Source organism: Vulpes lagopus, chromosome 11 (assembly GCF_018345385.1).
Source record: "Vulpes lagopus strain Blue_001 chromosome 11, ASM1834538v1, whole genome shotgun sequence".
Taxonomy (NCBI): Eukaryota; Metazoa; Chordata; class Mammalia; order Carnivora; family Canidae; genus Vulpes; species Vulpes lagopus.
In genome coordinates, this window is record NC_054834.1 from 101,315,747 (window position 1) to 101,437,642 (window position 121,896).

At 40.5% G+C, this 121,896-nt stretch overlaps 1 protein-coding gene across 9 annotated transcripts; it reads left to right on the top strand.

Annotated features, from left to right (window-relative positions):
• Positions 1 to 7,060: 7,060 nt before the first annotated feature.
• Positions 7,061 to 121,373, top strand: OSBPL6 (oxysterol binding protein like 6). 9 transcript variants are annotated; one of them, XM_041722010.1, is made up of 25 exons: positions 7,061 to 7,252; positions 32,497 to 32,753; positions 54,403 to 54,495; positions 61,963 to 62,085; positions 64,654 to 64,707; positions 65,910 to 66,023; positions 66,141 to 66,311; positions 69,653 to 69,785; positions 76,807 to 76,910; positions 77,686 to 77,778; positions 82,202 to 82,276; positions 87,470 to 87,635; positions 90,680 to 90,813; positions 100,931 to 101,038; positions 102,677 to 102,814; positions 109,006 to 109,093; positions 109,606 to 109,859; positions 110,611 to 110,748; positions 111,090 to 111,153; positions 112,201 to 112,279; positions 113,896 to 114,040; positions 115,692 to 115,836; positions 117,444 to 117,570; positions 119,265 to 119,387; positions 120,668 to 121,373. In XM_041722010.1, the coding sequence occupies exons 2-25, from the start codon at positions 32,652 to 32,654 to the stop codon at positions 120,774 to 120,776; spliced, it is 2,880 nt and encodes a 959-aa protein (XP_041577944.1). In that variant the 5' UTR covers positions 7,061 to 7,252; positions 32,497 to 32,651; the 3' UTR covers positions 120,777 to 121,373. The 9 variants fall into 9 exon arrangements, with proteins under 9 accessions (XP_041577944.1, XP_041577945.1, XP_041577949.1 ...); XM_041722011.1 differs by having other exon boundaries at positions 102,719 to 102,814; XM_041722015.1 differs by lacking the exon at positions 100,931 to 101,038.
• Positions 121,374 to 121,896: the final 523 nt, after the last annotated feature.

Consider the following 121,896-nt stretch of genomic DNA (forward strand, 5'->3'; position numbering starts at 1 on the left):
GCAGCACCACAGCACTTGAGCATTTCCCATGTACTGGGTCTGTTCTCAACACTTTATTTTACTTTACTTTTTTGAAGATTTTATTTATTTATTCATGAGAGACACACAGAGAGAGGCAGAGCCACAGGTAGCCGGAGAAGCAGGCTCCCTGCAGGGGAGCCTGATGCGGGACTTGATCTCAGGACCCCGGCAGATTGGGCACTTTGTAAGCAGTGAGGTGGCTCATTGATTTGTTGAGCCAAAGGCAGATGCTCAACCGCTGAGCCACCCGGGTGCCCCGTGTTCTGAACACTTCACATGCATAAGCTTGCTCAATCCTCGACCACCTCCGTGCAGGAGCTGCATTTTACACATGAGGACTCCAGGTCAGCGTCGTGGTCAACTAGTGGTTAGCCTCAGTGAGCTGATGAGAGTGAGTTAGGGTGGTTTACATCATGTTCAGATTTGAACGCAGATTGCTAAGCTTTGATGACAGTATTTCCTTACTTTCCTCCTGGTTTTATGAAGTAGATGGAGTGTCATCATCAGAATTCATAAAGGAAGCGTGCTCTGAGACTTCCATAAATCTCTAAGTTCCCTGGCTTTCTTTCACATGAACATTCTGTTAAGATTCATGCATTTCTTAATATATTCTTATTTAATGGATTAAGCTTTCCCTGAAGTTTTCTTCTCCCAATGAATGAGCATTTTGGGCATTGGTTGGAGCACTTCCTGAAATGGTTGCATGAGTCACATTTTCATATTTCCTCTTAGAATATACATTGGAGTCTCTTCGCGGTGATCTGAGATATCGGCAAACTCTATGTTCCTATTCTCATCTGCCCAAACTTCTCTTGTTTACTTACATGCATCACTTCCTTAGAACCTCTCCACTTTGTTTGCCTTTTCATCACTACTCTGCTAGTGGAAATTTTCTTTGGAGTCCATTTTTTCAGTTATTATTATTTTTTGGTCCCTTTATCAGTTATGTACATTGAGGAACAAAAAACCATGAAATCACCCCAAGTTGCCACTGTAAGCTATCTGGTAGGCACAGGCAGCAAACTATAGACCAAGGACTGAATGGGATCCACCACTTTTTTTGTAAGGGAAGTTTTATTGGAATAAAATTCATTCATTCATTTACATATTGCCTTTGGCTGCTTTCCTGCTACAACAGCAGGGTTGATTATTGCAGCTGCATGACCCACAAAACCTAAAATGCTTACTGATATGGACCTTCACCGAGAAAGTACTAACTCTTGCTCTATAGCATTTGGAAAATCAGAATATGTCCAAAGCATATTTATAGTGTTTTAAAGTTGTTTTTTGATTTAGAGAATGTATCCATTTTATTTTAGAGAGAGAGCAAGAGCAAGCAAGCGAGAGGAGGGTCAGAGGAAGGGAGAGAATCCTGAAGCAGACTCCCCGCTGAGCACAGAGCCCCATGTGGGGCTTGATCCCAGGACCCCGATATCATGACCTGAGCCAAAATCCAGAGTCAGCCACTTAACCAACTGAGCCACCCAAGCACCCCATGTATTGTTTTGGGGTTTTTAAATAAAATGTTACTCAACTGAATGATAGAACCATTGAGTGGCTTCTGTAATATTTGTCTTTCAGATATAAAACAAATTGTCAAGGGAACAATAAAATCGAAGACTCCTTTAAGTATTATATAATCGGAATTCTTCCCTGTAGAGTCAGGGATCTGAATTTTTGTCAGCATTGACAAATCTGTTAAGTCTGGAAAAAGAAATTTTCTTTGAATGCTTAATAGATGCCAGGTCCTTGATTGTGCTTGGCCTTGGGGATTCAGAAAAATAGAACACTTTTTCCACCCTCAGAAAAATAACTTATCAGTTTAAACCAAGTTAGAGATAAACAAAGAAAAAACAAAACAAAACAAAAAATCTGGAAAAAATTGGCCCAGATTGTAAAAATATAACAGATTGAGAAAATGTGCCGAGTAAATTGTTTCAGTTTATTAACATGTTGACCTTATATTACTTCATTCGTGTTTCTGAAAAAAATGGTTGTGCTTTGCTTCCCATTATTTTGCCAAGTCAAGAAATACGTGATGCCGGATAGGATCACATCCTGCTCTCTCAAATAGAAGTCCCTCACCTGTCCCTCCAGGATGCTCACTCTCCCACGTAGCCCTCGCCTCCTTCTGGGGCTGCTGCTGTCTTCTGAGGTCCTCACTTGCCTCTGGATTCTCTTGTCTCAAATTTGTTCCCCTGGATCCGCTGCATTAACGCATAATCACTTGATTCCGCTGCTCTGAACCCAACTCCTGTTCTCTCCAGCCCACCTAATGAGGTCTGGTCCTTCACTAGCATTTAAGACCTTCCACCGAAGCCTTTATGGAAGGTCTTAAATCGTTCCATACCTGCTCTCTGCCTTGCCTCCACCCAACCACCTCCTTTTTTTGTACCCTAGGCTCTGAGTACTGAAACTACAGTCTGTGCTTTCCCATCTGTTGATTTTCATATACTTTTCCTCGCTGTTTGAAAGTCTCTGCTTTTGTCCATTTCTTGCCTGAATCTGCTCATCTTTCAGATACCTCCTCATTTAAGCAATTTCCCCCAATCTACTTTCTACCTGCCTCATAAATTCTAAGCTGGAATGAATATTTTCATGCCATATTTTCATAATATGGTAACTTAAAAAGATTATTCACATACTGTATCCTGTTTTCTATGCCTAAACTCTAAATTTCTTTTTTTTTTTTTTTAAGATTTATTTAGGTAATCTCTATACCCCACGTGGGGCTTGAACTCATGACCTTGAGATCAAGAGTTGCATGTTCTTCTGACCCAGTCAGCCAGGTGCCCCAGAACTCTAAATTTCTTAAGGGATGGAGCTTCGTTTTTGTTGATTGTTACATTTCTAGATCTTTAGTGTCTGCTTTTAATGCTTGTATATGGTAACTGCACAATTGACTTCGTGTTGAGTGGATAAATCAATCAATGCTTAATGGCAGATGTGAAAAGTCTGTTATGTTATATCAGATGGTGAATTTTAACTTACTTGATATATGGTAGCACTAATGGGATTAGATACATTTCTGAGTTAAAAATCAGCTCTTCAGTTATTGACAGGAAAACCACAGTAGTTGCTGGGTAAAAGGGCCTGCAGATCGTGTTTTTCATCTTCAGGAAGTGACCCTGGAACAGCCTCTTTTCATAAACTCTGTTATGTCATAGCACTAAATCTATTCTCTAGGGATTTAGACACAGTATAAAAATCCTCAGTGTCTTTGGGATTATTCTAGGTAAGAAGAGGAAAATCAATTGCTTGTCTAAACCTTGTTTGCCAGTGGAAAAAAAATAGCAAAATCTTTCTACCAACTAAGATATTTAGTGGAGACAGTAGACAAAGTAAACAAGATAACAAGAAGAGGTCTCATGCCATAGGCTACAGTTTTATGGAAAGCAATTTAGGATGTTTAACCCTAAATAAAGACCAGTACTTCTTTGTGAAAATGATGTAGGCATCGAGTCAGCACGGTGGGCCACCTGATGTACAGAGAATGGTCAAAAGTGTCTTTTATTTTTGTTGTGAAACGGGCTTTGCTTTGTAGACTGCTAACTTTGTGTAAATACTCTCCTGGTGGTCTTTCTGTTTTTACTGTTTTAAGAATCTTTTGTTTACTATGTTACAGGATGATGGGGCTTGCTTTATCTTGTCTCCATTTTGCATTCTGTGCATTAACTTAGTAGTTACACAAGACAGCCTAGTGTTTGGTGGGATCATCATCGGAGGGGCTTGAATAACTGAGTGGATTGTGTGGGGCATGTGCTGGACAGGAACATGGTGTATAGTGGGCAAAATTCAGGCTGTGGGCCGTGGGAGGATTAGTCACACAACTTACAGGAAAAATTCTGTTGCGAAGATAATGGATCATTTGCTTCCTGAATGAGCCATTCAGAAGCAACCTTTGCCAAATCACTAAACTCCCTGATGAGATTCTACGAAGACTCCCACCCGAGTACTGATTGGTATAGGAGACTGTTTGAATCAGCCTTTCCAACCTTTGTAATTTCTAATTTATTAATTGCCTTAGGGGGAGGGTGTTGGGAGGCTTTTTAGTCTGCAGAATGTATTATTAAATGGGAACATGAGTCCTTTTGTGTATTTTGATAAAAAGCACATATAAATTTTTTAAAAGCATTAATTTTGGTCATAGTTTTAAAAAAGAAACAATCTTTTCCCTTCTCTGAGTGTATTTTTAGCAAGAGCTTTGAGAATTAATCTTCAATATGTGTTATGACAAGGAGTAATCAGACTTGAATTTTATAAGCTTGGTACCTTTGGACTTGTGCCCTGCACACAGTTTATGTAGAAGGGAAAACAACCCTGTACAGTTTCTTAATTAAATAAAGTTGTGTTGTCACTTGGTTAACTTCTTGGTTTTTGAATAAAATAACATATTAGTCACCTGCAAATTCGGAATTTGAATGTGATGATATAAATCTTTCTGTCCTAATCAAGTTTTTGAAGCTGTATTCAAATAATGATGCCTAATATTTCTGACTTCAGGAACTATCAGAGATGATTGATTATATCTGAACCACATATTGATAAAGTGCTAATATTTAATCAGTGTGGCCAGCCCGCCCCCCCCCCCCCCGAAGGTTATGGAAAGCCCTGCACTTTGTCATGGTTGCTGTCTTTTTTAAAGTTGCACAGAATGTCCATACGAACATTCTTTAGAGTCTCAAAACAAGCCAAAACCTTTATTCTGTCACATTGCATATACATTGTGTGAAATGCACACTTTTGTGCCAAAGGAACAATAATAGATTCATTTCTTTCAAAGTACATATAAATAGTAGTTCTACAAGTTTCACTTTTAACTCACACTTATTGTGTGCAGCGAGCTAAGGTCCAGTCCTTGCTTCTCAGATTAGACACAGGCTGGTAGGGGAAAGGGGAAATAGGTGTGAGCCACAGGTAAGACCAAGACTGCTGTATACCAGTAGAATTGACCAGAGTATCAGGTGCGGTAAGTTGCTTCTTTTTAGCAGAGAAGATCAGAGAAGGCATTGGGAGTTGTGGTCTTGAGCTAGATTTTGAAGGACGTAGAGGCAAAGGGAAAAGGGATGAATGAAGTGGGAAAATGGTCCTTGGGCCAAGGTCTGATTTATGTAGGTTGGCAACAAAGCGCACACATGATTTGGGAATTCCTCAGGTATGGTGAGCAAGATTCACCTGCCTTCTCCCCACCTCTGCTGCTGGACTGGAGGAAAGAGAGAGGAAAGCATGATTTTACCCCGGGGTCATCTGTTCTTTGACCTTCCCACTTCCCTTACAGGATGGTAAGAGGTTATGGAGAATAAGACTAGGGAAGAGGAATGGGTGTGGGTGAAAGAAAAGAGCCTGCAAGGTAGCACAGTGGTCTCCTCGCCATATTTTTCTTCTTTCTTTTTCTTTTTTTAGTGTTCTCTCCTTTTCCAAAGCTTGGCAGAGTCCATCATAGAAAAGAGCAAAGAAAAGTGGGCAGGGGATTTCCTGCAGCTGACCATATTCAGTCTACCTATAATGATATGGGATTAAAGAGCATGGATTGAGTAGTGTTTGCAGAAAATAAACAGGTAGCATTCTGAGCATACAACTAATCTTGATAGATCCTGACTTTAGTTCTAGGTCATCATCGCAGTCATCAATTAAATTTTTAGGACCTATAAGATGCATGGAATTGTCCTAAATAAAATTTAAGACCTATAAGATGCATAGAATTGTCTTACAACATAGATTTAAACCAAAAAAAATTTTTTTTGTAGAGGTGTAGGCAGGTTTAAAACAATCCCCCATACATGCATTTGTTTTCCCAGAAAAATGGTATTTATAGGAGCAATCACAGCATGGGATCCTGAGTAGACATCAATCTTTTGCTCTTCCATGAAGTCACTGTCTTTAAGAATATGTGTGTGTGTGCATTTGTTTTTTCCTTTTCCATAAGTCAAAAGAGAAAAACTAAAACCAAGTAAAAGAAGAGGCTTGAGAAATCACCAAACCTGGGCAGTAATTTTTAAAGCTACTTTGTGAATAAACGAACCTACCAGAGGTCAGGCTTGAAGGAAGAAAACATTTCAGGATCAGCTTCTACTTTGGAGTACTTGTCAGCTCCCTGGCTCTTTCTTCTTCTTCTTCTTCTTCTTCTTCTTCTTCTTCTTCTTCTTCTTCTTCTTCTTCTTTCTTCTTCTTTCTTCTTCTTTCTTCTTCTTTCTTCTTCTTTCTTCTTTCTTCTTCTTTCTTCTTCTTTCTTCTTCCTTCTTCCTTCTTCTTCCTTCTTCTTCCTTCTTCTTCCCTCTTCTTCCTTTCTTCTTCTTCTTTAAAATGAACATATTTTATTTCCTCAAAATATTCTTTGCTTTTGGAGAAATAATGTCAATTTGAAAACTGTGTTCTTTGATAGTATAATCAGCTCTTTCTGCTAGAGGATTGTTCTAGAAGTTTGGCAGTTGTGTTCTATATGGCAAATTACAGACTATTGATGAGTCTCTGTCAGGGCACGGTGATAGTATATTTATATGCTCATCTGGTGAAATCACTTCATACTTAGTGGTTTTAAAAATTAAGGTTTCAAGGTGCCTGGGTGGCTCAGTCGGTTAGGCCTCTGACTTGATCTTGGCCCAGGTCTCGAGCTCACAGTCATGAATTCAAGCCCTGCATCAGGCTCTGTGCTGACCGTAGAGCTTACTTAGATAAATACATACATACATACATACTGAAGTATACAGTTCATTGGAGTGTTAAACATGTTTCTGGAAAATATGCTTTGTCACCTTTTAGAAAATATTTGCCATATAAATTGAGAGTTTTCTTACTCCAGGCTCTGGATAAGATGTAAATTATGAATGTTACTGATGGCTGATGAGTTCAGTGACTACATCTTTGAGATTATGAAAGATTGAGCAAAGGAGGTAAAGATCTGAGACACCATCCCTTATGAAGTCTTTCTCCTCAAACGATAAATTGGAAGGAATTTTCTGATTGGTCATTGGCAGCCCCCTGTGAAGCTCATGAACTTTCTGTGGACTTGTGCCATATGAGTATAATCTCTCTTTTTCAGTTTTACCTCTGGCTGCAAAACAGCAAGAGAAAGAAATCAAGGAGCCACTGCTGTCATTGACCAGATCACCCCAGCATGGTCAGTAGACAGACTTGAGTCCCAGAGAAAAAGCTGCTGGCTTCTGAGGATAAACCACTTTGAACAGCTTTTACCTTAACCTCAACCTGGAAGACTTTGACTCCTGGTTCCAAGGTGAGTTAGGAGAACACAAATTTAAGATCAGCAACAGGGTTGGATTAGGCAGTGCTTAATAATTACAGCAAAAGATAAGTGAGACATTACCAAATCACAGGAAGGTGTTTCTTTATTCTTCTATGTGTATATCAGACCTTAAGAGTAATCCTGGTTATGTTTAGGCATCTTGATAAAAAGTTTTGCTGGATTTGTTTTTTTTTGTTTTTTTAAGATAGGAAGTAGAAAACCGTTCCAAAATATTTAATCTTTTTGTATCTGCAGTCTGGCATCACGTGGAAATAAGACACTGCCCTTCCCTTCTGGAGTAATAAAGCTGCAGAGATAAGTCTACAAAATGAAATTTAACTCTGCTTGCATTATATGTGTATATGCACATACATGCATGCATACACACAGTCTTTTTTACCCCAAAATTTTATTTATTTATTCATGATAGACAGAGAGAGAGAGAGAAGCAGAGACACAGGCAGAGGGAGAAGCAGGCTCCATGCAGGGAACCTGACGTGGGACTTGATCCCTGGTCTCCAGGATCATGCCCTGGGCCAAAGACGGGTGCCAAACCGCTGTGCCACCCAGGGATCCCCGATACACACAGTCTTAAAATGATTCCATTGTTTGTAATCTGTCACAGAGATTTTTTTTTCCCCAGAAGACTGAAATAATTAATATGGTATCAGCAGTGCTTCCTATGGGGGCTCCTTGTCATCTCTGATATTTACAGTTATTATTTTCAGAGCCACTTCACACATGCTAGTTGATATCTTAGGCTCAGTGACTTTGGTCTTCACAATTTGGACACATTCCTCCCTGTTACACAAAGCTTTCTACTTTCCTGAGGTCAGTGAGGCCGAGTGGGAGGGTATACCAGTTGAGTTCTTGGGGGCTCTCATAAGTTATGCATCCTCTACACAAACTCTTATTTGCCCTGGGGCGCAGGGGTGGTGGTGGTGATAACTCAGACATCTTTAATTTGGGAAACACCCCATATACTCTGATACCACTCCTCCCCCCTTTCCTTGTATGGACTGGTGCCTCTTGGTAGAGCAGAAACCAAGGCTCCATAATTTAGTGTAATCACAGTTATGCGAGAAGCTTTCTGTTTATTACTGCATTATTTAAAATTACATTTTAGAACCTACAGCGGCCTGTAGGTCAAATTTTAGACTATAATCTTCTTAAACTGTAAACATTTTCTTCTTTAAAATTGAATTAATTGCCAACATTGGACAATCGGGAAACTTCACAGAAAAATCAGATACCTGGCTTCTCTTGGAAGACTAAAAATCTGGTCTTTTAACTATTCTAAGGCCTGAAGCTTGCTAATATTTACCATTCCGTAAGTATTTAATCCAACTGGCCTTAGCAGATTTATGTTACCTGCCTGGCACCTGTAGGCTTTCGCCATCGTTGCCTGCTTGAGGTGTCAATTTCTCCTTCCTTTCATGAAATCACTTTGTGCACTTTACACATAACATGCTGTTAGTCTTTATTCTGGTTTGGCATTTTATTACTTTATATAAAATCTGTGTATTTTGAAAATGATGGTTTTCTGAGGTTAACCCCTCCCAGACCTGCCTCTGAAGAAGGAAGACTTTACCGAAATCAGACTGGTCCATTTGCCTTAGTTTGGAAATCTGATTTGCATAGTGATAAGGCTTGAATCATTTTTTCCAGACCTTGAGGTTGTCATTTCAGAGTGATTTTTTTAAAGATTTTATTTATTTATTCATGAAAGACACACAAAGAGAGAAGCAGAGACACAGGCAGAGGGAGAAGCAGGCTCCATGCAGGGAGCCCGACGCGGGACTCGATCCCAGGACTCCAGGATCATGCCCTGGGCCGAAGGCAGACGCCCAACCACTGAGCCACCCAGTGTCCCTTCAGAGTGATATTTTATGACCCCAGAGTTTCAGTGCCTGATCTTACTGGTTTTGTCCCTGGGAGGCAAAACCGATTCATTGATTTGGCTTCTTTTTTGAATGATACCCATTGGGATTAGAGTCCATTTACTAGCCCCACCCCACTCAGTCTGGACACCAGAGTGATTCAGTGAGCAAGATGTTGTGCCATCTTCCTGTGTAGAACTTTTGACATTGAGAAATCTTACCATCAGAATCAGATAGTCCTTCAAGCAGTGGGATGTAGCCAGTCACAAAGTGTGTCTTTATGCATCTTTGATCATTGTATATTGTTGGAAATGGAGCCACTTACAGAGATGTTCTTGTTAATACGATATTGAATCAAACTTTTATACAGTAATAAAGAACTTTAACCACAAAGGCATTTCAAATCCTAGGGTCCTTTTCTGTCCATATTAGCAAACCTCAAGCATTAATTATTTGATCAGAGTTTACAGATGGAGGAAACTGACTTGATCCCCAAAGAGCAGTTCTTGTCCCAATTCCTCATTTACCTTCAAATGTTACTGAACTAGATTTTTAGGCCTCAGGATTTATAATGTTGAAGCAAGCAAGAAAGAAGGCGGCTGGTTTGGATGTTTATTTTGGGTGGTTTCATATCCTGGCTGCATTACTTTGCTCTGTCTCCGGGAATTTCTTAGGCCAGCAATCCCTAGGATCTCCTGACATTTGACCACAAGCAAAGATGAACATCAGATTTAAGTTCATGGAAATAAAGTAAATGGAAATTTGTTCCCACACATATTTGCTGAGTTGTGAGTTGACTCTGAGACAGAAATTAAACTCCTCTTTAAAAAAGAAAATGTGGGCAATTAGCATCTCATTTCCTTCACGAAATGTGTTTGTGTTGTTCTTTGACACAGAAATTAGTTTGTATGCATGATACTCAGGAAAGATTTCAGAAAGCCCCTTCCTCCCTTTTTCTTGGAGTTCCTGTTATCACCTCCCCGTTCCTTTTCACTTAACTCACTTAACCAGGACTGAAAAAATGGAGTGAAGAGTGCTTAGAAGCCATTACTGATTCATAAAACAGGTTGAAAAGTCTTGAAAAAGGTAAACTCAGTAAATCAGCTAACCAGTCAGCAAATATAACATGGGTAGAGGAGAAAGTGTGTTCAACTCTTCGCTGATGTTTGCTCCCTTTTATCTGTTCTGCGGATTGTGAGACTCCTCCCTTGGGTAGTGGAAATGGAGACGGTATCCAGTGAGAATTGACCACACCGAGGTCATTTTACCTACCCTTTGCTTCCTCTCCTGGGCTTCTCCTCCTCTTCTGTATCCTGCTTGAAGGAGGCCTTTTTTGGTCCGCAGGCATCTAATTCTGAAGAGCTGAGGGGGCCTGGGGGAAGGCCGGTAGCCAGATCTTCTCTACAGGGAAGAAGAATGAGAAGACTTCAAAATTTCCTTCTCACAGTGCTCATAAGAATGGAAACAAAGGACCAGGAAAGAGTCTTGATCCAGGGATAAAGACTGTGCCTTAGACCAGTCCACCCTCTGTACGTTGTTTTTCTTGTTTCTGTATGTGAGGTTTTTTGAAAAATGATCATCCCCCCAAAAAACAAACAAAAACAAAAAACAAAAAACAAAAAAAGAAAAATTATCATCCCAAAATCTGAAAAATTTACACCAGTTTTGAAAAATAAATTGTGGGCAGCCCGGTGGCTCAGCAGTTTAGTGCCACCTTCGGCCCGGGGTAGGATCTTGGGGTCCCAGGATCCAGTCCCATGTTGGGCTCCCTGCATGGAGCCTGCTTTTCCCTCTGCCTGTGTCTCTGCCTCTCTCTCTCTCTCTCTGGGTGTGTGTATGTCTCTCATGAATAAATAAATAAAATCTTTAAAAAAAAAAAAAAGAAAAAAAGAAATTATGTGTTAAATACAATATTAACGGTATACTTTTTTTTCCCCACTTAATGACTTCTTCCTTCCCACTTTTACTGGATATGTATTCATCTGTTCCTCCCTCCTTTTATTCTGAAGTTACTGGAAGTAGATATGTATTTGGATCAACTAGTATTTGACCCTGAAATACAGTCATCCAGGAAAAGCAAAGTATGTGCTTAATACTAACCTTTTGGTAGACAATTTCAGAGTTGGTACTTTAGTTTCTTCCAAGAGTGAGCAAAGATATTTTTTTGTTTTTTTAGGGTTTCCTTTCTCCTTGAGTATCATCGTCAATTCATGGCTTTTAAAAATATTTATTATGTCTTAATTAATTACAGTGTTTTTGTTTTTGTTTTTTTCCTGGTTGCTCAAGTAATACCTTCTCTCTTCATTGGGATTCCCTTCAAGTTGGCTCCTGTGTATACATATAGAAAAGAGAGCTTATCATAAAAGAATCACAATGAATTTTCACAGACTGACCATTTTCCATATTATCAGCGACCAGATCAAGGTACAGAACATCCTGGAAGCATTCCTGTCCCATTAATTTCTTGACCCTGCTTTTCGGTACAACAGGATGACCCGAGCTCCTCTTGTGCATTTCATATCCCAGTCGAAGTTTCAGCCGTTCCAAGAAACCCTGGTTCTTTTTAATCGTTAATGGAATTTAGAAACTACAGTCTGGGTGTTAGGAGGGCTCATTCTTATGGGTTTTCACCATTTCTAGGCTTGGAAGAGCCTAGGGCAGAGTAGAAACTACATACATTTAAAAATAAAACATAGGAGTTTATACTGATTTTTTTCAAGTTAAGTTTACGGAGTTTTAATATTATTTGATTTTATATTTGTATCTCTTTTCTCTTACACTAAAATCTTGGTTCAAAATAGGATTACAAACTTACTTGCCTTGTTCTTTAAGTACATAAAACAGTTTCAGATGAATAAGCTCAGCATTACTATACTTCTTACTGTATTTTTATGCAGAAAAAAATCTAGAGTTTTATTCGTCTTTTATTATCATTATTTTTGGTCTTTCAAAACTTCTACTTGAGGTTTGAAGACGAATTTTTCCTTCGACTTCATTTTTAGTATTAATGTCACTGTGTTTCTTGCCAGTGAAATTCAGTCTACTAAATCTTTAGTTCACCAGATCATTTGAGTTATTTGTCACTCATTACATCATAAGCAGGAAATGTTCCAGGAATGACAGTGGGATTATTGTACTCTTTGGATGGTATTGATTTGTGCTACGTTGGATGTATTTATTAGTGCCAACCCTTCCTCTACAGTGCGGGGTCCCGAGATAGAAGAAAGACATTCTAAATGAGGTGTATAGCCTAAAAGCGCCCCATTTTTGTCTTCTTGTTTCTTTTTATTTGATAAATGGATATTTTATCTGTGTGTGTATTTTAGAATGCCTTCTTCCTCCCTTGGTCAAGTGACCAAGTGCTTTGATATTTGGACACATTTTGTAATATTTGACCCTGGGATAAGTGTTCATAGAGAATATGGGGATAGATAGTCTCTCCCACCTCCCTCCCTCCCATCCTTCCCTTCTGCCGAACATCTATCCTTCCTTTCCCTTTCCTACACCCAGGTAATTCCTGGACCCTGAGCTGAGCACTGAGCAAGGGAGGCAGCCTCACTCTCCGTTTTGTCTTTTAAACTTTTTGCCTCTCCCCTCAAAATGTCTTTCTCCCAAACCACCGCCATAAGGTTGGAATCCAGTATTTGAGTTCTTCCGAATATACTTTTAGCTACAGAAGAATGATTATTAATTAATACTGTACTTAGTCCAACTTTGAGGTTGCTTTAAAGTCTCTTTATCGACTTTTCACATGAGCTTGTAAACCAACGAGACACATCTACTTTGAAAAGTTTGGCTTTCAGAGAACAAGAATGTATCGGGAGTAGTGACAATTCTAAACTTTGCCCCAGTAAGAAAAGATTTCAAAGATGATGGCCTAACACACGGGCTCCCCGAAATGTCCCTCTGTACGGCTGGTGGTAGGCCTTTAAAGTTTCAAGATTTCAGAAACAATGACTATTTAAATAGATGTGTGTTTTATCCTGTATCACCCCTGCTACATCTGAAGTGTTCACTCACGTATGTAGGCTTTCGTCCATTCATCTAGTCATCCCTGTAGCAAAGTCTCTTGAGCATCTGTCTACCCAGTATGCTGCAGTCACTACTTTGGGCCTGGGGATTATAACGAGGAGAGCAGGAATCATAGCCAGTGAAGGCTCTGAGGACAGATCATAAGCCAATAAACAAATAATGTAACTATTGAGTGACAAAAGTGTGAAGGAAATAAAAAGAATATTGTGCTAGAACGTGATGGAGATTGGGCCCATTTGGAGGTGACATGAGCTGAGAACTTGAAGTTTTACTGACTGCATGTTCAGGGTTGGAGTCCTGAATTTGAAAGCATGGTGCAGTTTATTTAAACAATACCTACAAATTTGGCATGTGAATTTTATTTCCAAATGTTTTATTTTTCTCAACTGGCACTTTAAGGTTAAAATCTCTTGTTTTGTCAGCTTCTAAAAACTGGAGGAAGTCCTAGATAAAGAGTATATGGGAACTCGCGGTGGTATATTTGTAACTTATCCCAAAATAAAACATTCCAAAGAAAAAAACTGAAATAGGCTAAAATACCAAAGTTGATAGTAAATCGAGTACAGTGTTTTTTTGATTCACAAAGATGAAGTAGCCAGATTTACACAGAGAGAGACTTTGGGGGGGGAGTGGCATGTGTTGAGAATTTATTACTTAGATGCTCTGGTACTTGGCCCATTACTCATTTTTGGACTAGACCAATTTTTTCCTTTTTAAAATCTTTCATATTATCTTTTTAAAGTTCAGAAATGTGACAAACCTTACAAATAAAGTTAATTTATTTTTTTCTCTTTTCTTTTTTTAAAAGATTATTTATTTATTCATGAGCGACACAGAGAGAGAGGCAGAGACACAGGCAGAGGGAGAAGCATCCACGCAGGGAGCCCGATGTGGGACTCGATCCTGGGACCCTGGGATCATGCCCTGGACCGAAGGCAGATGCTCAGCCGCTGAGCTGAGCCACCCAGGCGTCCCAACATTTTTCCTTTTTTAAAAATAATTTATGCATTTTCTTGAAATACTCTTGTACTACCTAGGATGTTATCTTTCAGGTGAATAGTAGCAAATCTTTTTCACACCAGGCTTTTTGATAAGTGACATCCTAGATAGACATTTACTCTGATCAAAGCAATCCTCTTTACTCTTTATCTTACTAGTATTTTTCAATATGTGTATTTCTAAACATAAGTATCTTTTACATGTTAGGGGAGATAGGGAAGTCTGAAGTTGGCAAGAAGGCATTAAAATCAGAATCTCCTTTGTGAATGCTTTGCCAGCTATAGTGTGGATTAATAGAACTGCCATGGGAAGCTGTTTGAGAGTCTACAATTTTAAAAGTTCTTTGCAGTGTCTGGTCCCGGGAACGCTTCCTAATCTTCCATAATCTAGTTCAAGGATCAGCAAGTTATAGGCCCATAGGGCAAACCTGGCTTTATAAATTAAGTTTTATTGGATAGCCACGCTTATTCATGTGCATATTTTCTTTCTGTGGCTGCTTTTCCAATACGATGGCAGTGTTGGGTAGCTGCAGTGAGACTGAATAGCTCATAAAGCCTAAAATACTTTGTCTGGCCCTTTATGTGAAAAGTTCACTGACCTCTGGGTTATCTGTCCATTTCTGAATCTGGTATCCAAAAAAGTTTGCAGTCACAAGGATTAGTAGAGTCCTGTTGATTCATGATAGAACTTGTTGCTTTATTTTCTTTCTTATACATAATGGAGATACTGTGTGTGTAGTAAAAAATAGTTTTTCACTAGCTTTCTAAAGCTTTTAGTAATTTTAGTAGTGTAAAGGCCATTTATATAAATGTGAGGTGCTAGACACTTTATCACTTGAAATTCGTAATATAATTTTTTTAGTTTCTGAGGAAAATTTTTGAAATAATTTCTTTATTTTTGGGGTTTTAGATCTCTTACTTGGGAGTAACTCTGTGTCTAATACTATAGTATTATTCCCTAGTGTTACTGTTAGGTCAGTGAAGAACAAGGTCCGGTTGGCTACCCAGAGCCAGGCTCGTTGAAATAGAGTGTTGGGCCTTACTGGTTTTGACCCACTAGCATGGACAAGCTCAAGAATTCACATTTGAAACAAGTTCCCAGGTAGCATGTTGGTCCTGGGACCACCTTGCAAAACCTCTGTAGTAGACAGTTAGCATTGGCATTTCCCAGGCTTGGGATTTGGGGAAAAGTAGCTTTGTTTTTCATCTCAATTCGGTATCGAGTGACATAGTAAAACTTCCTTTGAATTCCTTAAACTTCCACTCATCCTGTGACAGGACTCACTAATGAACCAGATACCATTTTACTACTTTTTCCTGTTCTCCAGCCCCAAACTTCTGTTGCTATTGCTGCCTGTCCTCACTGCTCTTGGGTTTTTCTTTAGGAAAAGAAGTGAGGGGACACCTGGGTGGCTCAGTTCATTGAACTTCAAACTCTCAGTTTTACCTCAGGTCATGATCTCAGGGTTGTGAGATTGAGCCCCACATCTGGTTCCCTACTCAACGTGCAGTCCGCTGGAGGTTCTCTCTCCCTCTCCCTCTGCCCCTCCCCTCCTGCATTCTTCTTCTCTCTCTCTCTCAAATAAATGAATAAATAAATAAATAAATCTTTTTTAAAAGTCCCTTTACTCTTGTTTTCAGTGGAGTTTTGTGGTGAAATAGATCCTGTATTCAGTCTGCCAGCTTTACCCCAATATATGTGTGTATTTTATTTTTAAAAATTTGTTTATTTATTTTAGAGAAAGAGGGAGAGAGCCCCCTGGAGGAGGGGCAGAAAGAGAGAGAAGAGAGTGTTAAGTAGGCTCCTTGCTGAGCACAGAACTCGAGGTGGGGGTGGAGGGCTTCATCTCATGACCCTGAGATCATCACCTGAGTGGAAACCAAAAGTTGGACACCTGACTGCACCACCCAGGTGTGTGTGTGTGCGTGTGTGTGTGTGTGTGTGTGTGTGTGTGTGTGTATTTTAAAGTACTTCTTTCTTTTTTGATTCCTGTAAAATCCCATGAGGTCAGTTGGGTGCTGAAGTATCTTCCCTGCATAAAGGAAACAAAGGTCCTGAGATGCAAGATCTTGTGATCTGCTGCAAAAGGAAGGCTTAAGCTCAAGTGTTTTGACATCCATTTCTTTGTTAATTTTAACATACTATAAATTTGACACTATCTGGACCTCAAGTGTAGTTTATCAAACCATTACTATTCACTTTATATCAGTTTCAATTATTTTTGATACTAAAGTAATCCCAAGTCACTCATTTGATTATTCTCTTATAAGTGTAGGCTTATTATTTTTAATATGGATCTGCCCCAGATCCATTTATAGACATAAACTGGTATATCATTTCTACTTTGTGCATTTTTGTTAAATTATGCATTTCCCCCCAAAACACTCTTGATCCTTTGATGGCAAATTAGCAAACCTTTTTCATAGGGCTTTTTATAAAATAGTGTCATGGTTCAAATGAGCCTCAAAATTGGTACTCAAGACTTAGGGGGCCTGAACCTGCTCATGGAGGAAACTGATGCTCCATGGAGGATACCGTGTGTCCTCAGGTCTGCTTCCCACACAGTCGTTTGGCAAGGGAGGCATAATAATAACCATTTTGCACAAATTATGCATTTACTCTCAGAATTTCATGAGATAGATGTTTTTATTCCTGTTTTATAGATGAGGAAACTGAGGCACAGAGAAATTGAGGTTTCATAGCTAGGAAATAGCAGAGTTGGGATTGGTTTCAGACCTAGGAAATCCATGGGTTCTTTTGTTTTTTTGTTTTTGTTTTTGTTTTTTTAGTGTAAAAATAAGAGGAAAAAACAGCACAAGATATGTGCAGTGGAGTACTGGCAATGGTCTAAAAATCAACTCCCTAAAGAAAGGGAGGGGATGCTGATTTGCATGGCCTACATACTCTCCCCATGGCCAATTTCAGGTTCCCAAGAGGATGTCTCTGAAGGCTGGTCTGGCAAGAGATGTACCCAGTGGGCTCCTGAGCCTGTGTCAGCCAGCTCCAGCACACACTAGGTGTGTGCGAAGATTACCACACCCCAATTAAATGAGTACAGGAGGCTGAAGAGCCTGGGGCTCGGCAACAAATCCTCCGTTATTGTCAGTTGTTCCTTCTCTCCTATGGCGATGAATGAGCAATAATTGAAACCAGCACTCATCTGAGTGCCCACTGCAAACAGAAGTATGAGCCCCCTGATATGTGGGTAAAGGTCTACATAAACCTTGCTATTCTGGGGAGATGACGGCTTTTATAAGATTCTGCTAAAGCCTCCTAATCATGCAACATTTGTGATTTAGGGAGATAATGGCTAGTGAATTAGGTAGATAGCAGGTGCAGTCATTGTCTGCAGCCAGGCTAATTCATCTGTGTTTTGAAAGAATTACACTACTGCCTCTATTCCTATTCCTAATGTGTGACTGAGCACCAGGAAGAACAGAACAGATAATGCCCCAGGCCTCAAGAGTACCATTAGCAGCTCGGTGGGTCTTTTTTTAGGACAACCAGGAGGTTTTCTCTTGGGAGTGTTGAACTTTGTACAGTCTTTCTGTCTAACTGCTGAACAGATAGGGAACTCCAATCTGCAAATCATTTGGATTATTTTGGGCTCTCTTTGGGAAAATATAATAAAATCCAAGAACTGGCATGAGGGTGGTATATCAGGCAGGCTGTGAGCACAATCAGCTGTATTTAATGTATGTAATGGAGGGCTTACGTCTTAACTGAAATGATAAGCCCAGTAAACAATCTGAGTGGTTTTTGTGGCCCATGACATCAGACTGCAATGATGAAAGTGGCATAGTCCCCCCCCACCAACAAAGATTATACAGAATCAGTACAGATACAGTGCAGTGCATAGTCAAGAATATATGTATGCACAAATACAGGAGCAATGCAGATTGAAGTGGCAATTCTAATAGATTAAGAAAGATTTTATAAAAAAAAAATGAAACTCAGGCACAGAAATAGTACAAAATTAATGTCTGTATGTAATGAAAATCGTTATCGGTGACAACACAGGGACTTCTTTATTGTTGTAAAATATACATAAAATGTACCATTTGAAAAGGTTTTTTTTTAAAGATTTATTTATTCATGAGAGACACTCAGAGAGAAGCAGAGACACAGGCAGAGGGAGAAGCAGGCTCCCTGCGGGGAGCCCGATGTGGGACTCGATCTAAGGACCCTGGGATCACGACCTGAACCGAAGGCAGGTGCCCAACCATTGAGCCACCCAGGCGTCCCCATTTGAAAAAAAATTTTCTTTTTAATTTTAAAAAAATTTTTCAGAGGCATTAAATACATTCGAAGTGTTCTATAACCACCCCCACAGCTATGGTCTGGATGTTTGGGTTCCCTCAAAATTTATATGTTGAAATCCTAATTCCTCAGGTGACAGTATTAGGAAGTGGGGCTTCGGGGAAGTAATTAGGTCTTGAGGGTAGAACCCTGGTGACTGACATTAGAAGGGATTCCGGAGAGATCCCTTGCCCCGCTCTGCTATGTGAGAACGCAACAAGAAGAGGGCCATCCACGTACCAGAAGTGGTTTTTTATCAGATACTGTATCTGCTGGTGCCACGATCATGGACTTTGCAGCCTCCAGAACTATGAGAAATAGATGTTTGCTGTTTATTAGCCAGCTAGTCTATGGTATTTTGTTATAGCAGCCTGATTGGACTCAGACCACCACTTTTTTCTTTCTTTTTTTTTTTTTTTTTTAATTGAAGCGCAGTTGACACACAATTTTGCATTTGTTTCGGGTGTGTATCGTAGTGATTTGACAAACTGTTTTGCTCCACTCACCCCTGGTGTAGCCACCACCTGTCACCATTGCACCACTATTGCAGCACCATTGACTTGTTCCCTGTGCTGTGCCTTTCATCCCTGTCTTATTCACCCCATAACTAGAAGCCTGTAGCTCCCACTCCCCTTCAGCCTTTTTGCCCATCCCCCGACCCCAGACAACCACCTTCTTGAGAACTTCTTCATCTTCTGAACTGAAATTCAGTTCTTACTAAACACTAGCTCCGGAACACCTGGGTGGCTCAGTGGATGAGCGTCTGCCTTCAGCTCAGGTCATGATCCCAGGGTCCCAAGATCGAGTCCCACATGGGCTCCCCGCAGTGGGCCTGCTTCTCCCTCTACCTATGTCTCTGCCGAATGATATTCCATTGTATGAATGTACCACATTTTGTTTATTCATTCACCTGCTGATGGACACTTGAGTTGCTTCCATCTTTTGGCTATTTTGAATAATGCTGCTGCCATGAGTATGAGTATACAAATATCTGCTCAGGTCCCTGCTTTCAGTTCTTTTGGATATATACCCAGAGTTGGTATTGCTGAATCCTATTTTAATTTTATCTTTAATTTATTGAAGAACCACCCAACCATTTTCTTTTTCTTGATAAAATTTTAAATTTAATGAATTAATTATTTGACTTATTATTTATTTGAGAGAGAGTGAGTGTGAGTGAGAGAGCAGGAGCAGCAGGGGTAGTGGGAGAGGGAGAAGCAGGCTCTCCTCTGAGCAGGGAGCCCGACATGGAGCTCACCCCCAGAACCCTGGGATCATGACCTGAACTGATGGCAGACACTTCACCACCTGAACCACCCAGGGACCCCCACCGTTCCATTTTCAAATAGCAGTTATACCATTTTACAATCCCAGTAGCAATGCATCAGAGTTAAATGCAGGAACATTTTTAACCTAAGCCATTTTATCTGTTTTAGCCAACTCTTCAGCATATCTCAGCTCAGTACAGAAATGCTTATTTTGACAGGAAATTCCTCTAGAGAACAGGACATTTGCTGCTACTCAAGACACTTGGTGCCTCAGTAACAGTTTATACTCACTCAGCATGGATTAATGAGTTATTATCTAAGATCACCAAGCAGAAGCTAAATCTTTGATGTTTCCTGTTGTTGCCAAAAGGTCTGCACTCTGCTGACAATCAGTACCTATTAGCAGTCATGGGAACCATAGTTCCCAATATTGTTTTTCTTGTTAAAATATGAATTATGACATTACCAAGCTTCCTTTCAAAACAAGAGTCAGAAACCAAATGATGAATGGTTAAGTGGCTGACAAGCCTTAGAAAATTAGCACTGGTAAAATGATCAAAGTGATGGTATTAAAATGGCCTTGTCAAAAGTGTCTGTGGCACATGCTTCCATCAAAATCAGAATGAGACCTGTGATCTCATTATGTTAAATATGCTGTACAGCTTTTGTGCCCGTGGATTGTTTTTTAACCTGTACTGGTAACAATCCTTTTAGTAATATGAACTCCCGAGGAAATACTTTCTTAGCCTTTTGATAATCTGATGAAAGCTGGTGAATAATAAGATGTGTGTATACCCAACACTTGTCACATCATTCCTGGGTTTTAAAGAATGTGCTAATTAAACCCATTCATGAACCCCAGGTTAAGAAGCTCTATAAATGTGTAATTGTATACCATCAGTAATGTATCATTCTGTACAAAAAAAAAAAAACAACTAGGCTTGACATTTAGTTTATTCATTGATTTACTAGTACTTTAAGGGTAGATAGCAAGTAAGAAGTTGTTTCATGGTCTTTGAGGTCAACCAGATTTGGAAACCAAACTGAGGATCCTATTTAATATACTTCCTAAACCCTACCTTCGTCATCTGTACACTGTAACAGACGAGTTCCTGGATAAGAAATGTGACATCTGGTCTTACATTATATTACCACTACTACCACTATATTACCATATGTTACCACTATTATTATCAGTGGTAAGAGACTGATGCTTTTATTGGTATTTTTTCCCCCTGACATTATAGAGAAAGCTAGGAAGGAGGTGATGATCTCTTTTTAGGATTCTGACCTCAAAATAATATGTTTGGTGTGTTATTTTTTTACTCATTGATAATGTTTTGAAAGGCCATTTATGTTTTATTAATTATAAAATTAGCAGATGTCCAGAGAAGGATTACTCGAGAGAATAGTATGAGGGAGCTTGGTTGTTCAGATTAAGGACATATTCCTTAATCTCTTTATGATAACATTGTTTTGAAGACTCAGTTCTGAGAATAGTCCAGTGCATAATGCCCAAAACCCAATAAAACCCTAAAATAAGAGGAAAGAGGTGGGCCATATTCCTGGAATATAAATTTCATACCAATTATAAGATCGAAACTAGATTAGAAAGAATATATAATTATTAAATCTAGGGCATATGTCCCAATTAGAAAATACATCAGCTCAGTGTAAAAAAAAACAAAAACAAAACAAAAAAAAAACCAAACAAACAAAAACCAAGTCAACTCAAATTACAGTTTTCAGATAAGGTCATTGCCACATTATAATTTAACAGATTAGTGTGATACTCGAAAATGGCTGACTTCAGCTGACTTTCAGGGGAAACTTCAATATGAAAAGCTACCAATAAATAAGTAGAACCATTCAGATCATTAAAGGAAGCTTAGATTGGTTCACAAACCAATGTAACATTGGTTCTAGCTCTTTTCTTGAGAATTTGTTTAGATTTATGTATGGGGGCAGTTTATTTTGAATTGTGTACTCCTTCCTTTGCTGGTGGTGTGTGTAAAAGGGGATATGTCTTTGCCAGTAATCTAATGGCTCTCTGGGATGCTGTACTCCTATTCCGTATTATTTATAAGAGAGATCCATGCAGAGCTGGTTTCCCCTTCATAAGGCTATTAGAACCTTGTGCTGGCATTTTCTCATGCTTTTCCTAGGTTGCGAAAGGGAATGGAAATGCCTCCCTCTCTTTAATGGACCATAGGTCTTTGAGTCTGGACACAGTAACTCTCAATAGGAAAGCCTCAGGACAGGGCAGTACATCTTGCCAGAAGATCAAGGCTCTCACTGGCCTCCCCACACCCGTAACTGAGGCCCTTCACTGATCCAGCACTGGGGCAGATCCCCGCCTTTCCCTACCTCATGGTCCATGGAGGCAGGTTTTATAGAGCCTTCTCCCACCATGTTATTTTCTTTGACCTTGGACGTGCCCAAGGATCAGTTGGACAGATGAAGAGGGCTTTTCCTTTTTCTTGCCTGGTAGATTCCTCCTTGAGAATGCTTTGTCAAGTGTATACAACATACTGGTTCTAGTCATTGTAATGCCCGCAGTGCATTTGGATAGTCTGTATAAGGTAAATTTCCAGTAAATAACATATTTGTAAGCATTAAGGTTACAGAAGGTTGGGAAGAACTTGTATCAGAGTGTCTCGAAGGTCAGAATTATCAAGTTATAATCTTTAGAATTTATAATTTTCAGAACAGATTTAAAAAAAAGCCTATTAGTTTAAGTAGGTTAGTTTAAGTAGGGGAAAGAAGATACTCAGATGTAACATCTGTACTTTTGCATCAAACATAGTTTTACAGATCCAAATAACTAGAACTCTCAAGCAGTATGTGTCATTTGAGGTCTTCCTTTAGTATCAAGAAGGAATTAATCAGAATATAAGCTGATACCAAAGATTTATTTCATACAACAACCTTGAGAAAGTGTTTTCCAGGGTTAGTCCTTGCTCAGCCCAATCTCTTATACTGTCTACCTGGTGTGTACGGTGTTTTAGATTTCTCTTGCATGGATTTGTCTGGTGTCTGTATTCAGTTCAGTGTGTGTGAGAGAGACACGAGTGTGCATGTCTGCCTTCCTTTTTCCCCTTACAACCATCTTCTTTGATTCTCTACTTGAAATAGACAAAAAATAGAACATTTTAGCATGTCTTATTGCTATTTATCCATAGTTTATAAATCTTTAAAAGCAGCTTTTAAATGTTGAATTATATTCTTTACCTGAAAAGAAACAAATATTTTTCAAAATAAAAATAGCTTTATTGTGTCTGTTTCTTGAATTAATGTATACCCAGTATAAAAAAGAACAAATATTTAAAATTCGAAAAAGAGTCCTCTCAGATTTCACCTCCTAAATTGCTGATATTTGTGCTATAATTTATGTCACCAAATTTAAGGATCTTGAATTGTTTTTATCTAACCATCACTTTAGATGATGTACACACACACCCATGATTTATTGATTGATTGACTGAAGAGATTTATTTATTTATTTTAGAGAGAGAACACAGAAGGGAGGGGCAGAGGGAGAGGGAGAGAGAGTCCCAAGCAGACTCCACACTGAGTACAGAGCCCAGCAAAGGGCTCTATTCCACAACCCTAAGATCAGAACCTGAGCTGAAATCAAGAGTCTAGTGCCCAACCAGCTGTGCCAAACAGGCACCCCACATGTATTTAAGACTTTACTTGAAGAGCAATTTTAGGTTCACAGCAAAATTGAGCAGAAAGTACAGAATTTCCACATATCTCTTCCCTCCTCCCACCCCTGCCTCCTCCACTGTAAATATCCCACACCAGAGTGGTATCTTTGTTACAATCAATGATGAACCTGTTTTGACAGGTCATTATCACCCAGAGTCCATAGTTTAGGTTAGGGTTTACTCTCAGTGTTGTACATTCTGTGGTTTGGACAAATGTATGGCTTGCATCCACCATTACAGTATCATACAGAATAGTTTCACCATCCTAAAAATCCTTTGTGCTGCATCTCTTTATCCCTCCTCCAATTCCCAACTCTGGCAATCACTGATCTTTTTTCTGTCTCCATACTTTTGCCTTTTCCAAAGTGTCATATAGTTGAAATTATATAATATGGACCCTTTTCAGATTGAATGTTTTCACGTTAAAAAAAGGATAGATAGATGATAGATAGATAGATAGATAGATAGATAGATAGATAGATAGAGGGAGGTAGGTAGGTAGGTAGATTTTGGTAACCAGCTATATTAAGGAAAGTTTTCTTTTTTCCTCCCTTCTGGTTGATTTTCATTTGATTCTCATGTGCATTTCAGATGAATAATTATATTATTCATTGCTTAGCACTCTCAGAACACAGTGTTAATAAGGTAATAACCAGTATGATTATTTTGTTGCTGACATTGATGGAAATGGTACTGATGTTTCACCATTAAGCCTGATGTAGATTGACTTATGTGCCTGTGAGTATATGGTTATGTGTTTGTATGTACAGAACAGCACGTAGAAAGACATATTCCAGTATTTGTTTGGAGTTCTTAAATATTTGGGAATGGACATTAAATGGCGTACTTTTAAAATCAGGATGATTATAGAATATTTAGCCTTTGAACTCTTACCAGTTTTAGCTATTTATTATACATTGCAACAGTTATCTAATAAATTACTGTCTTCTATGCCTGGTTATATGTTTTTATGACCTCTCTGTATTTGTGATTCCTGTTTTTCTCCACATTTAGAAATGAAAGTATAAATAGGGCAGCCCCAGTGGCGCAGCGGTTTGGTGCCACCTGCAGCCCGGGGCATGATCCTGGAGACCTGGGATCGAGTCCTAAGTCGGGCTCCCTGCATGGAGCCTGCTTCTCCTTCTGCCTGTGTCCCTGCCTCTCTCTCTCTCTCTCTCTCTCTCTGTGTGTGTCTCTATGAATAAATAAATAAAATCTTTAAAAAAAAAAAAGGAAAGAAAGAAAGAAAGAAAGAAAGAAAGAAAGAAAGAAAGAAAAATGAGTTGATAAATCCAATACATTTATTTATTTGTATGGTTCTGTAGTTGGCTTTTCTAATTTCATGAATTATAAACTTAATGCACTTGTTTTTATTCTTTTGTGTTTAGTAATGGAAATGAGTAAGACCAAGAGTTTTCCTTTCCTTGTATCTTTAGCTATGTTCTGCATTTCTAAATAGTTTTGTTACCTTATTTTGTGTATGCTTTGCTTGCTGTTATCTTTAGTCTTTCACCCTTTTGTTAACCAGAGAATTCACTCCATTACTCAGAGAAAGAGAGGAGAGGGAGGAGGAGGGACAGGACTGAGTACTTTTGATTTCTGCTCCTTTCAAATATTCTACAATACCAATTTTACTTTTTTCTTCACTCTGAAGCATACTAAGAGTATATTTTCAAACTTTTTCTAGGATTAACCCCTTTGCTTCCACTTTTTCATTAATATTTAACTTCTTGAATTGATTCAGAGGATGATCTAAATTCAGCAATATCATTAGGATCTATCTTATTTTGGTTTGCTTTTTACTAATTTTGCCTGATGAAGTTTATTTTTCCAGATAAAAATATTTATTTTTATCTGTTGAAGATTTTATTTTCCAAGCTGAAGGCTTCCTTATGTTCAGGAATAGTTTTGAGTATTATTTCTTTTCTTTTTTGATTATTGTCTTTAGCATCATTCATATCTGTAGATTCAGGTTCCATTATTTGTTAACTTTTCCTGTCCTTCCATTTGCAAGATGATTTCTTCAACTTGATCTTTTTAACCTACCTATTGATTTGAATTTTTCTGCAGAATCATTTGGTGCTTCATTAATGTCATTTTAATTACTTTGAAATTATGATGTCATCATTTGTTTCCTTAATTTCTTAATTTTGCCAGCTCCCATTATATCTCAACCTGTCTTATCTCTTATTCAAAAACACTTTTTTTTTTTAATTTGTGAAAGTATGAAGCAGTGGTACTCTAAAGCTACCATCCCTTTTGCTAGGATTAACATTCCATATCAGCCCTCTAATTATCTCTCGCACATAATAATTTGCTCTCCTATTGGGGGAATAATTTTTCATCATGGTTTATACACACATACTTTTTTTTTTAGCTTTTCTCTATATGAAATCTGCTCCTTGTCAAAAGAGTATTTGTGCCAGTTATCCTTGGCTCCCTTTATGTTTACTTGAGTAGCATTTTGATCCTCTGAAAATTCACACTTGGGGGACTAAGTGATGTGGAACATAGGTCTGTCTTAGTCATGTCCTTGGTAAAGGATCTTAGGAAAGTGGAGAGTGGCCAGTCTTCATCAGTCACAGAGAACTTGTCTCTTTGTATGCTTTTTTCCTCTCTAGTTTTGTAAATGACTGCTAGGGAGGGGAGGCTGTATTTTGGGTGGGCTTTGGGATGTGTCCATGATGTTCTTTGGAAGCCAAGACTAAGGAAAGCAGGAAAAGATAAGGCAAGGCTATGTACTTGTGTGCCAGTATTGCTGTGCCTCTGTGGCCTCAGAAAGCTGTTAATCTGTGATGAGGCTTTTCCCTGTGCTTCTTGCTTCTTGCCATTCTAATCTAGAGGAAACTAGTGGAGTTTGCCAGACTTTCTTCTTATAGTGCCATTTTAAGATGGGAGTTCTATATTGGTTTCATACCTACTGGTTGGTTTGTGAGTAAAGTGATTCTTTCCATTTTATTTTATTTTATTTTATTTATTTATTTATTTATTTATTTATTTATTTATTTATTTATAAAGATTTTATTTATTTATTCATGAGAGACACACACACACACAGAGAGGCAGAGACACAGGCAGAGGGAGACGCAGGCTCCCTGCAGGGAGCCCGATGTGGGACTCTTGAGACTCAATCCCAGGACTCCAGGATAGGCCCTGGGCCGAAGACCGTGCTAAACTGCTGAGCCACCCGGGCTGCCCGATTCCTTTCCATTTTATGGCATGTTGTGGCCACTATTCCTTAGTGAAAGTACTAATGATTTTTTTAAAAGTCCTTTTAGCCTCTGCTGTTTAGTTATTTTCTGGGAAAATGTTTATAAAATCTTACGTTGCCACCTTTTTGAGAAGACATTGGCTTAACTTCATGAAAGCAGTCCTTGATTTTCTTTTTCTTTTTGTGGGTTAATGACCTTAGAAATAAAAAAATTCCCTACCCTTTTTCTTTAAGGAAAAAAAAAAAACCCACTTGAATATATAATGACATTGTAATGACTGTAATATATAATGACAATAGGCATTTATTGCTCCTGTGATGATCTTGATAGAAAACTAATTTATTCCACTCAGCCGTACAATGACATTTGCATTGGTAAGATCAGTTGATGACAGGAATGCCCTCCCTTGTGACTTGTGCCTGCAATCCTCTAATGTGGCTCCTCATCATTCTCCGTGGGTAGTCATGCAAATATTGAAAAAGACAAACTATTAAGAACCCAAACACTAACTTAAAACAATCTAATGTCAAAACTATGAAGAACTAGATCCTAATTTTATGATGGCTATCTCTCAATTTGAGGAAAATCTTGATTGAGTCAAGTCTCAATTAAAACAAACCTCAAGGACTCCTAGGTGGCTCAGCGGTTAAGCATCTGCCTTCAGCTCCGGATGTGATCCCAGAGTTTCAGGATCGAGTCTCACATCGGGCTCCCTGCATAGAGCCTGCTTCTCCCTCTACCTATGTGTCTGCCTCTCTCTATATGTCTCTAATGAATAAATAATTTTTAAAAATAATAAATAAAACAAACCTCAGCTACTGTTGCAGACAAGGACACTGAGAAAGGGCGGAAAAGTTACCTAATTCTTACAATCTATCCTCATACTTGGAGACCCTAGTTGGCCTCAACCAGAAAAAGTAGTATCATTTCCTCCCTATTGTGTTAGAGTATGAAGTGTGATTCTCTAAAACTCCAGATTAAATCACCAAGATTGGGAAAAGGACTGGGAAGAGAAAAATTTGATTTGGGGTAGTGTGGGGGAGGTCTTGTATTGCAAGGGAGACTAGAAGGATACCATTTTACTCTTCCTGTGTCACTTACAGACTGTAGGTTCCAACAAGATTTAGAGCAACTTGAAGGGAAATAGAACATTACAAGGGGAATTTTATCTTTTAAGGTCAAATGTAAAACTCAGTTAAAACCATGTTAAAATCAGCAGCACCTGGGTGACTCAGTCAGTTAAGCATCTGCCTTCAGCTCAGGTCATGATCCCAGGGTCCTGGGTATCCAGCCCCCATTGAGCTCCCTGCGCTGCGGAGAACCTGCTTCTCCCTCTCCCTGTCGCTCCCCCTGCTTGTGCACTCTCTCTCTCTCTCTCTTTCTCTGTAATAAATAAATAAAATATTTTAAAATATGTTAAAATCAGTTTTTTAAGGAAAAGGAGATTATAAAGGAAAAGCCATCAAGCATTGAAGGAAACAGAGAAGAACCATAAAATAGAAAGTGTAACATGATATGGCAGGGATAAGCCCAACTATTAGTTACAACATTAAATGGGAAGGAGAAAAATGTCACTAATGCTAGATTAAAAAAAAAAAAAAAAGCAAACCATGATCACTAGTAGATGAATATATAATACAAGATGATACAGAAAGTTTAAATGTAAAAGGATGGACAAATTTCATTAATCACTTGCAAACAGAGAGCGAATGATACCAAATAAAACAAAAAAAAAAAAGTAGTGAACAAAGAGAGTCATTTTTATGATCAAAAGCTAACAGAATGATTAGGATCTCTTCTGTGATAAATCTCATTGTTTCAAAATATATGGAATACAAGATAAATCTCTTTGTTTGAAAATATATGGAATACAACCTAAATGTCCCAGTAGAAGCACGGCTAAATGTATCATGATGTTATCTGTGTGATGGCCGTGGTGATTCAGAGCCATGATACTGAAGTTCCTTTGTTCACAAAGAAAGCTATTATCAATATATTGTTGGCTTGAGAAAGCATATTGCAGATAGAGTGAATATTCTTTTCCTACGTTGGTTAAAGTAGAATCAAATGTTAACTAGGATTATTTCTAGGTGATGAAACTAGAGTCCATTTAAATGTTTTCATCTGAGCTATTAATTTTTCCCTGTGGTGAATATAGTAGATTATTGCCCTTAAGTATTCGTTGCCTTATATTGGCTGCACTATATTTTCATGCATCATCCTCCTTAATTTGGCCATCTGACCTACTTTGGACAATAAGATGTGAGCAAAAGGGACATGTGCCACCTATAAGCAAGCACTTTAAGGACTTTCTCATGTTTTGTCATGGCTGTTTTCCCTTGTCACTTGGGAGTTGCTCTTAAAGCCTGGAGTGAAGAGGATGCAGAGTAGGGGTACAGCTGACCTGTAAAGGACATGTCAATAAACCTTTCTCGTAAGCCTTGAGATTTGGGGGTTGTGTGTTTCTATGTCACAACTTAGCCCAGCCTACATAGTCGAGTTTCAGATGTTTATCTGAACACGTGCAGTTTATGGTGCCTGTGAACAGCAGCTTCTAGAACTCTTCCCTGCCGCCTCTTGCTTTACTTAGCTCTCTGGGTCATAAATCTGAATTTTATGTCACTCAGTGTAAATGCAGATGTTATAGCACTTAAAAAACAATTGTAGTGATCCCACTGATATGAACAAGGAGGGAGACAGGAAAATTAGATGTTCAGCTCTTATATTGCTGTTATTTCCAACAACAATAATTTTTCTCATTGAGTATAGGAATTATGTTGGTGTTGACTTTAAAATCCTGGTCTTTGAAAAATAAATATATAAAACAAAATCTATGGGCTTTCCTTGGCTTTAGGATTTTATTTAGGCAATTTATGAAAATGTGCTTTGATAGAGATGAAATAATTTTTTCTAATGTCACACTAATTCTTACACTCTAGGAGTAAAGAGTAAATAGGTATAACCTACTAACAGAATTTGGAGTTACTTTTTTAATGCACGTTGAAATAGAACAGGTGGTCAAATACTTGACTGATAATCAGATTGGAATGATCTTTAAAGGTCATCTCTTTCAACTTTAGGTACTTGAAATCCTCTTTGTTAAAAAAATAAGAAATTAATAGAAATAACAATTATATCAAAAATGATTCTTGAAATGAATTGAATATTCTTAATTGCCTTTTCTTCACTCCTGGTATTATTAAAGATATTCATAATTGTCATTCAACCAAAATGTTGCCCTTTCATCATAGGTAGTTTACCCTGAAAATGTCATTTAAACTTAAAACAAAACCCAGAATTGGTGGGTGTCAGCACTGGTGTTAATGGGATAAGTGCAGTTAGGAGTTGGGTGCAGTTAAGAAAAAAAAAAAGTTCAGAAGGGGAAATGTCTCTTGATGTAGCTTGGATTGAGTTTACTTCCAAATGGATAACAGTCTAATAGTTTGGTTGTTTCAGCCTCATCCCTTTGGGGCACCTGAATGCATCACAGAACCTCCACGCTTTTAGCTCATGTGTCAGCATTTTATAAAATGTCTTGGACCAGAAAGTACTTCAAATCAAGGACTGAGCAGTGTTCTTGCTTTCTCTTTGTTGGCACCAGAGCTTGGCTTGGGAAATTTTACTCACACTTATTAGACTACTTTTATATAATAAAAGAATTAGATGATCCTCTATCAAATATTGCCTTATTACTGCCTTTTGACAATACTAAATGGATCCTGATTTCTTAGCCCATGAAGGAGCGCTGCAGCTCTTGACATCTCTATTAACCCAAAGACCAATTTTGTTTCAAGAGAAGACTTTCTAGTTTGGGGGATAAGTGGTGGTGACAAGCTGAAATCTTAAGAAAGGGATTACACAGATTTTATTCACTAAAGAGCCCAGTTTTCTTAATTTATAATAATTTGCCTTTTAATTATTGGGATTGTTCTTTTGAATATTCTCTATAGCCAGGTGATGATTAAAATCCTGATTAATACACTCAGGGTCACAAATCCATTAACATAATGTTGCAGATTTAGAAAATAGGACTATTTCTAGGCCTGTATAAAACTTACATACACTTGCGGAGTTTACATGATCTGTACATAAATCATGTGATACATTTATATTAGTACCAACCTATTAAACATTTGTCTACAGCCTAAATTTCTCTGAGCTCTGGAACTACTTTTCCAAGTGTTCATCGCCGTTTGAACGCCTCGGTTATACCTGAAACTCAGCGGGTCAATACCATACGGGACTTCCTGTCACTCCTGAATTTCCTTTGGCCAGCCCCTGCTCTGAATACCAGAAACCCAGGAAGCTTCCTCAACCCTGCCTTCTCCTCCTCCCCCCTCCCCCCCACTCCTCTGTATCCTGTTACAACTGCCAGGACTGGATGCCAAATTTCCTACCACCTCTCTAAGTCATCCTCTCTTGCTTCCTTATTGGGCCTCCCTCACCTTCTTTACTTCTCCAATCTGGTTCTCCTCACGGCTGTCAAAGTATGCTTTAAAACACACAAACGTGGTTGTACCACACTCCTTTATGGCTTCTTAGGCTTACGATAAAAAATTGAAATGGTGAACATGGCTGACAAGGCCCTGCGGGGACTTGGCGTCTGCTTTTCTCTGGCCCATCATGCAGCTCTCATCATGATTTCCAGCACTGATTCCTTGGTCGTGCCAGGCCGGACACCCAGGCACTTGGTTAACTCCTGCTCATCCTTCAGACCTCAGCTCAAACCCACTTGATCAGGATACCTCTAACCTCCAGATCCAGTGCATTCCTCTCACCATGTATCCTCCTACATCTTTATTCTTTTTTTATTTTTTATTTTATTAACTGTCTCTTCCTTTGGACTGAAGTTCAGGTCTCCCCTTTCTTTCGCCTTAAGTTCGCTTTCTGATCATGTCCAGGAGTTTTTTTCTTCCCACCTGTGCTGTGGTACTTACCTGTACTTACAGTGTTCTGTGCTTCCTTCAAGGAGTATCATTAAGATGGGGGTAGAAATCTGTCTTCTGTCTTCTTGGAAGAGGGAAACTTTGCTTTAGTGGTCAGTCTTTTGGGTCACAGATGGTTGGGTAAGCTTCTCATCTTCTACTATCATGCTTACCTTTAAAAAATAATGTTTCTAAGCAACCAGTGTTACCAATTGAACAATGCTTCCCTCAGGCACAAGTTTTTGGTCCTAGTACTTATGGCGCAAGCTTTCCTTATATGAATCCAAGTGAAAAATGAAGTGACTCTTGGCTGTAGCTAAATGAAGCGACTCCAGTTTCACAACATGCTTGTCCATCTGTAGGTTCTTGAGAGCCCATTGGTCATTGAATTGAGAATCATATGTAAGTATGCTGTGGTCTTGAGGTGCAAATAACGGTGGGTATGCGTATTCTTGATCCTTCCTAAATGCTGCATCACACAATATACAAAATGCATGAACCTTTTTGCCTTTTGTGTCTGTTTTCTGTTGGATTTAACCATCACATTCAGGACCCAACTGAACTCAACTGAAGACAGGTGTGGGCTGAGCTCTTATTTTAAGCCATTGTTCAGGGCATTTAACTTCCAGGGGAGGAAACTGATGTACTGCTTTAAAACAAAGGGAATGTGAGGGAGGAATATGACTTTAGCATATGGTTTCTTTCCATTTTCCTTGTTGACCTTTTTTTTCATATTAGCACTTTTAGCCTCCACCTTAAAATCTAGAGGAAGAAATAATATTTCCTAATGTGTCAGTGTTCTTCCTCTCCCTAACATTTTAGGTTTCTTTTTTCCCCCTAAAAGTAATTATTTTTTATTTGTATTTTAATTACATGAGGTGTTTTGTTTTTCTTCTTGTTTCACCTTTAGGTATTTTGGACACCTTCAATATTTGCCTTCTCTTTTCTGGTCAAGCCTAATTCCTGAAATGGAACTAAAGCTGAAAAATCATCTCCTTTGTCTGCAAATTTGAGACACGATTGGGATGGTCTTAAGTGCATACAACTAGACTCTTAACTGCAGCGATGAGTTCAGACGAGAAGGGCATATCCCCTGCTCATAAAACATCCACTCCAACCCATAGAAGTGCCTCTTCTTCAACATCCTCCCATAGGGAGAGTCGGCAGGTAAGAGAATAATACAGGGTGCATTTTGTTATTTTATGGAAATATGGTACCCTTACGATATGATGGGCTTGCTAATTGATTCTGAAATCTTGTTGTGAAGATTTTTATTCCACAGGAAAACTCACTGTTATCTGTAGATCTATCCCTTGATGCCACGAAGATCCCCATCTTGTTTTTCTATTTAGGATCCTGTTTCAGGGTGTAGACCACCGGAAGGGTGGGGTGGCTAGGGGAAGCCCTGCTTTCCTCTTCACTGGGCACCTGAAGGAGCGGGGAGCAGCTTCAGGAACTGGAACACTCTCCTCTCTCTATTTGTGGAGGAGAAAGGGGATATGAGCCTGCAAAAAATCTTCTTCCTACAAGTCTCTCACTGGCCTGCCCAGCACTAACTTCTCTTTGGCATTTCACAGAATCTGGTAACAGATTCAGGAATTAGGATACAAATAAAATTGTAGTATCAGGGACTTAAGGGCAGTGAGAGCTCTGATAATGCTTAGAGTCAATAGAGGAAATAAATTACTGTGTCATCCCATTGAGCCCACTCTGTCCATAATTTTTGTTTACAGGGTGACTTCATTACTACTTGAGTGGCTGTCCTACCTGCCAAGGTTGTAGGGGGGAAATTAGTCACATGAATTTTCTTCATTGTCAAAACAGGCAGTTGTTTTGTCCAGTACATGCCTCAGTATTGCTATCTGCCGTTATGACATTATCTTGTGATAGAATTTTTGTTGCGTAACTGGAAATTCACAATAAACAGGTTAAGTTAACTACTTTAGAACATTTTCCTTTTGAGGAACATTCCCTTTAGTCAGTTATTCCTGCAGTGTTTTACCTCCCTATTTTATGTGTTCAAGGTGTATGGCCTAGTTTCCGGAAGTGTGAACATCAGTTACCCTGTTCTCAACAGCATAGACTTGGGTCTTTTTTTTTTTTCTAATCTTTTTTTTTTAATGATTTTATTTATTTATTCATGAGAGACACAGAGCATGAGAGAGAGAGGCAGAGACACAGGCAGAGGGAGAAGCAGGCTCCATGCAGGGAGCCCGACGCGGGACTCGATCCTGCGTCTCCAGGATCACAACCTGGACTGAAGGTGGCGCTAAACCACTGAGCCACCGAGGCTGCCCTAGATTTGGGTCTTGAGACAGCCAGTCCAGATGTGAATTCATTCTTCTAGATGGTGGGAATGCACTGCTGGAGGTGTTTTCTTAGGGAACCCTCAGTCCGAGACCCACCCTGGACTCTCCCGTCTTCTAGCAGGAGACCCCAGGGTTATCTGTAAGAATCAGAGGATCCTTACGTGTATATCTGTCACAGATGCTAAGGCAGGTATTTCTGCTATGGGGATTTTGGACACTGGTGTCCTTTGTTGTAGAGTTCAAACCAGACGTCCACAGTCCTTTCATCAGAAGCGGTTTTGCCCTTAACTCACTCTGTGATCACACACAGTTATGTTTACTGCCTTGCGTTGATAGAGTAAAAGAAAGGAAAAGTACAGTGAACAGAATAACCGCATTTGTACGAAGTAGCAACAACTATATGCCTTGATGCTTTCTAAGTGTGCAGTTTCTGTTTCTCCTTCACCTGCCTCTCTGTCCTTTCTTGTTACGGCTTTTCCATTTTTCCTTTGCCCTGGGCGTTTCAATGGAGAGACATTTTAAGCAGCCTGGCCTTCCCAGCTGCTGACAGAAGGACGAGATTGACCCAGGTCACCCTGGAGAGTTGTGGCAAATGGAAAAGACGGATGATGGCTGTGCAAACATCTGCCGTGCGTTGTTGAGCTGCCCACTGCACCTGAGCTCCAAGGCTCCTGTGCAAAACCACAGGGAGGAACCGAGACCCTGGTCCACAGAGGGGGTCTGAAGGTAGACTGTGTGACTCCTGGCTGGCTCATGAATGAAAAGTTTTACAAGGAGAATCAAGTAGTAAGATATCTGTTACTCCTGTAAATTGAGACAATGCTCAAATGGTTGTTATTCTTTAAGGAGAGTTCACTTTAAATGCTGTGTGTGTCACTGGGTCCAGACTCTCCCAAATCCTTTTTCCTCTGGTTTGTGTCTCCTGTTTTGTGTCTGTTCATCTCTCTCAGGGGAGAGAATAAAGAACAATTAGAGTTCTGTTTTTCCCTTCCTGTCTCAGTCACTTCCTAAGTGATTTGGGGGAAATCAGAGATTGTGAGGATCCTGTGATCTAATATGATGCGGTGGTTTTCATATACACCTATTGTGGTGCGTGATTATTTTCCTAGGGAAGGGGTGTGGAGAAAGTGATAAATGAGTCTTCAATGAATGTTACCATTCTTCCGATATGACACCCATGCAAACGGAGTCCGTCCTATGTCTCATAGATGGATCATATGAATAAATGATCGGCCCGTAGCTGAGAATTCAGTGATGCCTGAATGCACAGTGTTTGCCTGTCCTTCCCAGGTTTTAGTTTTAGATCACTAATCAATCGATTGGGCATTTCTACTTAAATGTACCACGACGTCTTAAATCAATACACATAAGCCTGTTCACTCTCAGGATAATCATTCTCTCACGGACTCCAGGGTCAAAGCCATTCCTTCCTCCTTTGACTCTTCCACATTCAGTAGGTTGACAAATTTTACTGATTATTTCCCCCTTTATAATGGGACCACTTCTTTCTATTTCCACTGTCCACTCACTAGCCTAGACTCTCGTCACTTCAACATCCCGCACAGTCCTCTGGCCTCCCTGTGTCCCTGATGGCCTTGTGAGATCGAATTTCCTTAATATGGCAGATCCATTCTCACAACCTTCAAAGACTCTTCTTGTTTACCAACACAATTAAGGCCAGATTTCCTTACTTGGTATCTGATGACCTCTGTGACCTGATCCAGCCTCAGGGTCCCATGTCCCTCCCACCCTGTACAGTCTTGTCTGTGCATCATTCCTAAAACTGCCTTATCCTCGTCTCTGCCTTTGTCTTTCCTACACAGAATTCCCACCACACTTGCTTGACCTGATATCCCGCCTTTTGGGACTGGCTCATGTGACCTTTCCCTGACCACTCAACCCCATGTAGCCCTCTCCCCTTCTCTGAACTTTTACAGAACTTTTGGACAACATTTGACATTTTTATATTTATTATTTTTTTAATAAACCGATCTCCTCAACTGTTTTCTAAGCTCTTCTAAACAGGCAACACGCTCTAATTCTTCAGGGACAAGCCTTGCACCTCAAATATTTTAATATAGCCCAGAGGATTTTTTTTAAAAGCCCAGAGGATATTTTTAAAGACCTTCAATGGTGTTAGTCTTGTCTTCTTATTACAAACTTGCCATTCCAGATTTATGTGTCCTCTCTCTTCTTCCTTCCTCATATTGAGTAAAACAAAGACCATCTGCCAAGTGCATAGTAGTAATTGGCTGTCCTTCCTGTGGCAAAATTATGTAGCACAACAGGTGAGGGAGGGAGAGGAGTTAGGAAATGAAGGGATTCAGTGTCCTTTGTGATTTCACTGAGTGTTTCTTCATCAACATAAGAGGGTCAAGACTCCACTTAGGAAGGATTTAACGGGTTGGAAGACTTCAGTAATTGCTCCATTTACATTTCATTTCAGACTGATATTCAATGTTAGAACATTTAACAAAATTAACTTTGTGTGTGTGTATGTGTGTGTGAGTGTGTGCTTGTGAGAAAGAGACCCAGAAACAGAGAGAAATCAACTATGATTCATAATCTGCAAGAAATATATACTCTTAATTTTTTTAAAAGCAGAATTTCCCAATGTATGTGCCCAAGAATGCTTTCCCCTTGAGATTTTGCATGAAAAGGGACTTTTATTGTCAAGAGAAATGCTAAACACAATCTCTTTTTGCGATATACATTAATAAATTAAGGACACTGGTAAATCCTGTAGTTAGAACTTTAACTGAGCATTTATAGAATCTAGTATATTGTGGAACTTTTTTTATTCTCCTAAGATTTGGTTGTTAAATATCCAATAAATTGGAAGAGAGGAGCACGTGGGTGGCTCAGCGGTTTGACTCAGAGTGTGATCCCAGAGTTTGGGATCGAGTCCCACATCGGGCTCCCTGCAGGGAGCCTGCTTCTCCCTCTGCCTATGTCTCTGCCTCTCTCTGTGTCTGTTGTAAATAAATAAATAAAATAAAAAAAGAAAGAAAGAAAGAAAGAAAGAAAGAAAGAAAGAAAGAAAGAAAGAAATTGGAAAAGGTAGGAACAAACACTGGAGCCCAGATTCCAATGACTACACTAGACCGCGCTTAGGAGTGGCTGAGTGTCTTCCCCTTTAGATGTGGTATGTACCCTCTGATCAGCCACAGTCCCTACCTTTCTTTATCGTGCTTCAATAATTATGTTTCCTGCTTGACCCTGGAAAGCATTTGGATTGCCAGCCCTGATCCTGGATATTAAGTCCACCATAGTCATATTGAGGTGACAAAGAGTGATCTCCACTTAGATGTTAAGAAGGCATCTCAAACTTAACATGTCCAAAACTGAACTCTTCATTTCCCTCTGAAATCAACTCCTTCCCAGTCTTTGTTACCTTAGTAAGCAGCAAGTCTGTCCTTGCTTTTGGTCCAGGCAGAAACTTCACCAGGAATCATCCTTGACTCATCCTTTTTCTCACACCTGCTTCCAAACCCTCAGAGAATCCTATTAGTTCTATCTTTGGATGTACCTGGGGTCTTACCGCTGCTTACCACCTCCTCCCCCTCTACCCTGGTCTGAGCTACCATCATGTCTCACTCGGACGACGGCCATAGTCTTTTAACCTGTTTCCCTTCCTGTAAGTCCTTTGCCCAACATACACGTCATTTTCACAGAGTGGTCAGATTGATCCCTTCAAACCCTGAGTCAGAGCAAGCCACTCCTCTGTTCCAAACCTTCTAGTGGTTCCCATCTATCTCTAAGTAATACTTGAATTTCTGATTATTGTCTACAAGGTCAGTCATCATCTGGCTCTGCCCACCTCTCTGACCCCATCACCTGCCTTGTTTTCCTTCACTTAGTTCCCTCCAGCATTTTCCTCAGTTGTGCTCCCACTGCAGGGTCTTTGTGTTTTGGACTCCCTTAGCCTAACTTGCTTTTCTCCAGGCATCTCCAAGTTTGCTCATGTACTTGACTCATTCTCCAAATGCATCCTTTTTGGATCACCAGTGCCCTGCCCTGCCTACCCTCATCACTCATTGACTACCTGCATCATCTTACTTCAAAGCACTAATACACCTGATAGGTTATGACATATTCATCTGTTCACATCTATATCCCCTTCCCCTATTGCCTGTCACTGACCTGTAAGCTCCCTGGAAATAGGAATTTTATTTCATTCAAAAATGTATCCTTGGCACCTCACACAGTACTTCATGTATGATTATGGCTCAGAATATATTTTAATGAATAAATGAGTGAGAAGTTAGCACGGAGAGGAAGATTGGGAACCAGGTTCCAGAAGTCTCATTAGCAGGGAAGGAATCGTCATTGGTTGGGAGATGACAAAGTAGAAAGTATAGTGGGGAGCTCCATGTCTCTTGAGAAGGGTGGGTTTCAAGAGTGGAAGAGGGATCATCCAAGGGTGGCAGAGGGCAGCTGGGAGCACAGACCTTTTTGCTTGCTACCGACAGTGATTATGTGGTGAAATAAATGACTTGAAGCCCAAGAAGGAAATTGCATCAGACAAAAGCAAAGCATTGTTGAGATGTTAACAGATGTTAAAAATATTGGTGCGGGTGGGAGGTAACATTTTATGTTATTTTATTTGAGTATAGTCGACACACAACGTTCCATTAGTTTTAGGTGTAAACATAGTGATTCAACAACTTTGTACATGATCCCATGTTCACCACAAGAGAAGCTACCATTTGTCCCCATAATTGCTATTAAAACATCACTGACTGTATTCCCTTTACTGTGCCTTTTATTCCCTGTGACTTTATTCATTCCCTAACTGGAGATCTGTATCTCCCACTAGCTTTCACCCACTTTACCCAACCTCCCGTCCCTCTCCCCTCTAGCAACCATCAATTAGTTCTCTGTATTTATAGGTCTGATTCTGCTTTTTGTTTGTTTGATTCATTTGGGGTTTGGGTTGTTGTTTTTTTTTTTTTAAAGATCTCACTTATGAGTGAAATCGTATGGAATTTGTCTTTCTCAGTCTGATTTATTTCACTTAGCACAACACCTTCTAGGCTTATTCATGTTGTCTCAAATGGCACAGTCTCATTCTTTTATTGGCTGAGTAATATTTCATTGTGTGTGTATGTATATATGTACACATATATACATATACACACATATATATCTGTTTAGACATCGCAAATGCTTCAGTGAGTCAATCTTTTTAGTTTAATGAAGAATGAAAGAAAAAAGTATTAGCCATTCCTTATAATGATTCAAAGTTCACTGAAGCTCAAAGACCATAAAATAAAACTTTTTGGTATATATAATATATATAGACACACATACATACCACATCTTCCTTATCCATTCATCTGTCAGTGGGTGGTTGGGTTACTTCTATATCTTGGCCATTGTAGATAATTCTGCAGTAAACACCCAAGGCGCATATATCTTTTCAAATTAGTGTTTTCCATAACTTTATTTTAAGTCAGTAGTTACTATTTCCCATAGTGCTTATTTTATGGTAACATTACCTAATAGGCTAAGTTTATAACCAGCTGACTGGATTTTGTTTGTCTTCATAATTACTCTCACATTTACATATTTCAGAGAATTTTTTACAATATACAAGACCGAGACCACCTATAGAGACAGTTTCAGTAGTTCTGGGATTAGGCCCAAGGATCTGCGTGTTTAAAAGCGAAACCTCTCTTTGGAGCCACAGTTTATTTCTATTTGTATCATTATCAGGTCATTTTCAGAAAATCAGACACTATTTCTCTAAGAATTTAGGGTTTGGAATGCATAGTTACTAGATGATAGAGTCTATTATTAGTATTAGACACAATTAAAATTGTTACAGATCTTCCAGTTTAGACATCGCAAATGCTTCAATGAGTCCATCTTTTTAGTTTAATGACAAATCAAAGAAAAAGTATAAGCCATTCCTTATAATGATTCAAAGTTCGCTGAAGCTCAGAGATCATAAAATAAATAATTTTTAAGGAAAAATTATGAGTAAGTCATAAGAGGCTTGTAGTTAATCTTCTTGCCAGTTTTGATAAAATATTTATTTAGTGTCATAGTCAATCTTCCACAACAAATAGAAGATTTCGATTACATGAGTATCTAAAGATGTCTCCTGTACATTATCACCAGCAATACATTTGAAAAGCAGCCATGGCCCATTCAGTTAATGTTCATCGATGACAAGTGAAAGCAGTCTCCAGCAGTGATTATGTGGGACTCCTGGGACCATGGGCTGGTGACCTGCCTTCCGAGTTCTGGTGTCAGCAGCATCTGCTGCTTATGTGACTTTCCTTAGAAATGGAAAAGGTGCCTAAAAAAACTAGAAAGTAACAGTGGTCCTCATCAATGTCTATACTTTATGTATGGAGTTTTCATACAATATTTCTTCCTGGACGAACAGGCTGATAAAAATATCCCCCAGCATATACATGAACTGAATTGGAATACGTCTCTTCCAGTTGAACCTCTGAAGCATCTTCTTCAAATAGCTTTGTTAAATGAAATAACCAGATCACTGCTTTGAAATACAGTGTCTGTCTTCTGAATATGAAACCTGTTTCCATCTTTGAGTTGAGAAAAATAAAGTGTTATTGCAAACAAAAGCGTTCTAGCTTTTAAAGAAAAGAAAATGCAAGCATTCCTGATTTAATACCAAACCTCCGATTTAAGCTTGAGCTGCTTCTAGTTTAGCCTTTTTGGGATTCTACTCATCCCATGGAACCTAACTTTTAGGACTGAGGACCTATGTTAATGGGGAAGAAAAAATAATTACTTGCAAGAACACGCTGTGACAAGCTTCTGTGATTTAGACGCATTTTGTAAATTGGGTGTCCTGGAAAATCTAAATATTAGGCAAAATTCATGAATAAACAGCTAGGACAACACCAGCAACAGCTAATATCTCATGGGTTCTCACAGTGGAAGGTTGGAACAATCCTCGCCTCTTTCAAAGACCTAAATGATGGCATAAAGTGGAGCATCTTTCCCACAGCTAATGAGCAGCTAAGACAGGATTTGCTCCATGGAAAGCCTGATTCTGGATCCCCTGTTCTTGCCCACACCACTATTTGCTTCACTTTAGGGCTTGACAAGCTGAATGTCCAGGAGAAGGGCCTTCTGTACACTTCAAAGCAAAGCAAACTCTGTAAGGCAGCAGGTGTCAATTATTTTTGAGTTATGTTTTGCCACCTTATTTTTTTTTCCCTCAGTGATAATGGTGATTTTTTTAACACCCTCATTGTCTGGGGAACAATAGACCAAATGGTACAGACACCAATATGTTCATAATTTTTATCATGAAATACTATTATTGAAGGTGAGTCAAGTTCTTTGTGCTTTCCTGAATTTTCTTTATTTGCACTACACCTATTGTCTTTGTAATGAGAAGTTTGGACCCTTTGTTTATATTCATTGAAAACTGTGATTAGCCTTTTCCATGAAATGAAATGAGCAGCCCTGTAGTTTTCTTGCTGTCGCCACCGTTTGGAGATCATTGTCACTGCTGCTTGGTGTTCGCCGTGGGTATTCAGTCCATGTCAAATGTGCTGAAATTGAGACCACTGGAAAGAAATCTGCCACCTAGCATTCAGGTGCTCATTATCCACGAGGAATTCAGAACTCGACATTATTTGAGAAAGAATCTGGTTGCTGCTTTCGTTGGTATGTTTGCAGAAGCCTCTGGTTCTCTAGGCCTGCTTTATCGGCTTCTCACTAGAGAAGTTCTCTCTTCTTATTGAGCTGGCTGGTTTGGGATAGCATTTTTATGGCAGCAAATTTGTCTGTCAGACCCAAGATTAACGTTGCCTGTTCAGTTCTTAGGTGTAACACCAAATGGAAAGAGCCACAGTATAATCAGTTAGTGAACCCCAGAAGGTCTCTCATTCATGGGTCATAGAGGGGACCTGGGAATCTGTCATTTACAGATGCTTCCCCGGGAGACTGTTGCTCACCCAGGTTTGGAAAGCATCGCTCTTCACAGAATACATTTACAGGTGTTTCTCAAGGACTATAAAAACATCATCTCAGAGGACCATAAATTCTACAAAACTGCTTTGTTTGATTTTCAATTTTGACAGAGAGAAGATGTTACCATCCCTTTGCCCAGTCGCTACTGAAAGTGACTAGGCCATAAGTAAAATACTCTCACAAAGATAGAGGAAAACCCCACATAACTTGTATAAAGCACCAGACTTCTTGACCTCAAATCCTGATTAAGAGCTAATTTTGTAATAATAACGATAACCAGTATTTATGAGGTTTCAGGGAAATGGACATTCTCATGCACTGCTACTAAACATGTTAACTGATTCTGCTTTTCTGGAGGGAAATGTTGTGATACATATCAAAATCTCTTAAAAGGTCATCCCCATAAGGACACAGTAACTCAGCTTCTAAGAAACGTATTCCAAGGAAGCACCAAAGATACATGTAAAGATTTCTGTGCAAAGATATTTATCAGAGTATTTTTATGCTATTAAAACATTAGAAACAGCCTAGTGTTCAACAAGGAGTTATTTAAATAAATAACCTACCTCGTGGTCCTACAATGGAATATTGCACTGCTGCTAAAAATGTTTTTGAAGAATGTTCCATGCTGTGGGAAAATCTTACATTGTTAATTGAAGAAAACTGGTTATTAAGTTGAAAATGTAGTATAATTCCACTTTTATTTTTAAGAACCACGTGTATATAGGGACACCTGGGTGGCTCAGTCAGTTAAGCATCTGACTCTGATTTCACCTCAGGTCGTGATCTGGAATTGTAGAATTGAGTCCCATGTTGGTCTCTGCACTTAGGGGAGAGTCTGCTTCAAATTCTCTTTCTTCCCGTCCCGCTTCCCCTCCTCCTCATGCCCCCCCCTCCAATAAATAAATAAATATTTTAAAAAAGAATGGAGTGTATATATGCATTGAAAAAAAAAGCTGAAAGCAAATACAGCAAGATATTGAAAGAGTTTGTTGCTGGTGTGGTAGTTTTCATTTCTTTTTTTCTTTTCTGATCCATCCATTCCCCCCACCCACCAATGTTTCTGCAATGAATGCTTATTGCTTCTATAGTAAAAAAAAAAATGTATGTCATATCTTTTGACTCCTATTTTGTGAGTTAACATGCATATGTATGTAGCTTTAAAATAGTATTGTGAATATAGTAAATAAAAATGTCAGCTATTTTATTTTATTTTTTTAAAGATTTTATTTATTCATTCATGAGAGACACACAGAGAGAGAGAGGCAGAGACACAGGCAGAGGGAGAAGCAGGCTCCATGCAGGGAGCCTGATGTAGGACTCGATCCTGGTCTCCAGGATCACACCCTGGGCTGAAGGCAGATGCTCAACTGCTGAGCCACCTGGGAGGCCCTGTCAGCTATTTTAGTAATGAAATTGTAAGTCTTACTTCCATAAGTAAAAAAAAAAAAAAAAAAAAAACTTAAAATTAAATAAATGTGTAGGATATGCCCCATAGGTTTTAAAAACTTGCAGCAAGTTTTTAAAACCATCTTGAGGCGCTGAGACAGGTGCTAGGCCACCCTTTCTCTACGTTACTACCTGTATTTATCTCATGGCAATTTGTTTGTTCTTTCATTCAGCAAATATTTATGGGTACATATAAGCAAACCATATATATGCTCTGAGTACATAGAGGTGATCAAAACAAATGAACTCCGCCTTAAATACACATACATATAGATACACATAAATAGATCCATATAGGATTTTTTCTTCTTTTTTTTTGTTAGCAAAATCATGTGAGTGATTGTCCTACTGAAAACCTGTGTCTGTTCTGGGTCGTTGAATAGCTGTGTAGAAAATTATAAATTAGGGACGCCTGGGTGGCTCAGGGGTTGAGCATCTACCTTTGGCCCAGGGTGTGATCCTGGAGTCCCCAGATGAAGTCCCATGTCGGGCTCCCTGCATGGAGCCTGCTTCTCCCTCTGTGTCTCTGCCTCTCTCTCTCTCTCTCTCTCTCTCTCTCTGTGTGTGTGTGTGTGTGTGTCTCATGAATAAATAAATAAAATCTTTAAAAAAAAGAGAGAGAAAAAGAAAATTATAAACTATCTTGACTTTACTGTTCTTATCAAGTCACACTTACCTGCCACCCTGCCTTTTAAATTAACTCTGCATGTTCCAGAGCCTTTGCTCTTGAAGTGACCTAGTATGTTTCCCTGTTATTTGCTATTTGTTTAAATTGCTGCACCAAAGTATGATCAGAGTTGCTGAAGTTTTCAGGGATTTTGTTAATGTGTTCGTGAGTCTTGAGAGTACAGGTAAGAAACAAACCTGCTGGTGGGTTCTGGGTCCAGTACTCCTGGAGGGCAACCATGGGAATTAAAAAGCTGCTTATTCACATGCCTTTTACCACTTCACAGTCAAGATTGCTGAACTACTGTTGGCTGTAAATTGACTACTTGATGGAAAAAAAAAATTCCTGATGGTATTTCTTACAATGCAGGGTTTCCGGCCATAGGCCAGTTCAATGTGGGGCCCTAACTATTGGCTCCTAGTAACTTTCATATTTCTGTACAGGAATCAAGACTGGATGACCGCTGCCTCTCCTTCCCCAGGCGTGTCGTGTGGCATCTTCCCAGCCACTGTTTCTAAAATTTTCCACTTTCGATGTCACACATACCCCGCCCTGCAGTGGGGTGGGGGAGGGGGAGTAAAAATAAATAAATAAAATTTTCCACTTTCATTCATTAGTGGCACTTAAGTGGAGATTTATCATTAATGCAACTGTGCCGTCTTTCAGTGAGAGTAAGACAATTATTACTATAAAGAAAGTAGAATTATTGCTTATATAGTCGTGGCCCTCTGGCTTCAGTGATTTTGGTATTTTATGCTATTCCAATAATGATCATGATGATGATATTTCTTGAAGGGAGTTATTAAGAAGACAGCAGGCAAGTCCACGTGCCTCTGCTGCCACGCCATTCAGAAGGGTGCAGGGTGGGCAGCCCGGGTGGCTCAGCAGTTTAGCGCTGCCTTTGGCCCAGGTTGTGACCCTGGGGTCCCAGAATCGAGTCCCACGTCGGACTCCTGCATGGAGCCTGCTTCTCCCTCTGCCTGTGTCTTTGCCTCTCTCTCTCTCTCTTTCTCTCTCTCTCTCTGTGTGTGTCTCTCATGAATAAATACATAAAATCTTTAAAAAAGGGGGTGCAGGGTCTGCACTCAGTCTGTTAGCTTCCTCAGGAAGTCCTAAAGCTCTGGTCATGAGGTGCTGCTGCCTACCGTTACTAGGTTGACCAGGTAACATCGTGGTCATGTCGGGCGTGAATTCTTCACTTCCAGATGTCATACCCAGCGGGGTGCTTGGACACATCTTTCTATAAAAATACACAGGATTCCTAAAGATTTATTCTTACAGCGTTTACCACTGAGATGTCAGCTACTATTTATCAGATCCCCAGGTGTGCATGAATTAGGTGCCAGCTCCGGGATGTGCAGGGTCTTCCAAGGGACACGTTACCTTCCCCATTTTACAGCTAGAGGACCCCGAGGTGGGAGAGGGTCGTGGTTTGCCCAAGTCACGTGGTAAAGAGCAGCATGAGGGTTGGCATGCTCATCTGCGTGACTGCAAAATTCCTGTTCTTTTCTCGGGTCGGACACTGCATCCCCGAAGGAAAAGCCAGCTGGCTTGCTCTTAGTTCTTGACTTGGAAATGAACCTGAAGGTTGCACCATATTTAGGAGTGCTAGAATCTTTTTTTGTTTTACTCATTCCTGCCTCTCTGCTTCCATAAAAGTTTGTGGTCGAGGGTGGCTTCTGATGTGGTCAGTTAGTCTCGATGGAACACCCTGCTTGAAATTGCTGTCGTTTTGCCATTTCACGTTGGCCTTGCTTTCAGTAGAAGGCTTAGAAGCCTGGGTGCAGAGCAAGATCTCCATTCATGTTCCAAATCCAACACTTACCGACCCTGTGTCATTCATTTAACCCCTCTGTGCCTCTCTCAGTCCCATCAGCCGTAAAATAAATGTCATAGTCATGACTCAGGCTCTTTCTGTGAAAATGGAATGAAATAATCCATGTGAAGCTTAAAGACAGGGATGCAGAGAACCCCAGACACTACCCGCCGCCGCCACCACCGTTACCATTAGCATTATCACATGAAAGTGACAGGCTTCACTGAAAATAGTGTTGCTGAGTTAAAATTAGATGTCACTGGATGCCTGGGTGGCTCAACGGTTTAGCGCCTGCCTTTGGCCCAGGGGGTGATTCTGGAGTCCCGGGATCGAATCCCACATCGGGCTCCCTGCATGGAGCCTGCTTCTCCCTCTGCATGTGTCTCCGCCTCTCTCTCTGTGTCTCTCATGAATAAATAATTTTTAAAAAATTAGATGTGACTAGGGTCACCTGGGTGGCTCAGTCCATTAAGCATCTGCCCTGGGCTCAGGTCATGATCCCAGGGCCCTGGGCTGGAGCCCCATGTCAGGCTGTCTTAGCAGGGAGTCTGCTTCTCCCTCCTTCTGCCAGCCACTCTGCCTACTTGTGCAAGTTCTCTCTCTCTCTCTCTCTCTCTCTGTCAAATAAATAAATAAGATCTTTAAAATAAATTAATTAATTAAAATTAGATGCAACTAGCAGAGACACAAGCCTGACAGCCAAAAGCCTGAAGAAGGAAATAACTTAGAAGTCATAAAGCTATTTTAGGTATTTTTCTTTGAAAATGTGTGACATAACTCATGAATGTCAAAATAGCTTCAATATGATCAGACGGGCAATTTTAGGGGAGGTAACATTCTGAGAGCAGTGGGCCAGTTTGCCTTATTACTGCCCTCAATTTGTATGAAAAAAGGGGCCTTTGCAGACATTTGTAGCCACAGCCTGAAACAGTGACAGCAGTTCCTGTATGTCTTGCAAAGGAGAAGAGGGCAAAGAAAGAGCTAACAAACCAGGAGCCCCTTTCAGCGGATCTTGGGCACTCTCATTTTGAGAATCCCATCCCCCTCCGTGGGAGTTGACGCTAAATGAACTCTTACCAAATTAAAGAGCTGTAGTGACATGTGTGTCCTAGACTCCTGGCTTTAAGCTAAATATATGTATCAGTTCTCTCTGGGGGATGGGGGGTGGTGGCAGGCAGCAGAGTAGTACTCCCACCTTCTCTGTGTGGTCTAAGTTCCTGAAAAAAGGGGACTTGGAGTTTTTGGGTGTTGAGTTTGGCAAGTTCTTTCTATATCTTGGATACTAGCCCTTTATCTGATGTGTCACTTGCAAATATCTTCTCCCATTCCATAGGTTGCCTTTTGGTTCTGTTGAGTGTTTACTCCGCTGTGCAAAAGTGCAAATCCAATTTAAATTTAAAACACAATAACAAAAAACGGACCGGTAATGAAGCTAGGTGACGAAGCTAGGTTTGTCACCGTGACAACGTACGACTCTAGTGGGGCATACTGATCATGGGGGAGACGCATATGAGGGGGCCAGTGGCCTATGGGAAACCTCTGAACTTTCAGTTTTGCTGTAAACTTAAAACTACTCTTTAAAAAAAAAAGTCTTAGAAAAAAAAAACCTCACTGACCTGAAAAGTTGTAATTTTAGGATTTGAAAGGAAACTTGATTTTAAAAGAATAATTAATAGGTTTATGTAATCCTTTATTTAACCTGCTTATATAATACGTATAACACATTGAAAGTATTTGGCATATGTTTCCACATCACCATGAAAGCATATGAAAATAGCCAGCTAGGGAAGAAAAGTACACAAAAAAAAGTAGATAGCACAGGTTATGATCTTCAAGGAAACCTTATGAAATGGGCTCATTCTTATTACTGACGATGTTGCCACGTTAGTTTAACCAGCCATTAGCTTTAAATCTACTGAACAAGAGCCCTGTGGTTAATTCACTGGATGTGTCACTTTGAAAAGTTAAGTTCTTTAAATGCTTTCACAAGCTCCGACCTCTTGGAGCTGTGAGGTTTTTTTTTAAATCCCAATATGAAGCTAGAAGGCCATTTTATGCCTAATCATGTGTCAGTGATTGCTGAGGGACTATTCTCTACAGATTCATCAGAGAGCTCTGGAAACCTCCAGAAATTTTTGACTGGCTGCAGTGCATGGGGTCTTATGCTAAGGGTAGGTTGGCGGTAGAGGAGGTGGGATACCAAGGTGAAGATGAGCTAATCCCTACCTCCAAGGAGTACCCAGTCTACCTAGAGTCCAAGACTGAGTAGGGTGAAGGCTGAAGACTGTCTTCTTTTTATCTGCCAATATTGAAAATGGAGCATTTAAGTATTTAGATATTTCATTACAAATAATGAATGGGTGGCTCAGTCAGTTAAGCGTCCAGGTCTTGATGTTGGATCAGGTCATGGTGTCAGGGTTGTGAGGTCGAGCCCTGCATTGGGCTCTGAGCTGGGTGTGGAGCCTGCTTAAGATTCTCTCTCTGCTCCTGTCCCCTCTTAAAAAAACAAAACAAAACAATCAAAACAAATAATGAATGGTTATGCGTGTGATTATATAACTTCAGGGATTTGCTTTTAGCTTTAAACACCATGAGGGTGAAGGTAGTTCTTAAGGTAGGGGTTTAATTTTTTATTATTGGAAAATAAATAGACAGTGATAGGTTCTAATAATATACAAATATAAGACTGCAAGTTTGCATAAGAGCTTTTGGCTTCTTCATTACCATTACAGAGGTGAAATGAAATAGGTTATTTTTTGAAGCTAGTTACATTTATAATGAGTATCACCCAGTGGTTTTATAAATTACACTTTAATTTTTTATTTTTATTATTTTTTATTGAAGTTTGATTTGCCAACATATAGCATAACACCCAGTGCTCATCCCATGAGTGCCCTCCTCAGTGCCCGTCACCCAGTTACCCCAACCCCCTACCTACCTCCCATTCTGCAACCCTTTGTTCGCTTCCCAGAGTTAGGAGTCTCTCCTGGTTTGTCTTCCTCTCTAATTTATGCTTCTTTAATTTTTAAGTAAAATATATATCATACATTTGTGGTAATAAAATATTCATTTATTTACAATTTCTTCGTAAGGTGTTTATGATTATCTGTGACTTAGCAAATCAACATTTGGGTCTTGTATTTTTCACTCAGCTTGAATGTGCTATACTGAACTACGTTTGAAATAAATGAACCTCTTTTCTTCTATACTATAAACTGTTTAGTAAAACCAGGTGGAAAATAAAGTAACATTGGGTTTTTTGTCACAGATACTGCAGTAGGTATTTTGTAGATTCTTTCCAGTTTCATTGCTAACCCTTCAGAGTCACAAAATCTTAGCAACATTTTCATTATTCCCAGGTATCTTTAGAGACAAAACTCATTTTTATCACACTTTCAATATCCTAAATTGATTTTCTAGGTCTCTGGCTTGGTTTGGAAATTAGAGAATTTAGTTTCCTTCCTCTGGCTAAATTCCTGAATTAATCCTTTATTTCCTGCCTACATAGTTACTACGGTCAACTTTCTTCCCAAGTTTTGCTTTTCTTACCACATTTGTTTGTTAGGGGTGGGGCCAGGGAGGTGATGTATATGTGTTCTATTGCCCAGCAAGCTGTAAGTATGAGGGTAGAGGAGGGCTGGAGCCAAACATATCTCACTGGACAATTTAGAGTAAGTAAAAGCAACAGCCACACAGAACAGGGTTAAGGCCTCGGTTTTCAAAAATTTGTTCAACCTTATTTGATCCTTGGTTCAAGAGCTACCTTTTCAGAATCATTGCTCCAGAAGCTAGCCAGGTGGAATGATGAGTTGAAAGTTTGACCTTTTCTTTTCTATATTTCTATGTTGTATTTGAATCTTTCGTAATGAGCATATATTAGTTTTGTCTTATTAAGACATAAGAAAGAAAATGAAATTTGGGAGGGGGGAGACGATTACCTCCCAAAAGAAGGTAATAACGTTTTTGTTTCAACAGCAACAAAATTCTCATTTTCGTTTCTAATTACATGATCTCAGAATAGATCTTAATTTTAAATTTAGCTGCTGTGTTTTGAATAGGATCCTATCCAAAATACCAACATGAACAAATAATGCAAGTCCCGGGTTCTTTGCTCCCTTTTTGTTAAAGATCTGAGCACACCAGTTTTAACCTCCAGTTCTGAGCACACCAGTTTTAACCTCATGAGATGCCTTTGCTTTTTTTTTTTTTTAAGGTAAAATGAAAACAGTGGGTAGAGTCTGACATATTTATTTGATAAAATATCATAGCTATAAGTGGTACAATATAATTCAGATTCCACTAACATTTATTTAATATGATAATCATATATCTCATTTGATGTTTACATTGAACTTGTAAGGTAGCTCCTACTATTGTCTTCTCTTCCTGGAGACAAGGAAATAGATGCAGAGAGAAATTAAATAATAGCCTCAAACAAGTATTTAATATGTGTGGGAACCCAAGTTCAATTCTCGTTTCATCTGAATGTAGGCCAGTGGTTTTTCTCATTTTGCTCATTTGTCATCCTTTTCTCACTCACCAAATCTGATGATTCCTGCCCATCAATAGCAGTGTTCCTCTCTGGGGTGAGAAGGTGGGAGATTTTCCCTGGGGGCCCATCAGAATCTATGTGTGGGATGATACGTGTACTTTGAAAAAGATGCCAGAGATAATTCTACTTCCCTACCACTTGCCCTGATTGACATTCTCTGCATTATCCCACACTGTAATAATGGTTTGATTTTAGTCTATTGACTTTAGAATAGAACTTCTTTCAGCTTTTTTATTTAATAACTCTGCAGAAGGGCTTTTTCCCCCCACAAATTTACCAGGCAATTAGTTTCATGGAATATTTCTGGGTTAGCATATTTCCCTTTCCCCAGAAATAAATCTTGAATTATATGGGGCAAGAAACTCTTTTTTTTTTTCATTTTTAAAAAAATTTAAATTCAATTAACATATAGGGTATTATTAGTTTCAAAAGTAGAGTTCAGTGATTCATCAGTTGCTTATAACACCCACTGCTCATTCTATCATGTGCCCTCCTTAATGCCCATCACACAGTGACTATATCCCCCAACCCACCTCCCCTTCCGCAACCTTTAATTTGTTTCCTGTGGTTAAGGGTCCCTATGGTTTGCTCCCTCTGATTTGGTCTTGTTTTTTTTCTTTTTTTCCTCCCTTATGCTCCTCTGTTTTGTTTCTCAAATTCCACATCTGAGTGAAATCATATAATAATTATCTTTCTCTGATTGACTTACTTCGCTTAGCATAATACCCTCTAGTTCCATCCACATTGTTGCAAATGTAAGACTTCCTTTTTGATGGCTGAGTAATATTCCCCTGTATGTGTGTGTGTGTGTGTGTGTGTGTGTGTGTGTGTGTCACACACACACACACATCTTTTTTGTCCATTCACTATCAGTGAACATATGGTCTCTTTCCATAGTTTGGGATTGTGGACATTGCTGCTGTAAACACTGGGGTGCAGGTGCCCCTTCAGACCACTGTATTTGTATCCTTGGGGTAAATACCTAGTAGTGCAATTGCTGGGTCATAGAGTAGCTCTATTTTCAACTTTTTGAGGAACCTCCACACTGTTTTCCAGAGTGGCAGTACCAACTTACATTCCCATCAACAGTATAAAAGGGTTCCCCTTTCTCCAAAGATGCCTTTGCTTTTGGCTGTTGCACAAAAGGCACTAGCACACATAGGAATACTCAGCTACATTTATCATTTTTCTCTGCTAATTCAGGTAAATCTGGTAATTGGAAGAGCAGTCCCAGTTAATGCTTAGATTGTCCTTGAACATTATAGCCATCAGATTAGGGATTCTTACTAATCCCTGCCCAACTTTATGTTTGGCCCCAAATTATCTGTTATTTCTTCCCTTTCCTCACAAACTGGAGAAATGGGAGCAATTTGTAAACTTTTCACCATAATTATTCTCTTCCACATAAATAACTTTAAAAATGCATTTGGATAGGATTGTAAAGATCTGTGGTTGGACCTTTCATTTTCAAGATAAAAGAAATAACCAGAAGCTTAAAACTTACCAAGAAATTAGAATAATTTGGCTCATATCAGTGTGTAATTTTCTTCTTGAAAAAGCAAATATTAAAAAAAGAAATAAAAGAAAGGAAAAAAAAAGAAAAAGCAAATATTAATCTAATACTTTTCCAGTGAGATGCCAAAAATAGAGGCCCCAGTAAGTACATGTAATACTGACTTTGTCTATTGAACCAATGAAATGTTCCTAACTAGAGTAAAAATGTTATATTTCATTTTCAGCTTATACCAAAATGTTAACTCCATTGAGTTATTCCTTTGATGTCTTTCAAGTTTATTCCCCCATAGAAATACTTGATTTTTTTCCAAATATACAAATAATAGGTTTTTATTGCACTAAAAAATAAGAAAGATATTAAGAAAAAATTTTAAAACCCAATAATGCTATCTCTTTTGTATAGCTACTATTAATATGATGGAATATATTTTGATGATTTGTGTAGCATCATCATATTTTGCATACTCTTTGTAGCCTGATTTTTTTCAGTTGTCAGAACATCATTTGGGTATTTTTCCCATATCAATAAATAGAGATCCTTATTGTCATTTCAAATCACTGCATGCAGTCCCCTTATAAGTCATACGTATTATATATTTTTTTACTGTAATAAAATAATGCTTTAGTAAACTATCTGTCCTTATATCTTTGTGTACTAATCTGACTTCCTTAGGGTAAAGATTTAGCTGTGGGATTGCTGGATCAATGAGGCGTGTTCTTTTTGTAATGATTTCATAATAAAATGGCTCCTCTTTAGAAAGATTATACGATTTATACTCCCCTATCCCCAGCTGTGATCCATTCTTGAATCTAATGGTTAAAAAAAAATCATTATTGTTTGCTTTTCACTTTTTGAATACTTCTGAGGTTGAGGTTGAACATATTTTCAAGCATTCTGCATGAGTTGCCTGTTCATGTACTTTGCCCATTTTTCTGTTGGAATGTTATCTTACTGACCTGTGAGTGCTTTTTATAGTCTGCAAGACAGCTACTCTTTTTTTTAAATAATAAATTTATTTTTTATTGGTGTTCACTTTGCCAACATACAGAATAACACCCAGTGCTCATCCCCTCAAGTGCCCCCCTCAGTGCCTGTCACCCATTCACCCCCACCCCCCTGCCCTCCTCCCCTTCCACCACCCCTAGTTCGTTTCCCAGAGTTAGGAGTCTTTATGTTCTGTCTCCCTTTCTGATATTTCCCACACATTTCTTCTCCCTTCCCTTATATTCCCTTTCACTATTATTTATATTCCCCAAATGAATGAGAACATATAACGTTTGTCCTTCTCTGATTGACTTAGTTCACTCAGCATAATACCCTCCAGTTCCATCCACGTTGAAGCAAATGGTGGGTATTTGTCATTTCTAATGGCTGAGTAATATTCCATTGTATACATAAACCACATCTTCTTTATCCATTCATCTTTCAATGGACACCGAGGCTCCTTCCACAGTTTGGCTATTGTGGACATTGCTGCTAGAAACATCGGGGTGCAGGTGTCCCGGTGTTTCATTGCATCTGAATCTTTGGGGTAAATCCCCAGCAGTGCAATTGCTGGGTCGTAGGGCAGGTCTATTTTTAACTCTTTGAGGAACTTCCACAGAGTCCAGAGTGGCTGCACCATTTCACATTCCCACCAACAGTGTAAGAGGGTTCCCTTTTCTCCGCATCCTCTCCAACATTTGTGGCTTCCTGCCTTGTTAATGTTCCCCATTCTGACTGGTGTGAGGTGGTATCTCATTGTGGTTTTGATTTGTATTTCCCTGATGGCAAGTGATGCAGAGCATTTTCTCATGTGCATGTAAGACAGCTACTCTTTATCGTACTTGAGGTGTTGTTTTCTTCTCTGTGCATTTAAAAATTATTATAAGATATTACAATTATAAATTATTTCCTGAGGATTTTAAGAAACTCCAGAGGCTTAAGCAGTATTGATGCTTTGGGCTTTTTTTTTTTTTTTAAGATTTTATTTATTTAATCATGAGAGAGAGAGAGAGAGAGGCTCAGAGACACAGGCAGAGGGAGAAACAGGCTCCATGCAGGGATCCTGACATGGGACTCGATCCCGGGTCCCCAGGATCACGCCCCAGTCTGAAGGCGGTGCTAAACCACTGAGCCACTGGGGCTGCCCATCTGGGCTTTTTTTGATACAGACCTCCCTTTTTGTCTGCTGCCCTTGGACAGGTAAGCAAATATTTTTATATAAGGCTGATTGTCTCAGTGGTAGATGTACATTCTCATAAAGTTATAAATATGTGGAGACTGTGGGTTTTTAAATCCATGTGATCTCTGACCTTTTCTTGGAGCCTGAACCAGCACTGTAGCAGCAGCTGAGCAGCATGTGTGTAAGATGGAAACACCAAATCCTGGGCTGACAGTTTTCTGACTGTTAACCGCTGCCTTGGGTCTCCTGGAACCTGCCATTGTCAACATGGCTCACTGTTCTTACTGTGATCCATGTGATCTCTCGTCCCCCACCCCCCCATGTCCATCCACATGAAAAATGGGTTATCTAATCCTGGGCTGTATTTCCACTTCTTTTCAGAGTATCCACGTACTGGAGAGGACTGCTTCCTCCAGCACCGAGCCCTCTGTCAGTCGGCAGTTGCTAGAACCAGAGCCGGTCCCCCTCTCTAAGGTCAGTGACAAAACGTGGTGCTTTCCCAGATGGCCTCTTGCCTGCTCTGGGGCCAGCAGAACTGTCAACGGTTCCCACACCTGACTCCTCTCGGGTAGCTGGGATTCCTCTTGTAGGGCTGACTGCCACATTGTTCTGCCTCTGGTGTGTAGGTTTTCTCTGCCCTGTATAAGGAAGGATCAGATGAAAGTATATTTTGCTGGGAGTTCCAGGGCTACAAAGATCCAAAATACTCTTTATTTGCAAGGAAGAGAAACTATTGTCATTCTGTTGGAGACATGAGCAAATATTTCTACGTCAAGCTAATAGAAAGAAAAATCACTAGATCCAGCAAAAAAAAAAAATCATAATGCTAACAATAGGAACAGCTACCATGATTGCCTATGCACTGCGTTCCAGGCACTGTGCCAGGTCCTTAAATACATTAGCACATTGGACATAACCTTTGCAAACAGCTCCCTACAGTGTAGGTGTCTATTGCATTTACAAATATGGAAACTGAGAATTAATAATTTGCTCAAAGTCTGAAAAAGTTGCTACGTAGCAGGGCAGGGGTTCAGACTTAAACTGCTTCAGGTGCACCCCACCTACCAGTCACATAGCACCTGCCTGGCGGGGGCGGGGTGGGGGAGCTGTCGGACATTCAGAGTTCCAGTCCTCTCCTTCCACCTGGCCTTCCTTGCCATGAGCTCTGAGGAGGACACTGCAGACTGTTGATTAGAACCTCTTCTGTTTAATGGAAGCCAGCATTCCCTGCCTTCAGCCTTCTCTTTCTTGGACTGGGGAAACATCTAAATTCATTTATGTCTAAAATGCAAAAATCATAAAAGTTGAAGAGGCGCCATCTTACTCATCCCTACCCCTTGGTCATCTCCCTGCAGCTTTTTTCAGTGGGCTGCCTCTCCTATGGAGAAACTCAGAAAATAGAGTGCATGGGGATTTGGAATTCAAATATAGACATAGCACTTTATTTCCCCCCAAAGACTTTGAAATATGTATAACTGATCCTTCCCTTTGCTACTCCTGTATTAAATAGAATCCTATAAGGGGACACACTTTATGGTATGGAATATATATGCTTGTATTCTTTATATTTGGAAGGTACTACAAGCTATAAAGTTTGTGTTGTTGGGCAAGAGTAGACTGCAAAACTAAGGAAAGGGAGTTATCAGACTCAAAAAATAGAGAGAAAGAGGAAATGCTCTGCATTCTATTTGAATGGCAAACAGAGAATGCCTACTTGGAAAATGCAACTGGCAATCTCTTTGAAAACATCCGTTCTCTCTTACAGGCAACTACTGGAGAGAGAATAAATACATCCTGGGGCAGTGGGAAAGGCAGCTGACATTTCTTGAGCATCTGCTTTGTCCCAGGCATGGGATGAGCACATATATTCTCTACATAATCAGCTACTCGATAAAGCGACTACTGATGTTCTTGTTTTAACCTATAAGGAAACTGAGCCTGGGAGCAGAAGTAAGGTAGTTGTCCAGAGTCAGGGACCAGGAGGTGTGTGTGAGAGACCAGGACGGTGAGAGAGACACAGTGAAAGGAGGCCTCCGAGACTGACCCCCAGAAACGGAGAGGAGAATTCCTGGTATTAGAAGCACACATCAGGAGAACGTCCTGGTAGGCGAACAGGGGAGGCCCCAGAGGGCTGGCGCCCCTGCAGAGGGCACGGAAGCTCCATGCCCGGTACCCATAGCTCGTTCTCTGCCTCTCTCCCACCTGGCTGTTCCCAAGTTATAGCCTTATATGGTAAACTGGCCATCTAATAAGGAAAATAATAGTAGTAGTAGTAGTAGTAGTAGTAGTAGTAGTAGTAGTAATAATAATAATAATAATAATAATAATAATAATAATAGAGGAGGGAGGAGATTCCTGCCCAGGCACAAAGGCCCCGGCCTCCTCACCCTCAGCAAACAGCAGGTGTCAGTAGAAGGAGGGAGCTCCCACCGCGCTCACTGCAGCCGGATCCGGGCATCTGGGGGGGCGCCTGCACCATCCCCTTCCCATGACTCGTCCGTGCTGTTGCCCGCTTGCATCCCACTATAGCACTACTACTCTTGTCATTGTGGTTTGTGTATTAATAGAGACCACATCTCTCGGGGTCTGGTGAAATCAGGGCACCCCATGCATTCCAGAAGCCACAGCATCATCCCATCTCTCAGTTCCTTGGAGAGAAGATGGACCTCCTGGGCACCGGTTGGCGGTAGAGGAACCCAGAAGTACCCACTGTCCCGGCTCAGGATTTACTGAAACTCTTTGTTTGGGGTTTTCACCTCCTACAGCCTGTTCACCTACTACCCCCCCCCCCCCGCCCCCGCCAGCATTCATGCATCACCAGTGTAGCCTTGAGAAAGGAAATGTCTCCAATGAACAGATTGGAGCTGTTATCATATTGCTCTCTGGTTTCACTTGTTATTACTATTAGACTAAAAGTGTATTTAAAATTTCTATAATACTGAAAGTGTGTAAATCTGACTCAAGGCAAGTCCCGATATGATATTAGGGCTTTTGACTCTGTTTCTGTTATAAGTAATCCTGTGAAAATTGGCAACTTTAAAAAGAGAAAATTGGTATCAGTTGAAATTACAAAAAAATTCTTCAGTTTTCAGAAAGCGATATTAACTCTGTTAAGCAGACCCAGTCTAAGCATAGAGGTGGGTTGTATTAAGTACTGAGACGGGCTGTTTTCATTTCTCACACAACTTGTTTGTTTGCCCTGTATTTACTTTGTTGCCTCTTTGTCAGTTTGACAGCTTATTTAACTGTAAGAAATGTATTAAGATTCTTTTAAATTTCTTTAGGGTGGGCAGCCCGGGTGGCTCAGCAGTTTAGTGCCACCTTCAGCCCAGGCAGGGCATGATCCTGGGGCCCCGGGATCGAGTCCCACGTCGGGCTCCCTGCATGAGGCCTGCTTCTCCCTCTACCTGTGTCTCTGCCTCTCTCTCTCTCTCTCTCTCTCTCCTCTGTGTCTCTCGTGAATAAATAAAATCTTTAAAAAAAAATTTCTTTGGGGTTTACTAACATTGGATCAGAACAAATGGAGTTACTTATGTGTAAGAAATACCTTTTAATTTTGTGCCTTTTCTATCTTCCCCCCTTTTTCTCCCCCTTCTCTAGAGTTAAACAAGAAAAAAAACTACCATGTTAGAAATCAGTAGCCATAGCACCACAGGAATAAGCTGGTATTCTAGTCTGAGAGTAATTAGGAAAAAATCCAAAAAGCGCTGTGCTTATTATTTAATGTTTCCATTTTTACGAGTTATCCAGAGTCATCTTCATGATACATATATATGTACACCACTCGCATACATATATACATACCACATCGTAGATGTGCACACACATATTGTATGCACACACACACCATATATACACACACATCACATAGATACACACACAATAAATCAAAGATGAACACTAGCTTTCAAATAAGATCTAGCTGAAAATGAAAATGTTATTCTAGAGATGTTATCCATGGATAGGGCTACTAAAAATAGAAATGTCATTAAATACAGCTGCTATCTAAGAACAGAGCAAGCTCTAATGAGTATATTTACACATATATGGAGAGTTCTTTAAGTATTTGATCGTATCAAATTTTTAAAAAGAATTCAGTATAGAAATCCATTTTTAGTTGACCATAAAGTTCAGGGGCCACTTCTGGGTTCTCTATTGTGTTCCATTGATCTATGTGTCTGTTTTTGTGCGAGTACCACACTGTCTTGATGACCACAGCTTTGTAGTACAACCTGAAATCTGGCATTGTGATGCCCCCAGCTATGGTTTTCTTTTTTAAAATTCCCCTGGCTATTCGGGGTCTTTTCTGATTCCACAAAATCTTAAAATAATTTGTTCTTACTCTCTGAGGAAAGTCCATGTTATTTTGATAGGGATTGCGTTAAACGTGTAAATTGCCCTGGGTAACATTGGCATTTTCACAATATTAATTCTGCCAATCCATGAGCATGGAATATTTTTCCATCTCTTTGTGTCTTCCTCAATTTCTTTCAGAAGTGTTCTATAGTTTTTAGGGTATAGATCCTTTACCTCTTTGGTTAGGTTTATTCCTAGGTATCTTATGCTTTTGGGTGCAATTGTAAATGGGATTGACTCCTTAATTTCTCTTTCTTCAGTCTCATTGTTAGTGTATAGAAATGCCACTGACTTCTGGGCATTGATTTTGTATCCTGCCACACTGCCAAATTGCTATATGAGTTCTAGCAATCTTGGGGTGGAGGCTTCTGGGTTTTCTATGTAGAGTATCATGTCATCGGCGAAGAGGGAGAGTTTGACTTCTTCTTTGCCAATTTGAATGCCTTTAATGTCTTTTTGTTGTCTGATTGCTGAGGCGAGGACTTCCAGAACTATGTTGAACAGCAGTGGTGCGAGTGGACATCCCTGTCTTCTTCCTGATCTTAGGGGAAAGGCTCCCAGTGCTTCCCCATTGAGAATTATATTTGCTGTGGGCTTTTCGTAGATGGCTTTTAAGATGTCGAGGAAAGTTCCCTCTATCCCTACACTCTGAAGAGTTTTGATCAGGAATGGATGCTGTATTTTGTCAAATGCTTTCTCTGCATCTAATGAGAGGATCATATGGTTCTTGGTTTTTCTCTTGCTGATATGATGACGGGCACTGAGGGGGGCACTTGACAGGATGAGCACTGGATGTTATTCTGTATGTTGGTAAATTGAACACCAATAAAAAATAAATTTATTATTAAAAAAAAAGAAATCCATTTTTATGAAAAATTTACCTACTTTTCAGGTGATAGTAGAACCTAGTGTTTTCTTTGATTATTCTAACATAATTCATAAGTGATGCTTACTTGTTGAATTGCAGTTCACCATTAAAAAAGAAGATTTTATTTATTTATTCATGAGAGACAGAGAGAGAGAGAGAGAGAGAGAGAGGCAGAGACACAGGCAGAGGGAGAAGCAGGCTCCATGCAGGGAGCCTGACGTGGGACTCGATCCCAGGTCTCCAGGATCATGCCTGGGCTGAAGGCGGCGCTCAACCACTGAGCCACCCATGCTGCCCTGGGCTGCCCTTTTTAAAAAAGATTTTATTTATTGATTGATGAGAGACACAGAGGAAAGAGTCAGAGACACAGGCAGAGGGAGAAGCAGGCCCCCTGCAGGAGCCCGATGCAGGACTCGATCCCATGACCCCAGGATCATGACCTAAGCTAAAAGCAGACACTCAACCACTGAGCCACCCATATGCCCCCACAGTTCAGTATTTTAAAATGGGAATACTAGAGCACACCACTTTGTGCTCCTGACAAGAATGCCATCTGCTTTGCATTGTCCAAAAAAACATGATATACAGCCTGAAATTGTCTTATCAGAAACATTTTTTTTTTAATTACTGTATCTAGGGGCACCTGAGTGGCTCAGTCAGGTAAGCATCCAGCTCTTGATTTTGGCTCAGGTCATGACCTCAGGGTTGTAAGATTGAGCCCCATGTTGGGCTCTGTGTGGGGCATGGAGCCTGCTTGCAATTCTTTCTCTCCCTTTCCCTTTTTTTCCCTCTCCTTTTCCCTTTTCTCCCCCTGCTGTTCATGTCTCTCTCTCTCTCTCTCTCTCTCTCTCTCTCTCTCTTTCTCTCGTGCATGCTCACAAGTGCTTTTCTAAAAAAAATTAGTGTATCTAATTAACAGTTTTGACCAGCTCAGTCACAGTTTCTGACAGTATTATCTTCAAATATAAAATCAGTTCTTGGGCTGTTTGTAAGGGGAACATTTAGAGATATTGCAGAGGGTCCTTAATGTCGTTAAGTGACTACCAGTAGGTATGTTTCTGTAAATAGTTCATTCACTGGGGACCCCTCAGGGATAACCAAGTCGATAAAGAAATGACACTGTTCTCAGATCAGTTTTCCTTGTCCGATGGGGGGAGCATTTAGAGTTGGATTTGGGAGGACAGGGGCACGATGTTGGCTTAGAGGGCTTTCCATAAGCCACGAGTATCTCTTAGGCTTAGTATTCTTGAATGAAGCAGTGTTCGGTTGCATCTCCTAGAAACATAATTTACAGTGAAAAACCACACCCCCATTAATATATACTTGGGCTTAACCATAGATGTGACTTGGTCGTAGGGCAAGCAGCTTGTAGGATGGAAGGAGGGAAAGAGGAGAGGGGGGACGGAGGGTAAATACGTTTGCCTCTCCCTGCCCGTCCCCAGGGCCAGCCAGCATCAGCAACTGATTTTAGTATCTGTGCCTCTTGAGCCAGTCCTGTTGGAGCCTGTGTTCCGCGATTGAAGGATGATTCCTGATAGAATGTACCTCCTTGGAAGGCACTTTCCCAAGCCCATTTGGGATGGGCCGTGCTGCAGAGAGGCCTGCCCTCCTCTGGGGAGCTGCATCCGGTTTTCTGAAGCCGATGCACCTTCCCTGCACCATGGGCAGGGTTGTGGGGGTTGTGCATGGGATGTGACCTTGTTGCTTCTGGCTCTGCTACTTAATTGCATCCCATGCCTGAGATCTAGAATATGAGTGTTGGCTAGGTCAGCGGTTACTTTAGAGTGGCGTAGGCCCTCGGGAGTCACCGGGTCCAGGGATTTGAAAACCCCGGATGTTGCCAAGGGGGGCCAGGTGTCTGACCTGGAAGCAGGCCCAAGGGAGACTGTGACAAACCAAAGCCTTCTGGGCCCCCTCCGCTCAGGGCAGGCCCAGTGCTGCCAAATCTTACAGACTTTAACGAAACACTCGACATTTAGATTTTTCTACATCTGAAATCTTGTGACTTTTAAATGTTGACAACTCATTAAAAACTTTAGACACCATTAGAACATGGAAAGAGGAAACCACGATTTGGTTTGATTTAAACAGAGGAGGGTGATAGTATGGCCTCTAGAATCCCAGATTTCTGGCCTTGAAGTCAGAGCCAAAATCCCAGATTTCTGGCTCTTTCTGTGGGCTCCCAAGGGCGTGTGTTTCTCGGGATGGGTGTCTTCTTCAAAAAGCATGGGCTTCTGGGTATCGTGTGGCAATCAGGGCATTTTCCCCGCGCACTCCGAGACGTGTGCAGCCCGCAGCACTGCCTTCAGGTTAGCAGGTGATGAGCCGCTCAGAAGGCCGGGGCTCCGCACGCTAATTGAACATTTGTCATCGAAATAGCCTTGCTTTAAAATGTTAAAGTGCCTTTGTGCCCAGAGATGCACCATCTGAAAAAATGCATTTTAAACCTTCTGAGTACATGGGATCAAAACTCCATTCTGCCCCAAAGTCCCACCTCCGAGGGACCTGTAGCCTCCAAGTCTACCTGGAAACCCATTTTAACGTCACGTGTAAGCACGCCGCTGTGTCTGATGTTAGAATTTGCCCCAGAATGTGGTTCATGCTTCTGGTGTGTCCCGTGTTGCTTCAAAAGCAGCTTCTACTTAAGAGGCTGCTTTGTTTGACTAGGTCCTCAAACACTGAAAAACATGTGATTTGTTTTTCTTCTTTTCTCTCAGGAAGCTGACAGCTGGGAAATTATAGAAGGACTGAAAATAGGCCAAACCAATGTCCAGAGACCAGACAAACATGAAGGCTTCATGCTAAAGAAAAGAAAATGGCCTTTAAAAGGCTGGCACAAGGTACCATTTTCATCGTATTCATCTTCAGATCATCTTCATCATAGTGAGGACCTTGTTTGGTGTCATTAGGTGGGAATCGTGGTTGCATGTGTAAAACTAATTTTCAAAGCCTTTTTATTTTTTTAAACCATGTGGGCTTCAACCTGTTATACCTGTTTAAGTCTGAGATCTGTAATGTCTGTATGCAGGGAAAACATATTTTACGTGATATTTAAAATTCAGCTTATACACGTTGCTTACTCTGCTTTTTTCATTTAAAATCATGTGAATGTTAAAAAATAATGATATGAATATGTGCTTATTAAATATTCTCTGAAATAAGATGTTTTTGAATGCATTGCATATGTTCCATATGCAAAAATGCATTTTGAGTGCATTGCATATATTCCATTTCTATTATATATCCCACCATTATTGAACCAATTCCCCGTTGCTGGACATGTAGGATATATCTGATTTTTTTTACTATTATGAGGTTGTGATGAACATCCTCATACACCAATTTCTATTTAAGTCCTTGGGATAAAGTCTTGGTTGGAGTTATTGTTACCAGTGCAGACTTACTGATGCAAAATCACTGATCTCGGAAGTCTGTTTTTACTGTGCTTTAAAGTGTGGGTTTATTTTTCTTCCCCCTGACCCACATCCTTACTCCATCTTGGAATTTTAATTATGGAGAAAATATTTTGTACTACACTGTTGCAATTACCTGAGTAACAAGAACACTGTTATGCTAACGAGGAGAAGATTGTTCTCCATTTTTAATATAAGCCCTTTGATAGACCACCAGTATCTTCTGTGAAATCACTGGAAGAACGGGTCATCTCCTTGACACATTTGCCGATGGATTTCATCTCAGAGCAGATGGATCTGTTGGCCCAAATGGCTAGCTAGGTGGTGGATGTCCAGTGGCCCAAAGCAGGGACATACGGATTATTATAGCATCCTTAGGAAATATATTTTTTTGCAATTGAAGGCAAAGACTTAAAATTAACAGACAGGAAATGTTGCCCACTCCCCAGTCTTTGAGGGTGAAATAGAAACAGGCCCAAGAGGCTTCTGACTAATGTTGCTTCTCACTTAGAAGCATCCTTAGTCGCTCCTGAACCCATAATCTTATACCAATACTAAGAATTTCCCTCCACCCTGTTCTTCCTTGGATTTTGGCCAATTGGCCACAGTCCTTCCTGGAATCACCTTTTGCTTTTCATTCTGGGCTCACCACTTTGCAATTCCTCGAATCAGTGGCTTTGCTAATCTCTTCCCCCAGGATCACACAATAGATTATCCCTGCTAATGTTCTTTGATAGGTAGAAATGGAAAGAAGTCAAAGAAACCAATATTAAATGAATCACATTCTCAGGTCCACATCTCAGCAAAACTGGCTATGGCTCAGCAGCCACTCTTTCTGGGCCATGCCTTTCAGCATTTTCCTACGTAAATTAATGGGAGGTTCCCACTTGTATTGCCTTTTCTCCCAGTCTCTAACACCATCAGATGTTTATCAGCATATTTGATTCCCCGAGTCATGGGGGATTGAGTAATCAAGTGTTTTTCAGCTATCTTCCCGTGCTTACTTACCCCTAGAACTTACATCAAAGGACTTTTCATGGCCTTTGTGAGTTCTGCACAGAGTATACCCAGGCCGGACCGCCTGCCACCTCAGCAGCTAAGTGTTCCATAAAACCTTCCCTTCCCAACAGAGTAATTTCCAGCAACAGAAAGACTTTGCATCTGTAGAGACTACAGGAGGGCACTGGATTCTGTTGTTTGACTAGGTCCTGAGAGCTGTTTGTTCTCTGGTGAATCGCCCATGGAAAGGAAATCAGCAGAGGGTTCCTGAGTGTTTTGGAGCAATGATGGCTAGATTCATTTGGACTGGACCCAGAGTATCTCGGAGGAGACAAAAATGATCAAAAATCTCTGATTTTTGTTTTGTTTTGTTTTTCCTTTAATGTAATTCAGAAATTTTCAATCTCCTTTACTAATAGTGAAACGAAAGCTAAGTGGAGATGCAAGTATATTGCTAAAGCCCCTTCTTAAACTTTCCAGGTAATTTATTACTCATAGATCCAGTTCACTGACGTCTGTAACAGACTTGAGCATTCTCAGGAATTTTCCATGGTATTCAGGGAAATGCAGTTTCCTGGATTTTATATCCAGAGTGAAAAATTCGCTGTTAGAGAAGCTCCTCACAGAATCACTGAGCTATTCTCATTGTTCACTTTGAAGAACACCCCAGGGTGGTTCATTCAGAAGGTCCTGACTGTAGGCCCTGAGGTCCCACCTCTCCAGCCCCACTCCCTCCAAGGAAGACCCTGGTGAAAGATTGCATTCCCACTGGATTGTGTGTAAAAGAACCCGAGGTGGCTGATAGAATGGAATTCAAGCTCAGATTTCCTTACCATTTCACATGACTGACGATGGCCAGGTGCACCGAATTCAGATATATTAAAATGATCAAACACGTTGATGACTAAATGCCAAGCAACGTTAGACGCACACTTGTTGAATGTGTTATATAATTCAAAATGCACACGGTAACTGGGGGTTGTTTGGTTCTTGCAGCGTTTTTTTGTCCTGGATAATGGAATGTTAAAGTATTCAAAGGCACCACTTGATGTAAGTAGCACACAGGACATGTTTCAGAGATTGTTGTAAAGTGAGTAAACACCACGGTTGTGCAAGCCTCGTGACATAGTTACCAGCTTTGTGCATTTGTGTGCCTGTAAGATGTAACAAGCTACCAAACTTCCATGTTCCATGGAAGGTGTCTTTTATGCTTATGCTCACGCTAGCAAAAAAAATCTCAAACTGGAGCATGAAGATTTAATTTAACGATTGTGATGTCTGTTGTTAAAAACAGAAGGTTAAACCTAAAAGTCATACGCTTGTAAAATGACCCCTTCTGTCTTGGAGAGAAAACCCAAATAGACTTTCTTTCTGCATCTCTCAGTAACTTGTGCTTTATGTGCTTTTTTTGAGATTGAAAGCAACCCTTGTTCTTATCTATATCTTTTTAAAAACCTGTCTTATGAACTTCATTTCTGTTTCGTGCATCCTTTTATCTTGGGAATCTCAACTCACTAACATCGTTGCAAATTACTTTTCGTTAAGAAGTAGTTGTTTGCATGTAATACTGGAAGATGCCACCCTTCTTGTCATTGCGGTGTAGGGAAATAACTCAGGTTTCCGTTTCGTCCCCATGTCTTTCAATGAATCAGCTGTGTGTCCTTGATCAGACAAGGGCAACCAGAGGAAGCACGGGCTGCTCTGTGTTTGCAGTCCCAGCTGCCCAGTTCGGCCTTAGCAGCTGTCTTCTAGTTGATTACTTGGGGGATGTTCTGGGTTGTGGGTCAAAGATGGACCATAGTTATTTTAGGAACCACTAAACATCTTTTTTTGGGGATATAAGCTGTGCAATCTAAAATTATGAAGAGTAGCATTATAAATTATGCCAGAAACAGGACTAAGAAATGAATAGTCTTGGGGCAGCTGACTGGCCCGGTTAGAACAGCACATGATTCTTGCTCTCAGGGTCATGAGTTCAAGCCCCACATTGGGTGTAGAGATTACTAAAAAGAGAGAGAGAGAGAGAGAGAGAGAGAGAGAAATGAATAGTCTTGTTTATTGAAATTGGTGTGAAGTCACAGCAACTTCATCTGTCCTCAGATTTGAGGATCTTGACCATTTTCTCTTTGTAAAGAAGGTGTGCTGTCCCATTTTTCTATAGATAAATTAAAGATTACATTACACTCACTTCAGTACAGAAGCACATCAAATCATATATCCTTCTAGCCTATTTACTAGTCTTCTGACTTCAGATTCAAAAGGGGAAGGTCCATGGAAGCATCGATGTCGGACTCTCGGTCATGTCAATTAAAAAGAAAGCTCGGAGAATAGACCTTGACACAGAGGAGCACATCTATCATTTGAAGGTAAAGTCACTTTTCACTAGTTTCTCTGCCATTATCAGGGGAATTCACTTGTCTGGGTCAGTGGTAAAGCAGAGATTGGTTTCACCATTACCGTCTCCTCCTGTTCATCGTTTTCAGGTGAAATCCCAGGACTGGTTCGATGCATGGGTCTCCAAACTGCGCCATCATCGGTTGTATCGGCAGAATGAAATTGTCAGATCGCCGAGAGATGCAAGTTTTCACATATTTCCTTCGACCTCCACAGCTGAATCCTCACCAGCTGCTAATGTTTCTGTTGTGGATGGGAAGGTATGACTTCATCATATGAAAACCAGCCCAGAAATTTGCTGTTACGTAGGCACACAACTGACAAACCAGAAAGCAGAGGTTTGTTTTATAAACTAACCCTCAAGATGACAGTGATGTTGGCATCAGAGTTAATCACAAGTATAGATTTGGTAGGAATGTGGATCACCAAGAGAATTAACAGTTGCTTTTGCTTTCTATGAATGGACCACATCCTAATTTTTATATGACTGTGTAGGGTTATTAGAAAGTTTGGTGAACATTGGGCTAATCAGCACCTAGAAATTGGTATTTTCCTGGGTGGTAATAAGACCACAAGGGTTTGAGGTTTCCTCACCTTGGGCTGTAATATATACATATACACGACCCAGAGAGAGACCACTGACTATCTCTATGAAGTAAAGGTAAATTGGCTGGAGAATGTGACCATAATATACATAGTAGGTCGTGTGAATGACTGAGCGCTGTGTTAAGCATTTGACATGTAGTCACCTCTAATCTTTAATATAGCCAAAACTCAGAGACAGTAAAAGATGTTTTCAGAAGTGACATGGCCATCAAACAGCCGAGCCAGAATCTGAATCCTTCTCCTTCCGTTTCCAAAATCCGTGCCCTTCCCGTTAGACCAGGTACCGGCTTAAGGGAGGCTGACGTTCTTCGGGCCATATTAAGACAGTCATTTTTTTTCTGTTGCTGAAAAGCTAGAGGTGTTTGTTGCCTCCTAAAAACCAAGGTGAAGACAACAGGCAGGGAGACGATGGTCTCCCTGCCTTTGATTCGATAATTAAGTTTTCCGAACCATAGCCACATTGCAGTGCCCAGGGGTGTTGCGGCTCCCACTTGGCACCTGATATCGAGAACACAGACATCTGTGACTAACCGGTTGCCATAAGGAGTTGGGTTTAAGAACCTTTCAGTGAAGATTCCGCTTTTCTCTGTTTTCTTATTTGGGGATCTATGTAGTATATATATCCAAGTTTCCTTAGCACGGTATGGAAAAACCTCATGGAATCTGCAAGGTTAAATGAAATACCACTGGGTTCACTATTTACTATTTCAGTGGAAGTTCCTAAAGTAATTTTTGTTAAATCCCATCCATTGTATTTCACAAGGAAAATCCTTATTTCATTCTGGTTGTAGCCTTGCCAAGGATTGTTTAACCAACACCTTCCTCCTAGGAACAGGGTGTTGCGTTAACCCTAAATCCTGACCAGTTCTGAAGTGAAAAAGAAGGGACCAGGAGGACAGAGGGTAGGAAGTAAGGCACTTAGTGATTGGCCCAGTGCAAGATGACTAGAATCGTCCTCAGGCTTCTCCGGGCCCCCGGTGTTCTCATCACAGAATAGAACAAATCCCAAGGTTAATCCAAACCAAACAAGAAATATATCCCAGATGGATATTTATGAAATATGTTTAATCCTTTGGTACTTCAGCTTCTGCCTGCATCTTTGGCATAGACCATTGATAAAAGATAGATGCTTTTCATCACTTGGGCGATACCCGAGAATGGAGAACTGAAACCAGTTCCTCCCCACTGTTTGCCTTGGCATAAGAAACCCCATCAACTCTGGTTTTCATAGATCTGTTGCCGTAGTTACGAATGACACACCTCGAAGATCGAACTCGGTGAAGGATTTCCATCACATGTAGCAAAATGCAATAAAGAGGGAAGAGAGCTTTTCATCCCTTGGCTTGCATTCTAAGTATCAAATTACGAGACTCCTGAACGCTAGCTGGTTTGTGGCCCTGCATGGGTAATAATAAATAAGTCTGGGTTTGCTAAAAATGTGTATCATTTGCTTCGTGATGATTTAGAAGAGACACGGTCAATTGTAATTGAATATGAAAGTCAAATATGGACTTCTAAAGTTGTTTCAGCTTTTTCAGAAGTAAGTTTTGTGCTCTTTCAGCTAAGTGTTCGCTGAACTCACTGCATTATCTCCTTGCTTCCTGCAACTTTATTTCACATAAAACCCCTTTCCCGGAAAGCCTACCAGCTGTCGATGATAATACTGTGCCGCGACTGCCTTTTTCTGTATTGCGATTTTGAGTAGGCATTCAAAGCATTGCAAGGCTGCTTGATGGTGGGCAAGGTATTTAAGAATCCCATGTGGCTGGTGAGGCCTTGAGCTGATCGTAAGGGAACAGAGACACTTTGGTAAGGAAAGGCCTTCAGGCAGGAGGGGAAAGTGTTGCAGTCAGGAAGGACCTCGTGTCAAATACCTCTTGCTGGGCAATTTATTTATTTATTTATTTATTTTCCAATTGATTTTTTTATTATTTTTTTATTTTTTTATTTTTTTAATTAATTTTTATTGGTGTTCAATTTACCAACATACAGAAAAACACCCAGTGCTCATCCCGTCAAGTGTCCACCTCAGTGCCCGTCACCCATTCCCCTCCAACACCCGCCCTCCTCCCCTTCCACCACCCCTAGTTCGTTTCCCCGAGTTAGGAGTCTTTATGTTCTGTCTCCCTTCCTGATATTTCCCAACATTTCTTTTCCCTTCCTTTATATTCCCTTTCACTATTATTTATATTCCCCAAATGAATGAGAACATACACTGCTTGTCCTTCTCCGATTGACTTATTTCACTCAGCATAATACCCTCCAGTTCCATCCACGTTGAAGAAAATGGTGGGTATTTGTCGTTTCTAATTGCTGAGTAATAGTCCATTGTATACATAAACCACATCTTCTTTATCCATTCATCTTTCAATGGACACCGAGGCTCCTTCCACAGTTTGGCTATTGTGGCCATTGCTGATAGAAACATCGGGGTGCAGGTGTCCCGACGTTTCATTGCATCTGAATCTTTGGGGTAAATCCCCAACAGTGCAATTGCTGGGTCGTAGGGCAGGTCTATTTTTAACTCTTTGAGGAACCTCCACACAGTTTTCCAGAGTGGCTGCACCATTTCACATTCCCACCAACAGTGTAAGAGGGTTCCCTTTCTCCACATCCTCTCCTACATTTGTTGTTTCCTGCCTTGTTAATGTTCCCCATTCTCACTGGTGTGAGGTGGGATCTCATTGTGGTTTTGATTTGTATTTCCCTGATGGCAAGTGATGCAGAGCATTTTCTCATGTGCAATTTAAACCTCTCGAGCTGGCAGGCCCTTCAGAGGATGTGCTGTAACAGAAACTGAAGTGTCGTCCCCTTCCTTGTGTGGCGCTCGAGAGTGCGGATGCGTTCAGCCCAGAGGCTCCCTGCGTATTTCGAGTGTGCCCTCTTCCTCCTCTCTTATTAGATGCCACTTTGAGGATACCCTCCAAAAGGCTGGAAAAATCCCTTAAATATACTGCCCCCTGCTTATCCATCCCCTGCCTTTTGTTCATCGTAGGTGCCACCAAACAGCTTTCCATGGCAGTCCCCCCTGCCCTGCAGCAACAGCCTCCCTGCGACGTGCACCACCGGCCAGAGCAAAGTGGCAGCCTGGTTACAGGACTCGGAAGAAATGGACAGGTGTGCAGAAGGTTAGTCCTGGGCCCCGCAGGTGGGCTCGCAGGGGAAGCCTGGAGAACAGAAACGGGAGGGGTGAATTGTGGCTGCTGCACCCTGGCCGCCCCGGCCTCCCTCCCCGACTGCCTCCACCTGTCCTTGTTCTTCTTTCTCTCTGCCGGGCCCTCCCCCTTCCCAGCCCTTCGGGGTCCTCCCAATGCATTCCCCTCACCCTCACAACTGCTGGATCTGCTTCCCCCTGCCCCACACCCCCTTCCTCCCTCCCGCCCGCCTCTCCACCTGTTCCCTTCTTTCTTCACGAGCCTCCCACTCCCCAGACCCCTCTGGCAACCTCACAGACACGAGGGGGGCCCCCAGAGCGCTCTCTGCTGCGGGGGTCCCTCCTCCAGCTACCTTCTCTTGCCCTTGAACGAGCATATATCCCCTGACAGCCCATGATAGGCAGCACCGTTATGTGGCACCTGCTGTCCACACTTCCCTGTTTCTCGTGTCCACGATGAAATATTCTCACCTTACACACCACGCCCTCACTCTGCCATCTCTGAGCCTCTAACTCTCCCAAAAACTTTGCTACTCCCTCATAATTGGCCTGAGCATTTTGGTCCAAACTGCCACCGACTGTGTCCATTCTATGAGATGGTTGTCAGTCGACATTCAAAACTAAGAAAACAAGGATAGCACAGCAAGTACTTAACAGTGCTAATAAACGGATTGAATTTTTTAAATGATTTGGTGAAGATACTGGGCCTAACCTATTTTTATTAGGTTCTTTAATGAAATGATGGTGCAAGTATTTGCTTACGTCCTTGCTTGGAAAAATTGAAATTGGGCAATTTATGTTGATCCCAAGCAAAACAAAACAAATATAGATAGAGATATTTTTTATAACACAATTTATATCAGTTTCAGGTGTAAGGTTATTTTCTCTTAAAAAAAAAAAGATTTTATTTGTTTATTCATGAGAGACAGAGAGAGGCAGAGACACAGGCAGAAGGAGAAGCAGGCTCCATTCAGGGAGCCTGATGCAGGACTCGATCCCAAGACCTGGGGATCACGACCTGAGCTGAAGATGCTCAACTGCTGAGCCACCCAGGGATCCCTCAGATGTAAGGTTCTATTTTTCAACCTTGGAATTGGACACATGGGAATATGATGTAATAGATTGTTCTGTTTAAAAAATATATATATATTGTTTTGATTTACGTGTATGTGAACTCAAAGTCGACAGCATTTTGCTTGGCCCTTGCCACATCCCAAACTCCATCTTTATGTGGAGAGATGATCGTAGGCAGGATGTGATATTCATAAAGCTGCTGTTCCGTTAAAAGGGTTTGACTTGAACGTATTCACAAAACATGCAGACGTTCAAGTATCTGAACCTCATGCCGGGGAAGGAAGAGGGGAAGCTCGCTTTCCTAAAATGCTACCGTCTCCCCTCAGCAGCGGTTCTAGACAGTTCAGCCTCTCGTCTGACTCCTGCAGCCTCAGACACACTTGTGGCATTTAGCCTGGCTGCCTGCTGTGCTGGGCAGATTTGAGACCCTCCACTGGGACCAAATCCATTCTTCTGACCAAGATGAAGAGACATTGGCTTTGACACCAGGAAAGGCCCCAGCTGGTGGGGGAGTGAGGGAGACTTTGTCTCCCTGTGTGCTTCAGAATGCTCTGTGGCTCGTTCCTTCTTCCCCCCATCCTGACCACCCATGCCCTGCACCCTGCCTTCCTGTCTCCATCAGCATTTAGTGCAACAATTACCCCTTCTTCAGGGAACAGCCTCCTCTTTCACTCACTCTGTTCTCCGCCCTGAGACTCCAGCTCCTTCCTGTCATTTGATGTTTGTCCTCCAGAAAAGGCGTTCTTGGGAGGAAGAGGCCACCTGCTTTCCACTCGGTTCTCAGTCCTCATCCTCTCAGCTGCCCTGTGGGACCTTCTCTAATGAGACATCTCCCTTAGGCCCCATCAGGGTTTCCTTTTTGTCTCCAACTGCTCCCCCTCTGTTGCACTGGATTCTCCTTGGTTGTGGGGAGGATCCAGGTGGGGTCTTCTCCCTTCAACCTCCGTCATAGTGACTGTAGTTTACTGGGGGCCCGTTACAGGCCAGACATGGAACGAGCACTTCCGCATGCAGTTTTATGTAAATCTTCACAGGAGTACGAAGCAGGAATTATGAACCCTCTTTTTATAGAGAGGGAAACCGAGATAGGTCAAATAACTAGCTCATGTGACACCGCAAATCCTTGGCAGGGCTAGAGGGCCAACCCAGGCCAACTGGATTCTAGGGACTGTGCTCTGTGCTTTGGAGATGAGAGGCAGGCTCATCGTTTCAACTCAGGAGGTCTCTGTTGTGATGATGCAGTGGTGCCGGCGAGGATGGGGAGGGCAGTAGCAGCTAATAGGCATCAGGGGACAGGAACTCGTCTAGGTGCCTTGTATGCAGCAACTCCATCAGTCCTCTCAAAGCCATTTCACAGATGAGAACACTTGGATGCAGGGACATCAGCTCACTCTGACCCAAGTTCACACAGTTTAGCAGCAGGGAACTGGGATCCAAGCGTGGGCAGGCTGACTCCGGAGCATATGCACCATATTCCTCTCGAAAAGGCTGAAAACTCTCTAAATCTCAGCTCTGCATCCAGCCTGGGCTGCATGCCCAGCGCCTCTCTTGCTGTTGGGCCTGTGTGTCAGTGCTCTCCGGCGCGCCCCCGCCTTGGCCTATCTGAAACCAGCCTCCGTCTCCTCCCTGAAGGGCCTCCAGCTGCCAGGCTTCCCTCTGTTTGTCAGGGCCGCTGTCCTCACCACCTCTGAGGCCTCAGAGGCTCCCTGAGCCTCCCACCCTGTTCGTCTGGCCGCAGCTACATCCAGTGATGTCCCTGAAAACACCCACCCTTGCCCACGCCCTCACCACCCTTCTTTTCAAGGTTCTGCCTCCCTGCTCAGACCCGGCACTCGCCCAGCTTGTCCTGGGTCCGCAGGCTCCTGGCTGGCATCCTCAAGCTCAGTGTCTTGCTCTGCAGCTCCAGCTCTCACGGGCTCCTGGGAAATTGCTGTTCCTGGCCGTGTTGGCAGCTCTGGGCCAGCGGTGAGCCGGCCGCTGCGCTCAGGTGCAGGACGTACCTATTACTTGTCCCCGCTTTGCAGGCGAGGAAAGTGAAATGCATGCCGGTTAAGGAGTATGTGCCAGGAGTACACAGCTGCCCTGGTGGAGATGGTTGACTAACCCCAAAGCCAGCTCTCTGTCCAATGCATACTGCTTCCTCAAGGCCGATATTTCCTAAAGTGGCTTTTATGCAAAAACCCTTTCACATGGTTCTCTGTGGGCTCTGCAGCTTTAGGCCAAACTACGTAGCCTGGCATGTGATATCTACCTTTCAGCTCTCAGGCCCCACCTGCCCTTTCATTTCAGCCTTGCTATCCATTGACCCAACTGGACTTATTTGCTATTTCCTTTTTTTTTCACTAAGATTTTTATTTTATTTATTCATTAGAGGCACAGAGAGAGAGGCAGAGACACAGGCAGAGGGAGAAGCAGGCTGCATGCAGGGAGCCCGATGTGGGACTCGATCCCGGGACTCCAGAATCATGCCCTGGGCGGAAGGGAGGCACTAAACCACTGAGCCACCCAGGGATCCCTTAAATGCTATTTCCTGAGCATACTTGCATATTCCCTCATCTGTGCACAGGTGGTTCTTTCCCACCTGCAGGGCCCTCTCTTCCCTTCTCCACCTTTCTCTTTACTGAATCCTTTCCATCCATCCTTCAGACCCAGAAAAGATTCCACACTCTCTCTTAAGTGAAGTCTGATGACTTCAAACTACGATAACTCTGTTTTCCAAACTTGCATGACACTTTTTTTTTTTTTTGGTCTCTCCTGATCATTTCATAGAGAGTCCCCAGTACTGAGGTTTGTATTTCAAAAGTTCATCATGTAGCATCTTCTTGAACCCATAAAGCATCTGATTTACAGTTTCAATACTCAAAAGTGGTGAACCATCCATAGACCTGAACTTAACATCAATCCAGATCTTCTCGACTGTTGAAGGGAATTACTTGGCTCCCATGGAAACATAATGTTGAGCTGGTTTTCTGTATGCCACTGTTGAAGACAGATATATAATAGTTTAAACATACAAATTGCTTGAATTTTTTTTTTTTGCCAATATATAAATTCCATGAATCTTACTTGGTTACTATATACCCTGTACTTGGAACTGTGCTGGCTACACAGCATCTTCCATCAGTGGTACCAACACGAAATAATAACTGGATAACTTTAGGTATACCTTAGTTTATTTAACCATTCCACAGTTGGACAACTTGGTTCTTTTTGGAACAAGGTAGGGCATGATGGGAAAATAAGTAAATTGCTAGATAGTTCTTAACTGTTCACCATTCTAAACTATCTCAGCAGTTTTTTTTTTTTTTTCTTGGCATAGTCTTTCCTTTTTCCCCATTTCTAAAACTAGATTCAATCTTAATTTAAAGAAATTCTAGAGATTTCTTTTTTAAAGATATTTTTGTTGCCTTTGGCAAATCTTTATAATCCTTATGTATATCCAGACACTTAGGCAGGCAGTGAAGTCCTGCCAAGGATTTCATCTCTTCCACATTTCAAGCAGTAGAAGCAGTGGGGACTGGTGTAGCTTGCTCCAAGGTAAGGATTAAGCACGATGTAACCAGTACTCCATGAAGATCACTTCTGGTTTTCGCAGAATTTTCTCAACTACCGTCTCAGTTGCCAGGAAGGGAAGAGAGGTATGTACGGCTGTCACCAGGAAGTGTAAAGTCAGTCCTCGTCTCCTGACTCTCTTGGCTTCAGGTCTTTTGCCTTGAAAGAGTTTATTTACAAAGTTCTCTTTCCATTCTTTTAGTAAAAGGGTGGATGTTATTGTGATGGTTTGAAGCCCCGTTTCCAGATTTCTGTGCTACCTGTGTACACCACTTGTGCACATTTGTCACACGTATTAGGAAGCAAGAATATAATAGTCACTAGATAGGAGGCTCGATGCGTGGATAATGTGAAATAATGTCCCTGGTAGCATGGTGCTTATGATACAGTTTTGTTCTTTAAATTGCAAATTAAGGGGCTACTGCCTGGCTCAGTGGGCTGAGCGGCTGACTCTTGACTTCAGCTCCGATCATGATCTTAGAAGATAGACTCCGCCCTGGGCATGGAGCCTGCTTAAGATTCTCTCTGCCCCTCCCCGCCGCACCCCCGCCCCCAGTCGTGCACATGCCTGCTCTGTCTCTAAAATAATAATAACATGCCAATTAAAAGGTAGGCCCTTTCTAGCAAATCTCCCTTCTCCTCTGCCCTCTAACCCTCCTTCCTTCTTTACACTACTTTTTTTTTCTTTCTTTGCACGATTTTCTTCCCTCCTAACTATCCTTTCCCTCTCTATTTTCTATCCTACTGAACCACTTGAGCTTGTTTTCTTAGGGGAGAGGTTGGGGCACAAGGGCATGGCCTCCCCTGAGGGTGGAGGGGATGGCAGCAGGTGCTGTCTTCAACAGTACTCTCCTCCTGTCTCCATTGGGTTTCCTCTCTGAAGGAATTTAAAGGCCACTGACGGCCAGCAGTTGTTGGAAGAACAGCAGTAGCGCTTGAACAGCCCACCCAGACTCTATCCTGAGGCAAAGGCTGGAGAGGAGAGGGGGGACCTGGGTATGGCCTGGTCCTAAAATTGCTGCTACCCTGTTCTCCATAGAATATGCAGTGATTGGGAGTCCTGGAAAGACCCTTGTCGCAGTTACTCCTCTGTTTTTATATCCAGTGAAAAAGTCAAAAATCCCCTAAACACAACTATCTTGTTATTTGGCTCAGCTCATCTTTAGCGATATTTAAAGATTGATTGATTGATTTGAGGGAGAAAGAGAAAGCGAGCATAAGCAGAGGGAGGGACAGAGGAAGAGGGATAGAGAGAGAGAACGAGAATCCATAAGCAGACTCCTTCCTGGAGCTAGACACAGGGCTCAATCCCAGGACCCTGAGATCACGACCTGACCTGAAACCAGGTGTCAGCCGCTTAACTGACCGAGCCATCCAGGCGCCCCTAGCCATATTTAACAGCAGTAGTTTGCTGCCTATGCTATATCTGTAAGAATTCAGGTCCTTTAGATTTAATGAGAAACAAAAATAATATAAATGAAATTTTTACCAACATATTATAACCACCTTATTATATAACAGATTTATGGATGTCCCCTATTGCAGGCTCTTTATAAATAGTACACATGCAAAAGTAACCACATAACTACAGGCATGTTCTAAATATTTGATAATTGTGTAATACTACTAACTTAATATTCTTGACTGTGTTTAACTTCATATACTAAAAGTCTATTTTAAGAGCGATATTTTATTATACAAATCTTTAAAAATTCTCTTTTGTTCAAATATAGCCAAAAATTAAAAATAAAATTAAAATCCATTTCTTCATCAAACATTAATTCAAACAGAAGAATATGGTTCATGCCCAGGTGATTCTGATGCCACTGGGCCAAAGAACATACTCTGAGAATCTTTGGTTGTGTTTAATAAAACATAGATTTTTAAAGAAATCATTCATTGCAACATTGTTAGTGATCTAAATCATAGATAAATATGACTTTGCATTCCATCTTATTTTTCTGAACTTGACCTTGACTCCACCCAAATTCCAGGCAGCCACCTTGTAAATTATTTTAGGAGCAGGTGGACAGGTTCCTAAGAATTAAACCATAAAACTGCTGAAGTTCCTTTGAGTGTGCTTCCTATGTGACAAGGGCCACCAGAACAGGAAAGCGAGCACACACAATTTCACGGAGATTGTGAGAGCTAGCTCTTTGTAAATAGGCTTTGAATTCATTTAATAATCAATGCTTTTAAGGTTCTAAATTGGAGAAGTGTCTGTTTTGTTTCATTTGCCAGTACCATTACTACATAAACATGGATCTAGCTAATCATACTTGCCAGAAATTGGAATTGACGGTCTTTTATCACCATCACTGCCCCTCCCTGCCTCGTTCTAACCTATTTTTATTTCTCATTTTTCTTAGACCTTGCACACTGCCAGTCAAACCTTGTGGAACTTAGCAAACTCCTGCAGAATTTGGAAATACTTCAGAGAACTCAGTCAGCACCTAACTTTACCGACATGCAGGTAAACATCACCAAAAGGACTTTTAAGACATTAACGCAGGATTTTTACTGGATTGTCACATGAATGTATAAGTTAACATTTAAAGGGAAATAACTACATACAGATTAGTTTATGTTCTAGAGCTATTATTAATATTTTTGAATTCTTGGTGTCATTGTGTTAGGATGTCTGTTTTGAAATATTTTACATTGAAGTACAAATGAATAGAAATAAATATCTGAATTTTTCTTCTGTGTGTATTGCGTTAGAAATGATGGCTTTGAAGATATAACTTAGCCTCAGAATTATTGTCATCTCATTTTTAGAGACGTATTTATTTGAGAGAGAGTGTGCACACACACTTGCTTGTGCGCACAAGTAGAGGGAGGGGAAGAGGGAGAGAGAGAATCCCAAGCAGACTCCCCACTGAGCATGGCGCCTGTCCTGGGGCTTGATCTCATGAGATCATGACCTGAGCAAAAATCAAGAGCCAGTCACGCAACCCACTGAGCCACCCAGGAGCCCCACTGCCATCTTTTTATGTAGAAAAAAAAATGTTGAAGATCTCTAATCCTATTTTCCTCTTGTAAAGCAGACAGATATATTTTATGATTAAGTTCTTATTCCTGCTTTTAATGCCCACTGTGCATCAGATACGACTTTTGACTTACCAGCTGGTTTGCTTTCGGTGGCTAACAACAATTCTTTACTAACTTGCTGTGCTCTTTGTCTGTATCTATATCATTTGTGTGACCTTAATAATACTTTGTTGCTTTTAACTGTTTGTGTAATGTAGGCTAACTGTGTAGATATTTCAAAGAAAGACAAGCGGGTCACAAGACGATGGAGAACAAAAAGTGTCAGCAAAGATACAAAAATACAACTGCAGGTACAGACTTTACTTTTCCTTCATTCATATTTTTATACCCTTTTAAGATATTGGTCTTTAAGATACTAGTTTTCTTTTATATTAGTTCATGGAGGTTAAGAAATCTTAAACAGATGAACTGCTTTAAAACCATTGTTTTACAGACTGAGTTATACTTTCTAAGATAGTGGGAAATCTATTCTTCTTACTCTGGGATAAGTAAAATTAACTTAAAAGAAAGGTTAAAATCTTCTAATGTGACTACAAAGTGGCATTTTCCTTCTCATTTACCGCCTTTAAACTGTTAAAATATAATTTAACAGAAAATTAGCTTTAAAATCTAGACTAGAAATCCAGTGTATTGTAATGAGCACTCATTTATATATACTAGATCCTAAAAGAGCCTTTTATGTAGTAGCTTTGTCCAAAATTTTATATATCAGTAAAAAGGGATGAGGGCTGTAAAAGATTGGAAGTCAGCACAACTCAGGTTCTAGTCTAATCAGCTGTAATTTCTTGGCAGTATAATCTTGTGCATTTCTGTTAAATTTTCTAGGCTTCCATTTGCTCCTGGGTAAAGTGGAGTTAATTTAATCATCTCTGAATTCCCTTTCAACTCTAAAATTCTATGATTCTTCAAAAACAGACATTATTTAGCCATCAACAACCACTTTTAAAATCTGAATCATGAAAGTCTTAATGACTCATGGTAAAGTTACTTGAAATTTCTTTTGAATTAGCTACTTATTTGAAATGAATAGTTTTAAATAAGAGCATCTTCTGGTACTGCATTGCAATGATATGAAATATGGTATGATATGAAATATGCCTAAAGCCTCATATGTCATAAATCATATTACTTTCAGATCTTTAAACAAGAATGTTTACTATTCTGATCCTAGCTATAAATTATAAAAACAAAAACAAAAACCTCTGGCCCTGCTCAGTCAAAATCAGACTTAGGATTTTGCTTTTTCTTTTTATTACACTATAAACCAACCTATATTCTAATACAAAAGCGAAAGGAACTGTTTACCAGAATGCTTCAGTGTCTTCTGAATAAATAATAATTCTTTAATTCTGATTATATTGGTATTCTTTGCTTTGTAATTCTGAATGTGTAAATAACATACCGTTGCTTTGCTTCCTAACCTGATAAATTTGAAAATAAATTTTCATAAACACTAACGATTCATGTTTTTCTGGTTAGCATGTCCACATTCCATGAACACAGTTTATAATGTTCCTTCGTTAGGTATGTTTTTGGATGTTCTCTTCTATTCAGAACATTCGTACAATAGAGACAAACGGGCCAAATATCTTCACAGAAAATTTACCTAAAACTGCTTTTGACACTTTCCTTTGTGTTGGGCATGTGATTGTCTAGTTCTGTGGAGCTTTTTTAAACATGATGTCTATGGTTATCATAGCCAAGAAAAAAGAACCATCATAAAAATAATTGAAGGCAGCCAACATCATAAGAATGTGTATATTTGTGGATAGATTTTATTTCAGTCTCATTTTTATAAAGGTATGCCACTGAACAGATTGCCGTTCACGACGGTTGTCTCAAACAGGCTAGGTGGCCCTCCAAGAATCTAAACACAGTGCCCCTGGCTGGCCTGCGGCAGCTCCGAAACCCACCATGGCCCACTAGCACTCAGTTTTTTTCCAGAGCAAACAGCAGGCAGCTCTGAATAGCCCTTCTAGTCACAGGCTATGCTTTCCTGTATGAGAAGAGTTTATGAAGATTATTTTTTTGGAGTCATCAAAAGAAATTGTTCAGAAAGCATGAAAAAAATTCAGCATTCATACTTCTACCACATGTTTGGGTAGCTTACTTTAAAATTTTTACATATGCCATTGTGCTTTGTTTTTATTTTGCCCAAAGAGTAACAAAATGTCCCTTGCGATTCTAGTTTGGATAATTTTGAGGGAAATTGAAATCACCTCATCCCCACACCCAAAGAAAACTTTAAACGAAAGTAAGAGATTTTTAGTTCTGACTCCAAGTGGAAATCGGTAGACTTGGGGGTGGCAGTGAGCTATTTATTACTTCCAGAGAAATCCTGCTTCCACTTAGACTGCTCAAAGGTATTGTAGGGTGTATCCTGCAGAATTTGGTACTATCCCTGCTCCTTTTTTGCTCACCTGAACCAACAGGGCTTCCAGGAGCCCTTAGGATGCTCATTCTTTATTAGTGGGAAGCCACTTGGAAGTTTCTTCAACATGCACACTTGGCTGGGGACTCATAAAATCAGCCAGGGATGCCCATGACCAATATAAATGTCTTTACTCAGCATTATTCTCCTTACAGAAAGGAATAGCATTTATTGTTATTAGTGGATTAAACATACCTACTACATTCTCTCACCCTAATACACACATTTTCCCCTCCCTGACCCTGGGAGTCCCATTTGATGGCCCTCCAAGAATCTAGGCACAGTGCCCCTGGCTGGCCTGCCAAGTATTTGTTTTGAGCCCATAATCATCTCACCCCTTGAACCACTTTCTCCATGTCATTGTCGCAGCGAACTGGAGAGGCTTTGTAGTGAGCGGCTCACCATTCGTCCCCCTGTGTTGGTGGGAACTTGTGGTACACTGGCCGCTCGTGCAGGACCCCAGGCTGTCCGGTGGTGGTCGTGCTGGCTATTGTTACTGCTGCTGCTCTTAATGATCCTGGTTCACTGAACTTTGCATTCAGCATTCTGCAGTAATTCTTATTTTGAAATAATTATGGAAATCAATCGCTTAAAAAATTGACCTCAAGAGAGCAGAAGTGAGTGAAGAACGTGTTACGCTGTGTGTTTGAGGTCTTTTTCTTAGCATAGGTTAGACTGTACTATCAATTTGAATATGAAGGTACGTTTTTAGATCTGTAGCCATATTTCTTACTAGACGCCGTTGAGAAGCTAGCCTCAGAAATCCTTTGTGGGATTCATTGAAGGCTTCTGTCCTAGAAAGCTCTGCTGAGATTACCTTTTAGAAAAAGGACTTCCTCCCAAGCTTCAGAGTTCTGGTTCTAATAAAAATCTCATTATCATCATTACACGGTAACAGTTTGACTGTGTTTCCAGTGAGGTAGAGGAGGGCAAGAAGGGCAGAGTTGGTCAAGGGTTGCTATGAATGGGAGAGCTGTTGGTTTCCTACACGACTAGTAACACGAATACTAGATCCCTAGTTGTTGCAGAGAACGAGGAAGCTTGGGGTAGCTGATAAATGTCATTCATGTGTAGCTGTCCTAGATCCCACAGATGCTCAAATTATACTGAAGGGTAAAAATAAGTTCTTTCCCCTGTTACTTACTACATTAGGCACGAAGGGATTTTTGTATGGAAAACGTGTGGAAAACACGTTATATATGTATGTGTGTACACAGTGAACATTTACAGAACGCATGCAGAAGATTTATGAACGTGGAAGAGAAATGCAAATGTAATGGAGAAACTGTGAAGGGAATTGGAGATACAGGAATTTAAAATATTTTTCTATTGTTCCAAAAAGACTAAAGCAAACGTCCTGCTTTTGCTTAATCTGCACTGTTCGGTGACCCATAAGTACATCTATGTACACACTCACGGGAACTGAATTTATCGCTTACAACCATGAAGAGTGAGGTCTGTCAGATGGACAGATATAAACTTGAGTGGTCAGAAGGAACCATAATCCTGTCCACCAGAAAGAGACCAGAAAGAAAATTCTAGGCTGCTTCTGCTGGTTTATGCGCAGGCACATACCACTATATGAAACCTCTGCTTTCAGGTTCCCGTAGTTGATTCTTACAAGGCATCATCCCGACACACTAAGGCCATCGAGTGGTTTTCTCCCCTATGTTATGTGGCCCGGGCTTCCTCCTTGGAAAATTCTCCAACCAGAAAGTCCCAACCCCATTCCTAATGTTGAATCCCAGAGAGCATCCTAGTGGGGGAATAAAGAACAGTGAAGATTCCTGGTACCCTTCCCTCTGTACTTTTCCTCCTGGCAGGAAAGAAAACCTTTCTGCCTGTGTGATGGGAGGCTCCCATTGCAATGTGTTTGTTTTAGCCCTTGCACATTATTGAATCATTTCTTCCTGAACTTCGTTTTATCTTTGCTCCCATCGGTTGAATGCCTTTGGTTTCATATGAAGTGAAGAAAACACTGTGCAACGTTTATTTTACCTTAAAACCACAAGCTCTTGACCGAGTCGGAAGTTCCCGTCTCCTTTTGGGGTGGGGTCATAGCCACTAGACCTGAGTGTTTGGGTTCTAGAATGAGAACAGTGGGCTCTTCGCACAGCGTGAATGCCCCTTTGGGCACTTTTTGGTGCTGCGGTTTAGGGAAAAGTCAACTCCACTTAAAAACTCTCCCTCTCCCTTGTCTGATTATCTTTCGTCCCCCCGTATCCTGTCCTCTCCCTCCCCATCCCGTGTCTCCCCCCTCCTCTTCTCTCATTCACTGTCAGGAAGGGCCAGCTGCGAAGGGCCAGTTCAGCACCGCCCGGCGCCGGCAGAGGCTAGCGGCAGCAGTGGCTACAACAGTGAGTGGATTTCAATCTCCAGTGGACATTTAATAAGAATGAGAAACTGTGTCCGAGTGTCGCCTCCCCTGTTCCAGCGGTGCCACTTGTGTGCAGTGGCATCCGCTTGTAATGCCCTCCTGTGCTGGCCTAGCTCTCGCATGTTCTGTGGCTGTCTCTGCATGGCAGGTGTCACGCACACGGGTGTTTGTGTCCGCGATGGAAAGCTCCCACCCCATCCAGCTCTGCTGCGGGCAGTGCAAGAAATAATGTAACTTCGAGGTTGGGAAACTGAGTACAGCTCCCTGTGGTGTGGAATTTCCTAAAATGATATGGTTCTTTTTTTTTTTCCCTTCTTTTTGTCACATTGATATTGGAACCTCTGCTAACTGATTTCTGTTTTTCTAAGAAAAGTCATGTTACTACAGACATAAATTGTGCTTTTTTTTGTAGCATTGTGACTATTTGAAAAGGAGGTGAAAATAAAACTAAGAGAGGGTAAGAAAAGGTGAATTTTGATGTCATCTCTAAATGGCTACCCAAATTACACCTAGCGAGGGAAAATCGTTTTCTGGAAAGAATATTGAGCTGAAAATCAGACAATGTAGTGTGGAAAGGAGAAAACCACAAAGTTAAATGGTGTTTCATATATATCTAAGGTTTGTTTTTAAAGAGAAAATAGAGTGGGTATTAGGAGGGTAGAGTAGGTATTGAAACTGATAAGATAAATAACGTAAATTTTAAATTGAGTAGAAGCTGTTCGGAATAGTGAACGATGCATGCAGAATAGGAAATAGAATATGTAAATACAAGAATCCTTTGCTGCATAAAAGCACATCATAATATTTGCTTAATCATGACATCTGTCAACTTTTTAAAATACGGAATACCAAGTTCTTAGCAATCATAGATGTTAGTTTTGTTGGCTATTAGATAGTATTTGCTGAATTGACGGTAGTCCTGCTCTTGCCGATGGTGAAATATACTTGAAAACTAGAATTGCTGAAAAATATGAAAAGGTTTTGGTTGCATTGCAGGAGAATGGATACTCATGAGAGGATTGCTGGTTTTCTTTTCATTAATAACTGACCCTTGTTGTATGTCTGGCTACTTAGCTGTATTTTAGAGAGAGAGAAAATTGCTTTTGATTATGAAATGAACCAGTGACTTGGGAGTTTATGAGGGAATTGCTTCTTAAACTCACAGTTTGGTGAACAGTTGAACAAATTAATGAAATTGATATCGTAATTAGTGTATATCGTATGCACATATGCATAACATATGACACTGACATGATAACAGATTGTGCCAAGAGATACACGTAAAATTACCTAAATAGTTCTTAGTCTTTCATTTATAAAATTCAGAAATCCAGATGATTATCAGTATGGAAAGGAAAGGTCAGTCATTCTGTGAAAATACCTGTGTTTCCTTAAATGATATAATACTAAGAAGGCATGCAGGGAAGTGATTGTGTTTCTACTGTGTTTGTTTTTTGATTAAGAAACATACAGTGAATATAATAAAACTGAGATTAGAGCCTATTTGAATAGAATGGATTCATATATAAATATATAGATTTTAATGGGAACTAGGGAGGAAAAAGCTTTTAAAAGAGGAAAGTATTAATGCCCACCTCCCAGGGTAGCAGGGACCACAGAAGTGAAGAATAGCTTCCAATAATTTCAAGCATCAAATGAGAAAAGTTGGGAACATTTAGTAATGTATTCAGAAATAACTAGAGGAAATAGTTACTCTGAGCCCTTTAGGATTTATAGCTTTAATTCCATATCAAAGCATAACACCATTTAGCAGGACTTTCAGCTTGCTCCCTTGGCCCCTTCACCCCTCATTCACATCGCATAATGGTGATTCAGCCCCCGCCCCCATATCTCTTGGTACAGTGTTCCTTTTAATTCCCCACCTTCCCTCTTCCCGACACTAAGTTAGCCCTTATATTTTGAGCCGATCCTATCCAACCCAGTACCTTTTACCTAGAATTATTCCAAATGACTCCTCCTTACTTCTTTTCATCCAGTGCGATATGGGAGGAAACCCATTCACATATGTGGGGCAGCTGAGATTTCTCCCAAAGAGAAGTGTGCCCAAAGGAGATATTTCAGAGCTTTATTCTTGTTGATTCTTAGCACTAGAGCCCAAAATGGCTCACTTGCAACATCAGCCAGACCCAACAGAATTGGGGGCGGGGGGTTGGAAAAAGAGACATCCTGGCCCCTCCCCCAGAGAACACCAAGGGTCCCAGTGTAGCCAGTTCTCCACACGGGGATCCCTATACACATAATGCAGAGGAAGTGGAGCAGGAGACGTTTCACATGGGCTCCGTAAGCTGCATATGCTTAGTATCTCTCTTAGGCCTGCTTTTGTCTGTTCCCTTTCTCCTTCATGTTTACCATTGCTAAATTTCAGCGCCCCAATTCCACTGTCAGCCCATTCTCTTTTAACTTCTTTATAGACAGGTGTTAAAAGCACCTCTTAAGATCCCCATTCCAAACTGCAGTTATTAATACCAGAATATTCCAGGATCAGGTCTCCTCCCTGGCACAGGATTTCAGGGAAGCCTCGGACTTCTTTCCTGGGCAAGGATGTAAAGGCTGTAAATCCAACATTGAGGATTCTCGAGTGCAAACAATGAGAGCTGTAGACAGCTCCCACCCCCGCCATCGCTGACAGCAGACCTGGCTATCACTTCAATTTTTGAGTCCCATAAACCCAAATCAATGACCAAAAAACTGAGTAAATAAATCCCCAGGCTGAAGAGACATTCTGTTAGTTAGATTAATACATCTCAATTTGTATTCTCGGTTGCATTTCGTGAATTCTTCAATTAAAATGACCCATTCCAGATACTTCTTTTAACAGAAACAGTAGCAACATTAACATTTTCAGTCAGAAGTATATAAAAACTAAGTTCAGTTGCCCAGGGAACTGTCTGATTGCAGTCCGAGTGGAGCATTCCAAGTCTCTTTCCCTGCGGGTTATATACAAGATCATTCTTACTGTTTTAATTGCCAGTTTAAACTTCATTATGTTCAAAAAAAAATAAATGTGCACCATGTGTTTTTTCTTCTGAGCATCCAACTTTCAATAGGCCATTCTCTAAGGGACAAGTGTGGGTCCTCACTGGAATGTCTGGGCCTCTGCTGCATCATGGCCTCCCCCGGCCTCCCTGCCTCCTCTCCTACTTCATACCAGTCCTTGGAGTGCTGAGGGCACCTGAGTGCAGACAAAATCCTTTTCCATGATCCTCAGTGGGTTATGTTCCCCATCCCCAGACACCACCATTTTGTTTTCTTCAATGCTCTTCTAGTTCTGTGTATCTGGAAACCATATCCTTAAATCTGCACCCTCCCTGATCTATGCATTTCCTCAAGTCACAGTTTCTCCCCCCGTGACTTTCCTGATCTCCGCCAACCTCCCCTCTGTGTCCCTCCCAAAATGCTAAGGGCTCACTGCTCCATCTAGATTTTGCATCACCACGCTTAAGGTCAGAAAGTCCCTGTATCTATCTTGAAATATTCTTCTACATCCTTTAGAGGCATCCCCAAAAGACTTCACTCATGATTATCACAGAGTTACCTGGACAGGACCCTAGCTCATGGGTGAACCGGAGGACTTTGTTTTCTCCAGTGGTTTCCCTGCCACGTTTGTGTCTCTTCTCTGGAATGGCCCAAAATTCTGACCCTGTTGAGATAACCGAGTTGTGGACATGTCCCCGTTCAGTGTAGCCAAGGTCCCTACCAAGGCCCAGATAGAGTTACTTGGTAACTCCAGATACCAGATGCTTTGGAATATCATGTATTAGCCTGCTTAGCTTAGCTGAATTCAGGGAGAAAGCTTCATGCTCACTTCCTTCCCCAGTAAGCCTTGGATAACTTTTGAGATAATGACTCCTTGCCACTGCCATGGCAGAGCTATGTCCAAAGGACCCCCCCCCCCCCCCGCCGCCAATCCCAGCTGCCCTCACCCAGGTCCACAAACTACTGTTCAGCCTAGATTTTTCTGATTCTCTCCATCTCTCCCATGTGTCCTCAGTACACAGGTACATGCTCCTTTTCCTGTTCTCTCTCTCCCTCTCCATCCCTCCTCCCCCCTTACTTCCCCCCACTTGCTCTCTCTTCTGTCAGGAAGTTTAAAGCTGTATCAAAACAGGAGAAAAAAGGAAGTGGTTCTGAACACGTCTACATCAGGCAGGTGTATTTCCTGTTAGCTTGAAGGTGTGAATTACCCCTTAATTTATATAAAATTCAGCTTGTAGAGGAATTTGAGAGTGATTCTTGAGGATAACTGAACAAACATCTGTGCAGTGAGAATTAGGAGAGGTTACTGGTAATCTGATGTGCAATGGAAATCGGTATTCTCATTTTCCAAGAATGTTTGGCTGATGCCATTTATAATGGTCAGGTGTCACCTTCTAGAAGGAGAAGGAAAGGTGCTTTGCCCCCACCCATCACAAGCCTAGGGCAGATCCAGGGTGGGCAAGAAACTACCTCTAGCCATTTGGGAAAATCTATAGTAATATGACTTTTTTTACTTAATGCTTTTCAGTATTGGCCATTTCATAAACCGTGTTCGTTTGTGTAACAGTGTCGTATGTGACATGCAAAGGTAAATGACCGTAATTTATAGAATATGTATTTCATTTACAAATCTCTTTTAATAAGTCAGTTTCAAATTTAATTGAGTCGCTTTAAACCATGATTATATTTACTATTAAACTTATTTATGTTTTATGTAATGGCAGCAGCGCGAGTAAACCTTTCTGTATACGTGCCTCTTGAATTTTCTACCCATACAGTAAGCCCCTGCTCCAGGCTCAGATACAAGTGAGCATGAAAAGGCCTCTGCCACAAGTACCCAGACTTTGTGAGAGAGTTTCAGCTACCATTTCCTGCCAGTAATTGTGTAGATACAGCTGTGGGTGCAAAGCTGAAGCTTCTCTGGGATTATGCCTTTGCTTTCCTGTTGTTCTGTGGTCATCTCTCCCTGTAACAGGGAAAAGCCAGTGAGTCCACGGCTGTGCTAAATCTCCCATCAGAAGTGAGACTCCTTCCCACCCCAACCACCTGCCAATTACATGAGTAGCGAGTGTCTCTGAAGGAACCTAGTATTTAGAAGAAGGGATGAGATCCTTCCTGTGTAAGAGAATGTGGGTTGATGTCCTGTTGCTCTTTCCTGATTTGTCATCCCTTTCAGGTCCCTTTCAGTGCGACCATGTCACCAGTTCGCCTGCACTCCTCCAACCCCAACCTTTGTGCGGATATCGAATTTCAGACTCCCCCTAGCCACCTCACCGACCCTCTGGAAAGTTCAACGGATTATACCAAGCTTCAAGAAGAATTTTGTCTCATTGCACAGAAAGGTAACAACGAATATAACATGCTCTTTAGAGAAGCTCTCTTCTTTGGTGAGAGGTTGCCGTCCACACTTCCAGCCTTGTCTGGGTGGTCACAGTAGAAAGGTGCAGTAGTGCAGATACTGTTTGGAGTTCAAGATACAAAATTCAGTGGGATATGATGCCTGCTTCCTGGGAGCACGCACATCATAGATTTACGATTTTGAATGAATAAAGAGAGTATCTTGAAGGGGGAGAAAAAGGAGGAAAGACAGAGTCATCCTAGGCAGGCCAGCACATACTACAACTCAACATCTCTTTTTGGTATCTTTAGTTATCACTTAACACATTCTTGCAGGTTGTCCTTAGCAAGGAATTCTGTTGCCCTTGCTCTTTTCTTTAATTAAATAACACTCATTGACTATAGTTCAGGCAGGGCTCAGGTAGGCAGTTCTGTGCCATGTGGCATGGCCTGGGTTCGGTGATGCTCGGTGGAGGATGGGCTGGGCCGAAAGATCCAAAGTGGTTTCACCTGTGTTTCTGACATGTTGGTGGGATGGCTGCAGGGTCGCACACAACTGTGTCCCTTTCCGTCTCCATGACAGCTTTGGGCTCCAAGGGAATGGAATAGACTGAAATGGAAGCTGCCAGTCCTTTCAAGGCCAGCTCTGGGACTGGCACAGCATTGTTTCCACTGCATTCTGCTGGGCAGAGATTCACAGGCCAGTTCAGAATTGAGGGGAGGGGAAATTCAGCCCACCTAGGAGTCACGTTTTTCCTATTAAATTTTCAATAAGGCATGTTGCATAAGTTGAGTTATCAGCCACAAGAGAGCGAGGTATGATAAGTAAGAGGCAAGGGTAGTAGCTTGTAGGTGGACTGAGCAGCCCTGTCTATGTTTACCAAGAGCCTGGGTTCCAAATTACTACCTGCCACTTCTGCTATAGTATTTAAATTTCAGTTGCTGAAGTTCATTTTTTGACTTAAGATAGTACCTTCCCAGGCCTTGTCTTTTGAAATGCATTATCTCATGAAGAAAGATATACACTGTATGGTTTTCAGTCACTAATATCTTATTGTGAATTAATCACATTTATGTACTCTGAGGCTGTTGGTAATAGGCGATAAAGTATTCTTGAAAATGTGTGCTAAATGGGACATCTCAAGTACCCCGTAATGCTCGAGAGCCTGGTGGCTCAGGAAAAGAAGGAATACACATTGAAAGCATCTCTAGGAATGTTGAAATCAACAAAATTAAAAAAAAAAAAAGAAATCAACAAAATTTCATACTCTCAAACCATCATCAAAGATGTACTCTCAAATACTTCTGTAATTCTGTGATCCCAGAGCTAAATCATCCCCCCCCCCTTTTTTTTTCTCTGTAGATTTCTCAATTGTGATTCTGTAAGATCAACTCTTTCACCTGCTATTTTACTCCCGGTACATTTTTATTCCATCTCTTAGCCAGATGCTAATCATGTCATCAGACTAGAACAGTGTTATTTTCTTTATATAACAGGATAGGATTATGGCCAGTAACTCTTACCTCTAACAGCAGGGGGACAAGGCAGGATGAGACAACAAATGTGTGAATTAGGTATGTAGAGCACAGCCTCTAAAGGGAGATGAGTAAATTCAAAGGTAGCCCCAGGAAAGCTTTGTGTATTTGGTTGTAATCCTGAGGTTTTCAGGAAATCCATGTTTCAACAAGATTTTAAAGCCTCTGTTGAAACAACATATTTTCTTTCCAGCTATGCTAGAAAAAAGGGTTTTTCTATGACTACTGAGTGAACTCTTTAGAAAGAGTTATGGATGGTGAAATGTATGAGCATCTGCTTTTAGAACTGCCAGTGGGGTTAATGTAGTCCAGCCATCAAGTTATTACGTTTAAATTGATGATGACTAGAATGTGGCACATAAATCAATAGATTGTGAGTCCCTTATGATCCTACCATTTTTCCCTCTTAATTCAGGCCAGCATTTGTTGCTGAAATTTTCCACTTCTTTTAAAAATAAATTCTCAAATATGGAAATCCCTTTTTAGAAGACTGCATATTATGGAAGCTGTTATCATAGAGATAGGAGCTGGAAAGCCAACTGTCTTGTATTTCAAACTTAAAGACTACCTCAGCCTTTACCAATGTATGTTATTAGGTATACAGAAATGAGGGGAGGAATGTTGTTTTCATTGTTGCCTTTGTTTTTTTTTTTTGCAGCTTTATTGAGATATAATTCATATATAACATTTCATAAGTTTAAGATGTACCTGTTGATTATCACCACAGCATCAGCGAACACCTCCATTGTGTCATGTAATCACCGTTTCTTTTTTGTGGTGAAAATCTTTAAGACCTACTCTCTTAACTTTGACATATATAATACAGTATTATTAACTATAGTCGTCAAACTGTACATTAGATTTCCAGAAATTATTCGTCTTTAACCTGGAAGTTTTACTCTTTGAAAGCACTTCCTACATCAAGATGTTCCTGGCTGAGAAAGTAATTCAAGTGCTCTTCTCAAGACCAAATCATTTCCTACTTCAAAGAGAACTAGTTAGGACTTCTAAATCAGCTTCCTGTTTTATTTTGGCAGGATTTATAAAATGCTCGTTTTGAGTACCTGCTTTGGGAGATAATTTCTGGATAGTTCAAAGCGATTTGCATGAGAATTCATTGTACACACAGAAAAGTTCAAATATTCTTATCAACCATGACAGGGTAAAACTTGTTGCCTTTTCCTTCTAGGAATTATAGATTACTTTTCTAAATATTGATATTTAAGAATTGATATCAATATTTTATATCTTGCTTCTAAGTTGTTTCTGATATAAAATGCCAGAATTTTCACTCTGGTTAATTACCATTACCATATTTGTTTTGTGTATAGATATTTTGGAAGAGTCCATTGTAAGGCTGACTTTTAACTAGACTCAATATAATCTTTCCAGATAATGTCTATGCATGCCTTAAAGTGCTGAGAAATTTGTAATTTTGTATATTCTTTTTTTTTAATTTTTTAAAATTCTTTCTCGATCCATTTTTTTGTTTCTCACTTTTTCCCCTACCTAGTGCATTCTCTTTTGAAGTCTGCATTTAATAGCATAGCTATAGAGAAGGAGAAGCTTAAGCAGATGGTTTCTGAGCAGGATCACAATAAAGGCCACAGCACGCAGATGGCACGGCTTCGACAGTCGCTGTCTCAGGTAAACAAGAGTGTTTCATTCTCATGATTCATTCCCGACCCCATAAGGCAAATGTTTGGACTGGAGGTGGTCCATCATGCATGGCGTATTCAACCAAACTTCCCCCAAGACTTTGCAATGTCAGGATTAAATTTCAAAATTATAAAAAAAAATAGTTAATTAAATAAAATTTAAATTAAACTTCTCTTGCAAAATACATCAAGGTAAGAGTGAAAATCAACCAAACTTGCTTGTAAAAATATAATTGTTATTTTGACGCCTCTCAATGGTCATTTATAAGGCAGCCCCTGGTTTTAAAAGACAAATAATGCATTTATACATGATTTACACTTCTAAAATATGTTCTGGAATATATTTAATTCAGTGTTGTATACAACAGAATCTGCTAGATCTTCCACGCTTAATATTTTTTCCCACTTATATCACATCTTAATCTGTGGAAAATGATCTTTTCTTTTCTGATTTATACTTTTAGAATTTTCTTCCTATCTAAGTTATGCTCCCTGAAACTAGACTCATACTTCAAGATGTATTGTACATTACAAAATATATTAGTCAATATATATTCATTATATATTATCCAACATAGATTATATTGATCTTCCTAATATTCATCAAATACCGATATGTATCAAAGTTGACATTTCTGCTAAAAATCCTTTGAAAGTGTACTTAACGCTTTTTTACACTGAGCACGTCCTCTGAAATATTTTCTTCATTTAGTCTATGACTGCACTTTTAAAAAGACCTCTGAGAATTCAATGTTGTTATGTGACTTTGTGTGAGAACTCAGTGTTTATATAAAATATTGTTCACTTCCTGGTGCCTTGGATCAGAGTGAAGGAGCAAGCACATCCTGGGTAAGTGGTTTTCCATGTGGCTCGGCTCCTGCTTGAATAGTTTCCTCCAGTCCCTAAGCAGAGACAGACTGTCTCACCATGTTTTATGTCCCTGAACTGTCAGCTCACCTTCAGTGTTGAGTTTCACGTTATGAAGTATCGTTACCTGGGACACACTTGCTGTGCTCACCATAAAACACTGTCACTAGAGGTGCGTATTCTGCTTCCAGTGCAAGACCAGGGACTCGGGAGCATGAGCACTCAGAGCAGCAGCTGATGTGCCAGTCTGCAGAGGGCTTTCCCCGTGAGCACGTCTTAACAATGTGCCTTGGTCTCCTCCTGACACGTATCTGGTGAATGCTCAGTCTGTGGGAATTGATCTTCTGAATCATTATTCTGAAAGTACCCTGAATCAGGAAGATCAAAGTAATGGTTAGGTAAACATGCAGATGTCATCCTGTAAGTGTGCAAAATATGCCCTTTCCCCCCCTAAACGTTGCAGTATTTCCCTCAGATGTATTGAATAATAGAGGCGTAGCAGTATATGCTTGTATGGAGAAAAATAAGAAAACGTATTTGCTTCTTTCATTCTGCCTTTGCACAAACTTTTTTTAAAAGTTCTTATTTTGATCATTCAGTGCTCATCACAAGTGCCCGCCTTCATCCCCATCCCCTACTTCACCCATCCCCCCCACCTCCCTTCTGGTAACCAGCAGTTTGTTCTCTAGGGTTAAAAGTCTGTTTCTTGGTTTGCCTCTCTCTCTCTTTTTCCTTTTGCTCATTTGTTTTGTTTTTTAAATTCCACGTTTGAGTGAAATCATATGGTATTTGTCTTGCTCTGACTTACTTCACTCAGCATTATACTCCCTAGCTCCATCCATGTTATTGCAAATGGCAAGACTGTGTTCTTTTCATGGCTAAATAATATTCCATTGTATAAATGTGTATATATATGTATCACATCGTCTTTATCCATCAATTAATTGATGGACATTTGGGCTGCTTCCATATCTTAGCTATTGTGAGTAATGCTGCAGTAAACACAGGGGTGCATGTATACCTTTGAATTACTGTTCTTTTTTTTTTTTGGAGGCGGGGGTAAATATCCAGTGGTGTGATTGCTGAATCATATGGTAATTCTGTTTAATTTTTTGAGGAAGCTCCATACTGTTTTCCAGTGGCTGCACCAGTTTGCATTCCCACCAACAGTGCAGGACGGTTCCTTTTTCTCCACATCCTCACCAACACCTGTTGTTTCTTGTGTTTTTTATTTTAGCCATTCTGACAGGTGTGAGGTGATATCTCGTTGTGGTTTTGATTTGTATCTCTCTGATGATAAGTGACGATAAGCATCTTTTCAGTGTCATGTGTTGGCCATCTGGATGTCTTCTTTGGAGAAATGTCTGTTCATGTCTTCTGCCCATTGTTAACTGTTGGTTTTGAGTTGTGTGTCAGTTCTTTATATATTTTGGACACTAACCATTTTTATCAGATATGTCATTTGCAGTTATCTTCTCCTATTCCATAGGTTGCCTTTTAGTTTTATTGAATTGTTTTGAAAATGTATTAGTTTCTTGCTTCCTTGCTTCTATTTGTTTGTTTGTTAAGACAGAGAATGAAGAAGAGTAGAGATCTGGTCTGCGGCATCAGATTAGAAAGGATGGTAAAGACAAATTTTTAAAGTGATTCATTTGTTCATTGTATTTCATTTAACTGACTATTAGGTATAGTGCAAGGTTTGGAACACCAAGATAAAAGTAACTCTGGTCATGTCCCCAGGAAGCTTATGATCTGATTAGTGAGATGAGTAGTATTTACCAAGGAAACAGTTAAATAGACCATGCTCTAGTCCATTCAGAGCCACAGATGGGCGGTGCAGATTTCCAGGGCTCTGGTTGTTCAGAAGAATGGGAGATCTCTGACCTCCGAGCAGAGCCACAGATGAGGAGGCACTGAGCTTTGTACTGGGCCTGAGTAGACAGCAGCAGTTCACAAGGAAGGACTCGATGCTAACATGGTGAAAGTAAAATAAAACAAAGTTATATCAACTTTACATTTTGTGGGTTATTTCCTTCTCCTGTCAAAGCATAATTTGTCTCTGAACTTAGAGTTTCAATAGACTTTTGTGGGGGATTGTTGTGAGTTGTTTTTCATTTTGTTTTGTGGTGGGGCTTTTTTGATTGTTATAAATTTATTTTTAACCAGAAAGCTCAATTTTATCCTCAAAACATGGAAAAATAATTTGGTACTATAAAGACAGTTCATTATACCCTATTCACTGGAGAATTCAGTGCTTCCTATTGTGTGTCATCACAGTATTTCGACTATGTCCATGTTCTTACATCTGTCCATACCCTCCCATTGGGCCAGTTGTACCCTCACTGGCCATCTATACTCATTGCCTCTAAAGCTGGACTCTCTTTTGGAACTCACCATAGCTTCTGCTTAGACATTTAAGTTTATTGATAGTTCACTCCTCTCTACAGAATTGCTATCCATGGTTAGACCACTGGAGAGGTATCTGGAGAATGGCAGTTAATTCACAGGGGCCTGAGTATGGAGTGAGCAAGGAAGAATTAATCTAGAAATAGCTAAGTAAGTAGATGGGAACCAGCTCATCAAAGACCACACAGAGGAGGGGTGCCTGGGTAGCTCAATTGATTAAGCATCTGTTTGCAGCTCCCAGAGTCCCAGGATCAAGCAGCGCATGAGGCTACCTGCTCAGCAAGGAGTCTGCCTCTCCTTCTGCCCCTCACCCTACTCGGTTCTCTCTCTCTCTCTCTCTCTCTCTCTCTCATAAATAAATAAATAAATAAATAAATAAATAAATAAATAAATAAATAAATAAATCTGTTTATCTATCTATCTTTAAAAAAAGGACCACACAGAGGAGTTTATCTCATCAGTTCTGGGGAGGCCTTGAAGAATTTTAACAAGGGAGTAATAATGCCAGAAATTGAAAATATAAGTTCTGTGTATAGAAACAGAAAATACATTTCCATATATAGAAAGATTACTCTGGTACGGTATGGAAAGGATGGATGGAATTAGGTGAAACTAGTTGGAGAGTGTCTTAAAATATTTGAGATAATACAGGACTGAACTTGGGAAGTACCAGAGTTGGTAGGAAGAAGGGATGAGTTTCAAAGCCTGGGGGAGCTGGGGTGGCGTAGACTCAGCATGGCTTGGAGATCAGCTTCAGGTTAGAAGGACAAGGAGACAGAGTAAAGATTCCTTGTGTGACAGAGTAGTAATAGTTCTTTTCCCTGAGATTAGAAATACAAGAAGAGCTGGTTTTTCAGGCATAAGCAGTGATTTTTTTTTTTTTTTTTTGAGACTGAAGTATCAGTGGGCCATCCATCAGACAATTAGATATATAGATGTATAGCTCGGGAGAGAGGTCCGGGCTAGAAAGATGTGGATACATCGGTACAGTTACAGATATTGGTAAATCAGAATAAAAGAGGGTCAGTGGTGCTGCTGTATAGAACATTAATACTTAAAGGACATTAAAGAAAAAGAGGATCCTTTGATGGAGACTTGGGGCAGGCAGCCAAAGGATTTAGATGGTGCTGAGTGTTGAGATCAAAGGTAAAGGGTTTTAATAGTCTTAAGAAAAATCTGATTAAGCAGCAAATAATATATGGAGGGCAAGTCAGCCTTGGAGTTTGGTAGCTGTGTCAGCATGTTCGTATCCTAGGGGAGGGAACCAGGAGATGAGGAGATGGGGAGGCTGGGAAGCAGTTAACTGATGGCGCCCTCCTGGTTGACCTGCTCTCTTTTCACAGTCCCTCTTTCAACGTAGCACTCAGAACTGAACAAGACACTTAAATACCATGCATTGAAATGAGTGTTCTGAGTATGTCTTCATATTAGTATAACTTCACATTATAATGTGATTTTAGGTGGCCTGAAGACATCTTTGATCCATATTCAAGTATTACCAGCTAAACTCCCAGATATTTTTCTTATAACCAGTTAAGTCTCTCCACAGAGAGAGAAGGAGAGACTGTGTTTAAATAACTTCTTAGGGCAGCCCCGGTGGCTCAGCGGTTTAGCCCAGGGTGTGATCCTGGGGGCCCCAGGATCAAGTCTCACGTCAGGCTCCCTGCATGGAGCCTGTTTCTCCCTCTGCCTGTGTCTCTGCCTCTCTCTCTCTCTCTCTCTCTCTCTCTCTCTGTGTCTCTCATGAATAAATAAAATCTTTAAAAAAAAACTTCTTAAATTAGTCCAAGCTAATAGTTTTTATTTGTTGTAAGTCCTATTTTGATATGTAAAATTATTAAAATACTGCTTTTCAATGAAGCTTATATCAACTTGGCAAATTCCATTATCCTTTTAAAAGACACATAGCATATGAAATACATGAAATTAGCATTCTTCACCACTTTCTCAGCATAAATTGTTACCTGCCTTGGGCATGTAATAATTTACAAGACTGACCAGTATAATGAATTCCTCTTTTAAAGTGATATATCTTCCTTGATCTGTGTGTACACAAAGACATACATAATTCTATTATTATACCTCCACGAAACTCTAAAGGTAACTTTTACACCTGAGAGGCAGCGTAGATGTTAGATTCGAACCTCTAAGACAAGGCATTGTGTGGGGTCTCTATCCCTTTATAAACAACTTTATTTCACAGCTACAATTTTACATCCTATTTAATGTAATACCCTGAACACCCAAGTCAAATAGTATATAATAGGACTAAGGTAACTTCAGTGCCCCAGATTACTATAATAATAAAAGATTTGACGTGACTTGAGTCTGTCTTTAGTGTATTATACTTTGACACCGTTACTCTGGCCTCAGAGGCGGTGCACAGCTTATGTTAAATGTAGGGGGTGTTGGGACCATAAAAATGTGAGCAGCAGAATATGTCCCTTGTATTTCAGCTAGAATTACTGTATTTCATCAAATCAATATGCCATAGATTGTCAGATGTACCATCATTATGTGCATCACTAAAAAAGAAAAAAATGTCATTTAAATTGACAATGCTTCAGAGGTGTTAAACGTAGGAAGAAATGTGCATCTTAAAATCAATGATATGTGGTATGAATGCAAATGTAAGCAAAAAATCAACTTAAGGCACATAGTGCCATAATTAAAATCCCAATTGTAGTATTTACCATCCTTCCTGTCTACAACATTTCACATACACAAAATAAATATTCTGAGGTATTTATCGGGTAAAACTTCCAAGAGTATTCCAGAATTCAGATTCCCTGAAACGTGACAAAATTTGATGTGCATGAAGATAATCTTCATAGGATTATCTCTTTTTAGCCATCCACTGAGTTCAAATTGATGTCATTTTGGACATCGTTTAGCAATATTTCTTTTTTTTTTTTTTTTTTTTAATTTTTTTTTTTTTTTATTATTTATGATAGTCATACAGAGAGAGAGAGAGAGAGGCAGAGACACAGGCAGAGGGAGAAGCAGGCTCCATGCACCGGGAACCTGACGTGGGATTCGATCCCGGGTCTCCAGGACCGCGCCCTGGGCCAAAGGCAGGCGCCAAACCGCTGCGCCACCCAGGGATCCCAGCAATATTTCTTAAAGCTTTAAAGAGATTTTATCTTTGACCCTTTGGCCCATGACTGACTTGTCTAGTCTGAGGAAGTAATGCTGACTGTAGATAACCATTATGCATACAAACACTCATGGCAGCATTGTTTATTCTAGTAAAAATAGGTAATATCACAAGTATCCAATTATAGAAAATAATCACTTATTATACAACTATTAACACCATATTTGTGAAGTTTGCAACATAAAATAAATGTTTATATACAAAGAATAAATGGCAGACACTGATGTAAAGTATGTATACAACACATGTGGGTTTATTACACTTTTTAAAAAAATAAAAACCCACATACATGTGGAAAATGTATAGGAAAAAGCTAGAAAGAAATATACCAAGCTGCCAAAAGTTGGTTGATAGGGTAGCAAGGTATGAATTTTAAAAAGATTTTTTTCCCTTTTTGCATTTTTCCAAATAGACCGTAATAGTATGTACTTATTTTAAAATTTTAAAAAGAAGGTGATTTTTAAGCAATTCCCAGGATTTGGCTCTTGATGACTCTAGCTTTGACAATTGTCGTACTGATTTTCTCATTCCTTTCGAGCCACTTTTGCTTTTATCCAAAGCGTTTAAGTCTCTGATGATTCCCTCTTGCCATATGTTTCATAGCCTTCTCCAGCCATCAGGCATCCAGGTTTCCTTCCCAGAACCCACAGTTCCGTTAAATGTATCTCTCAGAGTCTCACCCATTCAAAGGTAATCCTCACCCATTGTCTGACAGGGTGGGTAAAGGTAGTTAATAATAGCCAACATGGTGGGGTTTTGGACAATTGGTTCTGGCTCAGGATTTCAAGATGGTAACCACTTTTATAGATTGAGAAGGAACGGTTTATTTCTTGGGTATATTAAACTTGAATGTGTCTGAGGGACCTGAGGAAATGAGCATACTTGGAGAAGAGTTTTTTGTGTGGTCCAAGCTCACTAACTAAGCCCAGGGAGTGAGAATAAGCATACAGCCTGCCTGGCGAAGAGTGCAAGGACAGGAATCCCTGTGCCCAAGGGAGCTTCCTCCCTGTTAGGTCTTTGGTCCCATAGGCCCCTAATAGAGCAGTGCCATTCCTGACGAGTCTCCTTAGCTTCTCTTGCTCATTGGCTGGTGTGAGTAGCTGGTGATGCACCTCCTTTTTCCTTGCTTCTCCACTATTCATGATCCTTGGGTACGTTCTGAATGTTGTTTCTGCCATCATCTGGGCTCTTCTATGTTAATTATCACTAATAGTGTCATTTCACAGAAAATACCTATATTCCTCAATGTTCCCGAGATTTTCATGATATCGTTACAGAGAAAATAGTTGAGTTTTAGGGAGGGAAATAATAAATGGGGTCCTGAGCACTGCCTGAGAGCCCTACACCACAAAGCTCCTGGCACGTGGCTATAGCAAACTTCAGAAACAGTCTGTATGATCAAGGCAAAAGGAGGAGCTGCCCGGGTAAGATATGAAGAAATAGACCGTTGCACGCTCACTTGTCTGCCTGCTTCCACCTTTTGCTGCTGGGGCTGCCAGAGTTGGAAGAGTATTTTATTTCCATGCTTTGGGGGCTATATAACAACAACCTTTTTCTGCCACTGCATATGTATTATTAATAAACTTTTCCTTTTGATCCCATGGCTAGAGGTACCCTTGTGCCTTCACACACACCTGTAGACAGAACTGCATTTAATGACTATTGGATGAGAAAGGAGCTTAAATGAGAATTTAGCTCAAGAGATCCAGAGCAAGCGATAGGACATGTTTCGTTATAAATGGCAAGCCTGTGTTGGAAACTCCTACTCTGAGAAAAACCATTATTTATCCTCACCATTGAGTCTTTGTGGTGGTGTTTTGTTAACTCTGCTCCAGTGACAACAGACAGAATAGTCACTTTAGAGAAACCCTCTGTTGAGGTTTGTCTGAAATCATCAGGTCAAGACTATGATTCTGCAGTTGAAACCCTCAAACAACCCACCACAAGGCCTCATACCTAAAAGATAGTAATATATCTGAGTCCAAATATTTCAATAAACAAAACTTTCAACATACTTATGGGCAAAAAAAAATCATGGAAAGAATAAAGAAGCATAGGTGTAGTGGCCACAAAAGATAGGAGTAATGCCGTTTGTTGTTTTTTTTTTTTTTTTTCAACTACCAAGAGTTTGAGATTTTGCTCTGGGAAAAATGATCCTGAGCACTTTTGCAGAATGTAGAGCTATAGAATTTCTCCCTTTAAAGTGCATGATTTATTTACTATAGAAGTAATCACCTTTTATCTAAATAACATCCCTGTTTCCTCAAAGTGCTAGACCCATATTTCCCTCTCTCCGTAAATGTAGCACCTATAAGATCTGTATCCACCTTTAATCCATCAACACCTGACAGCCCGCCAGACCAGGTGTGTTCTATTTTACACATATTTTACAGACTTGTGATAAAGACTTTAAACAAAAGCCAAAAGCTGTGAATGAACAATTTTCTGCTCAAAAAGCAAAAGCTATGTTGAAGGGAGAGAGGAGAGGCTGTTCAGTGCTCCATGCTCAGAGATTACACACTGCTCAATGCAAGTTTGTAAAGTTTAGCCACTCTAGTTTCTCCTGGCTGTTTTGATAGCTACAGAGTTAGAATCATGATATTATATTCGTATGTGTATGGGTTTATTGTATCTGTACACTCTGTATGAAGAAAAGCAGTACCCCCTTCCCTGGGGAGATGCCTTGTAAGTCCTGACATTTATCTTCCACCCTGTGAGGCATCCACCTCCATCTTCTCGTTGCTGACTTTAATGCAAAGGAAAGGAACTGTCTAGCTTTTCACTGGGCTCTGTTCTCACCTGTCCTTTGATCCTTGATGTAATTCCAGTGAGCTACGTCTATCTTACGTATATGGAACACGTTCTCGTGCATCAGTGTGATGCAGGTACCTTTGTCCACAGGGCACCCGTAGGGAGTCGAGCTTATGTCAAGCTGCTCTCTTCTTGCCACACGTACCAAACAGTTATAGCAGGTGGTGTTTTTACTGATGCAGACTTAGCAAATACTGATGCCGATCACTTGGAGTTTGTTTCCTTCCGGTGATAGGTTCTTCATTAGACTTGTCGGTATCTACACTGCTCTGTGAAGGCACCTTGTGGTCTTGAGTTAGTTCTGCTGCCCTGTCATGTGTATATGCACCTAGAAAATGAAAATACAACTATTTTTTCACTGGAATAAAATAATAATTCTATAAGGTAAAGCCAGTTCATTGTCCATTCCATGTCCAAATAATTTTTAAGGTAACTGTCTGAGTTTGAGATGATTCCCAAATTTTAGAAACTAGAGCCAAAAAAAAAAAAAAAAAGGAAAGAATCAATAGTTTTTATTCCCAGGCTGTAAAACATAATATATATGTGGTGGTAGAATGGGCTTGGATGTAATGGGCCTGACTCCAAGGGGGAGAAATTCCATGAATCGTTTTTATGAAATCCATGAACTTTTTGAGCCCACTAACCTACTAAGTAGCACTCTTATTTTACAAAAAAAAAAAAAAAAGAATACCTTAATTCTGAGCCATTCATTTTCTTCTTACCAGTAGGATCTGGCCTATGATGACTCTAAAAGTTATAGCTAAGAACGTCATAGATGCTGTTGTCCCATGTGCATTTGTGTGCTTATTCTGTTTTATGCTTGCTTATTAACTTGCAATTACATGTGCAATTTTTGTTATTTAAGGCACTCAACCAGAATGCTGAACTAAGAAGTCGGTTGAACAGAATACATTCAGAATCTATTATATGTGATCAGGTTGTCAGTGTAAATATTATTCCTAGCCCTGATGAGGTAAGACTCATTTTTAATAGATGTAGAGTACTTATTTTATAGCATCTAAATCTACTGCATATTTTGGGGGTTTTTTAAATACAGTTCTTTTGCCGTTAATAAGATTCTCTGCATAAATATTTGTGTTGTTGACAGTTCAGTGGTCTTTGGAGTGAAGGAAGTACATGAGCTCGATATCAATTATTCTTGGTGATCAGTGTCTATTTTTATTTATATCTGTGCTCACCTGATGCTACTGAATATTTAGTTTATATATGTCTACTGCAGCTTGTGAATTTTCTGTGTCTTTCACAGTCTTCATTTGAAATGTTCCTTATCATCAAACGGCCCATGAAATGGGGGGGGGGGGGAGGAAGCATTTTTAGCTGAGAAGATGCTAAATGAAAGCTTTCTCAAGGTTTCTTTTAAAAGCCCTGTCTTAAAAGCTTGACCTTGCTAAAATAATAATAATGATGCTATTACAGCTACTAATAGTGATGATGATGTTGATAATTAATAGCTAGCACATGTCAAGTGAATGCTTACTGTGTGCTGGGCATTGTGCTAAGAACGTTGCATGCATTATCTCATTTGACACTCCCAGTGACCCCTGAGGTAGGTGCTGTTGTTATTCCATTTTTCAGAATTTTTGACATAATGCTAAAAGGGCAAGAGATCATTCAGTATTTGGGCTAGACTTAGTGTGTAATTCTGTCTATAACCCTTTATAAAATTACTATTTTATAACCATGAGAATTTACACTTTGCAATAGCAATATTAGAGCTTTATATACCGTGATATATGTAACAAAGTGAGAGTTTTAACTCATGTGAAGGTCCTATTTACAGAAAAGCATACATTTAGTAGAAATCTACAGGTCCCAAGGTCCTACCATCTGATTGCTTCGGAAATGCCATCCCAAGACAGCTTCTTTTTGATTTCAATTGCCCACCCTACCCTATGTCCACTAACCTTCATGCATCACATAGTATTTGGTGACACTCATGGTCACTCAGCTGTTCAGAATCCAAAAGTATTTCTAAAACGGCATCTTTCAGAAATTGTTAACAGTCTTAGTTTGAATCTTTTCAACCTGAAATGATACCTATATATTTTTGTCACTTACTGAATAAAAATACAGTTTGCCATAGGTTTGATGTTTGAGTCCTATTATGTCATTGGTTAAAGTTTATGATCAAACTGGAAAACGACCTTTAAGTATTGTCTCAAAAATCAGTTACATAGATTGTTTTCTTAGCATATCTCTAGTGGTTTCTACAAATATGTCTTGAGATTTCGCATACTGGTTAGATATGGCTAGTAGTGATGGATCTAAGTTTATGAGAATGAACCTGTCTTCATAGGGGTTCAGACTATTAAACTCCACTTAATATCCATTGAGCACTGATTTGAAATCAAGTCACAGGACCAACACCTTTCAGCTATGCCTTTTGGATTCTTCAGACATATTATTAGAAGGAAACTTTTGCCATGGTCATTACTGAGTTGCAAGTGAAAATTATCTGTGGTCACCACTCTTTTAACCTATGATGTGAATTTCTCCAGAAATCTGGCCTAGTACGTCATGGTCTAATTTGAACAAATAGCTTTTCTTTCAAGGAAATAACAATGACACCAAATGCTTCTGTCCTCTATAGGCTGGAGAGCAAATCCATGTCAGTCTCCCCCTGTCACAGCAGGTAGCCAACGAGAGCCGCCTCTCCATGTCAGAGTCTGTCTCCGAGTTCTTTGATGCACAGGAGGTGCTGCTCTCTGCAAGCTCGTCAGAGAATGAGGTAAGGTTTTTTGATGTGTCAACCCCAGTTACTTCTGATGAGGAGTTTGGGTTGGAGAAAGTAAGACTATGGGGACTTTTTTTTTTTTAACATCACAGTAAGAGTCTTAAGTTGTAGGAAAGCCAAAAGCATGCAAATTATATTGGTTCCCATTTACTGAACACTTAACATCTGAGTGCCAACCTACTACATTTGATGAATAAAAGAAAAGAATCCAGCATTCATTCGGACACTGTTGTATGATTTGTATTTTAGGGTAACCAAATAGTTGATGGCAGAGTTTTTTGTAGAGGAGACTAGTAAAATATAGAAAGGATGAAAATTTGAAAATCACCATTTATGTGTGTGTGTATGTACACACATGTGCACTCACACACACACATATCTTTACTAGAGACATGATTTTGAACTTCTTTAGAAAGATGATGTCTAGAATATCTGGTTGGGTAATTAAGGGTTTTGGAGATTACCACTGGCTAACACAAAAACTGTTTATTGTCCTGTTTTTTTTACTGAAGTATAATTTGCATACATTATTTTAGTTTCAACATAAAATCGGTATTTGCATATATTGTAAAATCACCGCAGTAAGTCTAGTTAACATCTGTCACCATACATAGTTACAGAATTTTTTTTCCTGTGCAAAGAACTTTCTAGATCTACTCTCATAGCGACTTTCAGATATCAATACAGTATTATTAACTGTACATTACATCCCCAGGACTTATTTATTTTATAATTGGAAGTTTCTACCCATAAAGATTTTTTGGATTGTTCTTTGTGCTCATAAGTCTTGGCTAGGTCTTAGAAGCAGGGAATCTCCTTTGATCAGGATGCAGAAATTGATTCTTTTACTGAAATTTAGAAATTTGGTCAAGCATACTTTGAATTTTCTTTTTTTCTTTCTTTCTCTCTCTCTCTCTCTTTCGCTTTCAGCATGAGAAACAGCCAAAACTCTTCCCCACACAGCTGATTAAAAATTTTGTCGTTTGAGGTTGCAAATCTGTACTGCATTTTTACAAAAAGGAAATGAAATAGTTGCTGAATGTTATTTCCATATGCATAGAAAATGGATTGGAAGGAAACATCCTGACAATTAGTTCTAGTTGCTTTTGGATGTTTGGAATTCTGAGTGATTTTAGAAACAAAAAATAAGTGGAGAAGAGAAAGAAATAATGAATACTTATCACTTTTATAATGGGAGCGATGTAGAATAGAATCCTTGTGTCAGGTACTGAATTTGTTACCACACCCCGCCACGCACCTGCCTCTCACATCCCTAGTGCTGTGTGTACTGATGCACAGACTCTCCGTGTATAAGCCGGGGTACTAGTGTCATTACTCATAATGAGAATTGATCAGATGCTATCAGATGGACAAAGTCATCATGCTTGCTGATTCGTGTCTCTTCCCCTAAGGCCAGCCTGCTTGGTGAGCAAGGAACGGCAGAAGGAAAAGTGACTTGAGTGACCTAAAGGCTGGGAGGGCCGGGGAGTGATAGTGCCACCATTAGGGGCTACTCTACCACATGGACAGGCTATTTGTGTCTGGCAGCCCATCTTACCCCCGGGGACCACCATGCTGGAGACATGCTACCAGCATTTTCCGTTCTGACTCTGCTTTTTCTGACCTCCCATTGCTGACCAACCCTTCATCCTTCTTCATTCAGTCAGGTTTCGGGCAAATTTGGCTTCATGTTGTTTGGTCTCTGACCCATCAGTTCTTGGGGGCACACTGGCTGGGTGCCCCAGTGCCACTCGGACCAGACTCTGACAAGACAGAAGTGAAGGGGACGTGGAGCACGGTCCTCCACAAGTCCAAGCAGCAGCATGGCAGTACCAGCTCTGGAGGAAGAGTGAACCTGGTGGCACAGGGGAGGGCGGGGGGGATGGAGATGATGTACTCACTTCGAGCCACTGTGCATCTGTCAGGCCTCTCAGGGGAGTTATCTGGCCAGTATTTAGGTGTTCATATCTAAACTCAAAGAGAGAACGGGTCTGAAGACAGAGCAAGAGTCAGCTCAGGGTCCACATAACCAGCTGCCTGTGAGACATTGCCCCCCGGGGGCTCCACAGAACCTCTCATTCAGCATGTCCAAACATGGGTTCCTCAACACCGGTCACACACACACTTACCCCGATGTGGGGAGGAACCTGCCCATACTCCTCATATCACTTATCCAAGTGCCCTTCTACCCCTGTGTTCACCTCAGATACTGGGTATTGTCCTTCACTCCATCTGCTTGCTAGGACCCGCCCCCACACTGATCCCCTCGCTGGGGTCCCTAACGCCTGCCACCTAAATACTACCAAATCCCGATGTTTTCCTCCAGCTTTACTGCCCCTCCTCCAATTTGGTCCACCCCCTTCTCCGCACTGGATTACCTGATCAATCCCCATTACTGGTTTTCCTGCCTCCCTTTTTTCCCCTCTAATCCATTTTCCACTGGACAGCCCGATTAATCTTTCTGATATGCAAATCTGATCCTGTCCCTATTCCCTCTCGTCCTTTGGATCACTGTCTAGACTCCTTAGCCCTCATACAAAGGCCCTTATAATCTGATCTCTGCTCTCAGCTGTAGCCTCTTGCAATTCTTGTCCTTCTGGATCCTTCCAGGGGCCAGATATTTGCTAACCCAATGAAAGAATGCTTATAGCACTTTAACAAGTGATTAATCTAAGAAACATCTGGGCATTAGTTGTCTGACGTTAACGTTTTCCGTGAGTGAGAGAAAAATCCTCTTTATGTGATATCTACCAATGCACTTCACTTAATGAATGCTCAGCTCCTTTAAAAAATGCTGGTTTTGCTTCCAGAATGATTTACTTCCCTTCCTCTGCTATTGACTTGTTTCTACAGTGCTACATGCCTGGTTGCATTTAGGAAAAAAAAATATATATATATATTTCCTGAACTCTTTTGAATCCCTAAGTTCTTAAGGAGAAATATTTGTCCCCAGGACTTCTTGACCAGGTTGGAGAAAATAAATACATACGAATTGTCTTATTATACTGCAGAGCCTTAACTTTATATATAGGATAATGTGCATGGACCATAGCTAAATGGCCCAGCCTTAGCGATTGCTCACACATATGAGAACATAGATCTTACTCAGGGCCCACTATCATTATAGAATTTACATTCTACATGGACCATTCTAGAAGGAAATGGGTTTTGGACCATTTTTCTCATACATTTCTTTGGGAGAGATTAGAAATTCAAGAAAAGACTTTATAGCTTTTTGTAGGATAAAACATGAATGTTTTCTTTTTTAAGACAAAAATTTCTCTTAAAGGTTGTGTTGATTCACTTGAGAGAGGGAGCAGGAAAGAGAAAGGGCACAAGCACAAGGAGGGACAGAGGGGGAGAGAGAAGCAGACTCCTCACTGAGCAGGGAGCCTGATGCAGGGCTCGATCCCAGGATCCCTGAGCAGAAGGCAGACGCTTAACTGACTGAGCCACCCAGGCGCCCCAGCCTGAATGTTTTCTTAATAAATAAATGTTCAACGGTACACATGCATGCAACATGAATTTCGTTTGAGTGGGCATTTGTCTCCTCTAAGGTAATTGGGTGTGATTAGCTTTTTGAAGAGAAATCATGTGGAAGAATGTGATTTACTTTTTTTTTTTTATCAAGCTTAAGAAAGAAAGTGGCTTTCATGTGCCTGATGATTTCACCATCAGCTCTTTTGCAGTCGGTAGGAACTGGAAACCAGTTGGCAGTGGGAAAACATGAATCAGAAAAAGACTTTATTCTCAATTTGCCATCTTTATAGACTTGCTCAGTGTGCAAAGCAAAGCTACCATTCTTCAGTTATGTGTGCAATAATTCTATCACTATTCTCCCTAAATATATGAATTCTTCTCAACTTTAACTTCTATTTTTTTAATATCTTTATAATTTTCTTATATATATTGTTTTGGATATTTTATTTATTTTTTTAAAAGATTTTACTTATTTATTCAAGAGAGACACACAGAAAGAGAGGCAGAGACACAGGCAGAGGGAGAAGCAGGCCGCTTCAGGGAGCCCGATGCAGGACTCAATCCTGGGACCCCAGGATCACGCCCTGAGCTGAAGGCAGGCACTAAACCCCTGAGCCACCCAGGAATCCCCTCAACTTTAACTTTTAAAACATCAGCAGTAAATCCAGAAACCTTAAAGGCAAAGACTGATTGTTTTCTATTATGTTATAAACTTAAAATTTTTACATGGCCAAAAAAGGTATAAACAGCATTAGAAAATAAATTGCAAACTAGCCAAAATGCAACCTATATAATGAACTGAAAAATAGTTGAAAGAAAACAAATTTACACAAGATGAAATGCAACCTTTAAAAGAGATCTTTTTAGGGGGCCCCTAGCTGGCTCAGTCGGTTAAGCATCTGCTTTCGGCTCAGGTCACAAACTCAGGTGTCTGGGATCAAGTCCCACAATGAGTTCCCTGCTCAGCAGGGAGTCTGCTTCTCCCTCTTTGCTCATCCCTGCTGCTTGCGCGCTTGTGCGCTCTCTCTCTCTCTCTCTCTCTCATAAGTAAAATTTTTTTTTGTATCATAAGTAAATTTTTAAAAAAATCTTTTATGTATGTTAGGTAAGTAGATACTAAAAAAGGTTGATAATATATAGTGTTTCAGTGGGTGTAGAGAGATGGATGTTCTCGTGCTGCGGGTGAGAACAAATGACTGCAATCTGTCAGGACAACAATTTGGCATCATGTGCCTATGGCCTAAATGTGATCCATTTGATCCAGCAATTTCACTTCTAGGAATAAATAATAATAAAGCTGCCACACATATTCACAGAAATATATTTACAAGGATGTGCATCCGGGTATTATCAATAATAGTAAAAAGTTGGAAACCATTTAAATGCTGGCTGAATTCCTTGTATCATACCTATAGAATGAATTATGTTGCCATTCCAAAGAAAGATGAGAGCTATATTTATTTTAATGGAAATATATCCAGAACACTATGAAACAGGATGTAAACTGACCCCCTTTCAGTACCTAAAGATATATATATATATACACACATATATATGTATGTATGTTTGTCTAGCCATTTTGAAATTGGGGGTAACATCCACCAAATGTTAGAAGTAGTTTCCATTAGGTGACGGAATTATGGTTAATTTTTCTATAATCTGTTTACCCTCATATAATTTCCAGTTTTTTACAGCAAGAACATTTTATGTGCAGAAAAAAATGTAACATTATTTCATTTTGAAGACAGTAAATAAATACCAGCAGGTTTCTTGCCTGCAGTAGAGACATTGGTTGTTCCCATTTCTCTGGCTGGCTCTACGGGACTCTGTTTTCTTATCACATCCATGTCTAACTCCTCCCCTTAGTACGTATGTTGCCCCTTCATTTCATTCTCAGGCAAATTTTGGTTTCATTTTTGTTCCATGTTGTTCTCTGGGAGAGAGTGGCTTACTTCTTGATTTCCCCTGTCCCTCGATCTTCCTCCCCCACCCCCAAATAATCTGCCACATTTTGTCCATTATCTTCAAACCTGGATCTCAAAGCAGCTTTCCTTCCAGATCCCCATCGTGGCCATCCTAACCCATCAGTATTCCCTACCCAGATCTATATAGTATCCTGTTATCTGAGCTCCCAGAGGAAAGTTGCCAGGTGTCTTCCTGTAAACTAAATATGACTCTGTCATCCCCCTGCATGTAATAACCTGTGGGATTTTATGGGAACCCTTTATGTTGACATGAAAAGCCCTTCACAGTCGGACCCTCTTCCTATTCACCCCACCCTCTGTCACAGCCACTCAACTTCTGAGCGTTCCTAGAATGGAATGTTCCTCTTGTGTTTCCCTTCCCCTTTATACACTCTTCCTTATTCCTGTGCTTATGAACCCCTTCTAAAAACCTCTCCAACACCCAATGGCAATTTTATTTCCTCTCCTGAATATTCTAGGGGGAGTATAAAGCTCCTTTTTTTGTACCTTATTACTGTATTGCACTGAAATATTTCTGATTATGTACTGGCCTCCCCCAGCCTCCCACCCCAACTAAGGCAGGGAACTACAAGTGTTCCCATGACATATACCAAATACATTTCCCCCTACGACCTGTGCTTTTGCTTATTTGGGCAACATTTTACTTTTAATCATTTGATTTTCTGACCTTTCAAGACTGAACAAGAATTCTGATCCTTTCTGTTTTTCCCCTTTTTTTAGGCTTCAGATGATGAGTCTTACATCAGTGATGTGAGCGATAATATATCTGAAGACAACACGAGTGTTGCAGACAACATTTCTCGGCAAAGTATGCATCCTTTGAGCTTCCAGGTTGTTCTGTCTTCTTGTCAACTTAGAATGCTGGTGCTTCAGTGAACAATCATTTTCTCCCCTCACTGATTGTTCCTTTTGCAGCTTATCATTTGATGCATTTTATATTTGTATAATCTGTTAAGGTAAATGGTGGAAAACCCCATTAAGGTCGATGCTTAAATGAAAAAGGTTTACTTCTTGCTTAAACCAAAAGTTTGAGTCTTTCCTATTAAATATATTTAATTTTTTTGAAAACTTGTCTTTTCTGGAATAATATTTGAACACGTGTAACACCTTATTTTAAAAAAAACCTGTATGTTGATGTTTTGTGCATTAAATAGCAACTCTGTATTGAAATAATTCAGGTCACTCTTGAGAGAGTCTAGTGGAGGCTTAAGAAGTTAAGCCTCACAATCAGAATTATTTGAAAGAGTTACTTCTTTCCCAAATTCTGTGAAAACAGAGAAATATCTTTTATCATGACTGTCGTCTTTCTCTCTTTTCCAGTCTTGAATGGGGAGCTCACTGGAGGAGCCTTCCGAAACGGACGTCGAACCTGCCTGCCAGCTCCCTGTCCTGACACCAGTAACATTAACCTGTGGAATATCTTGAGGAACAACATTGGTAAAGACTTGTCTAAAGTCTCTATGCCTGTGGAGCTGAACGAGCCACTCAACACTCTGCAGCATCTCTGTGAGGAGATTGAATACAGTGAGCTTCTGGACAAGGCTTCAGAGACTGACGATCCCTACGAGCGCATGGTAATAAATAACAGAGCAGTACCTTTCAGGGATTTGTCAACCCTAAATGCGGACTAAGGCAGAATTTGTTATAATGGCATATTTGGTTCCTGCATAACATTTTCACTGCATAGGAAAAGGACGAAACGGTTCATTTGCACAAATTGGGCAGGACCCCAAAGTTCCAGATACCTTTCTAGAAGATAGATGCTGTATGACTTATCATTGGTCATGAGAGTTTCTGAAGTTAGGATGTAAAGCTCTCACACTCCTAGGTATAAGGTATGCCCAGTCTTGCTCTAGCAGCTTTTCCTGAAAGCCAGGAGAGAGCGCATTTGTTCGAGAACTTGGGTCCGAGCAAGTAACCTCCTGTTTGTGCTCTGCACTGGCCTCTAGTCCACACAACTGTGGAAAACTTGACTGCCCTCCAGAAGGCTCCAGCAGCCACAGTGCTAGGTTGTGCAAATGACGTAACCTGTAAGCTGGGTTTCAGAACCTTTGAACTCGGTGATGCTCAGGAAACTGGGTGAAGGCTGAACAAAGAATGCTTAGCCTCAGATGCCTGCCGGTTCCCATGCGAGGACTTTAACGTCATTGTCACTCATATTTTTACCCATGCATTTACAAAGAGTCTGTGCAAAGGGCAGAAAACGCAAATGCCATCCCTTCAGCCTCCGTGGACAGAGCTGTGTAAAATCTAGAGGAATAAGGGATGAACAGACCTGGAAGTAGTCTCTCCTATATTATTTTCCTTTCTTAAATGTTTTAACAGGTTCTTATTGCTGCATTTGCAGTTTCAGGATATTGCTCCACCTATTTCAGAGCAGGAAGTAAGCCATTCAACCCTGTCCTTGGAGAGACTTACGAATGCATTAGAGAGGACAAGGGATTCCGATTTTTCTCAGAACAGGTAAGTCCCGCTGGACTCAGTGGGGTTTCTACGTAGAAACCATGGAAGGACAGGTTGATGATGAAACAGCTTTTTGATAAACCACTGTTTCCCTCTACCTGTGTCTCTGCCTCTCTCTCTCTCTCTCTCTCTCTCTGTATTTCAAAAATAAATAAATAAAATCTTGGAAAAAGAAGAACTAAAGTGAAAGACTTACACATTCTGAGAATAGTTCAATAATAGAGACAGAAGAGTTGACTAGTTTTTATTTAGGGGTAGCCTATATATGTTGGGAAAAAATGATCATTTATGGAAGCTTTAACACTGATGTCATTACCTTCTTTTTTGTTTTTATTTACCAGGTTAGCCATCATCCACCCATTTCTGCCTGTCACTGTGAATCCAAGAATTTTGTGTTTTGGCAAGGTTTGTATTTCAAATATAACTTCAAAATCCAACTGGTGAGCCTCTGAAACATTTTCTAGTTTCTAAAAGTATATTATTATGCTCAGGTTAGATTTCTACCTTGAGGACTCAGAAAATGTTAATAATTGGTGTCGAATTCAGTTTGAGAACTCAGATTTCCTGGCTTAAATATGAAACCATGTCATCTAGGAAATGAAATTGTATATTGTATACCTAGGAAACAAAGCCCTAGGGACAGCAGAGCTCCAGGCCAGCCAGCTATGCCGGCTAAGGGCTATCACTCTACCTCATTACGCCTCATTGTCTGCATCCATAACATGGAGGTCCTGTCTGCTGCCTTCTTGCTTCTTAAGGGTGTGCAAGGAGATCTTAATCATGAAAGAAGATTCTGTGACACATCATGTGTGGTCACAGTCTATTTGGATATGAAAACATTGTGCTATCATGTGAGATAAACCACTGAGCCCTGGGCCGTATCTTAACAACCAGTGTAGGAACATGTTTGTTAATTTCATTTTCTCATAAATCTTACTTATTTTTCTGTATCTAGAGATTTAGGTTTTTTCTGTTCTCCCAAATAATATAACTTTTCAAATCAATGGGTATATAAATCAGTGGCATTGCCATACTGCAATTATTTTTATTATACCTCTTATTTTTAACATATATGTTAACTATTTCCACCATTTAGTTAAAACTTACAATAATGTTATCTAGACTTTAAAGCACAGTAGAGTCTATGTGTATATGTGTATGTGAATTCACATAAACACATACCATTCTGAGTTTTTCCCAGTTTTATTAGTTGAAACAAATATGGAATGTGTGCTGTGGAGAAACATAGGTAGTAGATTTTTTTGATTCACAGTTGAGTTTTTCACTTTGGGTCATTCCCAGGTACTTATATATTAAATCAACAATATAGAATCAATTGTGATTGTGAAAAACCTTTGTGAAATGTAGAGTGTTAACACAAATGTTAGTTTTTATACAATAAATGATTAGATACAGAATGCATATTTCTTTTCCTCTGCCTGTGTTATTTAGATATCAGATGGAAAAACAAGTTCTGGGGGAAGTCAATGGAAATCCTTCCTGTTGGAACACTGAATGTCATGCTTCCAAAGTAGGTTGCTTTCATCTTCATTTTGGTCTCCTACTTGCTTTTCTAAGTCAGAAATGGGTCTTTGAAATTCTAGAAGGTGCCAGTGATCCACCTCCATGTATGCCCAAAATTTCTGTTAATTTCTCCAAAGTTTTGAGAATGGAGAAAAGCAAATAAGAACTGTAGCATGTGTATCAAAGCTCCCTACTTCTATCTCCGCATGCTCCATTCACCAAGTCAACATGAGCTACCTGTCTGTCCCAGGTACCATGTTACTTTGCATTTTATATCAAAATTTCTCTTTTTAGCCACTTCTTTTCTATGTAATATGTATTTTCACTTTTGAATTCGTCTTAGATCCAGGGACTATTTTTAATGTCTAAGCCTGTTTATTAAAGAGGAGTGATAAAATCCTTTCATGGTATTTTTCTAGAGGATATAGCTTATAAATTTTTTAAATTAGTTGAAGTTTTCATTGAGGCCAAAGTATTGATTGTTTTTGTTTTTTTTTCATTTGGTTGGTGTTGTTTGGCTTTCTTTTTGTTTATTCTGTGGCAGAATTTGCTAGTGAATTAGATATGAAGGAAGTTGGGGTAGGCGAAGAATTCCCAGGACCACAAAATAAACTTTAAATATTTGCAAACTCATAAATGGAAAGAGAGTTTTCCCAGGGATATAGAGAGTCTACATCGTACCAATTCATACACTTTTAAAGAAACTTAGAAGTGTTCTACTTTATTTCGAAATAACATTTTATTTGAAAATAGAGATAATGTGCAAACTTAAAGGTGATTGGAAGCTATGCCATCTCATTCCTTGGCAAAAACTCTGTAACTTACTGTGACCCAGAATTTGTGTTAAATACATGCTATTTGTGATCATTAGTCTTTTCTCAAAGAATTATTCATGTCTTTGGTCTTAATTCGAAGTATGAAACAATGTCCCCCAGGTAATCTTTCTTAAAGGCATACCCTGTCATGCCTAGTTCCTCCCTCAAATCCTTCCACGATGGCCCATTACCTGTAGTAGGAGTCCAGACCCATTGGTGCACCGTTGAAGGCCTCCCCTGCTCGGCTCCAACACCTTTGCAGCCTTGCCACCCCCCACACTCACTCACCTGTGGCATACCTCTGGCAGGCCCCCTGATGCATACTGCTCTTCTGGCCACTGTGGCTTTGTCAGCACCTTTCCACAGCCTACAGCGTCCTCCTATCCATCCTCTAAGTTTACATTGAATCCAGCTTTTGCCAGCAAGTCGTCCTTGATACTCACCCCACATTCCAGGCAGATCTAAAGATTCTCCCTTCTGTGTTCTTATGATATTTCCTCATCATATTTTATTGTAAGTATCTATTGCCATGACCATCTACTCCCACCACACTTGCTTGAAGAGAGCAAGAAACAGGTCCTAGTCAACTTGGTGGCTTTTGCATCTGGACTATAGAGGGCACTGAAATGTTCCTTAAATGAATGAGCCCGATCATAAATGTCCTTGACTACATAGAAACTTTCAACAAAGAAATTAGAGGAAAATGAGCGAAAAGGAAGCTTTGGCCAAAGAATATTCTCAGTCATAGAAACAGAAATACCTATTTGTGACCTTCATTGTTTTTAATCAACATTGTATTCTTCACTAGGTATGGAGATTGCTATGTATGGAATAAAGTCACCACGTGCATACACAACATTCTCAGTGGGAGGAGGTGGATAGAGCATTATGGAGAAGTAACCATTAGAAATACCAAAAGCAGTGTTTGCATTTGCAAACTCACATTCGTCAAGGTAAATAATAAAATTAATTAATTAATTAATTATATAAAATGCTTCGTAAAGAAGAAATAAAAGTTACCTGTAACAGCAGCAGGTGAATCTGTCCCATATCATTGATCCTGAAGGACGTTTTAGATAAGAAAGCAGAACCAACTGGCGGAGTTACTCAAGGCATGCAGACATCTGAACGTGTGGAGGTCAAAAAAGTCACCATTTCAAAACAGAAGAAATATTCTTCTTTCTAAAGAATTTTCTTTTTAAGCAGCCAGTCAGTATTCATTAAGTAAAATTCCAGAAAACACTTCTTGCCTTATAGCGAGTCTTCTGGTTTCTATTTCTGTTCCCTCTTGATTGCAACATAGTCAAGTGATCTTATTTTAGGGAGCTAATTATAATGCATTTGTCATTTTCTGCGGATGCATGTGGATGATAACTTCCAGGCACTATAAGCTTTATCCAACTCTGCCACTATGATGATCCAAATTTGTTCAAGAAGACCCTTGTCACCTTTATTAACGAGAAGATTCCTGAGATAGAATGCCTCCAAAATACCATTTTCCCCCAGTTGCTCTGGTCTAAAGTGAAACACGCAGTGTTGCCCTCATGTTTGGGTGTGCTACAGAACTCATCATGGTCCAGAAACTCCACCACCCCCTTTAATCTAGGCCACTCCTGATCTCATTCTCCTAAACACACTGGCGTCTTATTTTTTTTTTAATTTTTATTTATTTATGATAGTCACAGAGAGAGAGAGAGAAGCAGAGACACAGGCAGAGGGAGAAGCAGGCTCCATGCACTGGGAGCCTGATGTGGGATTCGATCCCGGGTCTCCAGGATCGCGCCCTGGGCCAAAGGCAGGCACCAAACCGCTGCGCCACCCAGGGATCCCCACACTGGCGTCTTAAAACTCAGAATGTTCTCTTCTTAGTGAAAACCTTTGAAGCCACCTTAGAAGGTCATGCTCGTTTTAATTGAAGAGCTTTATTTTTACTCAAGATATTTTTCCCATTTTCCTTTTTCTCTTGTGGACTCATTAGATGGCTCAGAACTGAAAAGCCAGGATCATTACTTTGGGTGATGACAGTAAATGTGTGCATTTAGTTTTGTGGACCCTGAGAAACCTCGATTTAGTCCTGTCCCTAATATTTGCGGAGCTCAGGGCAAAAGTACAAATGGAGGCCCCTATTCCATATATTAAAGGTTAATACATAAGTTAAATTAAATATGTAAATATTTAAATGTTTCCATATATTAAGTGTTAATATATAAATTAAATATTAAATATGTAAATATTTACAATTTATAGATCAAACCTACAGTCTGTCACATAACTTATGTTCCGTTCTTTGACCTTGACGAATACACCTTGTATAACAAAACCTGTAAGGCTGAGTTGGACACTTTAGAACTCCAGGCTGGAAACCTGGCAGTGCAGGAGAGCCAGCCCTGATGCATGGTCTAGCGTAGAGTGGAGATTATCCTTTTCCTTAAAGTTAAACCAACTAGCACCTGGAAAGCCTTTCATATAAAACATTTGAGATAGATTTCTGAAAGTGGTTGGAATGAGCAACTTCCAAGGTAAGAAAGTTTTCCGTACAGAAATTACAGGGATTGGTGTTATTAAGGAGATTGGATGTTTTAACTGGGGTTTGGTGTTTTCCAGGTGAATTATTGGAATTCTAACGTGAATGAAGTCCAGGGGGTTGTAATGGATCAAGAGGGGAAGGTGGTGCACCGGCTGTTCGGGAAGTGGCATGAAGGGCTCTACTGCGGTGTGGCCCCTTCGGCAAAGTGCATCTGGAGACCAGGTGAGAGGAGCGGGAGCCTCTTGCCTCCGGAAGGCACCTGAGTGACAGAAGGGAGGGAGTGTCCCATCTCATGCAGTTCACCTTCTGTTTTTTTTTTTTTAATAGTGAAACTAAAAACATAGATGCTGATGGTAAGCGTAGTTATATTTTATACTTAACATATAAACTATGTAAATCACAACTTTTGATAATAAGGATTACAAACTTTAGGCCTAATCTAACACATGGTCAGAGATGGGGCTTCCTGTAAAGTCATTCTACATGCAATACCTACATTCAAAAACTGGGCATGTTTATCAAAGAGTTTAGAGAATTGAACTATACAAACTTAAATCCTTACTCACGGGGATCCCTGGGTGGCGCAGCGGTTTGGCGCCTGCCTTTGGCCCAGGGTGCGATCCTGGAGACCCGGGATCGAATCCCACGTCGGGCTCCCGGTGCATGGAGCCTGCTTCTCCCTCTGCCTGTGTCTCTGCCTCTCTCTCTCTCTGTGTGTGTGTGACTATCATAAATAAGATTAAAAACAAAATTAAATCCTTACTCATTTATTCTCTGTTCTAATAAAACAAGGGAAAGCCTGCAAACATCTATAATCCACAAAGTCAATAACTTAACCAGAATAAGTAATCTTCTCACTTGAGCAGTGAAAAGCTGCAATATGTTGACATTTAATGAAAGATATCGAGAGAGTCCCGGTAATACACTAGCAATAATTGAATATCAGGGGTAAAGAGAACAAGTGTCCACGTGATATTTATTTTCATTGCAATTTTGTCACTTATATCCTAACTTTAAAATTAGATGTTGGGCAGCCCGGGTGGCTCAGCGGTTTAGTGCCGCCTTCAGCCCAGGGCGTGATCCTGGAGACCCAGGATTGAGTCCCATGTCGGGCTCCTTGCGTGGAGCCTGCTTCTCCCTCTGCCTGTGTCTCTGCCTCTCTCTCTCTGTGTGTCTCTCATGAATAAATAAATAAAATATTTTTAAAAAAATAAAATAAAATAAAATTAGATGTTGGCTTTCTAAGAGACCTCAATGAGTATTTAAATTTCCTACTGGTAGAGTGGTTGGTTCATAGATGCAGCAGCTATTTACTGAATAGTGATTATACACTAAGCTTTACTCTAAGAGCTTGGAATACATCAACGAGCAAAGAAGCATATGAAGATCTGCCTTTGAGTTTCATTAAAAAGTGCCAATAGATTAATATCTATTTATATCTGCAGCTTTTTCTAAAAGGAAGTAAAATTTCTGGTGAAATCTTAACGTTCCTAATTACCACCCTGGCGGTTAGTTACCCAGTTAAATATTTGAGGGAAAAATCATGGCAGAGTTTAGCCAGTAAAGAGTACTATATGTGCAAAGTTTTTTTTTTTTAAAGGCTGGATTTTATTAAACATATGAATCTCCCAGTTCTGATAACTGGCACGAAGTTTCCTATCTAGCAAAATTCAACGAATTCAGTTTGCTTAAGAAAAATCTAATCTGGTTTTTATGACTACAGATTTGGTATTAGTATGGATTTTAATTAAGTTCCTGGGTTAAGTCCGCTTTTACAGGCTTTCTTAAACCTCTTTGCCAATCACAGTGCTTTATTGGCATCATTCCAGGTTCCATGCCAACCAACTATGAGCTCTACTATGGCTTCACAAGGTTTGCTATTGAGCTCAATGAGTTAGATCCTGTACTGAAAGATCTCCTTCCATCGACAGACGCCCGATTCCGGCCAGATCAGAGGTGAGCATGGCAGTGATGTTTGAAATGGACACTAGACCATCTGTGGTGCTACAGATGCTGTCGAGGCTTATTTTCACCACCATCATTTATTTATTCATTTAAGCATTCACTCATTCCCTTATTCACTCCACAATATTTGAGCCTTAGCGAGGATGGTATTCGAGGGTGATCGCAACAGATGCTTCGCTCCACAAAGTTTCCCACAGATGATAACACAGTTCTTAACCAAAGGTGTCTGCCCCCTCACCCCAAATTCACCAGAAGTGTGCAAATTCATAAACTCCATGTCTCCACTAAAACCTCCTCAAGCATTTTCACCTCTTTACTTCTACTGCTCTATAACATGGACTACCTTTTACTATGAAGAATAGGAAGATAAGCTACAGGAGCACCTAGAAATGCTTCGAGTTAAAGTCTGGAGTTTAGCCAGCATGATTTTGAGATGTACTCAAACAGGGTGTGAGATGTACTCAAAATACAATCCCTTTAATGCCTTCTGATCCTTACTTTTATTTTTCTTATATGGTTCTGTGTGTGTGTTGTCCATTCCTACAGAGTTAATTTTCCTTGTTCCAAAAATGCTATATGCCACACAGATTCCACCCAAGATCATTTTCTGTTTCCAGTATATTTGGGGCTTTATGTGTTTTCTGCCAAAACGTTCCCGTGTTGAATGTCCTGCTGTTTAGTCCTCCTACTACCTTCCCCACCCCACCCCCAGAACGTGAGATCTCACTGTTTGACATTCACATTAATCAACAAACTTCCATGTACCTCATATTGAATCCCTGTTCTTTGCTCTCGTTTTGAAATTTAAGTACAGGTTTTGAAAATCACCACCAGGCCTGTTGTTTCTTTCTCAATTCTGTCCCCCTTATTCCCTCCCTGAATTTCATTGACGATCCATTTCCTTTTTGTGAACTTTTTTGTAATCTCCCCTAGTGTTAGATTCTCCTTTTTCTTTTTTTTTATTTATTTTTTATTGGTGTTCAATTTGCCAACATATGGAATAACATCCAGTGCTCATCCCATCAAGTGCCCCCCTCAGTGCCCGTCACCCAGTCACCCCCACCCCCTGCCCACCTCCCTTTCTACCACCTCTAGTTCATTTCCCAGAGTTAGGAGTCTCATGTTCTGTCTCCCTTTCTGATATTTCCCACTCACATTTTCTCCTTTCCCCTTCATTCCCTTTCACTATTTATTATATTCCCCAAATGAATGAGACCATATAATGTTTGTCCTTCTCCGATTGACTTATTTCACTCTAGATTCTCCTTTTTCGCCAGTTTGAGTCTCTCCGATAAAACAGGGAAACTCCTTTCCTCTCGATCTGTTCTAAAAGTAGGTGGAGAACAGCCAGCTACCCGCCTGCCTCCTCTGGCCTTTACCAAGTGTGTTTCGGAGAATATGGAAAAGAAATGCTAGCTGGTACTTCCTATTGTCCTAAGCCCGGGCTCCCTCATCATCCTGAAAATCTCAAGTTAGAGAACCTGAAAGAGCACAGAAGAGTCTTCAAGGCCAAATGACTTCCCTTCTAGCCCTAGCTTTACATTGCTATATAAAATCAGTTTACACACACAGCAAGTGTGTGCACGGGTGGCCTGGGCCGGGAGTGAGGGGACATTATCAAATGAGGTTATTTTTTTCTCAGCAAAGAGGATGCTGTGCTAGAGGGATAACTGTGTTCTTCTTAGATTTTTGGAAGAAGGAAATTTAGAAGCTGCGGCCGCAGAGAAGCAACGGGTGGAGGAACTCCAGAGATCTCGAAGGCGCTACATGGAAGAAAACAACCTTGAACACATACCAAAATTTTTTAAGTAAGTCAGCTCATTCCCCTAGCAAGCTCATGTTTTGCAAATGATCGCCAGCAGCAATGAGAGACTCTGGGTGGGAAAAAAAAAAAAAAAAGAAATGAGGGATGGGTTAATGTCCAGGTAACTTAAACTGACTTCAGTTAAACTTCAGTTTGGGTTAAGGGAAAGTAATAAGCCAGGTTTTGCACTTGTGAACAGTTTGTAATGATAAAACCCACTTCTCCTCCACAGCTTTTTGTTTTTTGTGGGCAACAGAAAGGGTGAGGGCCTTGCACAGAACACTCCTTGTACTTCAGCAACACCATTTAGAACGGTGGAAACTTGTTTCCGCTCCCTCAGCTCAAGGCCCCAGTCGGACCCCACTGCCCACAAGGTCATCCTGGCTTCATTAGTATCCAGTGTTATTTCTAACATACGGGGCTGTGTCGTTTAGGTTTGGTCCTTCTGTGGTAGGATCGTGGATCATTATTACAGGATTATTTGCAGGATTATATATACTTCACACAGACCCAGCTGTATTTTCCAAATCCATCTGCTGCCCTCCTGAGCCGGGGCAGATCAGCTCAGAATAACCTCACACCCTTTAGAGTTGCCATCTCATGACCATCCCCCGGGAGCAATGCAGCCTTGCCCTGTAGATGTTGATAGTGCGCTCTGGGCGGGAGCATGCAGGGGCTCACGGAGCTACTGTGGTCCCATACTTCTCCCTGAAAGTGAAGCAGAGACTGTTCTTGTGGGTCTGGGGCCTGAAGCTCTACTTAAATGTGCTTTTTTTTTTTTTTTTTTTTTTAAAAAGATCTATTAATTTAATTATTTGAGAGAGCAAGGGGAAGGGCAGAGAGAGAGAGAGAGAAAGAATCCAGAGCAGACTCCACACTCAGCGTGGAGCCCAATGTGGGGCTCGATCCTGGGATCACGACCCTGGGATCACAACCTGAGCCAAAACCAAGAGTCGGTGCTTAACCAACTTGGGTACCACCCAGGTGCCCCATACCTGCTTTTTCAGGGGCAGTTCACTTTCTAGCTTTGCCTAGAAGTGATTTATTCGTGCCCATTGCCCCCACCCCATGACTCCATCCGCTCCTATTTCAAATAGACAACAAAAACAAATAAAAAAAGAGTTTCTTTTTGGTCAAATTGTCCAGTCACCAATAAGCAGGTAGGACACTAACTGGCTTACAAAGTACCCCTCATACCTACACATCTTCTCTACGGGAGCTGGTCCGATTACCAGGCCACCTTGATGTGATTTGTGTCTAATGCTGATTTTTATGTCTCCACAGGAAAGTTGTTGATGCCAATCAAAGAGAAGCCTGGGTTTCTAATGATACCTACTGGGAGCTGCGAAAGGACCCTGGGTTTAGCAAAGTAGACAGCCCTGTTCTTTGGTAAACTGGGAATGTAGAGCTAGCCAACATATCACGCTCTGAATGAATAAATACCTATGCACAATTATGTTTCCTAGAGCTCCGCGTGGTTTCTGGGTCGACTGAAAACCCACCGTTTGCTTTTCTATTCATCTTTATAATGGACTTTCAGAAGTGCATTAGACAAGGCCCCTAACCACTTTCGGATCCTTTCTGTTTTGCTGCAACCATATCCCTTAAAAAAACAAACAAACAAAAACAACATCCACGCCCTCCTCGAAAAGCAGAATAAAAGGAGCAGAATATAAAACCCAAAGTCTGAAGCGTCTGTAAAGAAAACAAACTGTAACTGGTGCTTAACGCTGATCCAGAGAGTGCGAGGCGACCTGATGCAGAAACCACGCGCCTGGTCCTTTGTCCCGAAGCGCTGGCCCCTCGCCTGGGGGGCCCCGGGGATGCCAGTCGATCAGCTCCGACCTCGAGTGTGTCTGTTTGACGTGGTGTACTTGTTACTGACCTTGTCCACAAAGATGTGATACTTCTCAGAACCCCGTTCCATCTGTACGCCATTGTTCATGCCTTAAGAAATGCAAAGATGTACAAATAAATCATTTTTTCAATGTGTGCGCATAGGTTCATGTGAGGGACAGCTCTTTCGAATCGTGGCACGATTCGCTTTCTGGGATCAGAACGCGTAGAAGGCGGACGGAAGGGGATTTTTGCAGAGTAGACTGCACCTGCTTTACTTGGAACGTTGGCTACGGTCTGGTCTGTCTGAAGGGCAAGAAGCAAAAGGCGTGCTCGGCAGAGGTGTGTGTTCACGTCGCTCGTCCAGTTCCTGTCCCGCCACCAGATAATAAACCCTCTTGCACCTCACCTCACGGTGTGCCCTGTTATTTGGCAATATCTGTACTTGATTTGAACCCTTGGCATCAGTGTTAAAACCTTAGAAGGGAGTAACGAAAAGCACGTGGGGTTTGTGCATGGGCTTAGGAGCCACCAGCCCCCCAGCTGGGTTGGAGGGGAGCCCAGTGTGGCCCGCGTGGCTGTGCTGCGCCCGGCCCGTGGGCAGCGGTGGGACCCCACTGGGAGCACAAGCAAGGGTACTTAGTAGCTTATTTGCGTTGTTTGTATGAGTTCTATGC

Coding starts and splice junctions, on each gene's coding strand:
- OSBPL6 (XM_041722010.1), top strand. CDS start 32,652: ATGAGTTCAGACGAGAAGGGCATATCCCCTGCTCATAAAACATCCACT. Junction 54,496..61,962: donor AGCCGGTCCCCCTCTCTAAG/GTCAGTGACAAA, acceptor CTTTTCTCTCAG/GAAGCTGACAGCTGGGAAAT. Junction 110,749..111,089: donor TCCGATTTTTCTCAGAACAG/GTAAGTCCCGCT, acceptor TTTATTTACCAG/GTTAGCCATCATCCACCCAT.